This window comes from Salmo salar, chromosome 11, assembly GCF_965601325.2.
Source record: "Salmo salar chromosome 11, fSalSal1, whole genome shotgun sequence".
Taxonomy (NCBI): Eukaryota; Metazoa; Chordata; class Actinopteri; order Salmoniformes; family Salmonidae; genus Salmo; species Salmo salar.
The window spans coordinates 8301513-8445691 of record NC_138301.1 but is presented as its reverse complement, the minus strand read 5'-3'; positions in this window follow the sequence as shown (position 1 = coordinate 8445691).

The window sequence follows — 144179 nt, the reverse complement described above, 5'->3', positions numbered from 1 at the left end:
GGAGGTGTCACGTCATGCCAGAGATCCCCTGTATTTGTTAGAGATGATCAAGGAGGGCAAGAAATGGTCAGACAGGCCACTTCCTGTAAGGAATCTTCTCAGGTTTTGGCCTGCCAAATGAGTTCTGTTATACTCACAGACACCATCCAAACAGTTTTACAAACTTTAGGGTGTTTTCTATCCAAAGCCAATAATTTTATGCATATTCTAGTTACTGGGCAGGAGTAGTAACCAGATTAAATCGGGTACGTTTTTTATCCGGCCGTGCAAATACTGCCCCATAGCCCCAACAGGTTAAATTGTAAACTGTCATGGTCAAAACATATAGATTCAATGGTTATAAAGATGATGAGAGGTCGGTCAATAATAAAGATATGCTCAAAATTTTTGAACACAACACTCCAAAAAGCAAGTCGTGCAGGCTCTAGTTTTGTCTGATCTTGATTATTGTCTAGTCGTGTGGTCGAGTGCTGCAAGGAAAGACCTAGTTAAGCTGAGGCTGGCCCAGAACAGAACGGCACGTCTTGCTCTTCATTGTAATCAGAGGGCTAATATAAGTGATATGCATGCCAGTCTCTCTTGGCTAAGAGTTGAGGAGAGACTCACTGCATCACTTCTTTTTTATAAGAACAATGTGTTGAAAATTCCAAATTGTTTGCAGACATGCCACAACGGGTCTTTTCATAGTCTCCAAATCCAGAACAAATTTAAGAAAGCATACAGTATTATTCTTAGCCATTATTGCATGGAACTCCCTTCTATGTCATATTGCTCAAATAAACAGCAAACCTGGTTTCAGAAAACAGATAAAGCAGCTCCTCACGGCACAACGCCTCTCCCCTATTTGACCTAGATAGTTTGTGTGTATAAATTGATATGTAGGCTACGCGTGCCTTTTTTTTAAATTGATGTAGTTCTGTCCTTGTGCTGTTCTTGTCTAGTAATGTTCTGTATTATCTCATGTTTCATGTTTTGTGTGGACCCCAGCAACAGCTAATGGGAATCCTAATAAAATACAAAATACCAAATACCAACAGTGAGTTTCAGTAGTCGAGACTGGATTTGGACCTTTACCACTTCCTGTGTAAGGTATGGTCGTTCTCTACGACTGTTGTAGAGCATGAACCTGCAGGAGTGAGTCACTGCTTTAATGTTTGCAGGGAATGACAGGCTGCTCCAGGTCACGCCAAGGTTCTTAGCACTTTGGGAGTGGGACAGCATGGAGTTGTCAACCATGATGGAGAGATGTTGGAGCGGGCAGGCTTTCACTGCTTTGTCTTGTCGAGATTGAGCTTGAGGTGGTGTGCCGGCATCCAAGCTGAGATATCTGCCAGGCTGGCAGAGATGTGTGCTGCCACCTGGGTGTCAGAAGGGGGGATGACACTCAAGTACTGTCATCCGCATAGCAATGGTAGGAGAGACGATGTAAGGATATGACAGAGCCAAGTGACTTGGTGTATAGAGAGAAAAGGGCCTAGAATCGAGACCTGGGGGACACCAGTAGTGAGAGTACATGGTGCAGACACAGATTCTCTTCACGTCACCTGGTAGGAGCGGCCTGCCAGGTAGGATGCAATCCAACAGTGTGCATAGCCTGAGACGCCCAGGGGAGGAGGATCTGATGGTTCATGGTGTCGAAGGCAGCGGAAAGAGCTAGGAGGATGTTGTGGTGGAAAAATGATGACAAAGCTTATGAACTGTTTAACCCTAGCTATATGGTTTTGTGTATTGGTAGCTATAATGTAATACATATTTTCTATATGACGTTTTATAACTAGGTACCTTTGTGCTCACAAGAGGAGGAAGTTTCTCTCTGTGTGTGTGTGTGTGTGTGTGTGTGTGTGTGTGTGTGTGTGTGTGTGTGTGTGTGTGTGTGTGTGTGTGTGTGTTAGCAGACAATACCCAAGAGAGAACCTTGAGCTTGGAGCTAAATCTCCCGGCTAGCTGAAGAAGTCCATCAGCCACTCCTTGGGCTACAGTACCTATTTTGCCGATTGGCCTGGACCCCTTTTACTGCCGATACGGAGCCCCACCGATCCATCACGACTGGACTACCAACGTAATCCGCCCGAGGGTTTTTTTCCAACAGGCTCCTCCGTCGCGACGTCCCCTGAATGCCCATCTGTTAGCCTGCTAGAAGCGGCCCGCTAGCTGTCTAGAACCTATCGGACTGTTAGCTGAAGAGATCCATCAGCCATTTTCTTAGGCTTCTATACCCATTTTGCCAATTGGCCTGGACCCTTTTACTACACGGATCCCTGCCGATCCTTGACGACTGGTTTGCCGACGTAATTCCGCACAAGGGGGCTACAATAGAATCTTCCGTCGCGACGTCCCTCTAAGGCCCTTCTGCTAGCCCCGGCCCTGAATCGCCCTGTCCCCAGCCCACCTAGCTACTCACTGGACCCCATGATCACCCGACTATGCATGCCTCTCCCTAATGTCAATATGCCTTGTCCATTGCTGTTTTGGTTAGTGATTATTGTCTTATTTCACTGTAGAGCCTCCAGCCCTGCTCAATATGCCTTAGCTAACCCTTTTGTTCCACCTCCCACACATGCGGTGACCTCACCTGGTTAAAATAGTGTCTCTAGAGACAATACCGGCCGTGAAAATACTGCCCCCTATCCCTAACAGGTTAACCTGTTATGGATAGGGGGCAGTATTTTCAAGGCCGGATAAAAAACGTACCCGATTTAATCTGTTTATTACTCCTGCCCAGAAACTAGAATATGCATATAATTGTTTGATTTGGATAGAAAACACCCTAAAGTTTCAAAAACTGTTTGAATGGTGTCTGTGAGTATAACAGAACTCATATGGCAGGCCAAAACCTGAGAAGATTCCAAACAGGAAGAGCCCTCTCTGACCATTTCATGGCCTTCTTTAGCCTCTTTATTGAAAACAGAGGATCTCTGCTGTAACGTGACACTTTCTAAGGCTCCCATAGGCTCTCAGAAGGCGCCAGAACATTGAATGATGACTTTGCAGTCCATGGCTGAAAAACAGTAGCGCATTTGGATAGTGGTCAATCTGAGAACAATGAGACGGGCGCGCGCTTGCACGTGAAGAGTCCATTTTACATTTTCAGTCTTTGAACGAAAACAACAACTCCCGGTCGGAATATTATCGCTATTTTACGAGAAAAATCGCATAAAAATTGATTTTAAACAGCGTTTGACATGCTTCGAAGTATGGTAATGGAATATTTTGAAATTTTTTGTCACGATACGCGCGGGCGCGTCACCCTTCGTTACCCTTCGGATAGTGTCTTAAACGCACGAACAAAACGCCGCTATTTGGATATAACTATGGATTATTTGGAACCAAACCAACATTTGTTGTTGAAGTAGAAGTCCTGGGAGTGCATTCTGACGAAGAACAGCAAAGGTAATCCAATTTTTCTTATAGTAAATCTGAGTTTGGTGAGTACCAAACTTGGTGGGTGTCAAAATAGCTAGCCTGTGATGGCCGGGCTATCTACTCAGAATATTGCAAAATGTGCTTTCACCGCAAAGCTATTTTAAAATCGGACACCGCGATTGCATAAAGGAGTTCTGTATCTATAATTCTTAAAATAATTGTTATGTTTTTTGTGAACGTTTATCGTGAGTAATTTAGTAAATTCACCGGCAGTGTTCGGTGGGAATGCTAGTTCTGAACGTCACATGCTAATGTAAAAAGCTGTTTTTTGATATAAATATGAACTTGATTGAACAAAACATGCATGTATTGTATAACATAATGTCCTAGGAGTGTCATCTGATGAAGATCATCAAAGGTTAGCGCTGCATTTAGCTGTGGTTTTGGTTTTTGTGACATTATATGCTAGTTTGAAAAATGGGTGTCTGATTATTTCTGGCTGGGTACTCTCCTGACATAATCTAATGTTTTGCTTTCGTTGTAAAGCCTTTTTGAAATCGGACAGTGTGGTTAGATAAAGGAGAGTCTTGTCTTTACAATGGTGTAAAATAGTCATATGTTTGAAAAATTGAAGTTTTCGGATTTTCGAGGAATTTGTAATTCGCGCCACGCCCTATCATTGGATATTGGAGCGGTGTTCCGCTAGAGGAACATCTAGATGTAAGAGGTTTTAACGAGAGTCTTGTCTTTAAAATGGTGTAAAATAGTCGTATGTTTGAAAAATTGAAATTATTGCATTTTTGAGGTTTTGTATTTCGCGCCACGCTATTCCACTGGCTGTTGAATAGAGTGGGACGGTGACATGCCACCTAGCCCATAGAAGTTAATTGATTGCCCCACATCTATCTTCAGAGCTTGTGCTGTTAGGTGACCTAAACTGGGACATACTTAACACCCCGGCCATCCTACAAACTAAGCTTGATGCCCTCAATCTCACACAAGTTATCAATGAATCTACCAGGTAGAAGGCTAGCTTTTTCAAACAGAAATTTGCATCCTGCAGCACAAACTCCAAAAGGTTCTGGGACACTGTAAAGTCCATGGAGAATAAGAGCACCTCCTCCCAGCTGCCCACTGCACTGAGGCTAGGAAACACTGTCACCACCGATAAATCCACAATTATTGAGAATTTCAATAAGCATTCCTCTACGGCTGGCCATGCTTTCCAGCTGGCTACCCCTACACCGGTCAACAGCCCTGCACCTCCCACAGCAGCTTTCCCAAGCCTCCCCATTTCTCCTTCACCCAAATCCAGATAGCTGATGTTCTGAAAAAGCTGCAAAATCTGGACCCCTACAAATCAGCCGGGCTGGACAATCTGGACCATCTCTTTCTAAAAGTATCAGCCAAAATTGTTGCAACCCCTATTACTAGCCTGTTCAACCTCTCTTTCGTATTGTCTGAGATCCCCAAAGATTGGAAAGCTGCCACGCTCATACCCCTCTTCAAAAGGGGAGACACTCTATACCCAAACTGCTACAGACCTATATCTATCCTACCCTGCCTTTCTAAGGTCTTCAAAAGCCAAGTAAACAAACAGATCACCGACAATTTTGAATCCCAACGTACCTTCTCCGCTATGCAATCTGGTTTTTGAGCTGGTCATGGGTGCACCTCTGCCACGCTCAAAGTCCTAAACGATATCATAACCGCCATCAATAAGAAACAATGTGTGTCAAATCAGAGAGCCTGTTGTCCGGACCTCTGGCAGTCTCTATGGGGGTGCCACAAGGTTCAATTCTCGGGCCGACTCTTTTCTCTGTATACATCAATGATGTCGATCTTGCTGCTGGTGATTCTCGGATCCACCTCTATGCAAACGACAACATTCTGTATACTTTTGGCCCTTATTTTGGACAGTGTGTTAACTAACCTCAAGACGAGCTTCAATGCCATAACTCTTCTTCCGTGGCCTCCAACTGCTCTTAAATGCAAGTAAAACTAAATGTATGCTCTTCAACCGATCGCTGCCCGCCCGTCCAGCATCATAACTCTGGACGGTTCTGACTTAGAATATGTGGACAACTACAAATTCCTAGGTGTCTGGTTAGACTGTAAACTCTCATTCCAGACTCATATTAATAACCTTTCTGGGATAGGGTCTAGTTTCCTGAATTTCAGCCTGACTGAGGTCCCCAAAGTAACCTGCCTGTTACTCAGACGCAGAAGCCAGGATATGCATTGGTAGTATTGGATCGAAAACACTTTTGAAGTATTTAAAACTGTTAAAATAATGTTTGAGACTATAACAGAATTGATTTGCCAGGCGAAAATCCGAAGAAAAACCAACCAGAATGTATTTTTTCTTATAATGGAATCCTATTTTTACTATATAAATCCGTCTCCCAGATTGCAATTCCTATGGCTTCCACTAGATGTCAACAGTCTTTATTAAAATTTTCATGCTAGTTTTTTGAAAAACAAGCAAGAATTTGGAGTTTTGGTTAGGACACCACCGGAACAATATCAATCTTTCGGCGCGCACTTACTAATTTTGCTTTACTATTCCACATACTACTTTCCGTATGAAATATTATATTTTATTTACATTTTAGAGTACCTGAGGATTAAATGGAAACGTCGTTTGACTTGTTTGGATAAAGTTTAGCGGTAACTTTTTGGACTCCTTTGTCTGCATGTTGAACAAGTGGATTAATGAAATCGATGGCACCAACTAAAACAGACTTTTTGGGATATAAATAAGGATTTTATCTAACAAAATGACCATTCATGTTGTAGCTGGGATCCTTGGGATTGTAAATAGAGGAAGATCTTCAAAAGTAAGTGATTTATTTAATCGCTATTCGTGATTTTATGAAGCCTGCGCCGTCCTCAGACAATCGCATGGTATGCTTTCGCCATGTAGCCTATTGTAAATTGGTCAACGCATTTAGATTAACAAGAAATTAAGTTTTTAAATGAATGTTTAATATTACTATTATGTAATTGAATTGCGCAACCTCCAATTTAAGTAGATGTTGTCGGCTTGTGCGCCGCTAGCTGGATGCTTATCCCTAATTAAGCATCTTCAATCTAAATTAAATCTAGAATCGGCTTCCTATTTTGCAACAAAGCATCCTTCACTCATGCTGCCAAACATACCCTCGTAAAACTGACTATCCTACCGATCCTTGACTTCGGCGATGTCATTTACAAAATAGCCTCCAACACACTACTCATCAAATTGGATGCAGTCTATCACAGTGCCATCCATTTTGTCACCAAAGCCCCATATACTACCTACCACTGCGACCTGTATGCTCTCGTTGGCTGGCCCTGGCTTCATATTCGTCGCCAGACCCACTGGCTCCAGGCCATCTATAAGTCTTTGCTAGGTAAAGCCCCACCTTTTCTCATCTCACTGGTCACCATAGCAGCACCCACCCGTAGCATGCGCTCCAGCAGGTATATTTCACTGGTCACCCCCAAAGCCAATTCCTCCTTTGGCCGTCTCTCCTTCCAGTTCTCTGCTGCCAATGACTGGAACGAATTGCAAAAATCACTGAAGCTGGAGATTCATATCTCCCTCACTAACTTTAAGCACCAACTGTCAGAGCAGCTCACAGATCACTGCACCTGTACATAGCCCATCTGTAAATAGCCCATCCAACTACCTCATCCCCATATTGTTTTTTAGGTTTTTTTTCTCCTTTGCACCCCAGTATCTCTACTTGCACATTCATCTTCTGCACATCTATCACTCCAGTGTTTAATTTCTAAATTGTAATTATTTCACCACTATGGCCTATTTATTGCCTTGCCTCCCTTATCTTACCTCATTTGCACACACTGTATATAGAATTTTCTATTGTGTTATTGACTGTATGTTTGTTTATACCATGTGTAACTCTGTGTTCTTGTTTGTGTCACACTGCTTTGCTTTATCTTGGCCAGGTCGCAGTTGTAAATGAGAACTTGTTCTCAACTAGCCTACCTGGTTAAATAAAGGTGAAATAAAATAAATAAAAATGGGAGTTGTATGTATGTATCCTGCTCGGGGACAGCCCCCTGGTAGAGCTTCAGACCAACTTATACTGAGTGTGCCTTAATTTGTTGTAACCTCGCCGCTGGCGTGAAGATTAATAAAGATAATTTACTAATTGACATGAGTCCTTCATGGTAATTTCCATTACAATGGATACAGAGGAGAGAGAGTCAGCTTTGGCAGTGTGGAGAGCCTCCGTGACACAGAGGAGAGCGGTCTCGTTTGAGTGACTCATCTTGAAGCCTAGGTCAAGAAAATTGTTCTGAGAGAGATAATGGTGCGAGTGAGCATGCTCAAGTCTTTTGAAAATAAAATAAAGAAGGGTAACCGGTCTGTAGTTTTGGATGTTAGAGGGAATTGTTGGTTTCTTGAGGAGGGGAATGACTCTGGACATTTTTAAATCAGAGGAGACACAGTCATTAGTCAGGGAGGAGTTGATGAGGGAAGTGAGCAAAGGGAGAAGGTTTCCAGAGAAGAGAGGAGTTGATGGGGTCGAGCAGGTGGATGGACCTCACTAATCGCAGGATTTTATCTGGAGAGAGAGGGGAGAAAGAGGTGAAGGTGTAGGGTAGTTATGTGTGAGTGGACTCAATTGGCTGAGTGAATGAGGCGCAGATGTCGTGAACCTTCTTTTCAAAGTGGTTGACAAGGTCATCTGCTGAGGGGGTGGATGATTAAGGAGAGGAGAAGGTAGAAAAGAGTTCCCTAGGGTTAGAGGCAGAAGCTTGAAATTTAGAGTGATAGAAAGTGGATTTAGCATTGGATACAGAGGAAGGAAATGTAGAACGGAGGGAGTGAAAGGATGATAGGTTCTCCGGAATTTTAATTTTCCCTAATTTTCGCTCAGCTGCCCGCAGCCCTGTTCTGTAAGCTCACAATGACTCACTCAGCCCTGGAGCAGGAGGTGAAGGCTGAGCTGGCCGGGAGGAAAGGGGACAGTGCGAGTCATAGGATCTGGAAAGGGAGGAGTAGGTTCGATGAAGCAGAATCTGGAGAAATGAGGGAGAAGGATTTTGCAGAAATTAGAGATGATAGGATAGAAGAGGAGAGAGTAGTGGGAGAGAGATGACACATGACCATCTGGGTAGGGGCTGAGCGGGTAGGGTTGGAGAAGAGGGAGACAGAAATGGAAACAAATAGTGATCAGAGACCTGGAGGTGGGTTGCAGTGAGATTAGTTGGTGAACAGCCTCTAGTAAAGATTAGGTCAAGCATTTTGCCTGCCTTGTGAATGGGAGGGGACTGGGAAAATGTGGGATCAAAAGAGTCAAGGAGGGGAAAGAAAGAGGTGAAAATAAATGAACTGAAGGTAGACTTCGGGAGGTTGAATTCACCCAGTACGATGAGCGGTGGGCCATCATCAGGAAATTAGAATTTTATCAAGCTCATTGAAGAGCTCTATAAGCGTAGCCCTGTGCCACCACAACAACGACCAGATGCTCTCGGACTATGAGAAAACACGTAGTCAGAGGAAGAGAGAGCAGCTGGAGTAGCAGTGTTTTCTGTGGTGATCTATGTCTCCATCAGGGCCAAAAAGTCTAGGAACTGAAGGGCAGCATAGGCTGAGCGAACTCTGCGTTCTTGACCGCAGATCGGCAGGTCCAAACGTTTCCAGAGACAAGGAATTCCACATGGGTTGTGTATGCAGGGTACACAAAATTACAAGGGTTGCAGCCAAGGGGTGGGGAGCGTCTGTAAAGCCTACAGGGAGAGGAGCAAACAGGTATAGAAAACACACACATAGTTGACAACGCTACAAAACAGCGAAATAAGAACATCTGAAAATAACTAGTTAAAATACTCAAGTGCGAGAATGGTGTGGAGGCTTCCTCAAACAACTCGGGAGAACACTCATTGTTTTGGCGACGAGACCGCTACTGACACAACCCCCCGCTGAGAAAACAGGGGAGACTGAAGTATTAAAACGAATTGCTAATCGCCTTGCAAAGGTGAAGAGGACACCTGGTGTTAATTGCTGAATACCAAGGAGAGGAGAAATGACTCCCCCTCTAATAAAGTCACTGATTAGCAAAACAACAACAGTCACACATTTCCCTGCCCCTTAATCCTGGTTGATTTGTCAATCATCAGCTGCAAGTTATGAGCAGTCAGCAGTTTACACACCAAGTAGGCTACAGCACTTAATTAAAGTAGATGGCCCTACGTAGCAAAAAGACAGTACTAGACAACAGTTTAAGACAAAAAGTATACTCCCTGGAAAATATCTAGCTATAGATGGAATTCTGTTTTCTCCAGCCTCAAAATCTGACTGCAACTACAGAAGCACACAGAAAACAACCGCCTCAGCTCTAGATGGAGAGAGAGAGACAGACCGAGAAGGACAGAGGGCTCAGAAGATGGAGAGATAAAGGGAGAACAGATGACTAGTACAGAGAGTGAGAGAGAAAGTCAGATAGATTCTATCAGACATGGCTAGACAGGACCAGTAGGTACAGAGACTCATATCAGATCAGATCTGCTCATATCAGGGTCAACACTGCCAGACAAAGAGAGGCATTGAGAGGCAGAGAGAGATATAGAGAGGCAATAGAGGGTTATCAAATCCCCTGTGCCCCACTACTTGTGGACATCTCTCTGTTTCTGTGGACATGAGCTTTGAAGTATCTTGAGAGGAAGGAGAGAGAGAAAACAAGAGAGGGAGAAAGATTTATATGCTGACGTTCCGACTGCCGTCCATGGTGCTGAAAGAGCAGAGGGGTTGTGCTCTGGATGAGAGCTAAACACTTGGCTGCTTGCCAACCATTAGTTTCCACACTGGCAATGTGCTCTCAGCGTGACTCAAAGCAACCGCTAAAACAAATTCACAGCGATACGCTAAACAGTTAGCATGGTAGGACTGTGGGGCTTTTTGGCGCAAAATGTCTGCTAATAACTATCAGCGTCCTCCCTGGCAATGCTTTCTCTGCCTGCAACTGTTAAAACAAACAAAGAGAACAATGCTAAACTGCTAGAAATGTAGTGCCTTCGGTTTCAATAGCCCCAGTGAGTAGGGCAATCAGACATCTTATTATAGAAGTACTAGGGGGAAAAAAGACAAAGATAAATTATGGGGAAGTTGGTGTGGAACAAACAAATATCCTTGTGACTGGGTCCGATTCTGACAAATTGTATTTTTGGCATGAAAGAGGCTCTGATGAATGCAAATGTTTGTGTAATGATTGTACTTACCTACAGTGCCTTCAGAAAATATTCAGACCCCTTGACTTTTTCCACATTTTGTTGTTACGTTACAGCCTACCCAATAATGATAAATGAAAACAGGTTTTAAGAAATGTTTGTGCATGTATTAAAGATTAAAAACAGAAATACCTTATTTACATACAGTTGAAGTCGGAAGAATACATACACCTTAGCCAAATAATTTTAAACACAGTTTTTCACAATTCCTGACATTTAATCCTAGTAAATATTCCCTGTCTTAGGTCAGTTAGTATCACCACTTTATTTTAAGAATGTGAAATATCAGAATAATAGTTGAGAGAATGATTTATTTCAGCTTTTATTTCTTTCATCACATTCCCTGTGGGACAGAAGTTTAATTACATTCAATTAGTATTTGGTAGCATTGCCTTTTAATTGTTTAACTTGGGGAAAACTTTTCGGGTAGCCTTCCACAAGCTTCCCACAATAAGTTGGGTACATTTTGGCCCATTCCTCCTGACAGAGCTGGTGTAACTGAGTCAGGTATGTAGGCCTCCTTGCTCGCACACACTTTTTCAGTTCTGCCCACAAATTTTCTATAGGACGAGGTCTTCAACTGTATGTTCAAAGGCAGCATGATGTGACTCTAATGATGATTTGAAAAAAGTAGCTTGAACTGCATGAGCTCTGCTTAGTTATTTTGCCCAGGCTGTACACTCTTCATCAGTCTCTCATTCCGGTTTGGCAAGCACTTGATAATTCCTAGAATTTCCCGGCGGCATCCCCTTTGTGTGGCCGTAATCCCCCCTAAAACAATCCATGCCATTGCGGCGCCGTTGAGCCCTTGGACTGAATAAAATTATTATAATTCCTGTCTCCCGGCTGCGTGCGCCGAAGCACCTCTCACTCACATGGCTCTCTCAGATAGTTAAATTCTTATTAGCCAAAAGCCTGTCACGAGATCGGATCTTTCTCACGGGCTACAGGTGAAGACAGACACGCATGTCCTTATCTAATTCCAAGGCACATATTGAAGATTATGGAACTGTCCACCTTTACTTTTCGGCAGCCAACAAAATAAGTAGGCCTAACGAACAGCAAAAGTACGAGCCTATCAACTTTTGTACTATGGGGGATACCGTTTAGCTTAAAATGTTGATAAACTATTAGGCTATTTCTTCACATTATAAGCTCAGCAATGCACATACAGTAGTAGGCTATAAAAAAAATGCAATCAATTAGCGGGAAAACACCATTCTCAAAAGTGACCGCAAATGCAATTATGCATGTCATGTTATTATTATAAAGGTGTATTTATATGGTGAAAATGAGCTTCCCCAAACTTTAAATTCACGTGCTGCATATGTATGCCAGTTAGGCACTACACCTGTTGTAAAGCAGATTAATGTGCTTAGTAAATAAAATTAAGTTATTTGGCCACTTGGATAGAAAACCTTATCACAACATATATTGTTGGCCTATGGGCTAGGCTATATGAGGTGTGCAACTTTGATAAAAAAATGACAACAAAAAAAGGCTTTCACTGTTACTTTTTCCTTTGTTTTATTAACCCATCTACCACCCCCCCCCCCCCAACATATGTTGTTAGTTTTTTTACAGCTTTTCTGCTACATATACATACATTTTACATACATGGTACATTCATATACAGCAATCACATAAGATCTTTAATCCCACCCCTCAGCCACTCTCAGTCTATCCCACCTATCAGCATAGACCATCCTCGTTTGATTTCCATATGCCACACATTTTTCAATTGTGCTGTGATGTTTTACATTCATTTTGAAACGTTCTAATTGTATAGTATCCACAGATTGTAATCTAAAGATGAAAACCTGTTCTACAGGTATTGTCAGTATTTATTGACTGACTATGGCTTTCCAAATCGCCCAACACTGCTATTTGTAAGGTTCATTTTAAGTGAATGTTGTGATTTTTAACCATTCCTGAACCTGTGGCCAGAAACAAGCTACATAGGGTACCAGAATAAATGATCTAGTGATTCTGTCTCTTCGCAGCAAAATCTATTGAGCTGAGATTGTTGTATGACCCATATATAGCGTTCTGTTGCTGGCAAGAATTTTGTATAATAATTTAAATTGAAGACCTGATTGGTGGAGTGCTGCAGCGATGGTTATCCTTCTGGAAGGTTCTCCTGGAGCTCTGTCAGAGTGACCATCGTGTTCTTGCTCACCCCCCGATCAAGGCCCTTCTCCCCCGATTGCTCAGTTTGGCCGGGCGGCCAGCTCTAGGAAGGGTCTTGGTGGTTCCAAACTTCTTCCATTTATGAATGATGAAGGCCACTGTGTTCTTGGGGACCTTCAATGCTGCAGAAATGTTTTGGTACCCTACCCCAGATCTGTGCCTCGACACAATCCTGTCTCGGAGCTCTACGGACAATTCCTTCGACCTCATGGCTTGGTTTTTGCTCTGACATGCACTGTCAACTGGGGGACCTTATATAGACAGGTGCGTGCCTTTCCAAATCATGTCCATAATAATTGAATTTACCACAGGTAGACTCCAATGAAGTTGTAGAAACATCTCAAGCATGATCAATGGAAACAGGATGCACCTGAGCTCAATTTCGAGCAAAGGGTCAGAATACTTATGTAAATAAGGTCTTCGAAAAACCTGTTTTCGCTTTGTCATTATGGGGTATTTTGTGTAGATTGATGAGGATTTATTTTATTTTTCATCCATTTTATAATAAGACTAACATAACAAAATGTGGAAAAAGTCAAAGGGTCTGAATACCTTCTGAATGCACTGTATTTGTGACTCCACCATTTCGATTCATAACATCATTTTTTAAATTTATTAAATCAGTATATGAGTTTAACCATAACATTTGTTCTATCGTTTCTGGCGGATAAAACTGAAATTGTAACCAGCTTTGTATGGCTTGTTTTAGAAAGGGCGATACTTTAAACAAAATGTCTTTCTTTATGAGTCGGAAATGGAAAGTTGTAATCTGTATAATGGCAAAGAGGCACATTTTTAACAAAGGATGAGCCTTAATAATCTACTGGAGAACCATTTTGGGTTTAAGTATAACCTGTTATGGATAGGGGGCAGTATTTTCACGGCCGGATAAAAAACGTACCCGATTTAATCTGATTATTACTCCTGCCCAGAAACTAGAATATGCATATAATTATTAGCTTTGGATAGGAAACACTCCAAAGTTTCTAAAACTGTTTGAATGGTGTCTGTGAGTATAACAGAACTCATTTGGCAGGCCAAAACCTGAGAAGATTCTGTACAGGAAGTACTCTGTCTGACCATTTCTTGGCCTTCTTGATCATCTCTATCCAAAACAAGGGATCTCTGCTGTTACGTGACACTTCCTACGGCTCCCATAGTCTCTCAGAAGGCGGCAAAAAGCTGAATCGTGGCTTTGCAGGCCCTGGCTGAAAAACAGTAGCGCATTTTGATAGTGGTCGATCAGAGTACAGAGACTGGCGGGCGCGTGCACGAGGCGACCCCATGTTTTTATTCTTTCGTCTTTGAACGTAAACAACGACTCCCGGTCGGAATATTATCGCTTTTTTACGAGAGAAATAGCATAAAAATTGATTTTAAACAGCGGTTGACATGCTTCGAAGTACGGTAATGGAATATTTAGAATTTTCTTGTCACGAAACGCGTCGGGCGCGTAACCCTTCGTCACCCTTGGATAGTGTCTTGAACGCACGAACAAAACGCCGCTATTTGGATATAACTATGGATTATTTTGAACCAAACCAACATTTGTTATTGAAGTAGCAGTCCTGGGAGTGCATTCTGATGAAGAACAGGAAAGGTAATCAAACTTTTCTAATAGTAAATCGGAGTTTGGTGAGGGTCAAACTTGGTGGGTGTCAAAATAGCAAGCCGTGATGGCTGGGCTATCTACTCAGAATATTGCAAAATGTGCTTTCACCGAAAAGCTATTTTAAAATCAGACATAGCGAGTGCATAAAGGAGTTCTGTATCTATAATTCTTAAAATAATTGTTATGTTTTTTGTGAACGTTTATCGTGAGTAATTTAGTAAATTCACCGGAAGTGTTCGGTGGGAATGCTAGTTCTGAACGTCACATGCTAATGTAAAAAGCTGGTTTTTGATATAAATATGAACTTGATTGAACAAAACATGCATGTATTGTATAACATAATGTCCTAGGCGTGTCATCTGATGAAGATCATCAAAGGTTAGTGCTGCATTTAGCTGTGGTTTTGTTTTTTGTGACATTATATGCTAGCTTGAAAAATGGGTGTCTGATTATGTTTGGCTGGGTACTCTGCTGACATAATCTAATGTTTTGCTTTCGCTGTAAAGCCTTTTTGAAATCGGACAGTGTGATTAGATAAAGGAGAGTCTTGTCTTTAAAATGGTGTAAAATAGTCATATGTTTGAAAAATGGAAGTTTTGGGATTTTTGAGGAATTTGTAATTCGCGCCACGCCCGTCATTGGATATTGGAGCAAGTGTTCCGCTAGCGGAACGTCTAGATGTAAGAGGATAACTTATGTACGAGTGAAGCTTTTAGTGAGAGGTTTAAAGCTTTAATATTTAATCATTTAGGCCCCCAAACTCATATTCATTATGCAAATAGGCATGTTTAATTGTGTCTGGCTTAGCATTCCAAATAAAATGAAATATTAGTTGCTCATATGATTTCAAATACGAGATGTCTGGAGTAGGCAGCGCCATTAGTAAGTAAGTCAATTAAAATAGGACCAAAGAGTTCATCAATGTGATTTTTCCTTAAATAGACAAGTATTTACCTCTCCATGGTTGAAAACCTATTTTTGCAAACTTTCTATTGAAATTGATTGTGGTAAGTAAATAAAACATTTTGAGATGTGAATACCAAGTATGTCTACTTCAACATCCACCCATTTTATTGTTGAACTACAAGGTAAACACTGTTTTTTAACGATCCAATAGGTAATATGGTACACTTGGCATAATTAGGTTTTAGTCCAGAGAGGCTAGAAAAGTGATCAAGATCTTCAATGAAAAGTGCAGGGATTCAGGTTGCGGACCACCCCTTTCTTGCCTTACTACACTGGGCTGGGCTTGTGATAACATATAATTCACAAGTGATAGGCTAATAATATTGTCACCCATCAGACTGTTCTCGATTTAATCTTGTCTTTACATCTACCTAATAACATACAGTACCAGTCAAAAGCTTGGACACATCTACTCATTCAAGGGTTTTTCTTTATTATTACTATTTTCTACATTGTAGAATAATAGTGAAGACATTAAATCTCAAATAACACATATGGAATCATGTAGTAACCAAAAAAGGGTTAACCTGTTGGGGATAGGGGGCAGTATTTACACGGCCGGATAAAAAACGTACCCGATTTAATCTGGTTACTACTTCTGCCCAGTAACTAGAATATGCATACAATTATTGGCTTTGGATAGAAAACACCCTAAAGTTTCTAAAACTGTTTGAATGGTGTCTGAGTATAACAGAACTCATATGGCAGGCAAAAACCTGAGAAGATTCTGACCAGGAAGTGGCCTGTCTGACAAGTTGTTGTTCATCTTGGCTCTTTTTATTGAAGACTGAGGATCTTTGCTGTAACGTGACACTTCCTACGGCTCCCATAGGCTCTCAGAACCCGGGAAAAAGCTGAATGACGTAATTCAAGGCCCAGGCTGAAACACACTAGCGCATTTGGCAAGTGCTCTATCAGAGGGCCTTTAGACTGAGGCTTGTGCATGAGGGGATAGCATGCTTTTACTTTCTCTCTTGTTGAATGTAAACAGGCTTTGCCGGTCAGAATATTATCGCTTTTTTACGAGAAAAGTGGCATAAAAATTGATTTTAAACAGCGGTTGACATGCTTCGAAGTACGGTAATGGAATATTTAGACATTTTTTGTCACGAAATGCGCCATGCTCGTAACCCTTATTTACCCTTTCGGATAGTGTCTTGAACGCACGAACAAAACGCCGCTATTTGGATATAACAATCGATTATTTGCGACCAAACCAACATTTGTTATTGAAGTAGAAGTCCTGGGAGTGCATTCTGACGAAGACAGCAAAGGTAATAACATTTTTCTTATACTAAATCTGACTTTGGTGAATGCTAAACTTGCTGGGTGTCTAAATAGCTAGCCCTGTGATGCCGGGCTATCTACTTAGAATATTGCAAAATGTGCTTTCACCGAAAAGCCATTTTAAAATCAGACATATCGAGTGCATAGAGGAGTTCTGTATCAATAATTCTTAAAATAATTGTTATGTTTTTTGTGAACGTTTATCGTGAGTAATTTAGTAAATTCACTGGAAGTGTTCGGTGGGAATGCTAGTCACATGCTAGTCACCTACTAATGTAAAAAGCTGTTTTTTGATATAAATATGAACTTGATTGAACAAAACATGCATGTATTGTATAACATAATGTCCTAAGATTGTCATCTGATGAAGATCATCAAAGGTTAGTGCTGCATTTAGCTGTGGTTTGGGTTTATGTGACATTATATGCTAGCTTGAAAAATGGGTGTCTGATTATTTCTGGCTGGGTACTCTGCTGACATAATCTAATGTTTTGCTTTCGTTGTAAAGCCTTTTTGAAATCGGACAGTGTGGTTAGATTAACGAGAGTCTTATCTTTAAAATGGTGTAAAATAGTCATATTTTTGAAAAATTGAAGTAATAGCATAACTAAGGATTTGAATAACGCGCCACAGGATTCAACTGGCTGTTGAGTAGGTGGGACGCAAGCGTCCCACATAGCCCATAGAGGTTAATCTAACCACACTGTCCGATTTCAAAAAGGCTTTACAACGAAAGCAAAACATTAGATTATGTCAGCAGAGTACCCAGCCAGAAATAATCAGACACCCATTTTTCAAGCCAGCATATAATGTCACCAAAACCCAGAAGACAGCTAAATGCAGCACTCACCTTTGATGATCTTCATCAGATGACAACCCTAGGACATTATGTTATACAATACATGCATGTTTTGTTCAATCAAGTTCATATTTATATCAAAAACCAGCTTTTTACATTAGCATGTGACGTTCAGAACTAGCATACCCCCCGCAAACCTCCGGGGAATTCGCTAACATTTTACTAAATTACTCACGATAAACGTTCACAAAAAGCATAACAATTATTTTAAGAATTATAGATACAGACCTCCTCTATGCACTCGATATGTCCGATTTTAAAATAGCTTTTTGGTGAAAGCACATTTTGCAATATTCTAAGTACATAGCCCAGGCTTCACGGGCTCGCTATTTAGACACCCGGCAAGTTTAGCACTCACCATAATCATATTTACTATTATAAAAGTTTGATTACCTTTTGTTGTCTTCGTCAGAATGGACACCCAGGACTGCTATTTCAATAACAAATGTTGGTTTGGTCCAAAATAATCCATCGTTATATCCGAATAGCGGCGTTTTGTTCGTGCGTTCCAGACACTATCCGAAATAGTAAAGAAGTGTCACGCACATGGCGCAATTCGTGACAATAAAATTCTAAATATTCCATTACCGTACTTCGAAGCATGTCAACCGCTGTTTAAAATCAATTTTTACGACACTTTTCTCGTAGAAAAGCGATAATTTTCCGACAGGGAATCTCCTTTTCGGCAAACAGAGGAAAAAATCCCAAAGGCCGGGGCGGTCGGGGTCATGCGCATAAGCCCGTGTCCCTTGATCGGCCACTTGAGAATGGCGATAATGTGTTTCAGCCTGGGGCTGGAATGACGACATTCTGTTTTTTCCCGGGCTCTGAGCGCCTATGGACGACGTGGGAAGTGTCACGTTAGAGCAGAGATCCTTAGTAAATGATAGAGATGGAAAAGAAGTTCAACAACTGGTCAGACAGGCCACTTCCTGTAAAGGAATCTCTCAGGTTTTGACCTGCCATTTGAGTTCTGTTATACTCACAGACACCATTCAAACAGTTTTAGAAAATTTAGGGTGTTTTCTATCCATATGTAATAAGTATATGCATATTCTAGTTACTGGGTAGGAGTGGTAACCAGATTAAATCGGGTATGTTTTTTATCCAGCCGTGTCAATACTGCCCCCTAGCCCTAACAGGTTAAAATGCTGTAAAATAGTCATATGTTTGAGAAATTGAAGTAATAGCATTTCTAAGGTATTTGAATAACGCGCCACGGGATTCAACTGGCTGTTGAGTAGGTGGGACCCACGTAGCCCAGAGAGGTTAAACAAATCAAAATATATGTTATATTTGAGATTCTTCAAATAGCCACCCTTTGCCTTGATGACAGCTCACTCTTGGCGTTGTCGTGACGTGACTATCATCAATGTGAGGACTACTATTTATCGAATAATTACCTACTACGTTGAATTACTCGATTAAATCACATATTAATGATTACTGCGATGACATCTCCCGGTTGGCACAGGAGATGCAGTGGAAGTGTCATTTGTCATTGAATGGTGTTATTCCCGTAGACCTCTGATCAGCATCAGTACCCGTGGGTGTTTGAGGTCCCAATTTTTGTGGTTGGCTGCTACATATTTCCTCAGGATTCTGGCGAATGTCTGGTTGCTCCTTTCTACCCTGCCGGAGCTCCTAGGGTGGTACGCGATGTGGAGTTCAAATCAAATTTATTTATACAGCCCTTCTTACATTAGCTGATATATCAAAGTGCTGTACAGAAACCCAGCATAAAACCCCAAACAGCAAGCAATGCAGGTGTAGAAGCACGGTGGCTAGGACAAACTCCCTAAAAAAGGCCAAAACCTAGGAAGAAACCTAGGTTTTGGTTTCTGGGACCTCAAACACTAGAGAGAAACCAGGCTATGAGGGGTGGCCAGTCCTCTTCTGGCTGTGCCGGGTGGAGATTATAACAGAACATGGCCAAGGTGTTCAAATGTTCATAAATGACCAGCATGGTCAAATAATAATAATCACAGTAGTTGTCAAGGGTGCAACAAGTTAGCACCTCAGGAGTAAATGTCAGTTGGCTTTTCATAGCCGATCATTGAGAGTATCTCTACTGCTCCTGCTGTCTCTAGAGAGTTGAAAACAGCAGGTCTGGGACAGGTAGCACATCCGGTGAACAGGTCAGGGTTCCAAAGCCGCAGGCAGAACAGTTGAAACTGGAGCAGCAGGAAGGCCAGGTGGACTGGGGACAGCAAGGAGTCATCATGCCAGGTAGTCCTGAGGCATGGTCCTAGGGCTCAGGTCCTCCGAGAGAGAGAAAGAAAGAAAGAATTAGAGAGAGCATACTTAAATTCACACAGGACACTGGATAAGACAGGTGTCAGGGCTGTCTTCAGGAATGGACCAAAATGCAGCGGAGTTAGTATTCATCTTTCAATTTAATCAGAAAGAACACTATAACAAACAAAACAAGGAAACTGACAGCCAACAGTCCTGTCAGGTGCAAACACACTAAACAAGAAACAATTACCCACAACCCCAAGGAAAAACACACACTACTATATAGGACTCCCAATCAAAGGCAACTCAACACACCTGCCTTCAATTGGGAGTCCAACCCCAATTAACTAACACATAACACAAAACTCTGCCACATCCTGACCAAAACTATTACAATTACGCCCTCTGCTGGTCAGGACAAGACAACAGAAGAAATACTCCAGATATAACAGACTGACCCTAGCCCCCCGACACAAACTACTGCAGCATAAATACTGGAGGCTGAGACAGGAGGGGTCAGGAGACACTGTGGCCCCATCCGATGATACCCCCGGACAGGGCCAAACAGGCAGGATATAACCCCACCCATTTTACCAAAGCACAGCCCCCACACCACTAGAGGGATATCTTCAACCACCAACTTACCATCCCGAGACAAGGCCGAGTATAGCCCACAAAGATCTCCGCCATGGCACAACCCAAGGGGGGGCGCCAACCCAGATAGGAAGACCACGTCAGAGACTCAACCCACTCAAGTGACGCACCCCTCCTAGGGACGGCATGGAAGGCACCAGTAAGCCAGTGACTCCCCTGTAATAGGGTTAGAGGCAGAGAATCCCAGTGGAGAGAGGGGAACCGGCCAGGCAGAGACAGCAAGGGCGGTTCGTTGTTCCAGAGCCTTTCTGTTCACCTTCACACTCCTGGGCCAGACTACACTCAATCATATGACCTACTTAAGAGATGAGTCTTCAGTAAATACTTAAAGGTTGAGACTGAGTCTGCGTCTCTCACATGTGTAGGCAGACCATTCCATAAAAATTGAGCTCTATAGGAGAAAGCCCTGCCTCCAGCTGTTTGCTTAGAAATTCTAGGGACAATTAGGAGGCCTGCGTCTTGTGACCGTAGCATACGTGTAGGTATGTACTGCAGGACCAAATCGGAAAGATAGGTAGGAGCAAGCCCATGTAATGCTTTGTAGGTTTGCAGTAAAACCTTGAAATCAGCCCATGCCTTAACAGAAAGCCAGGATTCTAGCAGCCGTATTTAGCACTAACTGGAGTTTATTTAGTGCTTTATCCGGGTAGCCGGAAAGTAGAGCATTGCAGTAGTCTAACCTAGAAGCAACAAAAGCATGGATACATTTTTCAGCATAATTTTTGGACAGAAAGTTTCTGATTTTTGCAATTTATGTAGATGTAAAAAAGCTGTCCTTGAAACAGCCTTGATATGTTCGTCAAAAGAGAGATCAGGGTCCAGAGTAACGCCGAGGTCCTTCACAGTTTTATTTGAGACGACTGTACAACCATCAAGATTAATTGTCAGATTCAACAGAAGATCTCTTTGTTTCTTGGGACCTAGAACAAGCGTCTCTGTTTTGTCCGAGTTTAAAAGTAGAAAGTTTGCAGCCATCCACTTCCTTATGTCTGAAACACAGGCTTCTAGCGAGGGCAATTTTGGGGCTTCACCATGTTTCATTGAAATGCACAGCCGTGTGTCATCCGCATAGCAGTGAATGTTAACATTATGTTTTCGAATGACATCCCCAAGAGGTCAAATATATAGTGAAAACAATAGAGGTCCTAAAATGGAACCTTGAGGAACACCGAAAGTTACAGTTGATTTGTCAGAGGACAAACCATTCACAGAGACAAACTGATATCTTTCGGACAGATAAGATCTAAACCAGGCGAGAACTTGTCCGTGTAGACCAATTTGGGTTTCTAATCTCTCCAAAAGAATGTGGTGAATGATGGTATCAGAAGCAGCACAAATGTCTAGGAGCACGAGGACTAATGCAGAGCCTCGGTCTGACGCCATTAGAAGGTCATTTACCACCTTCACAAGTGCAGTCTCAGTGCTATGATAGGGTCTAAAACCAGACTGAAGCATTTCGTATACATTGTTTGTCTTCAGGAAGGCAGTGAGTTGCTGCGCAACAGCTATTTCAATTTTTTTGAGAGGAATGGAAGATTCGATATAGGCCGATTCGTTTTTTATATTTTCTGGGTCAAGGTTTGGCCTTTTCAAGAGAGGCTTTATTACTGCCACTTTTAGTGAGTTTGGTACACATCCGGTGGATAGAGAGCCGTTTTATTATGTTCAACATAGGAGGGCCAAGCACAGGAAGCAGTTCTTTCAATAGTTTAGTTGGAATAAGGTCCAGTATGCAGCTTGAAGGTTTAGAGGCCATGATTATTTTCATCATTGTGTCAAGAGATATAGTACTAAAACACTTGAGTGTCTCCCTTGATCCTAGGTCCTGGCAGAGTTGTGCAGACTCAGGACAACTGAGATTTGGAGGAATACGCAGATTTAAAGAGGAGTTCGTAATTTGCCTTCCATGATCTTTTCCTCAAAGAAGTTCATGAATTTATTACTGCTGAAGTGAAAGTCATCCTCTCTTGGGGAATGCTGCTTTTTAGTTAGCTTTGCGACAGTATCAAAAAGAAATTTCGGATTGTTCTTATTTTCCTCAATTAAGTTGGGAAAATAGGATGATCGAGCAGCAGTGAGGTCTCTTTGATACTGCACGGTACTGTCTTTCCAAGCTAGTTGGAAGACTTCCAGTTTAGTGTGGCGCCATTTCTATTCCAATTTTCTGGAAGCTTGCTTCAGAGCTCGGGTATCTTCTTTATACCAGGGAGCTAGTTTCTTATGACAAATGTTTTTCGTTTTTAGGGGTGCAACTGCATCTAGGGTATTGCGCAAGGTTAGATTGAGTTCCTCAGTTAGGTGGTTAACTTATTGTTGTAGTCTGATGTCCTTGGGTAGGCAGAGGGAGTCTAGAAGGGCATCAAAGAATCTTTGGGTTGTCTGAAAATTTATAGCACGACTTTTGATGCTCCTTGGTTGGGGTCTGTGCAGATTATTTGTTGCGATTGCAAACGCAATAAAATGGTGGTCCGATAGTCCAGGATTATGAGGAAAAACATTAAGATCCACAACATTTATTCCATGGGACAAAACTAGGTCCAGAGTATGACTGTGGCAGTGAGTAGGTCCAGAGACATGTTGGACAAAACCCACTGAGTCGATGATGGCTCCGAAAGCCTTTTGTTGTGGGTCTGTGGACTTTTCCATGTGAGTATTAAAGTCACCAAAAATTAGAATATTATCTGCTATGACTACAAGGTCCAATAGGAATTCAAGGAACTCAGGGAGGAATGCTGTATATAGCCCAGGAGGCCTGTAAACAGTAGCTATAAAAAGTGATTGAGTAGGCTGCATAGATTTAATGACTAGAAGCTCAAAAAACGAAATGTCTTTTTTTTTTTGTAAATTGTAATTTGCTATCGTAAATGTTAGCAACACCTCCGCCTTTGCGGGATGCACGGGGATATGGTCACTAGTGTAACCAGGAGGTGAGGCCTCATTTAACACAGTTAATTCATCAGGCTTAAGCCATGTTTCAGTTAGGCCAATCACATCAAGATTATGATCAGTGATTAGTTAATTGACTATAACTGCCTTTGAAGTGAGGGATCTAACATTAAGTAGCCCTATTTTGAGATGTGAGGTATCACAATCTCTTTCAATAATGACAGGAATGGAGGTCTTTATTCTAGTGAGATTACTAAGGCGAACACCGCCATGTTTAGTTTTGCCCAACCTAGGTCGACGCACAGACACGGTCTCAATGGGGATAGTTGAGCTGACTACACTGACTGTACTAGTGGCAGACTCCACTAAGCTGGCAGGCTGGCTAACAGCCTGCTGCCTGGCCTGCATCCTATTTCATTGTGAAGCTAGGGGAGTTAGAGCCCTGTCTATGTTCGTAGATAAGATGAGAGCACCCCTCCAGCTAGGATGGAGTCCGTCACTCCTCAACAGACCAGGCTTGGTCCTGTTTGTGGGTGAGTCCCAGAAAGAGGGCCAATTATCTACAAATTCTATCTTTTGGGAGGGGCAGAAAACACTTTTCAACCAGCGATTGAGTTGTGAGACTCTGCTGTAGAGCTCATCACTCCCCGTAACTGGGAGGGGGCCAGAGACAATTACTCGATGCCGACACATCTTTCTAGCTGATTTACACGCTGAAGCTATGTTGCGCTTGGTGACCTCTGACTGTTTCATTCTAACATCGTTGGTGCCGACGTGGATAACAATATCTCTATTATTCGCCAGTTTTAGCTATAGCCAGCACCATCTTCAGATTAGCCTTAACGTTGGTAGCCCTGCCCCCTGGTAAACTGTGTATGATCGCTGGATGATTCGTTTTAAGTCTAATACTGCGGGTAATGGAGTCGCCAATGACTAGGGTTTTCAATTTGTCAGAGCTAATGGTGGGAAGCTTCGGCGTCTCAGACCCTATAACGGGAGGAGTGGAGACCAGAGAAGCCTCTGACTCTGACTCGCTGCTTAATGGTGAGAACCGGTTGAAAGTTTCTATCGGCTGAATGAGCGACACCGGTTGAGCATTCCTACAGCATTTCCCTCCAGAAGCCATGAGAAAGTTGTCCGGCTGCAGGGACTGTGCGAGGGGATTTATACTAACGTTACTATCTGTACTTACTGGTGGCACAGACGCTGTTTCATCCTTTCCTACACTGAAATTACCCTTTCCTAACGATTGCGTCTGAAGCTGGGCTTGCAGCACAACTATCCTCGCTGTAAGGCGATCGTTCTCCTGTATATTATGAGTACAGCGACTGCAATTAGAAGGCATCATGTTAATGTTACTACTTAGCGTCAGCTGTTGGAAGTCCTGACAAACCATGTCCAGATAAAACGTCCAGAGTGAAAAAGTTTAATGAAAAAAAGTTGAGTGAGGGAAAAACAAAAAATATAAACGATAAATAAAAAGTAAAAACCGTAAAGTTGTCAGGTAGCAAAGTAAGAGTTTAGCTTTGACTCACAGGAGCCGCCACTGTTTGGTCATTACAGCTGTTGAAAAATGGGTTCCTCGGTCTCGGTCCACGGTTTCTCCTGGCAGCCCGAAACGACTGAAAATGTGGTTGAGCAAAAGAATGGCCGTGGTTTCCGCTGTGTCATTGGTTGCGGGCAGGCACTCCACCCACTTTGTGAATGCGCAAGTCACTGTGAGGAGATACTTGTTGCTTCTTGCCGACTTGGCAACTGGGCCGACCCAGTCGATCTGGATCGAGCTCCAAGGGTAAGACACGCCCTTGCAAGGGTGCTCTGTGAAGTGGCTTGGAGGGTTGAAACTGGCAGCACATTACGTGAGGGGGGTGTCTAACCCCCCTCACGTAATGTGCCACGTCTTCTTCCATGTGAGGCCTGTTGCAATGTTTCACATATAGCCTTGACGCCCCTATGGCCTCCACATGGCTCGTCGTGGGCATGAGCTATCATTATCCCCCTCTGTGTTTCAGAAATCACCCACCTTTGTGTGGCATTGGTTTCTGAAACATAAACCAGTAGGTAATCTACAAGTGTGAGGTGCTGTTTAGTTGCGTACAGCGGATGCAAGTTGTATGAGCCTGCCAAAGCCAGTTCGGACACTGGGTGATTGACAGGATCAGACTGGAAAGACATAAAAGTGGCGAGGGACTCATCTTGGTGTTGCATTACTACCAGGTCGCCATTCAGGAATGAATGAGTTAGCAACAACATTGTTTGTGCGAAGACGTTTTCTGTGGTGTTACATGGCTACGCGTTACTGCAGATTCTATGGGCGCCTCAGTGATAATTACGTCCCGAGCATCGAACACCCAAGGGGTGCCGTGAACTGCACCAGATTTCGCCATGCTGTCGGCATCGTTGTTGCCAAGTTTGTCACAACCAGGTGATTTTGAGTGTCCCTTGACTTTCTTCCAATACACTTCTAGGTCGTGTTTGGTTATGAGGTTGTCACAAGCTAGAATGAGCTGTTTGTTTTTAACTTCTTTGCCACTCGAGGTAGTCATGTGCTTTTGTTTCCAAAACGGAAAGTGGCATAAGAAGGTGAGTCTGGCGTAGTTTGAGTCAGTGCAGATTGCCAGTTCCGACAAGTTGTGCTTCACCTCCGTTTGCAGTGTGATAAGTACACCAGCAACATCCTTGAACTGGCTTGTCTTGTTGCCTAGCTGAAATTGAAGAGGTTGCACTGAATGTCGTTGTGCCATACCAATCCCACCAGAGCTGGCAAGTGGTCTAGATGACGGTAAGAACAGCCATCCACAAATGCCATCGGCATGCCAAGACACACGTTCTCTTCGAAGTAGTGATGGTTTGAAGGCAACGTCGGAGCTACCTCACGCGGGGGTGGCGTGAAGTTGGTGTCGTTATCACCACAGCGTTGACACACCTCCAACGCCCCGCCCAAAGGCAGGTTTTTTGCATTTGCGTAGTTGACTACTACATCATGGCTCTGCAGCATCATTAGCCAAGCCGCTATTCTGCTGTTGTGTACAGCACAACAGATTCATTGGCTTTTCAGAAAAGTCACCGGCTGGTAACGTTTCTATGATCACCTTTTGTCTGCCAACATAACTGGTGAAGTGTTTGACTGCATGAAGGCTTGTAGGTGTTTTGATGTTGCGGACTGCTTCGATTCTGTTAGATTGTGGCAGGATGCCCTCAGCACCTACCAGAAGTCTAACATAGTTTACCTTGGTCCTAAACTATTGTCCTTTCATGATAGCCAACTTATCCCCTGCTGCCCCGAGTTGGGTAAGAACGTGGTCCAGCCAGTGTAATCCCGTGGCGCGTTATTCAAATACCTTGGAAATGCAAAACCTTACATTTTTCAAAAATATGACTATTTTACACCATTTTAAAGATAAGACTCTCGTTAATCTAACCACACTGTCCGATTTCACAAAAGCTTTAAAAAGAAAGCAAAACATTAGATTATGTCAGCAGAGTACCCAGCCAGAAATAATCAGACACCCATTTTTCAAGCTAGCATATAATGTCACATAAACCCAAACCACAGCTAAATGTAGCACTAACCTTTGATGATCTTCATCAGATGACAACCCTAGGACATTATGTTATACAATACAGGCATGTTTTGTTCAATCAAGTTCATATTTATATCAAAAACCAGCTTTTTACATTAGCATGTGACTAGCATGTGACTAGCATTCCCACCGAACACTGCCGGTGAATTTACTAAATTACTCACGATAAACGTTCACAAAAAGCATAACAATTATTTTAAGAATTATAGATACAGAACTCCTCTATGCACTCGATATGTCCGATTTTAAAATAGCTTTTCGGTGAAAGCACATTTTGCAATATTCTCAGTAGATAGCCCAGCATCACAGGGCTAGCTATTTAGACACCCAGCAAGTTTAGCACTCATCAAAGTCAGATTTACTATAAGAAAAATGTTATTACCTTTGCTGTCTTCATCAGAATGCACTCCCAGGACTTCTACTTCAATAACAAATGTTGGTTTGGTCCAAAATAATCCATCGTTATATCCAAGCAGCGGCGTTTTGTTCGTGCGTTCAAGACACTATCCGAAAGGGTAAATAAGGGTGACGCGCATGGCGCAATTCGTGACAAAAAAATTCTAAATATTCCATTACCGTACTTCGAAGCATGTCAACCGCTGTTTAAAATAAATTTTTATGCAATTTTTCTCATAAAAAAGCGATAATATTCCAACCGGGAATCTGCGTTTAGGTAAACAGACAAAAGAAAAGAAAGCATTCGGTCGACTCGGGCACGCGCCTAAGCCCATAGTACTCTGAGCGGCCACTTGCCAAAAGCGATAAAGTGTTTCAGCCAGAGCCTGCCTCGATATCGTTCAGCTTTTTCCCGGGCTCTGAGAGCCTGTGGGAGCCGTAGGAAGTGTCACGTTATTGCAAAGATCCTCAGTCTTCAATAAAAAGAGCCAAGATGAAACACAACTTCTCAGACAGGCCACTTCCTGCATGGAATCTTCTCAGGTTTTGGCCTGCCATATGAGTTCTGTTATACTCACAGACACCATTCAAACAGTTTTAGAAACTTTAGGGTGTTTTCTATCCAAAGCCAATAATTATATGCATATTCTAGTTACTGGGCAGGAGTAGTAACCAGATTAAATCGGGTACGTTTTTTATCCGGCTGTGTCAATACTGCCCCCTAGCCCTAACAGGTTAAACAATTTCCGCAACTGATGTCATTCAGTGACATTGACAAGTGTGTCAGCCTCCGACAGTAGCTGTAGTACTTGCATGCAGAAGGAGATGCGGTATTATCCTCCGTGATGGAGTATATCAACAGCTCTGAACGTCGATATCCAGCCTGAACGTCGATGTGTCGTCAAGTGGCAATACGGGTGTTATTGTGATTGCCTTTGACGGATACGTGAAAAGCATCCCTGCCTCACCACATAGGTCTAGGGAGGACGGAAGAGGCCCAATCATGGGAACAACAAGTTCAAAGTCATGGAAGGAGTAATCAATCAATTTCCTAGCTGAATGTGCCGAGGAATGGAAATATCCGCTTGAGTCGGTGACTTTTCTGAAAAGCCAATGAATCTGTTGTGCTTGAAATTTGTTGTTTAGGCACTCAAAAGACAGAAAATAAAGCAGTCTGTTTAAAAACAGCAAAGCCTCCACTGTGACTATGGCTGGCGCCTTTTCAATGTATTTACATACAGATGGAGCTGCTCCGTTAAGATGGCTTCAGTGAGGCTGTAACATAGACACAGATGGTGAGTTTAATAATAACGACCATATAAACCAAGCGCAGCATCTGGACATGCAAACTGAACCAATACTGCCTGAAGGTTGATGTTAGTGAGTGCTAGATAAAGGGGAAGTAATCAGGGTAGTGATGAAGTCCAGGTGTGTCTCATGATGAGGCCCAGGTGTGCATAATGAGGGTTGCAAGGTGTGCGCCATGATGGGTTGCCAGGACCCATGGTTAGTAAACTGGCGGCGTCGAACGCAGGAGCAGGAGTAGACTTGACAGAGGCAGATCATGTCGAAGTCATTGTCAGAGATAAACTCATACAAGAGAGGGTGGTGGGATTGGTGGAAACAGATTCATTTAATTGTGGGTTAGGCCACATTTGTAGTATGTGTGTGTGCGTGTCCATTTGTGTGTTTGTGAATATGAACTCAATTCACCTCTTGACCTCCTACTGAAAATGTATTAATAACAAACCCACATATAGAAGTTTGATGCTAGCAGCTTTATTAAAAATGCATGAATAGAATAACAATTCAATCAGTATCAAAAGAGTATAGATACTACAGAAAAGTATAGAAAACCATCCCCCCTCTTCGTAGGACAACTTTGTTTTTAGTTGTAGATTCTTGTCACTAAATTGAATTATCTGAAAGGGAGGGGAGAGCATCAGAGTTCATTTGACAGTGAATAACAGACTCCAATTGTATGAACGTAACATTCTCTCTATACTCTCTAAAAGTTTACAAATCGTTTTCCCGCCACCTTTCCACTCACCTCGACTGGCTACTTGTTGCTCTTCAGGGGCTTCAGGATCTTAGCTAAACCCCTTATCCCAGCTGCAACGATAGAGAGAGAGAAATACTACACTGCTCAAAAAAATAAAGGGAACACTTAAACAACACAATGTAACTCCAAGTCAATCACACTTTTGTGAAATCAAACTGTCCACTTAGGAAGCAACACTGATTGACAATAAATTTCACTTGCTGTTGTGCAAATGGAATAGACAACAGGTGGAAATTATAGGCAATTAGCAAGACACCCCCAATAAAGGAGTGGTTCTGCAGGTGGGGACCACAGACCACTTCTCAGTTCCTATGCTTCCTGGCTGATGTTTTGGTCACTATTGAATGCTGGCGGTGCTTTCACTCTAGTGGTAGCATGAGACGGAGTCTACAACCCACACAAGTGGCTCAGGTAGTGCAGCTCACCCAGGATGGCACATCAATGCGAGCTGTGGCAAGAAGGTTTGCTGTGTCTGTCAGCGTAGTGTCCAGAGCATGGAGGCGCTACCAGGAGACAGGCCAGTACATCAGGAGACGTGGAGGAGGCCGTAGGAGGGCAACAACCCAGCAGCAGGACCGCTACCTCCGCCTTTGTGCAAGGAGGAGCAGGAGAAGCACTGCCAGAGCCCTGCAAAATGACCCTCAGCAGGCCACAAATGTGCATGTGTCTGCTCAAACGGTCAGAAACAGACTCCATGAGGGTGGTATGAGGGCCCGACGTCCACAGGTGGGGGTTGTGCTTACAGCCCAACACCGTGCAGGACGTTTGGCATTTGCCAGAGAACACCAAGATTGGCAAATTCGCCACTGGCGCCCTGTGCTCTTCACAGATGAAAGCAGGTTCACACTGAGCACGTGACAGACGTGACAGAGTCTGGAGACGCCGTGGAGAACGTTCTGCTGCCTGCAACATCCTCCAGCATGACCGGTTTGGCGGTGGGTCAGTCATGGTGTGGGGTAGCATTTCTTTGGGGGGCCGCACAGCCTTCCATGTGCTCGCCAGAGGTAGCCTGACTGCCATTAGGTACCGAGATGAGATCCTCAGACCCCTTGTGAGACCATATGCTGGTGCCCTGGGTTCCTCCTAATGCAAGACAATGCTAGACCTCATGTGGCTGGAGTGTGTCAGCAGTTCCTGCAAGAGAAAGGGATTGATGCTATGGACTGGCCCGCCCGTTCCCCAGACCTGAATCCAATTGAGCACATCTGGGACATCATGTCTCGCTCCATCCACCAACGCCACGTTGCACCACAGACTGTCCAGGAGTTGGCGGATGCTTTAGTCCAGGTCTGGGAGGAGATCCCTCAGGAGACCATCCGCCACCTCATCAGGAGCATGCCCAGGCGTTGTAGGGAGGTCATACAGGCACGTGGAGGCCACACACACTACTGAGCCTCATTTTGACTTGTTTTAAGGACATTACATCAAAGTTGGATCAGCCTGTAGTGTGGTTTTCCACTTTAATTTTGAGTGTGACTCCAAATCCAGACCGCCATGGGTTGATAAATTGTATTTCCATTGATTATTTTTGTGTGATTTTGTTGTCAGCACATTCAACTATGTAAAGAAAAAAGTATTTAATAAGATTATTTATTTCATTCAGATCTAGGATGTGTTGTTTAAGTGTTCCCTTTGTTTTTTTGTGCAGTATATTTTCAGACATATGGAATGTGCCGCCTTGAAAACGCCTTGGCTACGGCATGTTTGTTTGTCTGTAAGGGTACGCTATGGTATTTAAATGCCAAGACGAAAGCATCTCCGGAGATAGATTCGAAGGCATTTTACTTGTCTGTAAAGGAATGTCGCTTCTGAAGTGGGACTAACGTACAGTAGGAGACCAGAACTATCAAATAATATTGAGCTGCCTGTGCGCAGACCACTTTCTCCTTAAAAAGTATGTTTAGATACCGTGACTTATCAAGACATTTAGTAGAAAGAAAATACAGCTAGCTAGCCTACCATAAAACACAGCATAAAAACATCAGCACGTCAATCAGCGGCGTGTATTGTTGTCAGGAAAACAATACCAAACATTCTATGCCGGAGCAGAATTCTACTTTCTGAAAAGGTACAGACACTTCTGATGCAGCACTTTTTTTCCTGAAAAGTTCTCAATTGTCGCTATCAACATGATACTGTAGTGACCGTCTATATCTGTAAAGGGCAAGAGAGAGAGACAGTGGGAGTAAAGTGAGGTTGTGTATATTCGAAAGGTTATGAATTATCAAAAGGAATCATCCATCCATTGATCAGTCAATCCCGCCAGCCCTTCTTTACCGTTGTGCAGCACTAGTGGTGAGCGCTGGGCGCTTCCCTCTGTTGCATAGATGGAAAAGTCTGAAAGGAGAAGAGAGGATGGGTTAGTACAACATCAGCGGGACCAGTGGTGGAAAAAGTACCCAATTGTTACACTTGACTAAAAGTAAAGATATCTTATTAATAGAAAATGACTCAGGTAAAAGTCAAAGTCACCCAGTAAAATGCTACTTAAGTAAAAGTCTAAAAGTATTTGTTTTTAAATATACTGAAGTATAAAAAAGGTAAAAGTGACAGTATAAATCATTTCACATTCCTTATATTAAGCAAACCAGACGGCACATTATTTAAAAAAAATTACGGGTAGCCAGGGGTACACTTAAACACTTAGACAATCATTTACTAATGAAGCGTTTATGTTTAGTGAGTCCGCCAGATCAGAGGCAGTATGAATGACCAGGGATGTTCTCTTGATAAGTGTGTGAATTGGGCCATTTTCCTGTCCTTCTAAGCATTCGAAGCAAGTACTTTTGGGTGTCAGGGAAAATGTATGGAGTAAAAAGCACATTATTTTCCTTAGGAACGTACTGGAGTAAAAGTTGTCAAAAATATAAATTGTAAAGTACTGATACCCCACAGAACACCTTAAGTAGTACTTTAAAGTATTTTTACTTAGGTACTTTACACCACTGAGTGGGACTTACTGTAACATAGGAAATAATAGATAAATGAGTAAGCCTACATTTTTACCATTGCACCATGCCTGTTGAAGGGAAGAAATTGAACAATCTGACAGGGATAGAGGAAGAGATGGAGGGAGAGAAGAGGGGAAAATGAACATGTCATATTCAAATATTGAAATACATACATTAACTTCTATGCGATTCACAACACACCTGAATTTGAACATTGATTAAGGACCATTCAATCCACATTGCGGAAGTTCAGCTTTAAAGTGTGATTGAAATGTAAAGACAAAGTTCCCGCTTTAGCTGAGACATTACCTTTACATTTACATTGTGGAATCTTCAGCTTTACAGATTGAATAGAGCCCTAAATTACTCTACACTCTAACTACTACTACGGTTTTATTTTCTGTCTCTAGCCTCTGGCCTACAGTACCTCTGCTCTGTGACCTGCTGTCCCCCTCTGCCCCCCTGTCTCTCTGTTTTATCCTGTATGTCTCGTGAGGCCCCCTCCTTCCTCTGTCTAGAGTCCTCTCCTTTAAACAACACTTTCTTCTCCTTTCTTCCTCCTTCCCTCTCTTCCTCTTCTTCCTGTTCTTTTGTTTGCTTCTCCTTTTGCTCTTGCATAACTCTCCTCAGCTCCTCTACTTTCCTATCCTCTCTCTGGTCGAGGTCTGCTTCTCTCTTTTGCTCTACCTCTTCCTTCCTCTTACACTCCTCTGGCTTTCTCTCCTCCTCCCTGTTTACCTCCGCCTCCTCTTTCTTTTGCTTGTTTCTCTCTTTATCAAATTTGCTCATTATCATCTCAATCGTGCAATCATCACTAGATGTTGGGCCTTCAGGATGTTTCTTCTGGATAGTCTCCATACTTTTTGGCTCATCCTCACAGCTCTCCTTTTGCTTTCCTGCACCCTTCTGCTTTCCTGTACCCTTCCATCTGTCATTGCCTCTCTCTTTCAGTGCTACCTTCTCCCTTTCTTTCCTCTGATCATCCAACCTTTCCTTCTTGATGTTATCCTTCTTTTTCACGTCATTCTTTTCCTCCTCATTCTCACTGTCTGTCCATTCGGCGATGTTTTTCCCTCTTTCGTAACTAGGCCTGGATGCTGTGTCTTCATGACTTTTTTTCTGGATGTTATCCATGTTTTTCATGGCATTCTTTTCCTCCTCGTCCTCACTTTCTTCTTCCGTCTTCTTTTGGTTGGTTTTCTCACCTTTATCCAACCTCCTCAGGATGAAGGAGTCTGGCCTGCTCTCCTTTCCTTTTCCTTTCCTTCATCCTTCTCTCTATCATTGCCTCTCTTATTCAGTGATACCTTCTCCCTCTCTTTTTCCTGGTCATCCATCCATTCACACACATTTTCATCACTATCTGTCCATTCTATGTAAGTCTGGGGGTTCCCTTTCTCTCTCTCATCCTTCTCTCCCCCTTCTTTACTTTGTTTTCTTCCTCACTCATGCCATAATCATTCCTAATAAAATTGGTGGTCATTGCTTTGTCACTATGAAGCTCCTCTTTCTTTCCCCCATCCCCCTTTACTCACTCTTCATTAGCTTTATTTTCTCACTCACTGCATTATCACCTTTGGTTATTTTTCTATCACTCCTCTCCTTTTCCGCCTCTTTATCTTTTGGGAAAATTTCCTCAATCAATCTGTTGTTGGCCAACCTTCATCAATTGGCAGGTTATCATCAATTCTCTTTTCCCACCACCCATTCATTCAGATATTTATTTTGTATCTCCTTGACATTGTTGGGCTGCTAGCCTCGCTGCCTCTTTTCTCCTCTCCGCCTCTATATTTTTTATTTTCCTCTAGCCTGTCCTCCTCTTTCTTTTTCTCCTCCTCTCTCATTCTCTGCTCTTCTAGTCTCTCATACTATTTTCTCTTCACCTCTCTCTTTTTCTAATCTTCTAGCCTGTTACCCTCTTTATTTCTCTCCTGATATATCCTTTTCTGCTCTTCTAGCCTCTCCTGTTCTGTTCCCCTCTCCAACGCCACACTCTTTTTATTTTCTCTCTGCTCCTTTTCCTTCCTATTTTCTTCAATTCTAATAACTGCAACAAATGTTTTTATATCTCTCTTGGTCTCCTCTTCTGTCTTTTTCTACTCTCCCTGGCTCACTCTCTTCTCCAGTCTTTTATCCTCTCCACCTCAAATTGTCTTTGCCTCTTATCTCTGTATCTCCCTTTCCAGCTACCTCTTTCTCTTTTCCTCCTCCCTCTCTGTCTCTTTCTCTTCCTTCCTTTCTTCTTCCATTCCTTTTATCCTTTCTTAAGACTTTCTCTCCATCTCTCTTCTCATCTCTACCACTTTCATCATGCTCTCTTCTAGCTTCTTCATGAACTCGTCCTTGTCCTCTTCCGCTCTATTCTTTTTTATCCTACTCAATCTTTCGTTTTTTCTCTAGCTTTATATTTGTGGCCAGCTCGCTCACTTTCTCCTCCATCTCCATCTCATCCACCTCCCCCCTCAGCTCTACCAGCTCCTCCCTCTGCTCATTTTCTCTAGCTCTTCCCTCTTCTTCTCCTCCTCCTTTTGCATCCTATTATATTCCTCCTCTCTTCCTATCCTCTTTCCTTTCTTATTCTCTAGCTCCTTGCTCCTTTTTTACCATTCCTCCTCTCTCCTCTTCCACTCATGTTGTCTAGATATGCCTTTTAATTTCTCCTCCCTTCTCCTTTTCTTCTCATCTTCCTCTGCCTCTCCATGTATCTCAATAGCCTTGGTTTCTCAAATGATTGCCTCGCCTGGTTCACCAACTACTTATCTGATAGAGTTCAATGTGTCAAATTCGGAGGGCCTGTTGTCCGGGCCTCTGGTAGTCTCTATGGGGGTGCCACAGGGTTCAATTCTTGGGCCAGCTCTTTTCTCTGTATACATCAATGATGTCGCTCTTGCTGCTGGTGATTCTCTGATCCACCTCTACGCAGACGAAACCATTCTGTATACTTCTGGCCCTTCTTTGGACACTGTGTTAACAACTCTCCAGACGAGCTTCAATGCCATACAACTCTCCTTCCATAGCCCCCAACTGCTCTTAAATACAAGTAAAACTAAATGCATGCTCTTCAACTGATCGCTGCCCGCACCTGCCTGCCAGTCCAGCATCACTACTCTGGACGGTTCTGACTTAGAATATGTGGACAACTACAAATACCTAGGTGTCTGGTTAGACTGTAAGCTCTCCTTCCAGACTCACATCAAACATCTCCAATCTAAAGTTAAATCTAGAATTGGCTTCCTATTTTGCAACAAAGCATCCTTCACTCATGCTGCCAAACATACCCTCGTAAAACTGACCATCCTACCGATCCTCGACTTCGGCGATGTCATTTACAAAATAGCCTCCAATACCCTACTCAATAAACTGGATGCAGTCTATCACAGTGCCATCCGTTTTGTCACCAAAGCCCCATATACTACCCACCACTGCGACCTGTACTCTCTCGTTGGCTGGCCCTCGCTTCATATTCGTCGCCAAACCCACTGGCTCCAGGTCATCTGCAAGACCCTGCTAGGTAAAGTCCCCCCTTATCTCAGCTCACTGGTCACCATAGCAGCACCTACCTGTAGCACACGCTCCAGCAGGTATATCTCTCTGGTCACCCCCAAAGCCAATTCCTCCTTTGGCCGTCTCTCCTTCCAGTTCTCCGCTGCCAATGACTGGAACGAACTACAAAAATCTCTGAAACTGGAAACACTTATCTCCCTCACTAGCTTTAACCTCTATGGGACCGGCGGGACGAATTCGTCCCACCTACGTAACATCCACTGCCAGCCTGTGGCGCGATTTTCAAAATCTTCAAAATCCTATTACTTCAATTTCTCAAACATATGACTATTTTACAGCCATTTAAAGATAAGACTCTCGTTAATCTAACCACACTGTCCGATTTCAAAAAGGCTTTACAACGAAAGCAAAACATTAGATTATGTCAGCAGAGTACCAAGCCAGAAATAATCAGACACCCATTTTTCAAGCCAGCATATAATGTCACCAAAACCCAGAAGACAGCTAAATGCAGCACTCACCTTTGATGATCTTCATCAGATGACAACCCTAGGACATTATGTTATACAATACATGCATGTTTTGTTCAATCAAGTTCATATTTATATCAAAAACCAGCTTTTTACATTAGCATGTGACGTTCAGAACTAGCATACCCCCCGCAAACTTACGGGGAATTCGCTAACATTTTACTAAATTACTCACGATAAACGTTCACAAAAAGCATAACAATTATTTTAAGAATTATAGATACAGACCTCCTCTATGCACTCGATATGTCCGATTTTAAAATAGCTTTTTGGTGAAAGCACATTTTGCAATATTCTAAGTACATAGCCCAGGCATCACGGGCTCGCTATTTAGACACCCGGCAAGTTTAGCACTCACCATAATCATATTTACTATTATAAAAATGTCATTACCTTTTGTTGTCTTCGTCAGAATGCACACCCAGGACGTCTACTTCAATAACAAATGTTGGTTTGGTCCAAAATAATCCATCGTTATATCCGAATAGCGGCGTTTTGTTCGTGCGTTCCAGACACTATCCGAAATAGTAAAGAAGTGTCGCGCGCTTGGCGCAATTCCTGACAATAAAATTCAAAGTATTCCATTGCCGTACGTCGAAGCATGTCAACCGCTGTTTAAAATCAATTTTTACGTCATTTTTCTCGTAGAAAAGCGATAAAATTCCGACAGGGAATCTCCTTTTCGGCAAACAGAGGAAAAAATCCCAAAGGCGGGGGCGGTCGGGGTCACGCGCATAAGCTAGTGTCTCTTGATGGGCCACTTGAGAAAGGCGATAATGTGTTTCAGCCTGGGGCTGGAATGACGACATTCTCTTTTTTCCCGGGCTCTGAGAGCCTATGGACGACGTGGGAAGTGTCACGTTAGAGCAGAGATCCTTAGTAAATGATAGAGATGGCAAAGAAGTTCCAGAAATGGTCAGACAGGCCACTTCCTGTAAAGGAATCTCTCAGGTTTTGACCTGCCATTTGAGTTCTGTTATACTCACAGACACCATTCAAACAGTTTTAGAAAATTTAGGGTGTTTTCTATCCATATGTAATAAGTATATGCATATTCTAGTTACTGAGTAGGAGTGGTAACCAGATTAAATCGGGTATGTTTTTTATCCAGCCGTGTCAATGCTGCCCCCTAGCCCTAACAGGTTAACCTCTATGGGCATGGTGGGACACCCAGCAGGTTTAGCACTCATCAAAGTCAGATTTACTATAAGAAAAATGTTCTTACCTTTGTTGTCTTCGTCAGAATGCACTCCCAGGACTTCTACTTCAATAACAAATGTTGGTTTGGTCAAAAATAATCCATCGTTATATCCAAACAGCGGCGTTTTGTTTGTGCGTTCTAGACACTATCCTAAAGGCTAAATAAGGGTGACGAGCATGGCGCAATTCGTGACAAAATAATTCTAAATATTCCATTACCGTACTTCGAAGCATGTCAACCGCTGTTTAAAATCAATTTTTATGCCATTTTTCTCATAAAAAAGAGATAATATTCCGACCGGGAATCTGCGTTTAGATAAACAGACAAAGGAAAAGAAAACATTCGGTCGAAGCGGGCACGCGCCTAAGCCCATAGTACTCTGAGTGGCCACTTGCCAAAAGCGATAAAGTGTTTCAGCCAGAGCCTGCCTCGATATCGTTCAACTTTTTCCCGGGCTCTGAGACCCTATGGAAGACGTAGGAAGTGTCACGTTATTGCACAGATCCTGAGTCTTCAATAAAAAAAGCCAAGATGAAACACTACTTCTCAGACAGGCCACTTCCTGCTTGAAATCTTCTCAGGTTTTGGCCTGCCATATGAGTTCTGTTATACTCACAGACACCATTCAAACAGTTTTAGAAACTTTAGGGTGTTTTCTATCCAAAGCCAATAATTATATGCATATTCTAGTTACTGGGCAGGAGAAGTAACCAGATTAAATCGGGTACGTTTTTTATCCAGCCGTGTCAATACTGCCCCCTAGCCCTAACAGGTTAAGCACCAGCTGTCAGATCAGCTCACAGATCACTGCACCTGTACATAGCCCATCTATAATATAACCCAAACAACTACCTCTTCCCCTACTGTATTTATTGATTTTGCTCCTTTGCACCCCATTATTTCTATTTCTACTTTGCACTTTCTTCCACTACAAATCTACCATTCCAGTGTTTTACTTGCTATATTGTATTTACTTTGCCACCATGGCCTTTTTTGCCTTTACCTCCCTTATCTCACCTCATTTGCTCACATTGTATATAGACTTATTTTTCTACTGTATTATTGACTGTATGTTTGTTTTACTCCATGTGTAACTCTGTTTTGTTGTATGTGTCGAACTGCTTTGCTTTATCTTGGCCAGGTCGCAATTGTAAATGAGAATGTGTTCTCAACTTGCATACCTGGTTAAATAAAGGTGAAATAAAAATCTCTGTCTCGCCTCCTTCTGTCTGTCTTCCTGCTGCTGTTTCTTCATCCTCTGCATCTCTCTCAAGGCCTCCTTCCTCACCTCCTTCCTCCTTACTCATCTTTTTCCTCTTTAATTAATTCCATCTTTCCACCGTTCTGCACACCTCTCACAGATATATCCATCTCATAAATCTCTGATATTCTCCTCCTCTGTTCATATGTCTCCCTTTCCACTACCCTCCTCTTCTCCTCCATTTCCCTCTCTCTATCACGCACTCGCCTCTCCATCATCAGCTTCTCTCTCTCCATCTCCCATCTATCTTGCTGGTTCCTCCACTCCTCCATCTCCTCTCTGGCCATCCTCCTCCTTTTCCTCTCGATCTTTCCCAACCTTTTTCTTTCCATCTCTTTTGTCTTTCCCTGGCCCCATGCGCTGGTCTGTTGGGTCAGGGTGGTGAGCTCCATCTCTCTGCGGACCAAGGCCCTCTCCATCCAGGCCCAGTGCCTCCGCAGGCCATCCATCAGTAAGGCATGGGAAGCAGCTGGACTGCCTTCACCACCCTCCATCATGGATGTATGGAGGAGATCTAGGAGAGAGTGTAGAGAGAATTTTCAAACAACTGCATTGCATTGTTAACATTAGTATATTAAAAAGCATTACCTCCAAGTTACATGTGCATGCATCTAGGCTTGAGTGAGAGAGGGAAAATAGGATGAGTGAGAGACAGATGGGAGGAGAGGGGAGACAGGGGATTTCATAAAATGATTGGACAATCAATATTAAGTCATAAACAACAAGCAATTTTCTCCAATTCACTGAGACAGATAACTAGCTAGTTTGCTTAATTCCATGTTTAAATACTATACACACATACATACAGTGGAAGTCGGAAGTTTACAATCACTTAGGTTGGAGTCACTAACTTCTAGCGTCCCACCTACGGGACACAGCCAATGAAATATCAGGGCGGCAAATTCAAAAACAACAAAATGGCATAATTAAACTTTCTCAAACATACAACTATTTTACACAATTTTAAAGATACACTTCTCCTTGATGTAACCACATTGTCCGATTTCAAAAAGGCTTTACAGCGAAAGCAAAACCTTAGATTATGTTAGGAGAGTACATAGACAAAAATAATCACACAGCCATTCTCCAAGCAAGGACATGTGTCAATAAAACCCAAAACACAGCTAAATGCAGCACTAACCTTTGACGATCTTCATCAGATGACACTCCTAGGAGATTATGTTATACAATACATGTATGTTTTGTTAGATAAAGTTCATATTTATATCCAAAAACAGCATTTTACATTGGCGCGTGATGTTCAGAAAATGTATTCCCACCAAAACTATCGGTGAATGTGCACATCAATTTACAAAAATACTCATCATAAACGTTGACAAAATATATAACAATTATTTCAAGAATTATAGATAGACTACTCCTGGATGCAACCGCTTTGTCAGATTTTAAAATAGCTTTACGGAGAAAGCACATTTTTCAATATTCTGAGTACATAGCTCAGCCATCACAGTGAGCTATACAGACACCCGCCAAGTTCGGGGCAACCTAAACTCAGAATTAGTATTAGAAATATTCTCTTACCTTTGCTGATCTTCGTCAGAATGCACTCCCAGGACTGCTACTTCCACAAGAAATGTTGTTTTTGTTCGAAATAATCCATATTTATGTCCAAATACCTCTGTTTTGTTCGTGCGTTCAGAGCACTATCCAAAGGCATAACGCGCGAGCGCGGTACCAGAGACGAAAAGTCAAAATGTTCCATTACCGCACTTAGAAGCATGTCAAACGCTGTTTAAAATCAATCTTTATGGTATTTTCTTACGTAAAATTGCGATAATATTCCAACCGGACAATAGCGTATTCATTCAAGGAGAAAAGAAGGAACGGCGCGCTCCCGTGCTCGCACATATCCAATCCCTTTGTCCACATGCAGTCCACTCAGTAACTGAGCTCCTATTATCTGCCCAGTAACAGAAGAAGGCTGAAACAACTTTCTGAAGGCTTTTGACAGCCAATGGAAGCCTTAGGAAGTGCAACGTAACCCCACAGATACTGTAGTTTCGAAAGGGACTAGAAAGAACTACAATTCTCAGATCCTCCACTTCCTGGTTGACTTTTTCTCAGGTTTTTGCCTGCCATATGAGTTCTGCTATACTCACAGACACCATTCAAACAGTTTTAGAAACTTCAGAATGTTTTCTATCCAAATCTACTAATAATATGCATATTCTAGTTTCTGGGCCAGAGTAGTAACCTGTTTAAATTGGGTACGTTTTTCATCCGGCCGTGAAAATACTGCCCCCTAGCCCAGACAGGTTAACCTCTTGCATCTAGACGTTCCGCTAGCAAAACCCCGTTCCGCCAGCGGAACCCCTAGCCAACAGCCAATTACATCGCACGGCGCGAAATACAAAACCAACTAAAATACCACAATTCAATTTTCTCAAACGATCAACTATTTTACACAATTTTAAAGATAAGACTCTCATTAATCTAACCATATTGTCCGATTTCAAAAAGGCTTTACAGCGAAAGCAAAACATTAGATTATGTCAGGAGAGTACCCAGCCGAAAATATTCACACAGCCATTTTCAAAGCAAGCATATATGTCACAAAAACCCAAACCACAGCTAAATGCAGCACTAACCTTTGATGATCTTCATCAGATGACACTCCTAGGACATAATGTTAAACAATACATGCATGTTTTGTTCAATCAAGTTCATATTTATATCAAAAACCAGCTTTTTACATTAGCATGTGATGTTCAGAACTAGCATACCCACCGAAAACTTCCGGTGAATTTACTAAATTACTCATGATAAACGTTGACAAAATACATAACAATTATTTTAAGAATTATAGATACAGAACTCCTTTATGCAAGCGCTATGTCCGATTTTAAAATAGCTTTTCGGCAAAAGCACATTTTGCAATATTCTGAGTACATAGCTCAGCCATCAAGGCTAGCTATTCAGACCCGCCAACGTCGGGGCAGCCTAAACTCAGAATTACTATTAGAAAAATTGGATTACCTTTGCTGTTCTTCGTCAGAATGCACTCCCATGACTTCTACTTCAACAACAAATGTTGTTTTGGTTCCAAATAATCCATAGTTATATCCAAATACCTCCGTTTTGTTCGTGCATTCAGGTCACTATCCAAAGTGTAACGCGCGAGCGCATTTCATGACAAAATATTTCTAAATATTCCATTACCCTACTTAGAAGCATGTCAAACGCTGTTTAAAATCAAATTTTATGCTATTTTTCTCGTAAAATAGCGATAATATTCCAACCGGGCAACGTTGTATTCATTCAAAGACTGAAAGAAAACAAATGGTGAGGTCTCGTGAACGCGCACTGTCCCCAGGCAGTCCACTTACAAAGTCTGCTGCTGTACTTTGCCCAGAGACAGGAGACGCGTCATTCCGCTTTCTAAAGGCTTTAGAGAGCCAATGGAAGCCTTAGAAAGTGTCATGTAACAGCACAGATGCTGTAATTTCGATAGAGATGCAACAGAAGGACTACAAATTGTCAGACAGGCCACTTCCTGCCTGGAATCTTCTCAGGTTTTTGCCTGCCATATGAGTTCTGTTATACTCACAGACACCATTCAAACAGTTTTTGAAACTTTAGAGTGTTTTCTATCCAAATCTACTAATTATATGCATATTCTAGTTTCTGGGCAAGAGTAGTAACCAGATTAAATCGGGTACGTTTTTTATCCGGCCGTGCAAATACTGCCCCCTAGCCCCAACATGTTAAATGTATTTGGCTAAGGTGTATGTAAACTTGTAACTTCAACTGTATTACCAAATACTCACCCACCTCTCACCAAAACACCAACTGGCTGTCGTCAGAGGAACTGCCTTTCCACTCTGACTTGATACATTTTTTAAATATAAAAACATAAAAAATAGTAAAAACCATGGCAGCTGCATTATGACATTACGTCTCTAAGTAACATCATATTTTGGAGTCATAGACTGCAGTCCAAATATGTTATTTTTACCCCTTCAGCCCTCACGCTAGCCACTTTCCCTTGGGGGAATCCCCATCAATACCGGATGCAGTTAGATTGCCATCTTAAGTGGAGGTCCAGTTCAATAACTTTGCCCCCTCGGCCCTCGATTTAGCTTGAGGGAGTGAGTGAAGAACTTTAACCGCACGTGGGGTTATCAGTGTGGATGACGGATCACCACCTCAAGCTTAACCTCGGCAAGACGGAGCTGCTCTTCCTCCCGGGGAAGGACTGCCCATTCCATGATCTCGCCATCACGGTTGACAACTCCCTTGTGTCCTCCTCCCAGAGTGCTAAGAACCTTGGCGTGATCCTGGACAACACCCTGTCGTTCTCCACTAACATCAAGGCGGTGACCCGATCCTGTAGGTTCATGCTCTACAACATTCGCAGTACGACCCTGAGTATGACCCTGCCTCACACAGGAAGCGGCGCAGGTCCTAATCCAGGCACTTGTCATCTCCCGTCTGGATTACTGCAACTCGCTGTTGGCTGGGCTCCCTGCCTGTGCCATTAAACCCCTACAACTCATCCAGAACGCCGCAGCCCGTCTGGTTTTCAACTTTCCAAGTTCTCTCACGTCACCCCGCTCCTCCGCTTTCTCCACTGGCTTCCAGTTGAAGCTCGCATCCGCTACAAGACCATGGTGATTGCCTACGGAGCTGTGAAGGGAACGGCACCTCCATACCTTCAGGCTCTGATCAGGCCCTACACCCAAACAAGGGCACTGCGTTCATCCACCTCTGGCCTGCTGGCCCCCCTACCTCTGAGGAAGCACAGTTCCCGCTCAGCCCAGTCAAAACTGTTCGCCGCTCTGGCACCCCAATGGTCGAACAAGCTCCCTCACGACGCCAGGACAGCGGAGTCAATCACCACCTTCCGGACACACCTGAAACTCCACCTCTTTAAGGAATACCTAGGATAGGATAAAGTAATCCTTCTAACCCCCCCCCCCCCCCCTTAAAAGATTTAGATGCACTATTGTAAAGTGGTTGTTCCACTGGATATCATAAGGTGAATGCACCAATTTGTAAGTCGCTCTGGATAAGAGCGTCTGCTAAATGACTTAAATGTAATGTAAATGTAATGTAATGGGTTGATATAATCCACAATTCAATGCAAACTGTAGTAACATGGCTGCGAAGTGTCAAATTTACCAACACAGTTGCATTTTCGGCATGTCAGACAAAATTATGACTCTAACTTGCTAAAAATAATATATACATTAGATTACATTGATTTTAGCATTGGCAAATTGGCTTCGTCTTGTAGTAAGGAGCCTATAAATCATAGCTAGCTTCATAAACATAATTTTTGGGACTCTGATATGTATTGGAATAAATGACCAAACTATAAAACTAGCTAGCCAGCTATGGGTAACTGTAGCTAGCTAGCTTACTTTTTATTCCATACATAAAACCAAATACTAACCCACCTCTCACCAAAACCCCAACTGGCTGTCGTCAGAAGAACTGTCTTTCCACTCTGACCTGATACATTCTTAATGGAATAAGTTTGGAATGACAGGAGTTTTAGCTAGCTACGTTAGCTCGCTAGGTACAATAATAGCTTTAGGTTGGTTGTTTTTAAGCTCTATTTCATGGAGGATGTTGCTTCTCAGATCATAAATCTCCCGCGCTTGGGTGTGACAATGTAAAATGTCATTCAAGGGCTGAGGGCTGTCTACATTGAGTTTGGACTGCAGCCACAGAATAAGAAAATTCATGGCAAACAACGAGTACCATGACATCTTGGCTATGACAACATCCTTGTGATGTAACTAACAGCACCCAAGGTTTCTGTACATCATCTTATTTGGGAACTATGATCAATGACAACATATTAAAATGACTGCCCTAAATTGTATAAATATAACGTGAATTCTTTTGTGTTTTAGTATATCTGTGTATTTTACCATAGAACAACAAAAAGACACAATAAACAAAAAGAAAATAGCATGCTAGTCTAACTGTGATCTAAATGAACTGTATACAGTGCATTCTTGAAGTATTAAGACACCTTGACTTTTTACACATTTTGCTACATTACAGCGTAATTATAAAATGTATTAAATGTATGTTTTCCTCATCAATCTACACACAATTCCCCATAATGACAAAGCGAAAACTGGTTTTTAGAATTTTGTGCAAATTAAAAATAAAGAAATGAAATACCTTATTTACATAAGTATTCAGACTCAATGCCTGCAGCATTGAAGGTCCCCAAGAACACAGTGGCCTCCATCATTCTTAAATGGAAGAAGTTTAGAACCACCAAGACTCTTCTTATAGTTGGCCGCCCGGCCAAACTGAGCAATCGGAGGGGAAGGGCCTTGGTCAGGGAGGTGACCAAGAACCCGATGTTTACTCTGACAGAGCTCCAGAGTTCCTCAGTGGACATGGGAGAACCTTCCAGAAGGACAACCATCTCTGCAGCACTTCACCAATCAGGCCTTTATGGTAGACTGGCCAGACGGAAGCCACTCCTCAGTAAAAGGCACATAACAGCCCGCTTACAGTTTGCCAAATGGCACCTAAAGGACTCTCAGACTATGAGAAACAAGATTCTCTGATCTGATGTAACCAAGATTGAACTCTTTGGCCTGAATGCCAAGCGTCACGTCTGGAAGAAACCTGGTAACATCTCTACGGTGAAGCATGGTGGTGGCAGCATAATGCTGTGGGGATGTTTTTCAGGGGCAGGGACTGGGAGACTAGTCAGAATCGAGGCATAGAAAACCTGCTCCAGAGCGCTCAGGACCTCAGACTGGTGCAAAGGTTCACCTTCCAACATGACAGCGACCCTAAGCACTCAGCCAAGACAACACAGGAGTGGCTTTGGGACAAGTTTCTGAATGTCCTTGAGTGGCCCAGCCAAAGCCTGGAATTGAACCCAATCTAACATCTCTTGAGAGACCTGAAAATGGCTGTGCAGCGACGCTCTCCATCCAACCTGACAGAGTTTGACAGGATCTGCAGAGAAGAATGGGAGAAACTCCCCAAATACAGGTGTTCCAAGTTTGTAGCGTCATACCCAAGAAGACTCGAGGCTTTAATCACTGCCAAAGGTGTTTCAACAAAGTACTGAGTAAATGGTCTGAATACTTACGTAAATGTAATATTTCATTTTTTTTTATTTAAAGAATTTGCAACAATTTTTAACATCCTGTTTTTGTTTTGTCATTATGGGGTATTGTGTGTAGATTGATGAGGGGAAAAAGCAATTTAATCAATTTTAGAATAAGGCTGTAACGTAACAAAATGTGTGAAAAATGAAGGTGTCTGAATACTTTCCGAATGCACTGTACATTTTCAAGTAATATCAACACACTTTCAATAACTACACATAACCTGCACTCATTGAAATGCAAGCGTGAACACACACAGACACACAAACAGTACACACAAACAAAACACACACACACCCTTTTACTAGTAATATAAATGGTTCATTTTGATATAAAGGTATGTGGTAACTTTATTGATGGCCATTTCATGCATTTATGTAACCTGTCTTTTGGACAAATGTGACAAATATAAACACACACACACACACACACACACAGTAGTGACAGTGTGACTATTTATGATGGGTTTTTGACAGATCTGACAGTTGATTTAGTATGCTGGTTTCTAACATATAGTCAATTCATATCTCTTTCATAAGCACTCATACCCTACACAGTGAGCAAAATCAATGACATACATGAAGTCAATGGTCTTGTTGTGTTTGAGATAATAATGAGACACTGTCAGCAGTTCCTAAATCTATCACACATGATAGATCTACCACACATGTGTGCTTCCACATGGGTGAGTGAGTTCAGTGACTCCAATGTTGTAATTTATTATTCAGGCATACTATTTAGGCATCATCTTTCCACACACAAGGAACATCTAAATGCTAACATGGTTTTCTTATTTTACATCATTACTGATCTGCCTCAAGCTCTACTCCTTACTTCAAACTCTAGCCTGTGTTTATCCTCTAGCTCTATATTTGGCATCTTTAAATGAATCCAGCCACTCTTGCTGAAGGGGTTTGTCATTTGTCATGAATGTACTCTGGTCTATTATGTGTGTTTTGTGTGTGAGAGAGTGAAAGCCAGAGAGCGAGAGAGAGAGAGAGAGAGAGAGAGAGAGAGTGAAAGAGAGCGTGAGAGCGAGTGAGAGAACCTTTGTCTCTGGGAGAATCTCAATTGCATTTCCTTGATTTCTTGGGTCCTCTCTCCTAGCCTCCATCTCAAAACCGATTGGATGAGAAGGTGATAGTGAAGAAACCTCTGACCTCCTCATCCAATGGGTTTTGAGAAGAAGGCGAGGGGAGAGGACACGAGGAATCAAGAAAATGCAATTGATATTCTCCTTCTGTCTGAGGCAGGGACATAAATATTTCTGATTAATGGAGGTTTATGATTCCGCCTCTGGAGTTAATACAAATTGGGCAGACACAATGGGGAGCAGTTGTAAGGCTGGTTCAGGGGATTTCCATAATCTAAAGGCTAATTATGTTGTTGTTGTGGATGTCTGTGTCTCAGACGGCTCAATATGTGTGATGGAGACTAAGCGCTAGGCTATTGACTAAGGAGAGAGAAGGTTATCCCCATCAATCTGAACTATCTGCAGGGCTGGAGAGGAGAGAGAGCGAGGAAGACAGAGAACGAAAAAGAGAGAGACATACCATGCAGCTAGCCTGACCACTGTCCATGGTGCTGTAGCACTTGCTGACTCAGCACTCTAAACCAAGACAAAGAGCAGACAACAGTCTGAACTTAAAGGTTAGAGTTCACTCCTCCCCCCTCCCCACACACATACACTGCCCCCACTGCCCTTAAGTCTCATGACTCATGTTGTGTGCTCTCCAAGTGGCGTCTCTAACTAGTTGGTCAGCCTGCTTCCCAGCATGGTCCTGTCCCTTTCTCTGATGCTCTGGCTGCCTCACCATTAAAACAGGCCTGCAGTCCAGCTTGGCCCCAGATCAAAGCACAGCCCCTTTAAACCCACTCACGCTGCTCTGTACTCTGCTCTGTCTGTTTACTTGCCAGCAGCTAAATGGGCTCCAAGTCAAACACTGCAGGGCCTTGAACACTGTGTGGTACTGGTGTGCCTCACAGTGTGTAGGGGATTAGATTAAATAAACAATGTCCTTCTAGGGTTCTACTTGGATGTATTTAGAGGTTCAAGGGGGGTTGTTTGAAAACGAGTAACATAAAAATCAGCCTAAATTAGTTTAGGGTGGTTTGCTAGATGGTCTGAGGTACGCCTCTGTATGTTATTCTGTTCATCTTTAAAAAAATCGCTGACTCACTGCTGCGATTCAGCGATTGTTCCAAGTTACAATCTACTGCAGAGATAGCCTGCAGAGTTCTGTCTCACTATCCAGGTCTGTGCCCAAACAATTTGAGCTTCTACTTTTAAAAATCCACCTTTCCAGAAACAAGTCTCTCACCGCTGCCGCTTGCTATAGACCACCTTCTGCCCCCAGCTGTGCCCTGGATACCATATGTGAATTGATTGCCCCCCATCCATCTTCAGAGCTCGTGCTGTTAGGTGACCTAAACTGGGACATGCTTAACACACCGGCCATCCTACAATCTAAGCTTGATGCCCTCAATCTCACACAAATTATCAATGAACCTACCAGGTACAACCCCAAATCCGTAAACACAGGCACCCTCATAGATATCATCCTAACCAACCTGTTCTCTAAATCCACCCCTGCTGTCTTCGACCAGGATCTCAGCGATCACTGCCTCATTGCTTGCGTCCGTAATGGGTCTGCGGTCAAACGACCACCCTTCATCACTGTCAAATGCTCCCTAAAACACTTTAGTGAGCACGCCTTTCTAATAAACCTGGCCCTGGTATCCTGGAAGGATATTGACCTCATTCAGTGCTTTCCTCACAATCTTAAATAAGCATGCCCCATTCAAAAAACATAGAACCAGGAACAGATATAGCCCGTGGTTCACTCCAGACCTGATTGCCCTTGACCAGCACAAAAACATCCTGTGGCATATGGCATTAGCATCAAATAGCCTCCGCGATATGCAACTTTTCAGGGAAGTTAGGAACCAATATACGCAGACAATTAGGAAAGCAAAGGCTAGCTTTTTCAAACAGAAATGTGCATCCTACAGCACCAACTCCAAACAGTTCTGGGACACTGTAAAGTCCTTGGAGAAAAAGAGCACCTCCTCCCAGCTGCCCACTGCACTGAGGCTAGGAAACACTGTCACCACCAATAAATCCACAATAATTGAGAATTTCAATAAGCATTTCTCTATGGCTGGCCATGCTTTCCACCTGGCCACCCCTACCCTGGTCAACAGCTCTGCACCCCCCACAGCAACTTGCCCAAGCCTCCATATTTCTCCTTCAACCATATCCAGATCGCTGATGTTCTGAAAGAGCTGCAAAATCTGGACCCGGACAAATCAGAAAGGCTAGACAATCTGGACCCTCTCTTTCTAAAATTATCAGACAAAATTGTTGCAACCCCTATTACTAGCCTGTTCAACCTCTCTTTCGTATCGTCTGAGATCCCCAAAGATTGGAACGCTGCCACGGTCATACCCCTCTTCAAAAGGGGAGACACTCTAGAACCAAACTGCTACAGACCTATATCTATCCTACCCTGCCTTTCTAAGATTTTCAAAAGCCAAGTTAACAAACAGATCACTGACCATTTCGAATCCCATCGTACCTTCTCCGCTATGCAATCTGGTTTCCGAGCTGGTCATGGGTGCACCTCAGCCACGCACAAGGTCCTAAACGATATCATAACCGCCATCGATAAGAGACAATACTGTGCAGCTATATTCATCGACCTGGCCAAGGCTTTCGACTCTGTCAATCACCACATTCTTATCGGCAGACTCAACAGTCTGTGGTTTCTCAAATGACTGCCTCACCTGGTTCACCAACTACTTTTCAGACAGAGTGTGTCAATTCGGAGGGCCACAGGGTTCAATTCTCGGGCCGACTATTTTCTCTGTGTACATTAATGATGTCACTCTTGCTGCTGGTGATTCTCTGATCCACCTCTACGCAGACGACACCATTCTGTATACTGCTGGCCCTTCTTTGGACACTGTGTTAACTAACCTCCAGACAAGCTTCAATTCCATACAACTCTCCTTCTTGGCCTCCAACTGCTCTTAAATGCAAGTAAAACTAAATGCATGATCTTCAACGGATCGCTGCCCACACCTCCCCGCCCGTCCATCCTCACTACTCTGGACGGTTCTGACTGAGAATATGTGGACAACTACAAATACCTAGGTGTCTGGTTAGACTGTAAACTCTCCTTCCATCCTCACATTAAACATCTCCAATCCAAAATTAAATCTAGAATTGGCTTCCTATTTTGCAACAAAGCATCCTTCACTCACGCTGCCAAACATACCCTCGTAAAACTGACTATCCTGCCGATCCTTGACTTCGGCAATGTCATTTACAAAATAGCCTTCAACACTCTACTCAGCAAATTGGATGCAGTCTATCACAGTGCCATCCGTTTTGTCACCAAAGCCCCATATACTACCCACCACTGCGACCTGTATGCTCTCGTTGGCTGGCCCTGGCTTCATATTCATCGCCAGACCCACTGGCTCCAGGTCTTCTATAAGTCTTTGCTAGGTAAAGCCTCACCATGCCTCACCATAGCAGCACCCACCCGTAGCACGCGCTCCAGCAGGTATATTTCACTGGTCACACCCAAACTCAATTCCTCCTTTGTCCGCCTGTCCTTCCAGTACTCTGCTGCCAATGACTGGAACGAATTGCAAAAATCACTGAAGCTGGAGACCCATGTCTCCCTCATTAACTTTAAGCACCAGCTGTCAGAGCAGCTCACAGATCACTGCACCTGTACATAGCCCATCTGTAAATAGCCCATTCAACTACCTCATCCCCATACTGTTATTTCTTTTTTTGCTCCTTTGCACCCCAGTATCTCTACTTGCACATTCATCTTCTGTACATCTTTCACTCCAGTGTTTAATTGCTAAATTTTAATTATTTCACCACTATGGCCTATTTATTGCCTTACCTCCCTTATCTTACCTCATTTGCACACACTGTATATATACTTTTTTTTATTTTGTTTTATTGACTGTGTTTGTTTATTCCATTTGTAACTCTGTGTTGTTGTTTGTGTTGCACTGCTTTGCCTTGGCCAGGTCACAGTTGTAAATGAAAACATGTTCTCAACTAGCCTACCTGGTTAATCTTACATCTAGGGGTTCCGCTAGCGGAACGCCTCGCCAATATCCAATGGAAGAACGTGGCGCGAAATACAAAAACCTCAAAAATGCAATCATTTAAATTTTTCAAACATACGACTATTTTACACTATTTTAAAGATAAGACTCTCGTTAATCTAACCACATTGTCCGATTTCAAAAAGGCTTTACAGCGAAAGCAAAACATTAGATTATGTTAGGAGAGTACATAGCCAAAAACAATCACACAGCCATTTTCCAAGCAAGCATATATGTCACAAAAACCCAAAACACAGCTAAATGAAGCACTAACCTTTGATCTTCATCAGATGACACTCCTAGAACATTATGTTATCCTCTTACAGCTCCTTAAGGATAGGGGGCAGTATTGACAATTTCTGAAAAAATATGTGCCCATATTAAACTGCCTCCTACTCAAACTCAGAAGCTAGGATATGCATATTATTAGTAGATTTGGATAGAAAACACTCTGAAGTTTCTAAAACCGTTTGAATGGTGTCTGTGAGTATAACAGAACTCATATGGCAAGCAAAAACCCGAGAGAAATCCTACCAGGAAGTGGAAATCTGGATGCATGGGCTCTCTTCAAGTCGTTTCCTAGTGAATACACAGTGACGTAGTAATAATTGTGCACTTCCTACGGCTTCCACTAGATGTCAACAGTCTTTACAAAGTTGTTTGAGTCGTCTACGATGAACAGAGACCGAATGAGAAGGTGGGGAAGTTGGTGAGGCAGGGAATGACATCACTTCTTGGCGCGCGTTCATGAGGGTGGATCCTCCGTTCCAAAACGTTTTTCAAGACACAGGAACTGTCCGGTTGAAATATTACTGAATCTTCACGTTCTAAAGGCCCTAAAGATTGATGTTTTACAACGTTTGACATGTTTGAACGAACGTAAATACAACTTTTTTAAACTTTTCGTTGTGACATTGTCCACGTGCTTCCTACATTTGGAGTAGCTTACTGAACGCGCAAACAACAAGGAGTTATTTGGACATAAATTATGGACTTTATCGAACAAAACAACATTTGATGTGGACCTGGGATGCCTGGAAGTGCCTTCTGATGAAGATCATCAAAGGTAAGGGAATATTTCTAATGCAATTTATGATTTTAGATGACTCCAAGAGGGCGGCTATCTGTATAGCCTAGTGTATTTTTCTGACGTCAGTACTCAGATTATTGCAAAGAGTGCTTTCCTCGTGAAGCTTTTTAGAAATCTTTCATAGCGTTTGCATAAAGGAGATGTTCATCTATAATTCTTTCAATTACAGTTTAATTTTGTATTAACGTTTATGACAAGTATTTTTGTAAATTGTGGCGCTGATTCACCGGCAGTATTTAAGGGAAAATATTTTCTGAACGTCACGCGCCCATGTAAAATGCTGTTTTTATATATAAACATGAACTTTATCGAACAAAAAATGCATGTATTGTGTAACATGATGTCCTAGGAGTGTCATCTGATGAAGATCGTCAAAGGTTAGTGCTGCATTTAGCTGTGTTTTGGGTATTTGTGATGCATGCTAGTTGAGTTCATATGTATATCCAAAAACAGCTTTTTACATTAGCATGTGATGTTCAGAACATGCATTCCCACCCAAAACGTCCGGTGAATTTACTAAATTACTCATCATAAACGTTGACAAAATATATAACAATTATTTTAAGAATTATTGATACAGAACTCCTTTATGCAATCGCTATGTCAGATTTTAAAATAGCTTTTTGGCAAAAGCACATTTTGCAATATTCTGAGTACATAGCTCAGCCATCACGGCTAGCTATTTTGACACCCGCCACGTTCGGGGCTCACTAAACTCAGAATTACTGTTAGAAAAATGGTATTACCTTTGCTGATCTTCATCAGAAGGCACTCCCAGGACTGCTACTTCCACAAGAAATGTGGTTTTTGTTCCAAATAATCCATAGTTATGTCCAAATACCTCCATTTTGTTCGTGGGTTCAGGTCACTATCCAAAGGGTAACGCGCGAGCGCATTTCGAGACAAAAAAATTACCGTACTTAGAAGCATGTCAAACGCTGTTTAAAATCAATTGTTATTGTATTTTTCTCGTAAAATTGCGATAATATTCCAACCGGACAGTAGTGTATTCATTCAAAGAGGAAAAGAAAAAACAACATGGTCGTGGGACCGCGCATATCCAATCTCTTAGTCACCAGGCAGACCACTGACAAACTGAGCTACTGTACTCTGCCCAGAGACAGGAGATGCCTCAGTCCGCTTTCTGAAGGCTTTAGAGAGCCAATGGAAGCCTTAGAAAGTGCTACGTAACAGCACAGATACTGTAGTTTCGATAGAGAACCAAAAGAAGAACTACAAATTCTCAGACAGGCCACTTCCTGCTTGGAATCTTCTCAGGTTTTTGCCTGCCATATGAGTTCTGTTATACTGACAGACACCATTCAAACAGTTTTAGAAACTTCAGAGTATGTTCTATCCAAATCTATTAATAATATGCATATTCTCATTTCTGGGCAAGAGTAGTAACCAGTTTAAATCGGGTATGTTTTTTTCATCCGGCCGTGAAAATACTGCCCCCTATCCCAAACAGGTTAAATAAATGTGAAATACATTTTTTTTTAATTATACCACAATCCACAACATTTACAATAAGCTGTATTTGTACGATTTCCAATTAGGGTTTCACATTTCCCAGAATCTCATTGTCATGTTTAGAACGTGTCTGCACCCTGACATGGTACAGCAGGGAGTACTGGTACTGACTGAATAGCACACTACTTTTTCACATCCTTTTTCTGAAAGCATCCGAAAGCCTATACTCTCAATCCTGCTCCAAAACGTGCTCTCCACTTTTGCTCAATGAGCAACTGGATTACATTTCATCAAAGGAGAGAAAAGCCTCCTTCAGACTCCAGGGAATGGCAAAATGCTGTTTTTTCGAAGAAAGGGGAACCATGCAAGCTTGAAGAGCAAACAGCTCCTCTGTAAATGACTTCTCACCAGAGAGAAGGGAACAGATTTAGTTCCCCTGCTCACCAATACCTCTGTCTTACTGAGGAGGAGGGTTTTTCAGACGGAAGTTGACTAATTTATTGTTATCGCCTCATCTCAGACGTGACTAATCATTTCAAATCATCCGTCCAGAAATCTGGAGAGGTGTTTATGTTGGAAGATTGGAGGAGTGTTTGTTTTGATCTAGATGTCTGTGAGGGTCTCTCTCTCTCTGTGTCTCTGTGTGTGTGTGTGTGTTTGTGTGTGTGTGTGTGTGTGTGTGTGTGTGTGTGTGTGTGTGTGTGTGTGTGTGTGTGTGTGTGTGTGTGTGTGTGTGTGTGTGTGTGTGTGTGTGTGTGTGTGCTTGCATGACTGTCTGTGTCAGGAGGGAGGGAGTTTGTTAAGGAGTGTTTAGAGACATTGAAGTGTGTGAGTGCTTGATGATTGAGTGACAGGTGACACAAAGGGGATGTGTTTTCTTGGCCCAGGTGCTACAGTGCTTCAAGGCTGACAAAACAGGATTAGTATTCTAGAAATCTGCACTTCAAAAAACCCTCGAAGGTCTGACTGAGTCCCTGAGTGGCAACAGAGTCCCTGAGAGGCAACAGAAAGGCCTCATAAACTGATTATTATTACTAGCTGTCTAGCGGCCTGCTCCAATGCTATAAAATGCATCCTCCCTTCTTTCTATTCCCTTGTCTCCTCTCCTTCATCTGCAATGATCTGAAAGCACAGGATAGGTGAAAGCTATGTGGTAGGTGCCCACAGGGAATTTGCTTTCACCTGTAAAGTTTCTCTACATCAATGTGTAGGGACAAGGGGGAATAAAGAGAGGATGCTGATTTAAACTGCTGCGATGCACTCCTAAAGTTAGATAGCAGCAAAGTTCGCATATAATGCCCTTTCTTTACCTCCTTTCCATTCATCATCACACAGCAATAAAATAATAGGGATTTATTTGGGACTGGGCAGTTCTCTAGTGGTAAGAGTATATAGGTTAATTTGATACTGAGTCATAGCCCACTGAAATGAAAACCTCAGTTTGCAGTGAGTTGTTGTTTTTATTCTACAGTGCCTCGATGTTTTAAACCACATTTGGAGTTTGTTTTCTCCTGAGTTTTCTCTGAAATATTAATCGCGCCAGGAGACAGTACATCAGGGATTTTCAAATAGATTAAAAAAAATATATATTGTTGTTTTTCTTTGACTTCTATTCCACTGAGATGTGCATGCATGTTGGAGAGCAGCATACCTTAGTAGAGACAGCAGGTAGATCAGGGGTAGGCAACCTGGTCCTGGAGTGCCGCAGGCACTTCATGTTTTTAATTTAATTGACCTGGAAGACCATGTGGGCTGAATTTAGGCAATCTCTGAACTGATTGATTAGCTCAGTTGGCCAGGTGTGGTGCCTAGTTGGAACAAAATCCTGCAGTACTTACAACACTTGTGGAACAGGGTTTCCTACCCCTGACGTAAGTCATCAATTCTTATTAAGGGTTCTGTAGATCTCGATTAATCAAATATAGTTCCTATTATACTCCTGCTGTAAAACGAATCTTAAAGCTAGAATCTGCTGTTTAAACAATAACAAAGCAGGGATCCTGGGGATACTGTTTTGGTAAAAACCTGAGGGGGGGGCCTGGAGAAATGCAACCACAGAGCAATGCAGGGACTGGTCACCAGTGTTTTGAGGCTACACAGTGTTTACATTTACAAACATTGGAGTAAGACAAGCTGATATTTTGAGTTCTGATGGGGAACGGCAATTGGCATTTACAAGTTCCATTCTTCAAGAATCAAGGGGTATATATTATTCATTTGGAAGTCCAACAATGGATGTAACAACTGCAGATTGTAGCGTTAAAAGTATAAGTTTGACCATGCAGGATATACAGTGCCTTCAGAAAGTATTCATACCTCTTGACTCATTCCACATTTTGTTGTGTTACAACCCGAAATCAAAATGTATTAAATAAATTAAACATCTCACCCGTCTACACACAATACCCTATAATGAAAAAGTGAAAACATGTTTTAAAACATTTTTGCAAATTTATTGAAAATTAAATAGAGAACTACCTCATTTACATACGTATTCACATCCCTGAGTCAAAACTTTGTAGAAGCATCTTTGGCAGCGATTTCAGCTGTGAGTCTCTAGGAGCTTTCCACACCTGGATTGTGCAACATATGGCTATTATTCTTTAAAAAATTCTTGAAGCTCTGTCAAACTGGTTGTTTATCATTGCTGGACAACCATTTTTTGGTCTTGACAAGGATTTTCAAGCAGATTTAAGTCAAAACTGTAACTCGGCCACTCAGGAACATTCAGTGTCTTATTGGTAAGCAACTACAGTGTAGATATGGCCTCGTGTTTTAGGTTATTGTCCTACTGAAAGCTGAATTAATCTCCCAGTGTCTGGTGCAAAGCAGATGGAACCAGGTTTTCCACTAGGATTTTGCCTGTGCTTAGCTGCATTCCGTTTTCTTAATCCTGAAAAACTCCCCAGTCCTTAATGATTACAAGCATACCCATAACATGATGCAGCCACTACTATATTTGAAAGTTTGGAAAGTGGTACTCAGTAATGTGCTGTATTGGATTTGCCCCAAACATAACACTTTGTATATAGGACAAAAAGTGAATTGCTTTGACACACTTTTTGCAGGATTATTGTAGTGCCTTGTTGCAAACAGGATGCATTTTTTATTCTGTACAGGCTTCTATCTTTTCACTCTGTCAATTAGGTTAGTATTGTGGAGTTACTACAGTGTTGTTGATCCAGCCTCAGTTTTCTCCTTTCACAGTCATTAAACTTAAACTGTTTTAAAGTCACAGGAATGATGCCTGCATGCTCAAAGGGATATTCAATGTCTGCTTTTTATTTTTTTACCCATCTACCAAAAGTTGCCCTTCTTTGCGAGGCATTGGAAAACCTCCATGGTCTTTGTGGTTGAATCTGTGTGGCGCAAACATAGACGTTTATGTTTCACAAGTTTGGACAGCACAGAACAGTACAGTAGTGCACAGTAGAGTATAGTACAGAACAGACAGGAAAGTAGGTACAGTAGAGTATAGATCAGTACAGTACTGTAGAGCAGAGTTCAGTACAGTAGAGCACACTAGAGCAGAGTACAGTATTTTATTGTTATTTTTATTGAACCTTTATTTAACTAGGCAAGTCAGTGAAAAACAAATTCATATTTACAATGACGGCCAAACCCGGACGACGCTGGGCCAATTGTGCGCCGCCCTATGGGACTCCTAATCACGGCCGGATGTGATACAGCCTGGAATTGAACCAGAGACTGTAGTGACGCCCCTTGCACTGAGATGCAGTGCCTTAGACCACGGAGCCACTCGGGAGCAATACTGTATTTTATTGAATTGTACTGTACTCAACTAAACTGAACTATATTCTACTTTACTGTACTCTACCCTACTGTGCTCTGCCAAGATGTCCAAACTTGTGAAACATAAACGTCTATGATTGATTTAGATTTGATCCGGTCCGGACCAACCAAATGTAGTCTTATTTGGGGGCAGAGCTCATTTGAATAATAGCCAGTGTGTAGAATAATACCCAAATATGCAAAGGAGGATATTGCATATTTATATCTTTGTACCTATTCAGGACACATCACCATGAAGAGAATGATATTCATATCCATAACTATATATTTCTGTATAGTACGGATCAGGGACCCATGATGTAATTTTGTTACTGTAATTCTGTTATTGAGCATAAATGCACTTCACTTACTCTAGTTCAATATCCTGAAGAGTCAAGGTGTTATGTCATAGCTGACATCTTTGAATCTTTGAATCTTAATTCATAGTAGATATTTAACATAAAAAACGGAGGGAGATTTTACCAAAATTCTCTTAACAAACTTTGCATCTGCACAGTTATTTCAATCAGAGGCTTCATGCCAATAGGGAGCATATGGGCACATGCGCCCCCCCCCCCCCCCCCCCCCCCCCTGGATTTGTCCATATTGTAGAATTATAGTGAAGACATTAAATCAACGAAATAACACATGGAATATTGTAGTAACCCAAAAAGTGTTCAACAAATCAAAATATATTTTATATTTGAGATTCTTCAAAGTAGCCACCCTTTGCCTTCATGAAAGCTTTGCACACTCTTGGCATTCTCTCAACCAGCTTCACCTGGAATGCTTTTCCAACAGTCTTGAAGGAGTTCCCGCATATGCTGAGCACCCCATCACGCTCTTTCTTGGTCAAATAGCCCTTACACAGCCTGGGGGTGTGTTGGGTCATTGTGCTGTTGAAAAACAAATGATAGTCCCACTAAGCACAAATCAGGTGGGATGGTGTATCGCTGCAGAATGCTGTAGTAGCCATGCTGGTTAAGTGTGCCTTGAATTCTAAATAAATCACAGACAGTGTCACCAGCAAAGCAGCCCCACACCATCACACTTCCTCCATGCTCACGGTGGTAACCACACATGCGGAGATCATCCATTCACCTACTCTGCGTCTCACAAAGACACGCCGGTTGGAACCAAAAATCTCAAATTTGGACTCATCAGACCAAAGGACAGTTTTCCACCGGTCTAATGTCCATTGCTCGTGCTTCTTGGCCAAAGCAAGTCTCTTCTTCTTATTGGTGTCCTTTAGTAGTGGTTTCTTTGCAGCATTTCAACCATGAAGGCCTGATTCAAGCTGTCTCCTCTGAACAGTTGATGTTGAGATGTGTCTGTTACTTGAACTTTGAAGCATTTATTTGGGCTGCAATTTCTGAGGCTGGTAACTCTAATAAACATATCCTCTGCAGCAGAGGTAACTCTGGGTCTTCCTTTCCTGTGGCGGTACTCATGAGAGCCAGTTTTATCATAGCGTTTGATGATTTGCACTTGAAGAAACATTCAAAGTTCTTGAAATTTTCTAGATTGACTGACCTTCATTAATGATGGACTGTCATTTTTCTTTGCTTATTTGAGCTGTTCTTGCCATGATAAGGACATGGTATTTTACCAAATAGGGCTATCTTCTGTATACCACCCCTACCTTGTCACAACACTACTGATTGTCTCAAACGCATTAAGAAGGAAAGGGCTATCTTCTGTATACCACCTCTACCTTGTCACAACACTGCTGATTGGCTCAAACGCATTAAGAAGGGAAGAAATTCCACAAATTAACTTTTAATAAGGCACACCTGAACTGGTTGAGAGAATGCCAAGAGTGTGCAAAGCTGTCATTGTTACGGCTTGGTAATCGTGGAGGAGGAATGAGGCACAGGAAGCAGCGAACACAGGGTAGTGGTGTTTTTAATATACACTCACACAAAAACAAATGTTCCCAAACACAGGGGAGAAAACACATACGGCGTAAAACAACGCCGACACGAACATAAGCCGTCTGACAAGAAACAATCCCGCGCAATACGGAAGGGGGCCAGCTAAATTAAATAGCCCCGCTAATTAACAAAACTGAACACAGGTGCCCAAAACCAAAAAAAAGGGAAAACCAAAAAGGGAATCGGTGGCAGCTAATAGGCCGGTGACGACGACCGCCGAGTGCCACCCGAGCAGGAGGGGGCGCCACCGTCGGTGGGAATCGTGACAGTACCCCCCTCCTGACGAGCGGCTCCCGCAGTGCGCCGACACCGGCCTCGAGGGCGAGGCGCAGGGCGATCCGGACGGAGGCGATGGAAATCCTTCAACATGGATGGGTCCAAGACGTCCTCCGCCGGCACCCAGCACCTCTCCTCCGGGCCGTACCCCTCCCAGTCCACGAGGTACTGCAGGCCCCTCGCCCGGCGTCTCGAGTCCAGAATGGCCCGTATGCTGTACGCCGGGGACCCCCCGATGTCCAGAGGGGGCGGAGGGACCTCCGGCACCTCACCTTCCTGCAGGGGACCAGATTCCACCGGCCTGAGGAGAGACACATGAAACGAGGGGTTAATACGGTAATAGGAAGGGAGTTGTAACCGATAACACACCTCGTTTATCCTCCTCAGGACTTTAAAGGGCCCCACACACTGCGGCCCCAGCTTCCGGCAGGGCACGCGGAGGGGCAGGTTCCGGGTCGAGAGCCAGACCCTGTCTCCCGGTACGAACACGGGTGCTTCACTGCGGTGGCGGTCAGCACTCCTCTTCTGCCGAGCACTGGCCTCCTTCAGAGAGTCCTGGACAGCTCTCCAGGTTTCCTTGGAGTGCTGTACCCAGTCCTCCACCGCAGGAGCCTCGGTCTGGCTCTGGTGCCATGGTGCCAGGACCGGCTGGTAACCCAAAACACACTGAAAGGGTGACATGTTAGTAGAGGAGTGGCGAAGTGAGTTCTGGGCTACCTCGCCCACTCCCCTGGCCGGTCCTGGCAATACGACCTCAGAAACCTGCCCACCTCCTGGTTCACCCTCTCCGCCTGCCCATTGCTCTCGGGGTGATAACCGGAGGTCAAACTGACCGAGACCCCCAGCCGCTCCATAAACGCTTTCCAGACCCTGGATGTGAACTGGGAACCCCGATCAGAGACAATGTGCTCCGGCACCCCGTAGTGCCGGAAGACGTGGGTAAATAGGGCCTCCGCAGTCTGCAGGGCCGTAGGGAGAGCGGGTAACGGGAGGAGACGGCAGGACTTAGAGAACCGATCCACAACCACCAGAATTGCAGTGTTCCCCTGAGAGGGGGGAAGATCTGTCAAGAAATCGATAGACAGGTGCGACCATGGCCATTGTGGAACGGGGAGGGGCTGTAACTTCCCTCTCGGTAGATGCCTAGGAGCCTTACTCTGAGCGCACACCGAACAGGAAGAGACATAGGACCTCACGTCCTTAGCCAAGGTGGGCCACCAGTACTTCCCCCTGAGACTCCGCACTGTCCTCGTCACACCAGGATGACCCGCAGTAGGTAGCGTGTGCGCCCACCGAATCAATTGATCACGAACACCGAGCGGCACATACATGCGCCCCATGGGCACCTGCGCAGGCGCAGGTTCCAACACTAATGCCCGCTCGATGTCCGCGTCCACCTCCCATACCACCGGTGCCACCAGCCTAGACGCTGGAATGATGGGAGTTGGATCGATGGGCCGGTCCTCCGTGTCATAGAGACGGGACAGCGTGTCGGCTCTAGTGTTCAAGGAACCCGGTCTATAGGAGATAGTGAACCTAAACCGGGCGAAGAACATGGCCCACCTTGCCTGACGTGGATTCAGTCTCCTCGCTGCCCGGATGTACTCCAGGTTTCGGTGGTCGGTCCAGATGAGAAAGGGGTGCTTAGCCCCCTCAAGCCAGTGCCACCACACCCTCAAGGCTTTGACCACCGCTAGCAGCTCCCTGTCCCCCACATCATAGTTACGCTCCGCCGAACTGAGCTTCTTCGAAAAGAAAGCGCAGGGGTGGAGTTTCGATGGCGTACCCGAGCGCTGTGTTTGCACGGCACCCACCCCAGCCTCGGATGCATCCACCTCCACTATGAATGCTAGAGACGGGTCCGGGTGCGCCAACACGGGTGCGTCGGTGAACAGCGTCTTCAACTTCTTGAAGGCTCCATCCGCCTCCGTCGACCATCGCAAACGCACCGGCCCCCCCTTCAGCAGTGAGGTAATGGGAGCCGCTACCTGGCCAAAACCCCGGATAAACCTCCGGTAGTAATTGGCAAAGCCTAAGAACCGCTGCACTTCCTTCACCGTGGTTGGAGTCGGCCAATTACGCACGGCCTTAACGCGGTCACACTCCATCACCACCCCCGTGGTGGTAATGCGATAACCCAGAAAGGAAACGGCTCGTTTGGAAAATACACACTTCTCAGCCTTAACGTATAGGTCATGCTCCAGCAGTCTACCAAGCACCTTGCGCACCAGGGACACATGTGCGGAGCGGGTGGCGGAATATATCAGAATGTCATCGATATAGACAATCACGCCCTGCCCGTGCGGTCCCTGAGAATCTCGTCTACAAAGGATTGAAAGACGGCTAGAGCATTTTTCAACCCATACGGCATGACGAGGTACTCATAATGGCCTGATGTGGTACTAAAGGCGGTTTTCCACTCGTCTCCCTTCTTGATACGCACCAGGTTATACGCGCTCCTGAGATCCAGTTTTGTGAAGAACGCACACAGGGTAGTGGTGTTATTAATATACACTCACACAAAAACAAATGTTCCCAAACACAGGGGAGAAAACACATACGGCGTAAAACAACGCCGACACGAACATAAGCCGTCTGACAAGAAACCATCCCGCGCAATACGGAAGGGGGCCAGCTAAATTAAATAGCCCCGCTAATTAACTAAACTGAACACAGGTGCCCAAAACCAAAAAAAAGGGAAAACCAAAAAGGGAATCGGTGCCAGCTAATAGGCCGGTGACGACGACCGCCGAGTGCCACCCGAGCAGGAGGGGGCGCCACCGTCGGTGGGAATCGTGACAGTCATCAAGGCTAAGGGTGGCTACTTTGAAGAATCTCAAATATAAAATATATTTTATACACATTTTTTGGTTTCTACATGATTCCATATTTGTTATTTCATAGTTTTGATGTCTTCACTATTTTTCTACAAAGTAGAAAATAGTAAAAAAGAACGAAAAACCTTTTGACTGGTACTGTATCTAGAATTTAACCCGTCTCACAGCCCTTTGTCTCCTGTTTCCCGATTGCCTGCCGTCCTGTACCTGCCTGAATCTGATATGGATTACGACTTTTGCCTGCCTTGAATGACCTTTTGCCTGCCCCTTGTACTTTAATAAACTCTGAGACTCGCACTATCTACCTCCTGTGTCTGCATCTGGGTCTTAGCCTGAGCCGTGATAACTGGTGACTTTGGACAAGAAATTACCTGGCAGAGATTACATTCTATCCAATCACACTTCTCCTTTTTAATCATCTCAGATAGGCCTTTTCAGGGAGAATCAAGATTTTAGTTGGATATCCAAATAAGTCTCGTTCCATTCATATGCAATTTTGCCTGGGCCTACTCCTGAACAAAGACAAAAATATCACCATCAACAAGGCAGGTCCTACAGGCCCTTGTTTTGTCGCACCTGGACTACTGTTCAGTCATTTGGTCACGTGCCACAAAGAGGAAAATTGCAATAGGCTCAGAACAGGGAAGCATGGCTGGCCCTTGGATGTACACAGAGAGTTAACGTTAATAATATGCATGTCAATCTCTCCTGGCTCAAAGTGGAGGAGAGATTGACTTCATCACTACTTGTACTTATGAGAGGTATTGACATGTTGAATGCACTGAGCTGTCTGTTTGAACTACTGGCACACATTTCGGACAGCCGTGCATACCCTGTCCCCAAGTCCAGAACAGACTATGGGAAGTGCACAGTACTACATAGAGCCATGACTACGTTGAACTCTATTCCACATGAAGTAACTCATGCAAGCAGTAAAAAAAAAACTAAAAAACAAATACAAATACGCCTTATGGTACAACGGGGACTGTGAAGCAACACAAACACAAACACAGGCACAAACGCATGCATAAACACAAACAATAACATATGCACACACGTATACATGGATTTTGCGTTGTAGATATGTGGTAGTGGAGTAGGGGCCTGAGGGCACACACTTGGTGTGTTTGTGAAATCTGTTGTGAATGTGTTGTAATGTTTTTAAAATTGTATAACTGCCTCAATTTTGCTGGACCCTAGGAAGAGTAGCTGCTGCCTTGGCAAACTATCACGGATTACAAAGGGAAATCCAGCCTCGAGCTGCCCAGCGATGCGGGTCTACCAGATGAGCTAAAGGCCTTCTATGCTCGCTTCGATGCAAGCAACACTGAACCATGCAACAACTGTTCTAGATAACTGTGTGATCTTGCTCTCCGTAGCTGATTTGAGTAAAACAGGTTAAACAGGTGACCTTTAACTTCTCTAGGGTAGGGGGCAGTATTTTGACGTCTGGATGACAGGCATGCCCAAATTAAACTGCCTGCTACTCAGGCTCAGAAGGTAGGATATGCATATTATTAGTCGATTTGGATAGAAAACACTCTGAAGTTTCGAAAACTGTTTGAATGATGTCTGTGAGTATAACAGAACTCATATGGCAGGCAAAAACCAGAGAAAAATCCAACCAGGAAGTGTGGAAATCTGAGGTTTGTAGTTTTTCAAGTGATTGCCTATACCGTATACAGTGACTTAGGGTTCATTTTGCACTTCCTAAGGCTTCCACTAGATGTCAACAGTCTTTAGAATGTTGTTTCATGCTTCTACTGTGAATATGGAGCAAACAAGAAGGCCTGGAAGTTGATGAGTGAGAAAATTACATTAGCTCAGAAGCGCGCACTCACGTGAGGGTCAGCTGTGTTTCTTTTCTTTTCTGAAGACATTGGAATTGTCCAGTTGGAATATTACTGAAGATTTATGTTAAAAACATCCTAAAGATTGATGCTATACATTGTTTGACATATTTCTATGAACGTAAATAGAACTTTTTTTGACTTTTCGTCGTGACATTTTGCGCGCGCTTTGGAGTAGTGGACTGAACGCGTGAACAAAAAGGAGGAATTTGGACATAAATGATGGACTTTATCGAACAAAACAAACATTTATTGTGGACCTGGGATTCCTGGGAGTGCATTCTGATGAAGATCATCAAAGGTAAGTGAATATTTATAATATTATTTCTGAGTTTTGTTGACTCCACAAAATGGCGGGTTTGGTTTCGTGTCTGAATGCTGAACTCAGATTATTGCAAAGTGTGCTTTCGCTGTAAAGTTTTTTTGAAATCTGACACAGTGGTTGCATTAAGGAGAAGTGTATCTATAATTCTTTGAATAACAGTTTAATATTTTATCAACGTTTATGATGAGTATTTCTGTAAATTGATGTGCTCATTCACTGGAAGTTTTGGGAGGCAAAACATTTCTGAACGTTACACGACAATGTAAAATGGGGTTTTTTGGATATAAATATGAACTTTATAGAGCAAAACATACATGTATTGTGTAACATGGAGTCCTATGAGTGCCATCTTATGAAGATCATCAAAGGTTAGTGATTAATTTTAGCTGTATTTCAGTTTTTTGTGACACCTCTCCTTGCTTGGAAAATGGCTGTGTGGTTTTTCTTGTCTCGGCGCTGTCCTAACATAATCTAATGTTATGCTTTCGCCGTAAAGGCTTTTTGAAATCGGACAATGTGGTTGGATTAATGAGGAGTGTATCTTTAAAATGGGATATAATAGTTGTATGTTTGAGAAATTTGAATTATGAGATTTTGGTTGTTTTGAATTTGCCGCCCTGCTATTTCACTGGCTGTTGAATAGTGACGCCACACACACACCCATCCACCACACACCCATCCACCACACACACACACACACACACACACACACACACACACACACACACACACACACACACACACACACACACACACACACACACACACACACACACACACACACACACACACACACACACACACGCTGCTGCTACTGTCTATTCTCTATCCTGTTGTCTAGTCACCACTACCTAAGCTGTACAGTATGTATAGAGCTACCTTCATTACCTCATACCCCTGCACATCAACTCGGTACTACTTCAACCTGTATATAGCCATGCTACTTTTACATATTGTTGTTATTTGTTAGTCACTGTGTATTTATTCCTCGTGTCACTATTTCTATTTCTTAACTATACATAGTTGGAATCGGACCCGTAAGTAAGCATTTGCTCCTGCAACACACTCTACTGCTCATCCTGTGTCTTCTTGACATGCCGCCACTCCCCCAGTACTCTCTCCCTCTCCCTCTCTCTCTGTGTGTGTGTGATTGGGTGGGCAGAGACAGGTGTGCTGGAGTCAGAGCAGATCCCCACCAGCTGCAACCTGTTCCATAATCAAGACCTCTACAAATACTCAACCCTGCCACTTCCACACTGCCAGATCGTAATCTCTGCTCAGTCAGTCTACATTTCTAGACTGTTGTTACTATTCAGATCCTGTTATCCTGTTGTGCCTGTTTTCCTTGCCTGATGCTGTTTTCCTCTCTGCTACAGATCTGCCCACTCTGGTCCTTGTCTCCAGTCCCACTGCTACTCATCCTGCTACTCTGTCCTACTACTCCCTTGGATTCCTCTCCGGACCTGCTTACCCTGTCCCAACCCCTCTCGCTCCAGCCTCAGGCTCTGCACCTGGTTTCCAGCAACCCGCCCGAGCATTCCCTGACCTGCACTTCATCTTCCCCAATATTTCAATAAATACCTTTGTAACTTCATCCCAGTCTCTTCGTTTGAGTCTGCTCTTGGGTTCCCCTGTTCCACTCTGCGTAACAGTTAGTCTACACCTGTTTATGAAGCATGTGACAAATAAAAATGATTTGATTTGATTTCCCCAGTCTCCCCTGCCTCCCATGCCTTTATCCCACTCTTCCAATATTCCCCAGTTTCACTGCCCCCATGTCTCTCCTCCACCACTCTCTGTCCCTTTTATGCCTACTTGTCTTCGTGAGAGGTATTGACATGTTGAAAGCCCCAAAATGTCTGTTCAGGCAGTTAACACACAGCTCAGACATACCCCGCAAGACATGCCTCCAGGGGTCTCTTCACAGTCCACATGTCCAGAATAGACTCTGGGAAACACACAGTATTACAAAGAGCTATGGCACACGTCAAGTAACTCAAACGAGCAGTAAAATCTGATAAAACAGATTAAACAACACCTCACGGCACAACGTGGACTGTGAAGAGAGACACACATACATGCATTCATACACACACACAAACATACACATTCTACACACACACACACATTTTAATTATGTATTATTGTAGTATTGTACATTTAATATTATAATTTGTAATAATAGTGTATTTCAGTGATAATGCCCGAGATATATATTGGAGGATATATTGGCATGGGTGTGGTTAGACCCAAGTCTAGGGACGGCACACCGTGCCAGTATATCCTCCAAACACTGTTACGATGGCATTATCACTTTTATACAACGGGTTACCAACATGTTTAATTGCTATATTGTAATTACTTCGCCACCCTGGCCTATTTATTGCCTTTACTCCCTTATCTTACCTCATTTGCACTCACTGTATATAGACTTTTTGTTTTCTTTTTTTGTACTGTATTATTGACTGTATGTTTTGTTTATTCCATGTGTAACTCTGTGTTGTTGTATGTGTCGAATTGCTATGCTTTATCTTGACCAGGTTGCAGTTGCAAATGAGAACTTGTTCTCAACTAGCCTACCTGGTTAAATAAAGGTGAAATAAAAATAAAATATTCAAATAACGATTGACATATTTTCATAAAAAATAATATTTTGATTCATTTACTCATACTATTTCATCCTTCCACGAGATATAATCCTGACACAAATCTAGGGTTGCTACCCATACCGGCTGGTCGTTCATTCTATCGATTCGGTGGCCAGAGACGTGACCCAGTCATTGTCTTTTTGTTCTGTATCTATGGACGTGACCCAGTCGTTCGTTCTAAATGTTTCATTGCCATACACGCTGGCAACGTTCTTGTCACTGCTTGCTAGCTAGCCATCTACGGCTAACTTACAGTCACGTCAAACATTGCAACCAGATATCGTGTCTTGATTATCATTAATGTGTTTGACTGTTATTTTATAAAATAATGACATACCACATTCAATTATTACATGATTTAATTAATCATATAACAATTAATTAAGTCATAATCTGGGGCACCACAGTGAAAAGTTATTTAACAAGTTACTATCTCCCGACTAAACTCTAAAGATAAACATATCTCTTTCATCAGTCACAGTCAATTCATTAATTCTTATTTACCTTCATCAGTCTCATTCTAAATGTCGCAAAACTCTTGGATATCTGCACGAACCCTAGCATAAATGATGAATCAGTGATAAACAAATTGGCTTAATTATGTATTTACTAACTAAATAATCACACAGAATTACATAAACACAAACAGGATAGCTTATACATCGATTACTACACAAGGAAATGAAAAGTCCCTAGTAGACTAACCCGATATGACGGCTTGGTAGACAATGGAAAGGGGTGGGGACAGATAAAGAGCGGGAAAGACAGAGTGGGAGAGACAGCGCATGGGCTTATTGTACATATATGTGGAAAATACGCCCATCGTACATATGGATATTCAGCACCCTAACAATCGCTCATTCGGATTTAGAAATGCAACATATATTTACATTTGTATGTCTTTGTTGTCTCTCTGTTGAAGTCGCCGGTGTGTCTGTGGAGAGTAGTTCATCAGAAGTCTCTAGTTGTGTTCCCCAGAAATGTTTTGTCATACCTATGGTATACGGTCTGATATACTACGGCTGTCAGACAATCAGCATTCAGGGCTCGAACCACCCAGTTTATTATAATGTAATAATGTCTTGTATGATTTATTGTTTTAATTATGATGTAGGCTGTTTTGTTGTGTTGTAATTGTTTTATTCCTATTTGGACCCCATGAAGAGTAAATACTTTAACGCAAATAAAGAGAGTATCAGAGTCCAGCTAATGACCACCAGGAGACACCATAAAATGCACAATACGTTGCTACGGTGATGACTCAGCCAGGGTGATGTAAGGGCTGAGGCGGACAGTATTATAACAAAACATCTTAGATCATGGTCAAACGAAGGTTTTAAGTGATGTATAAAACAACATATACAGTCCTAGTGGAATAAATTAAACCTACGTGTGAACATGTATACTGCAAGCCTGCATTCTACAAGGATGTGGAGTTCTACAGAAAATCATAAAAATTCAATACCCGTATCATTAAAAACCTTTTTCTTTGGCACTGGAGTCATGCAATTCAACGTGGTGGAGATCCACACTATGTCTCAGTCATTACAAGGAAACAAATGTAGGAAGAGGGGAAATCTATTAGGTCTTGGTCAGGATAGGTGATTACTTTTACCTAAAATGGACACCTGTTACCATCTGCTATTGGATATACAATGCCTTTGGAAAGTATTCAAACCCCATTACTTTTTCCACATTTTGTTACGTTACAGCCTTATTCTAAAATTGATTCAATAGTTTTTTTCCCCCATCAGTCTACACACAATACCCATAATGACAAAGCAAAAAGAGGTTTTATTAAAATTAAAAATATCACATTTACATAAGTATTCAGACCATTTACTCAGCACTTTGTTGAAGCATATTTGGCAGCGATTACAGCATCGAGTCTTCTTGGGTATGACGCTACAAGCTTGGCACAGCTGTATTTGGGGAGTTTCTCCCATTCTTCTCTGCAGATCCTCTCAAGCTCTGTCAGATTGGATGGGGAGCGTTGCTGGACTAGTCTCCCAGTCCCTGCCGCTGAAAAACATCCCCACAGCACGATGCTGCCAACAACATGCTTCACCGTGGGGATGGTCCCAGGTTTCCTGTGACACTTGGCATTCAGGCCAGGTCTTGGTTTCATCAGACCAGAGAATCTTGTTTCTCATGGTCTGAGAGTCATTTAGGTGCCTTTTGGCAAACTCCAAGTGGGCCGTCATGTGTTTTTTACTGAGGAGTGGCTTCCGTCTGGCCACTATACCATAAAGGCCTGATTGGTGGAGTGTTGCAGAGATGGTTGTCCTTCTGGAAGGTTCTCCCATGTCCACAGATGAACTCTAGAGCTCTGTCAGAGTGACATTCGGTTCTTGGTCACCTCCCTGACCAAGGCCGTTCACCCCGATTGTTTGGCTGTGCGGCCAGCTTTAGGAAGAGTCTTGGTGGTTTCTTCCATTTAAGAATGATGGAGGCCACTGTGTTCTTGGGTAGCTTCAATGCTGCAGAAACTTTTTGGTACCCTTCCCAAGATCAGTGCCTCGACACAATCCTGTCTCTTAGCTCTGCGGACAATTCCTTTGACCTCATGGCTTGGTTTTTGCTCTGACATGCACTGTCAACCTTATATAGACAGGTATGTGCATTTCCAAATCAGGTCCAATCAATTGAATTCAGCACAGGTGGACTCCAATCAAGTTGTAGAAACATCTCAAGGATAATCAATGGAAACAGAATGCATCTGATCTCAATTTCAAGTCTCATAGCAAAGGGTCTGAATGCTTTTTTATACATTTGCAAAAATGTCTAAATGTTTTCACTTTGTCATTATGGGGTATTGTGTGTAGATTTCGGAGGATTTAAAAACAAAAAAAATGCTTGAGTAAGGCTGTAACACAACAAAATGTAAAAAGTCAAGGGGTACCTTCTTCAAGGGGTACCTTCTTCAAGGGGTACCTTCTGTAGACACATTCCTCTCACCAACTCATCTTCTGTCATTTTCTCTCGCTCTGCCTGTTTCACACACACACACACACACACACACACACACACACACACACACACACACACACACACACACACACACCAAACACACACACACATATACGCACACTTTTCAGCAGTTTCAGTGATTCATTCTGGCAAAGTAATTCATACTGGTTACGGTTGAAATTGGTTAATCTGCTTGGCAATATGACTTTCACCTTCTGCATTCTGTGTGTTTTTTTCTTACGGTTTACTGTAGGTGTAAATGAGACACGTTGAGATGTACCATCAGGCAACACTGTGTCAGATACGATAGGAAGCTTTGGCAAAAAGTGAGAATAGCTGACGGTTTTGTGTGTGTGCGTGTGTGTTTGTATGCGTGCGTGTGTTATGTGGATTGAGTGTAGACCGATGAAAGAGAGGGTAAGGAGGAGGTGAGAGACAGAGGGAGAGAAAGAGGAAATAGAGACAGCGATAGGGGACTGGGGCTTAGAGACTTTATGTATAGGGAATAAAAGACAAAGGGGAAGGAGAATGAGGATGAATGTGTGTGTAGATGTGTGTGTGTTTGTGTTATGTGCTGCCTAAGAACACTGTTCACAACCGAGGGAAGTCACTTACTCTAACATCCTGAACCCTCCAAACTCCCTCTCCTCATTGCGCTGAGTTGATGTGTGTCGTTTCCAACACCTATCCCTGTGTCTCACCACATTCTCCTATCTAATACAGAGAAGTGGCAAAGTGAAAGAGATTAATATAATGTTGTCCTTGCCATCAATATCCTGTCCTGTCTCTTAACTCCTCTTTGTGGCAATATTCAAATACATCTGTTGCAGTTTTACTGAGATGAGATTACATTTGGTGGTAATGGGATGCCGTTCTGTAAGCAGAAATAAATTACCATCTGTTTCATTCCTACTTTCTTTCTGTTCTCACTATCTCTTCCTCCTCCCTTCCCCTCCCTCTCATCTGTCTCTCCTCTTTCATCATGTAACAGCCCATAACTCCACTGTGTATTGCTGTGAAAAATTGCATTCCACCTGATACAATCTCCAGTTACAGCATTTTGTATTGGGTATTGTTTTGGATAATGTGATGGCCCATACATCTTAAATGTTATGGTTATTTTTTCTCAATGTCTGTGTGGGTTCTTTTGGATGAGTAAAACCGAGCCCCATATCATACAGGTACACAGTGGTGGGCTGCAGTATACTGTACTATACCTCCGCTCAGGAGCAGAGGGGGCAAGACGCCTACGTTACCCAGACTGCCTGTGGGCTGTGTAGGCAGCAGCAGTGTTTGATAATGCACGCTTTAATTAATTCATTAACATTTATACTCATTTAATAACTGCTCTTATGAAAAATAACAGATTGTCTGGACAATGTCAACACAGTAGCACAGTATTTCCCCCCTAAGAGGCATTAGAAGAAGACAAAAATTTGCTTCACCAATTGAACGACATCTATTGCAGGGTAAATCAATGTCAGACTTTACATAGCTGGCCATAAATGGATGTAGCATTTTACTTTATGGGCTGGCTACTAACCCATTGCTCTCTATTTCACTACAGATATTATATGGTTAGGCTATTATTTTGACATAAAAAAAAATCAAAAGTCTGTGAGATTTTCAGTCATTCCAATTAAGACTTGTAAATATGGAAATATAGATTAGTAAAAAAAAGAAGTCCTGAACATAACGCCAAAATGAAGGGCTTTTTAGCCTACTCTGTTGTTAAGGTTATTGTTTTAAAGGGATAATTGACACAAATTACAAAATGACATAGTGTTCAGGTTTCCTGGATATTACAAAAGGTGTCCCGCGATTCTGGGTCCTGTACTTTTCGCTGTTTACATTAACAATTTTGACTTGTCTGTAAAAATAATTTTTTACCTGCACTTGTATGCAGATGATAGTGTTGTGTATGCTATTGCCACCACGGTGGACCAGACACTATCTGAACTACAGTCTGCCTTCATTGTAATACAGAAAAACTTTATTGACCTGAAATTAGTATTGAATGCAGGTAAAACCTAAGTATATGTTGTTCTCTAGAGTACATAAAAATAACTCTGATGAGTTAAGCATATTGTAATGAGTACGCTGAGAGTCGGGAAGCAAGTACATGGAGTGAGTGTTTTAATAAATAAACAAAACAAAACAATAAACACGAAACACAAACAACGCACCGACATGAAAACAGAGTCAATAACACCTGAGGAAAGAACCAAGGGGAGTGACAGATATAGGGAAGATAATCAAGGAGGTGATGGAGTCCAGGTGAGTGTCGTGAGGTGCTGGTGTCGCTTGACAATGGTGACAGGTATGCGGGTTAATCAGCAGCCTGATGACCTAGAGGAGAGGGAGTATACGTGACACATATGTACTTTGGATGGTGTCCATATTGATCGTGTCCCTGCTTACAAATATCTGGGCATCTGGATAGATGAAAAGTTGCCTTTTAAAAATATACTGCTCAAAAAAATAAAGGGAACACTAAAATAACACATCCTAGATCTGAATGAAAGAAATAACCTTATTAAATTATTTTTCCTTTACATAGTTGAATGTGCTGACAACAAAATCACACAAAAGTAAATCAATGGAAATCCAATTTATCAACCCATGGAGGTCTGGATTTGGAGTCACACTCAAAATTAAAGTGGAAAACCACACTACAGGCTGATCCAATTTTGATGTAATGTCCTTAAAACAAGTCAGAATGAGGCTCAGTAGTGTGTGTGGCCTCCACGTGCCTGTATGACCTCCCTACAATGCCTGGGCATGCCCCTGATGAGGTGGCGGATGGTCTCCTGAGGGATCTCCTCCCAGACCTGGACTAAAGCATCCGCCAACTCCTGGACAGTCTGTGGTGGAATGTGGCGTTGGTGGATGGAGCGAGACATGATGTCCCAGATGTGCTCAATTGGATTCAGGTCTGGGGAATGGGCAGGCCAGTCCATAGCATCAATGCCTTCCTCTTGCAGGAACTGCTGACACACTCCAGCCACATGAGGTCTAGCATTGTCTTGCGTTAGGAGGAACCCAGGGCCAACCGTACCAGCATATGGTCTCACAAGGGGTCTGAGGATCTCATCTCGGTACCTAATGGCAGTCAGGCTACCTCTGGCGAGCACATGGAGGGCTGTGCAGCCCCCCAAAGAAATGCCACCCCACACCATGACTGACCCACCGCCAAACCGGTCATGATGGAGGATGTTGCAGGCAGCAGAACGTTCTCCACGGCGTCTCCAGACTGTCACGTCTGTCACATGTGCTCAGTGTGAACCTGCTTCATCTGTGAAGAGCACAGGGCGCTAGTGGTGAATTTGCCAATCTTGATGTTCTCTGGCAAATGCCAAACGTCCTGCACGGTGCTGGGCTGTAAGCACAACCCCCACCTGTGTACGTCGGGCCCTCATACCACCCTCATGGAGTCTGTTTCTGACCGTTTGAGCAGACACATGCACATTTGTGGCCTGCTGGAGGTCATTTTGCAGGGCTCTGGCAGTGTTCTCCTGCTCCTCCTTGCACAAAGGCGGAGGTAGCGGTCCTGCTGCTTGGTTGTTGCCCTCCTACGGCCTCCTCCACGTCTCCTGATGTACTGGCCTGTCTCCTGGTAGCGCCTCCATGCTCTGGACACTACGCTGACAGACACAGCAAACCTTCTTGCCACAGCTCACATTGATGTGCCATCCTGGATGAGCTGCACTACCTGAGCCACTTGTGTGGGTTGTAGACTCCGTCTCATGCTACCACTAGAGTGAAAGCACCGCCAGCATTCAAAAGTGACCAAAACATCAGCCAGGAAGCATAAGAACTGAGAAGTGGTCTGTGGTCACCACCTGCCAAACCACTCCTTTATTGGGGGTGTCTTGCTAATTGCCTATAATTTCCACCTGTTGTCTATTCCATTTTCACAACAGCATGTTAAATTCATTGTCAATCAGTGTTGCTTCCTAAGTGGACAGTTTGATTTCACAGAAGTGTGATTGACTTGGAGTTACATTGTGTTGTTTAAGTGTTCCCTTTATTTTTTTTTGCAGTGTATATTGATGAATTGTTAAGAAGCTGAGAATGAGAATGGGCTTCTTCTATGGAAATAGGTCCTGCCTCTCACTAAATAGTAGAAAGCAGATTATTCAGTCGATGTTCCTATCGGTCCCTACAGTGACATCATCAATATGAACGCAACTGCAACTTCATTAAAGCCGTTAGATGCATTTTATAATAGCGCACTGCTCTGTTTTTCGGGCAACAATTTTAGTACTCATCACTGCATTCTCTACCAGAAAGTTGGTGTCCCTTCTTTGATGTCACGTAGGTTGATACATTGCCATTTTTTTTATTTATAAAGCCCTTTTACAAAAAGTCCCACTGTACCTAACATATTCATTAAACTTTAGACATCTCGTCTCAGGGATGGTTAACTCTGGAAATTCCTTTGGTCTCTACTGAGTTAGGTAAATCAGCTTTTAGCTTTCTTGCACCTTATTTGTACAACATTTTTTTCTTAAATGTGATATTTTGGTGCCTCTAGGGCAATTCAGAAGCCTGATTGAGGACCTTATTACTGATGAATGTGTTCGTTTTTATGACCATGTTGTTTTTTCTGCTTGCATTTTGTATTTTGATGTGTCTATTTTCTGTAATTTATGTAATTCAAGGCTCATCTGTAAAAGAGACCTTGGTCTCAGTATGACTCACTGATAATAAAAATATTTGGTGTGTCATCATAGTGAAAGGGAAAGGAATGCATTCAACTGAAATGTGTTATCCGCATTTAACCCAACACCTGGTCGGACTCACTCAAGCGGAACAAACTTGAACTTTTTCAATGCTGATTTGAATGTCATTGAGAAAACAGAAAGGTGTCTTTTTTTCACAAACATCCTTTCTGAATTTGAAATTAATCCTAGAAGTAGTCATCTAGTTTTACAAAGTATCTGTAATCTGATTACAATTTTTTTGCTGGTAACATAACGGATTACAGTTACAGTTTTTTGGTAATCAGTTACATGTAACTGAGTACATGTAATCTGTTACTCCCCAACCCTGATGACTTAATTACATGTTATTTTTATTTAGTAACTGTTATTGTGTACCTTCACACTTGTTAGTTCCATCTTCTGTCTTTAATGAACTATAAAGCTACTATTCATATGAGAACAAAAGCATGTCTTTTGACAATGTCAGCGTACCTTAACACTCTGTCGTGTCAAACAATCTTACATTTTTTGTTAACTGATCAAGTTATATTATTATCTAAAAACAATGTGAGAAAAACAGCCAGCTTGCCTAGAAACGGTCAACAGTTGTGTCCCTTCACTCTCTTTCGTTCCCTTCCATCCTTCGTTTTCAGTGAACTAATCCAGTTTTACTTCCATAAAGCAGCTGTATGAAAACCAAAAACTTCTTTAAGCTTGCCAGAATACCAACGGTTACAGTCTAGCTTCACTGAACTTGTTTCACTGTCTTTACTCAGTGCTGTGAGAGTGAGCTAATCTGACGTAGTGGGATTGTGAAGGGAGCAGCTGTAGGGGTTTTTCTTTCTGGTAACTAGCAGCCGGGAGCGATCAGAGTTCTCCTGCTGCCCACTCCACAGAAGCAGGGCTTTTATCTGCTTGCCTGAGCGTGATATTCTCTGACGGCATCCAAAGCCAACATCACAATGGAGCTAAGCACTGTACTGTGAGGACACCGTCTGGAGATGTATGTGTGTTCGGGGTGTGTGTGTGTATTTTAGGTTGTGCGTAAGGTACAGTAAATGTGTGTTCAGTTCACTGCTAAAGTGCTGAATCACTCCCCTAGCTTCCTCCTCCACCCCCTGCAGGTGTACCCTGTACCCCCTTGTCCCCCTGTCTGGTGGAACGTCTCGGTGGAGCAACATGTCCAGATGGGCAGGTTGGGTAGAGGTGAATGTCCACTGACCCTGTCCCTCTATCCTGTCCCTCTCCATTGGAGCAGTGACAGAGACTCTGGAGGGTCAGAGATCTTAGCAGGGACACAAGGAAAAAACTCAATGTTTGCATTATGTCTTTCAAACTTATGATTTGATTCAGTTCACATGCTCATATCCAAAGTTTCTCAGATAGTCACAAGCAGAACTTTTTCATAAAAATGGTTATCAGTGAAAAGGGATATTTCCAGTAATGGCAGACACTAAGAACATAGTTTGTTACTGTTACCTGTTCTTGTGTTCCTTTCTTTCTTTGCCAGTATTTTCTATTGACAGGTAGGCACTCACACACTGCATAATCACCTAGCAGGTGTTGTTCATCAATGTAGTTATTTTTTTATTTACTTTATTTGCACACAGATACTGGATATGGCCTTTGAAATAAAATATTTTGTTGCTTTTGAGAAGAAATGTAATTAAATTAACTGGTGTTACATGACACACTAATAATTTGTAATGTTTTTTTTTGTGGGGTTTTGGTCCTGCCGTAACATACCTACACATACGCTACCTTAGCAAGACGCAGGCCACCTTACTGTCCCTAGAATTTCTAAACAAACAGCTGGAGGCAAGGCTTTCTCCAATAGAGCTCAATTTTTATGGGATGGTCTGCCTATCCATGTGAGAGCCGCAGACTCGGTCTTGACCTTTAAGTCTTTATTGAAGACTCATCTCTTCAGTAGGTCCTATCATTGAGTGTAGTCTGGCCAAGGAGTGTGAAGGTGAACGGAAAGGCACTAGAGCGACGAACCGCCCTTACTGGTCCCGTGTGGCTCAGTTGGTAGAGCATGGTGTTTGCAACGCCAGGTTTGTGGGTTTGATTCCCACGGGGGGCCAGTACGGAGAATTTTTTTAATGAAATGTATGAATTCACTACTGTAAGTCGCTCTGGATAAGAGCGTCTGCTAAATGACTAAAATGTAAAATGTACTGTCTCTGCCTGGCCGGTTCCCCTCTCTTCACTGGGATTCTCTGCCTCTAACCCTATTACAGGGGCTGAGTCACTGGCTTACTGGTACTCTTCCATGCCGTCCCTTGGAGAAGGGTGCGTCACTTGAGTGGGTTGAGTCACTGATGTGATCTTCCTGTCCGGGTTGGCGCCCCCCTCGGGTTTGTGCCGTGGGGGAGATTTTCGTGGGCTGTACTCGGCCTTGTCTCAGGGTAGTTTGGTGGTTGAAGATGTCCTTCTAATGGTGTGGGGGCTGTGCTTTGGCAAAGTGGGTGGGGTTATATCCTGCCTGTTTGGCCCTGTCCGGGGTTATAGTCGGACAGGGCCACAGTGTCTCCCGACCCCTCTTGTCTCAGCCTCCAGTTTTTATGCCGCAGTAGTTTATGTGTCGGGGGGCTAGGGTCAGTCTGTTTTATCTGTTTTATCTGGAGTATTTCTCCTGTCTTATCCAGTGTCCTGTGTGAATTTAAGTATGCTCCCTTTAATTCTCTCTCTCTCTTTTTCTCTATTTCGCCTTCTCTCTCTCTCTCTTTCTCTCTTCTCTCAGAGGACATGAGCCCTAGGACCATGCCTCAGGACTACCTGACCTGATGACTCCTTGCTGTCCCCAGTCTACCTGGTCATGCTGCAGCTCTAGTTTCAACTGTTCTGCCTGTGGCTTTGGAACCCTAACATGTTCACTGGACGTGCTACCTTGTCCCAGATCTGCTGTTTTGGACTCTCTCTCTACCGCACCTGCTGTCTCTAACTCTGAATGATCGGCTATGAAAAGCCAACTGACATTTACTCCTGAGGTGCTGACATGTTGTACCCTCTACAACCACTGTGATTATTATTATCTGACCCTGCTGGTCATCTATGAACGTGTTATAATCTTCACCCAGCACAGCCAGAAGAGGACTTGCCACTCCTCAGAGCCTGGTTCCTCTCTAGGTTTCTTCCTAGGTTCCGACCTTTCCAGGGAGTTTTTCCTAGCCACCGTGCTTCTACATCTGCTTTGCCTGTTTTAGGCTGGATTTCTGTACAGCACTTGGTGACATTGGCTGATGTAAAAAGGGCTTTATAAATAAATTTGATTGATTGATTGGTTCACTGGATCAATCTGAAACTTTGCACACACACTGATGCCATCTTGTGGCCAATATCTAAATTGCGCCTAGACCCCTATATTTTATTATGGCTTTTCTCTTGCGTTTCAAAGATGAAGAATTTTTTTTATTTGAAAACGCATGTTTTTTTGTTTGTATTATCTTTTACCATATCTAATGTGTTATATTCTCCTGCATTTCACATTTCCAGAAACTTCAAAGTGTTTCCTTTCAAATGGTATTAAGAATATGCATGTCCTTGCTTCAGGTCCTTAGCTATAGGCAGTTAGATTTGGCTATGTAATTTTAGACAAAAATTGAAAAAAGCGTCCGATCCTTAAAGTTGATATATTTGCTTTACTTATCTCATATGTATATACTGTATTCCATTCTACTGTATTTTTGTCTATGCCACTCCGAAAATGCTCATCCTAATATTTATATATTCCTTAATTCCATTCTTTTACTTTTAGGTTTGTGTGTATCGTGTGTACTGTTGTGAATTGTTAGATATTACTGCACTGTTGGAGCTAGAAACACACGCATTTTGCTACACCGACAATAACATCTGCTAAACGTGTGTATATAACCAATACAATTTGATTTCATTTGATTTGAAATGATTGTTAAACAGAATACAACATTGCTGACTCAAGGTAAACCATCCAGACACAGAGTCACATAAACACTAAACACATTTAGACGTCCTGAATATTTCACATTTATAGGTAGCTCGAGCCCAGTTCACACGTAGGTGTTTCAGAATTATAAGCTTTTGAAAATGTCACACCCTGATCTGTTTCACCTGTTTTGTGCTTCTCTCCACCCCCCACCAGGTGTCTCCCATTTGTTCCCATTATTCCCTGTGTATTTATACCGGTGTCTTCTCTGTCTGTTGCCAGTCCATCTTGTCTTGTGAAGTAAACCAGCGTGTTTTTCTGTGCTCCTGTTTTTCTAAGTCTCTGTTTTTCTAGTCCTCCCGGTTCTGACCCTTTGCCTGGCCTGACTCTGTACACGCCTGCCTGACCATTCAGCCTGCCCTGACCTCGAGCCTGGTACGAATTGACCATGACTGACCCAGCAGACGCGGGGCAGACGCGGACCAGCTCCATCACGCTGTCTCCCTGCAGGGAGCCACCATTAAAAAACATGAGGAGCTACTTCAGAATCTAATGGAAGGGCTCCATTCACTGGCAAAACGCCACGACCAGGGTTTCAAGACGTTACTGGAGAAATTCCGTGGACTATCTCACAGGCAGCATGCCACAACGGAGACCTCCCAGATGCTCAGTAATCCCCCAACAGCTAACCCGGCTTCCCGAGAACCCCGCTTACCACCTCCAGAGCGTTATGCTGGGGATCCTGGAACCTGCTGGGCATTTCTTTCTCAGTGCTCCCTCATTTCTGAGCTGCAGCCATCTTCGTTCCCTTCGGATTAGTCGAAGATAGCATATCTGATTACACTAATGTCTGGAAGGGTGCTGTCTTGCACTACTGCAGTTTGGGAGCAACAGTCTGCCATTTGCCTTCATCTGGAAGATTTCATGGCGGAGGTGAGGAAGGTGTTCGATTCTCCGGTGTCCGGGAGTGAGGCGGCTCGAAAACGACATGGATTACACTCCCATAGTGTGGCAGACTACGCAGTAGATATTCACACGTTGGCCACCGAGAGTGTCTTGAATCCGGAGTCCCTGTCCGATACCTTCCTTCATGTCTGTCGGAGGAGATAAAAGACAAGATTGCAGCTTGGGAGTTACCTTTGGACCTCGATTGCCTTAACCTCTCTAGGGTATGTGGGACGAAATCGTCCCACCTACGTAACAGCCAGTGTAATCCCGTGGCGCGTTATTCAAAAACCTCAAATGCAAAAACTTCAATTTTTCAAACATATGACTATTTTATACCATTTTAAAGACAAGACTCTCGTTAATCTAACCACACTGTCCGATTTCAAAAAGGCTTTACAACGAAAGCAAAACATTAGATTATGTCAGCAGAGTACCCAGCCAGAAATAATCAGACACCCATTTTTCAAGCTAGCATATAATGTCACATAAACCCAAACCACAGCTAAATGCAGCACTAACCTTTGATGATCTTCATCAGATGACAACCCTAGGACATTATGTTATACAATACATGCATGTTTTGTTCAATCAAGTTCATATTTATATCAAAAACCAGCTTTTTACATTAGCATGTGACTAGCATGTGACTAGCATTCCCACCGAACACTGCCGGTGAATTTACTAAATTACTCATGATAAACGTTCACAAAAAGCATAACAATTATTTTAAGAATTATAGATACAGAACTCCTCTATGCACTCGATATGTCCGATTTTAAAATAGCTTTTCGGCGAAAGCACATTTTGCAATATTCTCAGTAGATAGCCCGGCATCACAGGGCTAGCTATTTAGACACCCAGCAAGTTTAGCACTCACCAAAGTCAGATTTACTATAAGAAAAATGTTATTACCTTTGCTGTCTTCGTCAGAATGCACTCCCAGGACTTCTACTTCAATAACAAATGTTGGTTTGGTTCAAAATAATCCATAGTTATATCCAAACAGCGGCGTTTTGTTCGTGCGTTCAAGACACTATCCGAAAGGGTAAATAAGGGTGACGAGCATGGCGCAATTCGTGACAAAAAATTTCTAAATAATCCATTACCGTACTTCGAAGCATGTCAACCGCTGTTTAAAATCCATTTTTATGCCATTTTTCTCATAAAAAAGCGATAATATTCCGACCGGGAATCTGCGTCTCGGGCATGCGCCTAAGCCCATAGTACTCTGATCGGCCACTTGCCAAAAGTGATAATGTGTTTCAGCCAGAGGCTGCCTCGATATCGTTCAGCTTTTTCCCGGGCTCTGAGAGCCTATGGGAGCCGTAGGAAGTGTCACGTTAGAGCAAAGATCCTCGGTCTTCAATAAAAAGAGCCAAGATGAAACACCACTTGTCAGACAGGCCACTTCCTGCATGGAATCTTCTCAGGTTTTGGCCTGCCATTTGAGTTCTGTTATACTCACAGACACCATTCAAACAGTTTTAGAAACTTTAGGGTGTTTTCTATCCAAAGCCAATAATTATATGCATATTCTAGTTACTGGGCAGGAGTAGTAACCAGATTAAATCGGGTACGTTTTTTATCCGGCCGTGTCAATACTGCCCCCTAGCCCTAACTTGTTAACAGGATTGATGGGCGTCTACGAGAACACAGGAGGGAGAGGAGGTCTGGTCTCAGTCACACTCGCCCATCCGCTGCTGCTTGTTCATCTCCGAAGAGGTCCGGAAGACCCTGACATCTGTGCTTCAGAGAGGAGCCGAAGTCACCCGAGATCCCTCGGGAATCATCGGGGAAGGGCGACTCGTTCACTCTGGAGCCTATGCAACTGGCAGAGCTAGATTTTCTCCTAATCTCTCTGGGATAGGGGGCGGTATTTTCACGTCCGGATGAAAAGCGTGCCCAAAGTAAACTGCCTGCTACTCAGGCCCAGAAGCTAGGATATGCATGTTATTAGATTTGGATAGAAAACACTCTGAAGTTTCTAAAACTGTTTGAATGATGTCTGTGAGTATAACAGAATTTATTTGGCAGGCAAATCCCCAAGGACAAATCAACCAGGAAGATTTGTTTTTTGAGGTCACTCATTTCAATGAGTTTTCTATGGAGATCTAGATTTCTAAGGTCTAAGGTTCTAAGTCTTTAGAAATTGGTTGATGATTTTCCTTTGTGTAATGAAGAAGTATTGCTGTTCAGAACGAGGGTCGAGTGAAATGTACTGGTTGTTAGAGGCGAGTGACCTGAAAGCACGCTCCACTTTGTTTTCGTCCGGTATTGAACGCAGTTTATCCCGTCTTCAATTTTATCGATTATTTACGTAGAAAAAGACCTAAAGTTGTATTAGGAAAGTTGTTTGAAATGTTTGGACAATGATTACAGGTAACTTATGAGACATTTTGGAGTCATGTTGCGCGAGTTGGAACTAGTGTTTTTCTGGCTCAAACGCGCCAAATAAATGGACATTTTGGAGATATAACGACAGAATTAATCGAACAAAAGGACCATTTGTGATGTTTATGGGACATATTGGAGTGCCAACAAAAGATCTTCAAAGGTAAGGCATGATTTATATCGTTATTTCTGAGTTTTGTGTCGCATCTGGCGGGATGAAATATGATTGTCTGTGTTTGTTTGATGGGGTACTGTTCTCTGATAATAGTATGGTTTGCTTTCGCCGTAAAGCCTTTTTGAAATCGGACACAGCGGTTGGATTAACAAGAAGTGTATCTTTAATCCTATGTATAACACTTGTATGTTTAATCAATGTTTATGATGAGTATTTCTGTAATTTGATGTTGCTCTCTGCAATTTCACCAGATGTTTGTTTGAGACAATGCATTTCTGAACATAACGTGCCAATTTCAAATGAGGTTGTTGGACATAAAGATGAACTTTATCGAACAAAACACACATTGTCTAACATGGAGTCCTGGGAGTGCCATCCAGTGAAGATCAAAGGTTAGTGATTCATTTCAACACTATTTCTGACTTTTGTGACACCTCGCCTTCTTTGGAAAATGGCTGTATGGTTTTCTGTGGCTACGCGCTGACCTAACATAATCGCATGGTGTGCTTTCGCCGTAAATCCTTGTTGAAATCGGACACTGTGGCTGGATTAACAAGAAGTTTATCTTTAAAATGGTGTGTAATACTTGTATGTTTGAGTAATTTTAATTATGAGATTTCTGTTGTTTGAATTTGGCGCCCTGCAATTTCACTGGCTGTTGGCGAGGTGGGACGCTCACGTCCCGAACGATCCCAGAGAGACTAAGGAACATTCACATAGGCTGAGCTCTAACAGTTGTCTGTGCTGCGGTGTATTACATAGCCACCTACCCAGTAAAAGACCAGGCTCATCAGTAGGTACAAGTACGCTGGTAGGCCAGACTGGGAATTTTCTAAATCCCATAACTCGTATTTCTTTTGATGTTATCCTGCTGTGGGATGACCAGTCTAAATCTCTCCGGGTGCTCATTGACTCTAGGGCTGATGAGAGTTTTAACCTGTTGAGGACAGACGTTTCGCTAGCGGAACCCCGTTCCGCCTGCGGAACCCCTAGCCAACAGCCAATGGCATCGCACGGCGCGAAATACAAAACCAACTAAAATACCACAATTCAATTTTCTCAAACAATCAACTATTTTACACCATTTTAAAGATAAGACTCTCGTTAATCTAACCACATTGTCCGATTTCAAAAAGGCTTTACAGCGAAAGCAAAACATTAGATTATGTCAGGAGAGTACATAGACACAAATAATCACACAGCCATTTTCCAAGCAAGCATATATGTCACAAAAACCAAAACCACAGCTAAATGCAGCACTAACCTTTGATCTTCATCAGATGACACTCCTAGGACATTATGTTGTACAAAACATGCATGTTTTGTTCAACCAAGTTCATATTTATATCAAAAACCAGCTTTTTACATTAGCATGTGATGTTCAGAACTAGCATACCCACCAAAAACTTCCGGTGAATTTACTAAATTACTCATGATAAACGTTGACAAAATACATAACAATTATTTTAAGAATTATAGATACAGAACTCCTTTATGCAGTCGCGGTGTCAGATTTTAAAATAGCTTTTCGGCGAAAGCACATTTTGCAATATTCTGAGTACATAGCTCGGCCATCACGGCTAGCTATTTTGACACCCACCCACCAAGTTTGGGGCACACTAAACTCAGAATTACTATTAGAAAAATTGGATTACCTTTGCTGTTCTTCGTCAGAATGCACTCCCAGGACTTCTACTTCAACAACAAATGTTGTTTTGGTTCCAAATAATCCATAGTTATATTCAAATAGCTCCGTTTTGTTCGTGCGTTCGGGTCACTATCAGAAGGGTGACGCGCGAGCGCATTTCGTGACAAAAATTTTCAAAATATTGTTTAAAATCAATTCTTATGCTATTTATCTCGTAATATAGCGATAATATTCCGACCGGGCAACGTTGTATTCATTCAAAGGCTGAAAGAAAAAAATGGAGTAGTCTCGTGAACGCGCATCTCAGTCTCACTGTCCCCAGGCTGACCACTTACAAATTCTGCTGCTGTTCTTTGCCCAGAGACAGCCTTAGAAAATGTCACGTTACAGCACAGATGCTGTATTGTCGATAGAGATGTAACAGAAGGACAACAAATTGTCAGACAGGGCACTTCCTGTATGGAATCTTCTCAGGTTTTGGCATGCCATATGAGTTCTGTTATACTCACAGACACCATTCAAACAGTTTTAGAAACTTTAGAGTGTTTTCTATCCAAATATACTAATTATATGCATATTCTCATTTCTGGGCAAGAGTAGTAACCAGTTTAAATTGGGTACGTTTTTTATCCGGCCGTGCAAATACTGCCCCCTAGCCCCAACAGGTTTAACTCTAGGCAGGCCCTTTGGCCTCTGTTATTCACCAGGTTCAACACCATCTCCTACCGCCCAGGGTCCAAGAATGTGAAGCCGGATGCCCTCTTGCCTGTACAGTTCAGCTGCCACACCCTCTGACTCTGAGACCATCCTCCCAACCTCATGTCTTGCGGCTTCAGCTGTCTGGGGTATTGAGACCCCGGTCCGCAAAGAACAACGTTCCCAGCCCGACCCTGGGAGGATCCCGGGTAACTGGATGTTCGTCCCTGATTCGGCCCGGTCTCAGTTCCTGGAATAGGTTCATTCCTCCAGGCTTACCTGTCACCCTGGCTACCGTTGCACCCTGGCCTTCTTCGTACAGTGATTCTGGTGGCACACTATGGTTCCTGATGTCTCTGCCTTCATCGCTGCATGTACGGTGTGTGCCCAGAATAAAACTCAGCGGCAAGCTCCATCTGGCCTCCTTTAGCCACTCCCTGTTCCTCATCGCCCCTGGTCCCATATTTCCCTGGATTTTGTCAGTGGGCATCCTCCATCTGAATGCAGCACCACTATCCTGACGGTAGTGGATAGGTTCTCTAAAGCTGACAATTTCATCCCTCTCTCCAAGTTACCTTCAGCCAAGGAGACAGCCCAGCTCATGGTGTAGCACGTCTTCCGAATCCATGGACTCCCTGTCGACATTGTCTATGATCGTGGTCCTCAATTCTCGTTCCGATTCTGGAAGGCATTCTGCACCCTTATTGGGTCATTGGCCAGCCTGTCCTCTGGGTTTCATCCACAGTCCAACAGCCAGTCGGAGCGTGCCAATCAAGACCTGGAAACGACACTTCAGTGCCTCGTCTCGACCAACCCCACCACTTGGAGCCAGGAACTGGTCTGGGTGGAGTATGCTCGAACACTCTTCCCTGCTCGACCACTGGACTCTACCCTTTCAAGTGCTCCATGGGGTATTAGCCTCCGCTCTTCCCAGAGCAAGAAGAAGAAGTCAACATACCCTTGGCCCAGATGTTCGTCCACCGTTGTTGGCGTACTTGGAAAAGAGCTCGGTTGGCTCTTCTCAAGACCACATCCAGGTATCGTCAACAAGAGGAACGCCACTGGACTCCGGCTCCCGCTATCGTCTCGGGCCGAGGGTAAAGCTGTCTACACGGGACCTGCCCCTCCAGGTGGAGTCCTATAAACTTCCCCCCCATTTTATTGGTCCTTTCCCCATCTCTAAAGTCCTTAGTCCCACTGCTGTTTGTCTTCTGTTACCCTGAACCCTCCATATGCATTCCACTTTTCATGTGTCCAGGATTAAGCCCTTGTCTCACAGCCCTTTGTCTTATGTTTCCAGGCCCACCCTTCCTCCTTGTGTCATCGATGGATATCCAGCGTACACAGTGAGACACCTGAGTGTTTGACCACGGGGCAGGGGTTTCTAGTACCTGGTTGACTGGGAGGGTTATGGCCCGGAGGAGAGGTGCTAGGTCCCCACTAAAGACATCCTGGATCCGGGCCTCATCACCGACTTCCACCACCGACACCACGGTCAACCAGGTATGCGCCCAGGTAGGAGGGGGGATACTGTCACACCCTGATCTGTTTCACCTGTCTTGTGCTTGTCTCCACCCCCCACCAGGTGTCTCCCATTTGTTCCTGTTATTCCCTGTGTATTTATACTGGTGTCTTGTCTGTCTGTTGCCAGTTCATCTTGTCTTGTCAAGTCAACCAGTGTGTTTTTCCTAGTCCTCCCAGCTCTGACCCTTTGCCTGCCCTGACTCTGTACCCACCTGCCTGGCCATTCAGCCTTCCCTGACCTCGCGATTGCCTGCCGCCCTGTACCTTCTGGACTCTGACCTGGTTTATGAACTTCTGCCTGTCCTCGACCTGCCTCTTGCCTGCCCCTTGTTTTTCAATAAATATCAGACTCTAAACATCTGCCTCTGGTGTCTGCATCTGGGTCTCGCCTTGTGTCGTTATAGAAAAATGTACTTGGATTAATATGAAATGTCTCTTCCGTGTTAAATAATTTATTCAAGTGTTCAAGTTAAATCAAGGTTAAATTTAAAAAAAAAATTAAAAAGTGGCTTTGTTTCTACTGGAACCATATAGAAAGTTTTTCCATCTGAAGTTTTAGCTGGTCTGTGTATTAGTATAGGCCACAGGTGGTACCTTAATTGGTGGTACCTTAATTGGGATGATGGCTCGTGGTAATGGCTGGAGCGGAGTAAGTAGAATGGTATATTGATGCCATTCTATTCTCTCTGTTCCAGCCATTATTATGAGCCGTCCTCCCCTCAGCAGCCTCCTGTGGTATAGTCCTAACCTTAGACCAACCTCCAATTTTCTAAAGACAAAGCATAATCAATCCCTAATGATAAGCCTCACTCAGTAAACCTGTGATGGAAACGGGATCAGACACTCTAAATCAAACCTTTGACCAGAGCTCTGTAGGGGCTCCGGTTAAAAGTAGTTAACTATGGTAAATAGGATTACATTTGAGACTCAGCCTCAGTCTCACTGCTACTGTATGTTGGGCCTTGACAATGTGTCTGCTTCCCTTCCCCTCCACCTCTAGGGCACAGTGAGACAGCGGGGCTGCTGCTGGGAAGCAGTAGTCTAGTGGGCAGTTGGCATAATCAGCACATACTGGATCACAATATTTGCACAGTCTGAGACACATTGCGAGAAGAGAGGAGAGAAAATAAGAAAGACCAGTGGGGAGTGGAGGAACCACTTTCGCTGTTGTATAATGCAATAGGGCAATGCTCTCAGGTCCATAGCCTCGCATAATACCCAGCACACATGGGTAGGAGAAGAAGGCATCACCTTCAGATACTCACAGTCTGGTTCGAGCAGTCAGAAGCAGTGTGTGGGTGGAGTGCATGGGAGGTAAAGAAATAAAGAGAGAGAGAACAAGAATGAGAAACTGAGAGCAAAAGTCAGAAATGGAATGGGAGAGTTATTCATGTGTTGAATGTGATTTACCAGAAATTCCCTTCAGGGACCTGATATTCGTAAGCCTTAGGGAGATTGTCTGGGTTTCATCTGTCTGGTTGTTGCTGTTTTCTATAGCAGGCTACAGTACATCTGCTATTCTCTCGAATAACCTTTTTCACTGCATCTCCATATTGACTGTGTAAACCTGTCTCGATATGGATCCACACAAATCCCTGGCATTGTGAAAGCAGAAACGCTCTCCCCTTATCTCTCTCTCTCTCTTTCCTTTTGTCTGGGACACCTCTCATTTGCCAGGCTACGGGGAGGAGATGGAGAATGAAAAAGGAGAAGACAATGAAAAGGTTTACAGAGAGGGATGAAGAAAAATTATTTGTGCTGGTAAGCAATCAGTCCTCGGGGCAAACAAAGGTCAGGCAGGAACAGATTAATGTGAGAATGAACTCATAGAGGCTCTGGACTGAGAAATGTAGGTGGAGCTAGGTACAGATGTTTATATATTCAACACAATTTGTCACCACAACTAGAGGGACGATTCTCAGGGCTTTAGCTGGCCTCATTATTTTGTGATTGCTCGAGGAAATCTACAGCGACCTAGCCTAGGTATGTAGCCCACTGGGCAAGAACTGGTTGAATCAACGTTTCCACATCATTTCAACAAAATAATTCAATGTGATGATGTTGAGTCAATGTGGAAAATTGATTGGATTTGTAAAAAGTCATCAACATATGGACATTTTTTTCCCCACCCAACTTTTAACCTCAGTCCAATGACATCGTGACATTATTTTTTTATTTCAAGTGGAATTCACATTAGTTGACAACAACCAAACATAAATTAAAACTAGAATTGACGTCTGTGCCGAGTGGGAGGTTATAGCCTAAGCGCTAACAACTTGTTACTGTCTTGCTGAAGGCAATGATTTGGCTGTGTGGAATGTAAAATCAGGGGTCCAAAATCAGGTGCACCAGCCTGCTTTGGGTTTGTAGTTTCTTTGGTTTGTAGAGAAAACCCACCTGTCTAAGAGGGAATACAATGTATCAACTCTTATCTGACCACCAAGTATTGAGTAGATACATTTTACTATGGAAGTTTCATATGTGTGTGTGCATTCTTTATCTGACCTTCTTTCTATCTCCTTTGTCCCTTGCACTCTCACAAACATTCTCTCCCTCTGCCACCTATTTCCTCTCGTCCTCTTCAACTTTCCTGCTTACTCAGTGAAGCCGCGTCGGTAAAACTTGTCTGCGGAGATTATCATTACAGAGCCTGGCCGGAAGGCAGGTGCCTTAATTTCCAGTAACCAGCGGTTATTACTAAATAGATCTTCTTAAAATGGAGTAGGTAATGGCCCATGGTGCTTTGGGTGCTCATCTAAGCTGCCTATTAGAGCTTAATGTGATATACTCCACAGTGAAAAGAGAGAGACGGAAAAAGAGAGGGCGTGAGAGAGGAGAGGATATGCATTTGTTTTTGTGGGGGGGTCAACTCTCTCTCTCTCTGTGTGTGTGTGTGTGTGTGTGTGTGTGTGTGTGTGTGTGTGTGTGTGTGTGTGTGTGTGTGTGTGTGTGTGTGTGTGTGTGTGTGTGTGTGTGTGTGTGTGTGTGAGAGAGAGATATATAATGAAGAAAGGTGCAGGGACTGGAGTGGAATCCTTGGTTAAACGTCATGGCTCTGCAGCCAGATTTCTCAGAGCAGCCGAGGAAGCTTACTGCACAAAGCTCATGTTCTGAGAGCCTATGAACTTAACGGTGTCCAAGCTCTATAATCAGGGAGATATTATAGCGAGAGTTCCAAGCTAACCATTTTCGGTCTCCGGGTACATAGATTAGGGATAAAGTTCCTTTTAAATCTGCAACTCACTACTGAAAAGACTGAAATAAGACACGGAGCGAGCACCTCTAGTAATGCATCATATCTGGCAAGCAAATTGGGAGCTAAATGAAAAAGTTTCTACCTGTTGTAATGTAATGTACTGTGTGTGTCTTGTTGGACCGGGGCGACACAGACATTTTGAAATGGACAGTGACAAATACACATGCATTTTTATCTGTTTTCATCTGTCTCTGTGTGGCTGCGGCGTTTGCTGTTTGCATGTTTTTGTCAGAGGTCACCTTGAGCTTGTCTGCCTGTGGCTCCTCCCTTCTTCCATCCCTTATTCTCTCCCTCCCTCCTACATACTGGCTAATCCTGTCTTTTCCAATAATTAAAGGTTTTCCACCTATAGGGTATAGTAAACCATTAACAGACCAGTAATGTTTACAAAATCGTACAGAGGGAGAGATTTCTCCTGCTTAACTCAAATTAACCTGTGAGGCGGTGAGATATCTGCAAACTGGGCTTTTGCTCTGAATAGTACAATCTGTAGTATGTCTGGGTATGTCAGAGTATTTGGATCTACTGTTGGACAGTGGTAACACCAAATTGAAAAATGTTTACATTAACTAATTATTACAGATATACAAACACTACTGAATTGTGAAATAATCTTTAGAAATGATTGTCAGATTGACAAAATGTAACCATGTTTCAACACAACTGGAACAAATACCTCTATTATGTCAGTTCTAGCTATTTGACTTAAATCGTCCAACTTGATGAAAAACCACATCACATTGAAAAGTTTTATTTCCAATTAACAACAGCATAACAGAGACTTCAGTAGGGAACATTAATGCTCCCATCTGCCTCTTGCACTTCTGTGAGCCTTTTTAGTAGCTTCAGAACTGACAGCTATCATGAAGAAAGTAGTAGTAGTAGTAGTAGTAGCTTGGTCTTGGTGGGGGTCATCTCAGAGCGTCTGCTCTTTTCTACCCATGGCATCTGTTTTGGATTGGCCACTGCTGCGTAGGGTGAGGAGTGAAGTGAAGTGGGCAGGGAAATCGAATCAGTAAGGAAAGCGTAAGATCATTGGTAGATAAATAGTAAAAAGTTAACTCCAAAAAGTTCTGGGACACTGTAAAGTTCATAGAGAACAAGAGCACCTCCTCCCAGCTGCCCACTGCACTGAGGCTAGGAAATTCTGTCACCACCAATAAATCTACGATAATCGATAATTTCAAAAAGCATTTTTCTACGGCTGGCCACGCTTTCCACCTGGCTACCCTTACCCCGGTCAACAGCTCTGTACCCCCCACAGCAACTTGCCCAAGCCTCTCCCATTTCTCCTTCACCCAAATCCAGATAGCTGATGTTCTGAAAAAGCTGCAAAATCTGGACCCGGACAAATCAGCAGGGCAAGACAATCTGGACTGTCTCTTTCTAAAATGATCTGCCGCAATTGTTGCAACCCATATTACTAGCCTGTTCAACCTCTCTTTCATATCGTCTGAGATCCCCAAAGATTGGAAAGCTGCCGCGGCCATTCCCCTCTTCAAAGGGGGAGACACTCTAGACCCAAACTTTTATAGACCTATATTTATCCTACCCTGCCATTGAAAGGTCTTCGAAAGCCAAGTTAACAAACAGATCACTGACCATTTTGAATCCCACCATACCTTTTCCGCTATGCAATCTGGTTTCCGAGCTGGTCATGGGTGCACCTCAGCCACGCTCGAGGTCCTAAACGATATCATAACCGCCAGCGATAAAATACAATACTGTGCAGCTGTATTTATTGACCTGGCCAAGGCTTTCGACTCTGTCAATCACCACATTCTTATCGGCAGACTCAACAGCCTTGGTTTCTCAAATGACTGCCTCGCCTGGTTCACCAACTATTTTTCAGACACGAGTTCAGTGTGTCAAATCGGAAGGACCTGTTGTCCGGACCTCTGGCAGTCTCTATGGGGGTGCCACAGGGTTCAATTCTCGGGCCGGCTACTTTCTCTGTATACATCAATGTTTTCACCTTTGCTGCTTGTGATTCTCTGATCCACCTCTACGCAGACGACACCATTCTGTATACTTCTGGCCCTTCTTTGGACACTTTGATAACTAACCTCCAGACGAGCTTCAATGCCCTACAACTCTCTTTCCGTGACCTCCAACTGCTAAAACTAAATGCATGCTCTTCAACCGATCGCTGCCCGCACCTGCCCGCCGGCCTAGCATCACTACTCTGGACGGTTCTGACTTAGAATATGTGGACAACTACAAATACCTCGGTGTCTGGTTAGACTGTAAACTCTCCTTCCGGACTCATATTAAGCATCTACATCTATAATAGGCTTCCTATTTCACAACAAAGCATCCTTCACTCATGCTGCCAAACATACCCTCGTAAAATTGACTATCCTACCGATCCTTGACTTCGGCGATGTGATTTACAAAATAGCCTCCAACACTCTACTCAGCAAATTGGACGCAGTCTATCACAGTGCCATCCGTTTCATCACCAAAGCCCCATATACTACCCACCACTGCAACCTGTACACTCTCGTTGGCTGGCCCTCGCTTCATATTCGTCACCAAACCCACTGGCTCCAGGTCATCTATAAGTCTTTGCTAGGTAAAGCCCTGCCCTATCTCAGCTCACTGGTCACCATAGCAGCACCCACCCATAGCACGCGCTCCAGCAGGTGTATTTCACTGGTCACCTACCAAAGCCCATTCCTCCTTTGGCCACCTTTCCTTCCAGTTCTCTGCTGCAACGAATTGCAAAAATCACTGAAGCTGGAGAGTCATATCTCCCTCACTAACTTTAAGCATCAGCTATCAGAGCAGCTATCAGATCATTGCACCTGTACATAGCCCATCTGTAAATAGTCCATCCAACTACCTCATCCCCATATTGTTATTTATATATATATATATATATATATATATATATATATATATATATATATTATTTTTTATTTATTTTTTTGCTCCTTTGCCTTTGCTCCTTTGCCCAGTGTTTCTACTTGCATTCATCTTCTGCACATCTATCACTCCAGTCTTTATTTGCTAAATTGTAATTATTTCGCCACTACGGCCTATTTATTTCCTTACCTCCCTAAACTTACTTCATTTGCACACACTGTATATACACTTTTATATTGTGTTATTGACTGTACATTTGTCTATTCCATGTGTAACTCTGTGTTGTTGATTGTGTCGCACTGCTTTGCTTTATCTTGGCCAGGTCACAGTTGTAAATGAGAACTTGTTCTCAACTGGCTTACCTGGTTAAATAAAGGTGAAATAAAAAATAAATAATTAAAAGTAAAATAGATACCTAAAAGGGTTAGAGTAACATACAGTGAGTGCCAAAGGTATTGGGACAGTGACACATTTTAGTTGTTGTTTTGGCTCTGTACTCCAGCACTTTGGATTTGAAATGATACAATGACTGAGGTTAAAGTCCAGACTCAGCTATAATTTGAATGTATTTTCATCCATATATCAGTAAGCAGGTTTCAATCCAACCTTTGTGTGCGAGTAAAGTACTGTACAGTACATGTCAGATAAAACATTTCATGACAGGCTGGTTGGTTGGAAACAAAACAAATTGACAAAACCAAATACGTTGGACAAGGTGGGGATCTTTTTGTGTTGGTAAAATGAATTATGTGAGAAACATTGGTGGAAATGCTTTCATGTGCAAATATTGATATAAACACCATCATATCGAAGTAAACTGGGAGTCACGCGGTGACATGTTTGACAAATGAATCTTGCTCTTTTGTCCATAATAATAATCTCATGACGTGCACTTTACAGATAGCGTTGTTCGCTAGATTGCGCGTGCTAATACAAGAGTGGCACACTCACTATATAATGGAATTGTTTTTGTGAGAAAACCATCATTAGAGTTGAAAATGCAATAGAAACCCATTTAACATGTATTCTTTATTCGGTACATGGGAATTTAACCGCACAATGTATTTTTATGTGCAGTATGTCATCACACACAGCCTTTTATCTGCAACAAGTCAATTAGATGGAAACATGTCTGGCGGGTAAATGTGCATATTGTTTTATTGTGGATATTGAAATATTTGCATGAAAATCTGTCGCCAACTGGACAGAAACCTAGCTACTGTTACAATACCTTTGTAGTTAACTGTGTTTGTGACCCGATTCAAGAAACTAGGCGTATGTCGCAAGTCACAACTTCACAGTAGAGCCGTTTGAACGTTTATCAAAATGTGTTTTTTGGCAGAAATGCCTTCTCGAACATGTGAACTTTTATGTGCCTTAATTTCAAACTTGTATGCCATCTATAAATACGAATAACATTTTTTAATTATGAGCCTTGTTGGTTTAGCCACAGAAAAAGTGAGCAATCTTCTCGCTAGCCATGATTGGCTGAGATAATGAGTGGGCTAGACATGCCAAGAGATGAGTTTGGATTGGTCTGCCATATAGCACGCGTCTGTCTATTGGAGCTGGTCAGTATGTTTAGGTAATCGTGTCGAACATGGCTTTTTAAAAAATGCATTGTGTAGTAAAACTGCATAAACCTAATGTCAAGTTAAAGTGTACTGTTAGCTAGCTAACGTTAGCTGGTTGACTTGCTAGCTAACTTGAATTCCACTGATTTCAATACTCGGTCCTCCAGAAAGTGGAGAGCATACCCATAGTATGCTCTCCACTTTCTGGAGGACCGAGTATTGAAATCGGTGGAATTCAAGTATGATAGCTAAGGAGATGGTGAAAACACCAGTCTCCAGATTACATCTTCAAACTAAGGGCAACCATGCATGGCATCAGACAGGAGACGCATCCAACCATGCTGTATACAGGTAAGATAGTCTAGCCACCTACATTTTCAGATATTACACATTTCTAATTTTGACAAAGTGGTTTCGTTTCAAGTGTACTGTTAGCTAGCTAGCGTTAGCTGGCTGGGTCGCTAGCTAACGTTATGTGTATGATCTTATTCTTCGTATCTCAAACACATTTGCTTGACTAGTAATAGCCATAGAACCTGGTTGGTTAGCTACCTGCAGATTCATGCACGGTAGTAACGTCATGAGTTGTGATTATTGTCCATTGATTAGCTAACTAGCAAGCTACTTGTCTTAACCTGTTGGGTCTAGGGGGCAGCATTTGCACGTCTGGATAAAAAAAATGTACCCGATTTAATCTGGTTACTAATCCTACCCAGTAACTAGAATATGCATATACTTATTATATATGGATAGAAAACACTCTAAAGTTTCCAAAACTGTTTGAATGGTGTCTGTGAGTATAACAGAACTCATTTGGCAGGCAAAACCCTGAGACATTTTCTGACAGGAAGTGGATACCTGATGTGTTGTATTGACTTTAAACCTATCCCATTGAAAAACACAGGGGTTTAGGAATATTTTGGCACTTCCTATTGCTTCCACTAGATGTCACCAGCCTTTACAAAGTGTTTTGAGTCTTCTGGAGGGAGATCTGACCGAACAAGAGCCATGGAACGATGATGTCCCATTAGACACCTGGCGCGCGAGTTCATGTTGGGTACCCTCGTTCCAATACGTTATAAAAGAGTATGCATTCGTCCACCTTGAATATTATTCATGTTCTGGTTAAAAAAGGCCCTAATGATTTATGCTATACAACGTTTGACATGTTTGAACGAACGGAAATATATTTTTTCCCCTCGTTCATGACGAGAAGTCCGGCTGGCTTACATCATGTGCTAACGAGACGGAGATTTTTGGACATAAATGATGAGCTTTTTTGAACAAAACTACATTCGTTATGGACCTGTGATACCTGGAAGTGACATCTGATGAAGAGAATCAAAGGTAATGGATTATTTACATAGTATTTTCGATTTTAGATCTCCCCAACATGACGTCTAGTCTGTATCGCAACGCGTATTTTTCTGGGCGCAGTGCTCAGATTATTGCAAAGTGTGATTTCCCAGTAAGGTTATTTTTAAATCTGGCAAGTTGATTGCGTTCAAGAGATGTAAATCTATAATTCTTTAAATGACAATATAATATTTTACCAATGTTTTCTAATTTTAATTATTTAATTTGTTACGCTGACTTGACTGCCGGTTATTGGAGGGAAATGATTTCCTCAACATCAATGCAATAGTAAAACGCTGTTTTTGGATATAAATATGAACTTGATAGAACTAAAAATGCATGCATTGTCTAACATAATGTCCTAGGAGTGTCATCTGATGGAGATTGTAAAAGGTTAGTGCATCATTTTAGCTGGTTTTATGGTTTTGGTGACCCTGTCTTTGACTTGACAAAACATTACACACAACTCTTGTAAATGTACTGTCCTAACATACTCTAAATTTATGCTTTCGCCGTAAAACCTTTTTGAAATCGTAAAACGTGGTTAGATTAAGGAGATGTTTATCTTTCAAATGGTGTAAAATAGTTGTATTTTTGAAAAATTTGAATTTTGACATTTATTTGGATTCAAATTTGCCGCTCTTGAAATGCACCTGCTGTTGATGGAGTGCACCACGGGTGGCACGCTAGCGTCCCACCTAGCCCCAAGAGGAAAGACCACTATGCAAGTATACATTTCAATAGAATGTCACTGCAACTGTTGATAGACGTACTAGCTGGTAAATTCGCTCTGGCTATCTACTCTGATTTCAGACCACGGTAAGATAGTCCAGCGTGCCACATTTTCAGATATTACGCGTTTCTAATTTTGACAAAGTATTTTCATTTCAAGCTAAAGTGTACTGTTAGCTAGCTAACAACGGAACGCCTAGCCAATATCCAATGGAACAGTGTGGCGCGAAATACAAAAACCTCAAAAATCCAATAATTTCTATTTCTCAAACATACGACTATTTTACACCATTTTAAAGATACACTTCTCCTTGATGTAACCACATTGTCCGATTTCAAAAAGGCTTTACAGCGAAAGCAAAACATTAGATTATGTTAGGAGAGTACATAGACCAAAATAACCACACAGCCATTTTCCAAGCAAGCATATATGTCAATAAAACCCAAACCACAGCTAAATGAAGCACGAACCTTTGATGATCTTCATCAGATGACACTCCTAGGACATTATGTTATACAATACATGTATGTTTTGTTCAATCAAGTTCATATTTATATCCGAAAACAGCTTTTTACATTGGCGCGTGATGTTCAGAAAATGTCTTCCCACCAAAACTGCCGGTGAATTTACAAAAATACTCATCATAAACGTTGACAAAATACGTAACAATTATTTTAAGAATTATAGATACAGAACTCCTTTAAGCAATCGCTGTGTCAGATTTTAAAATAGCTTTTCGGCAAAAGCACATTTTTCAATATTCTGAGTACATAGCTCGCCATCACGGCGAGCTATTCAGACACCCGCCAAGTTCGGGGCAACCTAAACTCAGAATTAGTATTAGAAATATTGTATTACCTTTGCTGTTCTTCGTCAGAATGCACTCCCAGGACTGCTACTTCCACAAGAAATGTTGTTTTTGTTCGAAATAATCCATAGTTATTTCCAAATACCTCCGTTTTGTTCGTGCGTTAAGGTCACTATCCAAAGTGTAACGTGCGAGCGCAATTCGAGACACAAAAAGTCAAAATGTTCCATTACCGTACTTAGAAGCATGTCAAACGCTGTTTAATATCAATTTTTATGGTATTTTTTACGTAAAATTGCGATAATATTCCAACTGGACAATAGTGTATTCATTCAAGAAGAAAAAGAAAAAATAGCGTACTCGCGGGAACGCGCATATCCAATCTCTCTGTCCTCAGGCAGACCACTCAGTAACTGAGCTTTTATACTCTGCCCAGAGAACGTGCAATGTAACAGCACAGATAGTGTAGTTTTGAAAGGGACTAGAAAGAAGAACTACATTTCTCAGATCCTACACTTCCTGGTTGACTTTTTCTCAGGTTTTTGCCTGCCATATGAGTTCTGTTATACTCACAGACACCATTCAAACAGTTTTAGAAACTTCAAAGTGTTTTCTATCCAGATCTACTAATAACATGCATATTCTCGTTTCTGGGCAAGAGTAGTAACCAGTTTAAATCGGGTACGTTTTTTCATCCGGCCATGAAAATACTGCCCCCTATCCATATCAGGCTAGCTAACGTTAGCTGGCTGGCTCGTTAATTAACATTATGTCATGCATTGGGATTCATTGTTTACCTAGCTAGCAATCTAACTACATTTCTTAACAAAAGACTCTCATCTTAGTGTGCCAGAGCGCAGAATAACTGAAAAAACAGCTCTCTTAGGTCAGAGCGTGACAGTACCCCCCCCCCCCCCCCCCAAAGGTGGGGACTCCCAGTCGCAAACCTGAACCTATAGGGGAGGGTCTGGGTGGGCATCTATAATTGGCGGCGGCTCTGGTTCAGGGCGTAGCACCCCCACCGCCCGCTGCTCCCCCCGCTTCTGTGTGTCCGGAGGAACCAGACCGTGGATCATCGCCAGAGGCTCCGGGCTGAAGAGCGTCGCCAGAGGCTCCGGACTGGGGAGCATCGCCGGAGGCTCCGGACTGAGGAGCGTCGCCGGAGGCTCCGGACTGAGGAGCGTCGCCGGAGGCTCCGGACTGAGGAGCGTCGCCGGAGGCTCCGGACTGAGGAGCGTCGCCGGAGGCTCCGGACTGAGAAGCGTCGCCGGAGGCTCCGGACTGGAGAGCGTCATTGTAGGTTTCGGACTGAGGACCATTGCTGCAGGCTCCATGCCATGGATCATCAATACAGGTTCCGTGCCATGGATCATCACTGGAGGCTTCGTGCCATGGATCATCTCTACAGGCTCCGGGCCATGGATTATCCCTACAGGCTTCTTGCCATGGATTATCCCTACAGGCTCCTCACCATTGATAATCCCTACAGGCTTTTTGCCAGGGATTATCTCTACAGGCTCCAGGCCATGGATTACCTCTGGAGGCTTCGTGCCTGTCTATTACCTGGCTCCAAGTCCAGTTTCTCCTTTCCATCCAATCCTCCATCGACCAGGTATCCATCTCTGCCGGGCACGCCGCTTGATCCAGTCGTGGTGGGTAGTTCTGTAACGGGCGTCATATGAAGGGGACCAAGGCGCAGCGTGTTGAGGGCTCATCGTAAATTTTAATGAAAATTAACACTGAATACAAATAAACAAAAATGACAGCCGACAGTTGTGTCAGGTTAATCTAACAAAACAGAAAACAACTACCCACACAAACCAAGGGAAAAAGGCTGCCTAAGAATGGCTTCCAATCAGAGACAACGATAGACAGCTGCCTCTGATTGGAAACCATACCCAGCCAAAACATAGAAAACAAACACATAGAATGCCCACCCCCTATCACACCCTGACCTAACTAAACAGAGAATAAACAGCTCTCTTAGGTCAGAGCGTGACAGTGGGATGCATGCCAGCAAAGCCACTACACAACACAACACTAAACAATACATTAATTGCACTATAACGGTTACGAACAGTGCCAACAAACTGTTAGGGCCTACATAAAGCTGTCCCATCAGCAGAGCCTTGTCTGGCAGCGAAAAAGTTCATTCAGCCTCATTTACTGCCTTTAAAAAAAACATAGCTGATATGGTTGACTTGCTTAAACAAATGTGGTTTCTAATGACAATCGAGATGTACAAACAATGGCATAAGGGGACGACAAGCGGAAGAGGCAATCTGTAATTTCGATTAAGACATTAATGAGCGAGCAGACGTAGTCAATATAACTATTTGTTTAGCACTTTTGAAATGTACAGCGACATAATTGCGAACATGGGTCGTTCTTACAGTGTTCTCTCTGTACACCAAGTCATAACCGTAGGATAAATAGATAGGGCATATAAGCAGACAATGAAAGCTCTACAATATTTGATAATTACATTTCTCTAAAACAGGTTATAGGCTACATGTGCATCACCAAGTCAGAACAGTAGGTGAAATGAAGAGGGGTAAATAAACCAAATTATTAGGGTGAGGCACATGGACTACTAACATCTTACTACATAACATACACTTTGTATTACTTTCGTAGCTACAGTACACATATCACCGTCGCATATTACATAATTTATGCAGCAGCATACAATACATTTTTGGACACATTGTTGTGCTGTGCTCACTTGAACAGGATGGTGGCGCGGTGGTCCTTTGTGGGCACATTTTGTCATCAAAGTCTGGTATTCTCTGGATTTATGGTGCTTCAAAACAACTGGGAACTCGGAAAATAAAAAAGGTTGAATCATGATGACGTCATTGATCTTCAGGTCGCAGCTCTAGAAAGAGGCCGGATTTACAATTCCAATTTGGATGACCGTTCAAAACTTATTTTTCCAGTCAGAACTCATTTATTCCAGACTTCCCAGCTGTCTTGAACTCATTGAAGTCAAGTTTTCGCAGATCCGAGTTAACAGTCGTTTTGAGCGCGTCACAAATCATGCTTCATTGACAGGTTGTTGAATGTTTATCATTTTCAACTTGGAAAAGAGCCCCTTAATCCCAGATTTGGGACCACACAGCCAATCCACTGAATAGCAGGCTAGTGATTGCTTTGCAATGCTTGCAGTTAGCCACTGTCACTGATTCCTTCCAAACTACTCATTGTTGAATTTGCGATTTCCAACTTGTTGTTTATGTCCAGTGGCCGATGACCACCGATACGTTTTATTGGTAATTTATCTTCATTATTTCTCTTCATATGACAAGGATTTAAAACAATTTGCCAGTAGATCGTCGACTTGATTCATGATGATGACTGCTAGCTAAGATTTTGAAAATATGATGTTGATATGATCAGTCCAATCAAAGCGACATAAACTCAGCAAAAAAAGAAACGTCCTCTCACTGTCAACTGCGTTTATTTTCAGCAAATTTAACATGTGTAAATATTTGTATGAACATACAGGATGCAACAACTGAGACATAAACTGAACAAGTTCCACAGACATGTGACTAACAGAAATTGAATAATGTGTCCCTGAACAAAGGGGGGGTAACAGTCAGTACCAGCTGCATTAAGTACTACAGTGCATCTCCTCCTCATGGACTGCACCAGATTTGCCAGTTCTTGCTGTGAGATGTTACCCCACTCTTCCACCAAGGCACCTGCAAATTCCCGGACATTTCTGGGGGGGAGGGCCCTAGCCCTCACCCTCCGATCCAACAGGTCCCAGATGTGCTCAATGGGATTGAGATCGGGGCTCTTCGCTGGCCATGGCAGAACACTGACATTCCTGTCTTGCAGGAAATCACGCACAGAATGAGCAGTATGGCTGGTGGCATTGTCATGCTGGAGGGTCATGTCAGGATGAGCCTGCAGGAAGGGTACCACATGAGGGAGGAGGATGTCTTCCCTGTAACGCACAGCGTTGAGATTGCTCGCAATGACAACAAGCTCAGTCTGATGATGCTGTGACACACCGCCGCAGACCATGATGGACCCTCCACCTCCAAATCGATCCCGCTCCAGAGCACAGGCCTCGGTGTAACGCTCATTCCTTCGACGATAAACGCGACGCCGACCATCACCTCATGTGAGACAAAACTCGGACTCGTCAGTGAAGAGCACTTTTTGCCAGTCCTGTCTGGTCCAGCGACGGTGGGTTTGTGCCCATAGGAGACGTTGTTGCCTGTGATGTCTGGTGAGGACCTGCCTTACAACAGGCCTACAAGCCCTCAGTCAAGCCTCTCTCAGCCTATTTGCGTACAGTCTGAGCACTGATGGAGGGACTGTGTGTTCCTGGTGTAACTCGGGAAGTTGTTGTTGCCATCCTGTACCTGTCCCGCATGTGATGTTCAGATGTACCGATCCGGTGCACGTGATGTTACACGTGGGCTGCCACTGCGAGGACGATCAGCTGTCCGTCCTGTCTCCCTGTAGCACTGTTATAGGCGTCTCACAGTACGGACATTGCAATTTATTGCCCTGGCCACATCTGCAGTCCTCATGCCTCCTTGCAGCATGCCTAAGGCACGTTCACGCAAATGAGCAGGGACCCTGGGCATCCTTCTTTTGGTGTTTTTCAGAGTCAGTAGAAAGGCTTCTTTAGTGTCCTACGTTTTCATAACTGTGACCTTAATTGCCTGTGTTAGTAACCTGTTAGTGTCTTAACGACCGTTCCACAGGTGCATGTTCATTAATTGTTTATTGTTCATTGAACAAGCATGGGAAACAGTGTTTAAACCCTTTACAATGATGATCTGTGAAGTTGTTTGGATTTTTACGAATTATCTTTGAAAGACAGGGTCCTGAAGAAGGGACATTTATTTTTTTGCTGAGTTTATAACGTGATTTGACGTAATTGTATCTATGGCCAATGACCTTGAGCCTTCATGGATTGGCACTTATAATGTAACTAAGTCTATGGAAGCACCTAAGGGGAATAATTTTCTAGCTCTACCCCTTAGACTTGGAGGTGACATAGTGTCCCCATGAGTGACAGAAAACTGAGCCAATCACGGCGCAATGGTCTGTATTTTCTTCTGGCTTGCCCCACCACCACAGAAAGCACTGAGCTAGGCTGAAACACCTGCATTTTGGAGCTGCCTTACTCAAGAAAACAAAATAGAGACCATGTTTGTACGTGGCTTTTTCACTCAATGATATATATTTTTTTTTACATTGTTTGCAAACTGATATTTGACACGTATTAATGCCAAAATAACATGCAAAACAGGCAAGCACCCCCCCAAATACCCATTTAATTTATTTATCTGTATCTGTCTATGCACACTTTCTCTCCCGCTCTCCATCTCTCTTTCTCGACCCTCCAGGGCTCCTGCATGTGGTCCAGACTCCCAAGTGTCAGTCGATTCGTACTGTGTATGTTTCCAGTCCCATCCTCTCAGACAGGGAATCAGGCAGCAATTAGTCGCCCCTGAGCCATACTTCAAGGACGATCCACCGAGCTTGTCCTCATTAACTCTCCATTAGCTGGGGTATAATGGCGTTTTAATGAAAGGGGCGACAGGCACACAGACAGACATGCTCAACATGAGGAGACAGATGTCTGTCAGTTGCCATCCTACCCTATATGCCCTCCACAGGGGTACACTACAAAGCAGCATCAATGAGTTAACCAGCTAACCTGGCCAAATATTCTGGAGTAACTTTTACATTTTTGAGAAAGATACGCTTGAAATGGGCATGGTGTAATTGACTTAACAACCACAAACACATATCTATGTTTAGCTTTCATAATGAACCAGAAAATCTGTAGTTATTTATGGTTGTTTATCAAAGTTAGCTGACTAACTCATTGATCCTGCTTTGTAGTATTCCCCCTGCCTCTTCTTGGGATGACAGATTGACAGCATCCTACTAACACGCAACCTTTCTCAGATAGAGGCAAAATACCATCAAAACTTCATTACATACTACCAGACTAAAAGTTCCCCTCACTTTTTGTAATTGTCTGCGTTTGGCGAGGAAGAAAGCAAGTCTGATTACACGGAAATTCTGAAATACCAATATAAAAAAATCCGGCCAACAACCTTGGTCACTGTTACCGAAGGAAAGAGGATAATAATAAGTCTTGTAAAAAATACTGCACACTCTCATCCTTTTACATTTTCAAAGTTTTCCTCTATGACTGAATTACCAATTCAGAGGCTTGAATATGGAAAGGTGACAGAGACAGAGACCTAGGAGGGCAGAAGCAATCAACTGATCTTTCGGTGAAAACTACGACACAGTGTGTCAAATATCATTACCAGAGTCAAACATACAGACAGAAATTAAGTCAAAAAGGATAAAAACCGTCACACAAATGAGTAAACATGTATTGCTAAATAGATAATTTTTATTTGAGCAAATCACAAACTGACTGCTCATAGTGAAGTTCAATCGTCTGTTAGCTAAAAGATGACAGATGACAGAGAATCCCTGAAGAAAATAGATCATTGGGCACAGATGTCAGTCAGTTCAACGTCAATTTTGATTGACATTTGGTTGAGTTGTCAACTAACGGCAATTCAACATTAAATCAACAAAAAATATCTCCATGACATTGGATTTAGGTAAAAAGTTGGGTGATATTTTTTGTACAATTCCAATCAGATTTCCACGTTGATTAAATGTAATCATGTAGATTTGTTGTTGAAATGACGTAGAAAAAACATTGATTCAACCAGTTTTTGCACAGTGGGGAATATGTAAGCCTGAAGTGCAGAAGTCAAGGCTATCATAGGCTTTTAGAGAAGGGTTGGATAATGAAAGTATTTGGAAGATGGTGGGACAAGGGTCAAGGTTTTGACAAATGGTTCAGTCAAATTTTGAGCTACTGTAGAGTTAGAACGTAAAGAACAACTATCCATTAACTACTTGCAGAAAACTTTCAACACTTCAGGAGTCCAGGAGCTTCAGCTGAAAGCATCATTTGCAATAAATAATTATTGTCCATAAGCATGAGAAGTTATTGTTCACAAGATTCAGCTGTGCACACCGTATGTCTCCTCCTCAGCATTCTGTCCCATCGTATAATGCTGTTGTGATCCTGACTGATTATATCTCCCTGCATTTGAACCGATTTCCCCAGACCCCAGCCTGATAATAGGCACGGCTATTGATTTCTGTTAACTGTTGTTAATTCTACGCTTTTGTTTTGGGGGGAGTGGAGCTTAGGCTGGCTAATTGCCGCCTCCAAAAGGTCTTTTTTAATTAATGTTGTGACTCCACAATGTGAGTGTGATTATCGCAGAGCCCATCTTGGCATACTAAACACAAGAAATGTTCTGGGGGATTGTGTAGCAGTCCTGTATAAGGATTTTTTTAAAATTCCAAACACTTTCGAGGGTTTAATTAGCTCAATAGAAAACATGTAGGCATTTCATACATGGGGGGAGGCAAATTGATCAAACTAGATGTAAAATAATGGTACAACATTGGTGTTGAAGCTTTTTATGCCTCTTCATATGTATGTTTATTTTTTTGTACCTTATTTTACCAGGTAAGTTGACTGAGAACAAATTCTCATTTACAGCAATGACATGGGAAATAGTTTATATGGAGAGGAAGGGGCATGAATGAGCCAATTGGAAGCTGAGGATGATTAGGTGGCCATGATGGTACAACATGAGTGCCAGTTGGGAATTTTTGCCAGGACACCGGGGTTAACACCGCTACTCTTACGTCATAACTCTCCTGTGAAGATCTGAAGGATCAGGCTGCAGTAGGCCCGCTCTACAGCGCCCACTCTCTCTGCTGCAGAAGGAGAGGGGGCCGCTTTATGGCGGTCGTAAAATACTCTGCTTCTGGGCTCTGTAGTATTCGAGATTGGAATGTGACTGTGGAACACAGAGACACTTGGACATCAAAAGGTTGAATAATTGAACAGTATTTCTGTATTCCAATCAGTTGGAGTGATCCGTGGACACTTAAAGAACAGTCCTGTCGAGTTTGTTTCATTTGGTGACCTCCTGAAGGACAGGAGACACACATTACTGTTTTTTTGTTTGTATACGCTTCTCAATTATGGGATTTGCATCTGAATGTTGTATAAAATATATGATTAAATATCAAACTATTTGTGAGAAGATGTAATGTGATGTTAGCCTTCTAAAATGTTCATATAAACTTTTAACTAGTCAGTGACCACGCCCACGTAAGCACAGACATTGGGACAAAAGGGATGGAACCGCCCTCCAAGACGTGTGCTAATGAAAAGGACTTGTGACAAAATGTACATTTAGTAAAAAATGCAGGGATGGGAGTTCCCGGGTTGAAATGGCTGGAACTCTGAAACTTTCAACAGAGAAGAAGTACTACTCTAGAGACCAAAACATGCTGGGTGATGCTGGTGTGTGAAGTTGTTCAAACTACAACTCTACCAAAGGACAAGACCAGAGAACGTGGAGATCATTCCCACGTTGAAATGGCTAAGAAATCTACAAACTAAAGAACAATTATTCAGACTTCAGCTGTTTAAGTACTTTAGTCTGGTAAACGCAACCGGTCGAACAACCGAATGGTACTCTGACATATCATTATAATGTGCTACAACTCCGAAAGACTTGGATGTCTGGTGGACAAACCAGAGACTTTGTGTTGACAATCTATCTGTGTTTGTGTAATTCTGTGATTGATTAGTTAGTAAATAAATAATTAAGCCAATTTGTATATTGCTGATTCATGATTTATGCTAGGGTTCGTGCAGATATTCAAGGGTTTGCGACATTCAGAATATGACTGATGAGGTAATAATACATTAAATAGTGACTGTAATCGATAAGATATTAAAATATCTGAAGAGTCAATTCGGGAAATAGAGACTATAAACATTTTCCTGTGGTGCCCCGACTTCCTAGTTAATGAAAGTCTACATGATTAGTTGAATCGCGTAATAATAATTACAGATAGAGAATTGATTTTGATATAACAGTCTTCACATTTAATGATAGTCAACGCTACAACAATTACAATAAGTGCCATGGGATCTTTAGTGACCAAAGAGAGTCTGTCACGCCCTGACCTTAGAGAGACGTTTTATTTCCTCTAATTTGGTTAGGTCAGGGTGTTATATGGGGTGGTCTACTCCTTGGTCTACTCCTTTCGACGATCGTCACAGAGTCAGGACACTCATTTAACGTCCCATCTGAAAGACAGCACCTTACATAGGGCAATGTCCCAATCACTTCCCCAGGACATTGGGATATATACAGAAAGAGTGCTTCTTACTGGCCCTCCAACATCACTTCCAGCAACATCTGGTCTCCCATCCAGTGACCAACCCTGCTTAGCTTCAGAGGCATGCCAGAAGTGGGATGCTGCTGTGGTTGCAGGGTGGTATGTATGGGGTGTGTTTTTTTTTCAGTGTGTATGTGTTTTGTCATTGAATTCACATAAAAAAATGCACTGATTGGACCCTAACCCTCCATAGAGGCTTGGTGAGCAGAGATAGTTGATGAATATTGACCGTCATTGCAGGTAGCATATTCTAACATGTCACCAGATACCTCTGACAGGCCTGGATACACAGGCATTTTATTAGAGCAGAACAGAGATCGAGAGAAATTGCGCCGGCAGAGGGTTGCCTCGCTTCTAGTTCTTAGGAAACCTTGCAGGATTTTGTGTTTTTATGTATTATTTCTTACATTGTTAGCCCAGAAAATTGTATGTGTTATTACAAGCGGATCCTTTATTCGCACCATCCAGGTCAATTGAACTGATTCAAGAGGCCGACCCAAAACAACAATCAGGGATTGTAACATTCTCTGTTTCACGAAAACATGGTTCTCTCGGGATATACTGTCGGAGTCGGTCCAGTCATCTAGATACTCAGTTCATCGCACCGACAGGAATAAACATCTCTCTGGGAAGAAGAAGGGAGGGGGTGTATGTTTCATGATTAACAACTCATGGTGGAATTGTAATAATATACAGGAACTCAAATCCTTTTGTTCATCCCGACCAAGAATACTTCACAATCAAATGCCGACCGTATTATCTCCCAAGAGAATTCTCTTTGGTTATTGTCACAGCCCTGCATATCCCCCCTCAAGCCGATACCATGACGGCCCTCAAGGAACTTCACTGGACATTATGCAAACTGGAAACCATATATCCTGAGGATGCATTTATTATAGCTGGGGATTTTAACAAAGCAAATCTGAGGAAAAGGCTACCCAAATTCTATCAGCATATCAACTGTAGTACTCACACTGGAAAAACACTCTGCCAATGCTACTCCAACTTCCGGGGATGCATACAAGGCCCTCCCCCGCTCTCCTTTCGGTAAATCTGACCACGACTCCATTTTGCTCCTCCCGTCCTAAAGGCAGAAACTCAAACAGGAAGTATCCGTGCTAAGGACTATTCAACGCTGGTCTGACCAATCAGAATCCACGCTTCAAGATTGTTTGGATCACACAGACTGGTATGTGTTCCGGGTAGCTTACAAGAATAATATTGACTTGTACACTGAGACGGTAACTGACTTCATCAAGAAGTGTATAGGAGATGTTACACCCACAGTGACTATTAAAACATACCCAAACCAGAAAACATGGATTAATGGCAACATTCGCGCAAAACTGAAAGCGCGAACCACCACATTAAACATGGCAAGGTGACTGGGAATATGGCAGAATACAAACAGAGTAGTCATTCCCTTAGAAAGGCAATCAAACAGGCAAAACATCAGTAAAGAGACAAAGTGGAGTCGCAATTCAACGACTCAGACACAAGACGTATGTGGCAGTGTCTACAGACAAACACGGACTACAAAAGGATAACCAGCCACGCCGCGGACACCGACATCTTGCTTCCAGACAAGCTAAACCCGTTCCTTGCCCGCTTTGAGGATAACACACTGCCACCGATGCTACCAAGGACTGTGGGGTCTCCTTCTCCGTGGCCGATGTGATTAAGACATTTAAACGTGTTAACCCTCACAAGGCTGCCGGCCCTGACGGCATCCCTAGCCGCATCCTCAGAGCATGCGCAGACCAGCTGGCTGGTGTGTTTACGGACATATTCAATCTCTCCCTATCCCAGTCTGCTCTCCCCACATGCTTCAAGATGGCCACCATTGTTCCTGTACCCAAGAATGCAAACGTAACTGAACTAAATGACTATCGCCCCGTAGCACTCAGGTCTGTTGTCATGAAGTGCTTTGAGAGACTAGTCAAGGATCATATCACCTCCACTTTACCTGTCACCCAAGACCCACTTCAATTTGCTTACCGCCCCAATAGGTCCACAGACTGTGCAGTCGCCATCACACTGCCCTATCCAATCTGGACAAGTGGAATACCTATGTAAGAATATTGTTCATTGACTATAGCTCAGCATTTAACACCATATTACCCTCCAAGCTCATCATTAAGCTCGAGGCCCTGGGTCTGAACCCCACCCTGTGCAATTGGGTCCTGGACTTCCTGACGGACAGCACCCAGGTGGTGACGGTAGGAAACAATATCTCCACTTCGCTGACCCTCAACACTGGGGCCCCACAAGGGTGCATGCTCAGTCCCCTCTTGTACTCCCTGTTCACCCATGACTGCGTGGCCATGCACACCACCAACTCAATCATCAAGTTTGCAGATGACAGTAGTAGGCTTGATTAACCTGTTATGGCTAGGGGGCAGTATTTTCACGGCCAGATAAAAAACGTACCCGATTTAATCTGATTTTTACTCCTGCCCAGAAACTAGAATATGCATATAATTAGTAGATTTGGATAGAAAACACTCCAAAGTTTCTAAAACTGTTTGAATGGTGTCTGTGAGTATAACAGAACTCATTTGGCAGGCCAAAACCTGAGAAGATTCCATGCAGGAAGTGCCCTGTCTGACAATTTCTTGCCCTTCTTGATTATCTCTATCCATTACAGGGGATCTCTGCTGTTACGTGACACTTCCTACGGCTCCCATGGGCTCTCAGAAGGCGGCAAAAAGCTGAATCGTGGCTTTGCAGGCTCTGGCTGAAAAAAAAGTAGCGCGTTTGGGTAGTGGCTGGTCACAGTACTGTGAGACTCAGGCTCGTGCCCGAGTCGACCCCATGCTTTATTTTCTTTCATCTGTTTACCTAAACGCAGATTCCCGGTCGGAATATTATCGCTTTTTTACGAGAAAAATGGCATAAAAATTGATTTTAAACAACGGTTGACATGCTTCGAAGTACGGTAATGGAATATTTAGAAATCTTTTGTTACGAAATGCGCCACGCTCGTGACCCTTATTTACACTTCGGATAGTGTCTTGAACGCATGAACAAAACGGCGCTATTTGGATATAACAATGGATTATTTTGAACCAAACCAACATTTGTTATTGAATTAGCAGTCCTGGGAGTGCATTCTGACGAAGAACACCAAAGGTAATCAAACTTTTGTAATAGTAAATCGGAGTTTGGTCAGGGCTAAACTTGGTGGGTGTCTAAATAGCTAGCCGTGATGGCTGGGCTATCAACTCAAAATATTGCAAAATGTGCTTTCACCGAAAAGCTATTTTAAAATCGGACACCTCGATTGCACAAAGGAGTTCTGTTTCTATAATTCTTAAAATAATTATGTTTTTTGTGAACGTTTATCGTGAGTAATTTAGTAAATTCACCGGAGGTTTGCAGGGGGTATGCTAGTTCTGAACGTCACATGCTAATGTAAAAAGCTGGTTTTTGATATAAATATGAACTTGATTGAGCAAAACATGCATGTATTGTATAACATAATGTCCTAGGTGTGTCATCTGATGAAGATCATCAAAGGTTAGTGCTGCATTTAGCTGTGGTTTTGTTTTTTGTGACATTATATGCTAGCTTGAAAAATGGGTGTCTGATTATTTCTGGCTGGGTACTCTGCTGACATAATCTAATGTTTTGCTTTCGCTGTAAAGCCTTTTTGAAATCGGACAATGTGGTTAGATAAAGGAGAGTCTTGTCTTAAAAATGCTGTGAAATAGTCATATGTTTGAAAAATGGAAGTTTTTCTATTTTTGAGGAATTTGTAATTCGCGCCACGCCTTTCATTGGATATTGGAGCAGGTGTTCCGCTAGCGGAACGTCTAGATGTAAGAGGTTATTAACCTGTCTGGGAACATAGTCAACAGCCAGTGGAATTGCGTTGCTTCAATTTCTCAAACATATGACTATTTTACCCCATTTTATAGATACACCTCTCCTGAATCGAACCACGTTGTCCGATTTCAAAAAGGCTTTACAGCAAAAGCAAAACATTAGATTATGTTAGGAGAGTACCCTACCAAAAAAAACGTCACTGCCATTTTCAAAGCAACTAGCATGCATCACAAATACCCAAAACAAAGCTAAATGCAGCACTAACCTTTGACAATCTTCATCAGAATGACACTCCTAGGACATCATGTTACACAATACATGCATTTTTTGTTCGATAAAGTTCATATTTATATATAAAAACAGCATTTTACATCGGCGTGTGACGTTCAGAAAATATTTTCCCTCAAATGCTTCCGGTGAAGGAGCGCTACAATTTACAAAATTACTATTTGAAAACATTGTTAAAATGTAATATTGTCATTCAAAGAATTATAGATTAACATCTTGTGAATGCAACCGCATTGCCAGATTTAAAAATAACTTTACTGGGAAATCACACTTTGCAATAAACGACGTGGTATGCTCAGAAAAATAGGCTAGGCGATACATGTTAGCTCCTTCTTGGAACCATCTAAAATCAAATATACTATTGTATATATTCCCTTACCTTTGATTATCTTCATCAGAAGGCACTTCCAGGAATCCCAGGTCCACAACAAATGTAGTTTTGTTCGAAAAAGTTAATAATTTATGTCCCAATAGTTCCTTCTTGTTAGCGCGTTCCGAAGGCTACTCATAATGTACTGGAGCGCTTGGGACTTGTCGTCACGAATGTGCAAAAAATGTATATTTACGTTCGTTCAAACATGTCAAACGTTGTATAACATAAATCTTTAGGGCCTTTTTCAACCAGAGCTTCAATAATATTCAAGGCGGACGATTGCATTGTCTTACTAAACCTTTCGGAACAAAAGGGTTCCCATGGGCGCCCGTGTCATAGTAGTAATGGCCCTCCCCCTGTGACCAACTTCCCAAGCCTCTCTTTGGGTCAGTTTCTACCATAGAAGACTCAAACCACTTTGTAATGACTGTTGACATCTAGTGGAAGCCTTAGGAAGTGCTAAATGATTAATAAGTCCCTGTGTGTTTCAATGGCAAAGGTTTGAAGTGATTCCACACATCAGATTTCCATTTCCTGTTAGGATTTGTCTCAGGTTTTTGACTGCCATATGAGTTCTGTTATACTCACAGACACCATTCAAACAGTTTTAGAAACTTTAAATTATATGCATATTCTAGTTACTGGGCAGGAGTAGTAACCAGATTAAATCGGTACGTTTTTTTTATCCGGCCGTGCATATACTGCCCCCTATCCCCAACAGGTTAACAACAACGATGAGACAGCCTACGGGGAGGAGGTGAGGGCTCTGGGAGTGTGGTGTAAGGAAAATAAGCACTCGCTCAATGTCAACAAAACAAAGGAGATGATCGTGGACTTCAGTACACAGTAGAGGGAGCATCCACCTATCCACATCGAAGGGACAGCATTGGAGAAGGTGGAAAGTTAAGTTCCTCAACGTACATACAGTGAGGGAAAAAAGTATTTGATTCCCCTACTGATTTTGTATGTTTGCCCACTGACAAACAAATGATCAGTCTATAATTTTAACGGAAGGTTTATTTTAACAGTGAGAGACAGAATAACAACAACAAAAATCCAGAAAAACACATGTCAAAAATGTTATAAATTGATTTGCATTTTAATGAGGGAAATAAGTATCTGACCCCTCTGCAAAACATGACTTATTACTTGGTGGCAAAACCCTTGTTGGCAATCACAGAGGTCAGACATTTCTTGTAGTTGGCCACCAGGTTTGCACACATCTCAGGAGGGATTTTTTCCCACTCCTCTTTGCAGATCTCCTCCAAGTCATTAAGGTTTCGAGGCTGACATTTGGCAACTCGAACCTTCAGCTCCCTCCACAGATTTTTTTATGGGATTAAGGTCTGGAGACTGGCTAGGCCACTCCAGGACCTTAATGTGCTTCTTCTTGAGCCACTCCTTTGTTGCCTTGGCCGTGTGTTTTGGGTCATTGCCATGCTGGAATACCCATCCACGATCCATTTTCAATGCCCTGGCTGAGGGAAGGAGGTTCTCACCCAAGATTTGACGGTACATGGCCCTGTCCATCATCCCTTTGATGCGGTGAAGTTGTCCTGTCCCCTTATACAGGTAACAAACTGAGATTAGGAGCACTCCCTTTAAGAGTGTGCTCCTAATCTCAGCTCATTACCTGTATAAAAGACACCTGGTAGCCAGAAATCTTTCTGATTGAGAGGGGGTCAAATACTTATTTCCCTCATTAAAATGCAAATCAATTTATAACGTTTTTGATATGTGTTTTTCTGGATTTTTTTGTTGTTATTCTGTCTCTCACTGTTCAAATAAACCTACCATTAAAATTATAGACTGATCATTTCTTTGTCAGTGGGCAAATGTACAAAATCAGCAGGGGATCAAATACTTTTTTCCCTCACTGTATCACTGACAAAGTGAAACGGTCCACCTACACAGACAGCGCAACAGCGCCTCTTCAACTTCAGGAGGCTGAAGAAATTTGGTTTGTCACCTAAAACCCTTACAAACTTTTACAGATGCACAATTGAGAGCATCCTGTCGGGCTGTATCACCGCCTGGTACGGCAACTGCACCGCCCGCAACTGCAGGGCTCTCCAGAGGATGGTGCAGTCTGCACAAACTACCTGCCCTCCAGGACACCTACAGCACCCGATGTCACAGGAAGAACAAGAAGATCATCAAGGACAACAACCACCCGAGCCATTGCCTGCTCACCCCGTTATCATCCAGAAGGCGAGGTCAGTACAGGTGCATCAACGCTGGGACCGAGAGACTGAAAAACAGCTTCTCTCTCAAGAGCATCAGACAGTTAAATAGCCATAACTAGCACAGAGAGGCTGCTGCCTACATACATACACAGACTTGAAATCATTAGCCACTTTAATAAATGGAACACTAGTCACTTTAATAATGTCACTTTAATGATGTTTACATATCTTGCATTACTCATCTCATATGTATATATTGTATCCCATACTATCTGTTGTATCTTAGTCTATGCCACTCTTACATTGCTCATCCATATATTTATATATCCTTAATTCCATTCCTTTACTTAGATGTGTGTGCATTAGGTATTTGTTGTGAAATTGTTAGATATTAATTGTTGGATATTGCTGCACTGTCGGAACTAGAAGCACAAGCATTTCCCTACACCAGCAATAACATCTGCTAAACACGTGTATGTGACCAATACAGCTTGATTTGATTTATTGTAGCCAATGTGAAATGGCTAGCTAGTTAGCGGTGTGCGCTAGTAGTGTTCAATCGGTGATGTCAACCTTGTTTCCCTTGTTTTGCAAGGGCTGCGGCTTTTGTGTAAGGAAAGGTAATACTTTGTGGATTCAACACTGTTATAGTAGGATATAAGAAAACAGATAAACCAACAAAGAACAGAGGTGGTGCAAACAAATAGACTTGAGGAAAAGAGAGGTTGTGGAGGAGAGATGAAAAGAGTGATGATAAAAATAGAGAGAAATGAAAGATGAAGAAAAGGCAGAAGTATTGAGGCAGAATGCACTAAAATAAGAGACAATCATGTTATTATGTTTGTTCTGGGTCAATGTTCTGGGTCAAATTCACCTTACTGTATGTAATTACAGTATATCTAAATCAGGAATAGGGAAGTATGTTTTGACAGTTTTTGGAACTCACAGCATAGAGTAATTGGTGACTCAGGCATACAAATGCACACGCACACACGCGCACACACACACACACGCAAGAAAAGAGATTATAGAGGATACGAGCAGAGGAAAAAGAGAGAAAAAAGTAGAAGAAAGGAGAGATAAGAGGGGACAGAAAAGGAGTACACAAGACAAATTATATTTAAAAAAGATGAGGAGAGACTTGACAAAGATGGTAGACGAGTCATGGAGGAGAGAGCGGCGACAACAGAGGCCTGTTAAGGATTAAGAAAAGTGAGTAACTGCGAGAAAGAAATGAAGAGAGTAAAGGAACAGAATGAGGAGACTGTAGATCAGAAATAACTGTGGTGATAATGAATCAGAATGACAAAGTGGCAGAGACTAATTGAAACATGCTCTTGGAGACTGCCACTGTCTAATCTGTGGATTCAGACCAACTGTCTATCTAGAGAATTTTTATAGGAGATTTAACACGTTTATGTGCTACAGTTGCCTCCGTGCCTTGAGTCCTCTGTCATGTAATTTGTTTTAATGGTTACACACATATGGGCAAGTTAACTTTCACAATGATATATGAATTAGATGAAGTGGAGTTAGGTTGGCAGGCGTTGTTCCCGCTATACACAAGTGTGCCATAGAAAAAGAAAGACAAAACCATCTGTGTTCACCATGCACTGTGTGGTAGTGTGTTTGTGTGTCCCATACAGTAATATCTGTCTTCCCATCTTTGTGGGTGAGTGACCTTGTTATAGGGGTATTATAGGGGGTTAGCATATCCAGCATCTGTTGCCAGCCATGAGGGGACTGCACTCTGGTCTCAGATCATTTCCCAGAGGAACAAACACACCAAACTTTAGGAATGATGAGGGGCCTGTTATAGCCCATCACTTCTTTATTGCTTCATCTCACATCTGTTCCTGCCAGAAGTGTATTACGGATGTTAGCAAAGGAGAAAAGGAGAGAGAGAGAGATTTTTATTGTTTATTTCACTTTTGTTTATTATCTACTTCACTTGCTTTGGCAATGTTAACATATGTTTCCAATGCCAATAAAGCCCTTAACATTTAATTGAGAGAGAGAGAGAGAGAGAGAGAGAGAGAGAGAGAGAGCAAAAGGGGAGATAGAGAGAGACATATCAGGTATTGTGCTCTTTTCATAGCTTCTAGGCATCATTTTCCGCGATCAGGATTGTAGTGGCAGGAAGGAGTAGCTTCAATTAGAATTGACTCTTCCTTGTTTTGCTTCAGATGATTTCCTTGATTTATTCTGGATTCATTCATTCATATCGCCTCATTTTGCTTTATATTGCTCAACAGCTTCAATTCCAGTTGATTTCAGTTAGTGTTGAGTTTCTACCGTGTGTTAGTGTCTGAGAGCAGAGAGAGGAGAATAAAGTTGTCAAGGTCAATCACATAGGGAGTTAATCATCTTCAGCAATACTTGTCGCCATGCCGTAAGATTCGGTAGCTCTCTGATTGGTAAAACATTTCTTCCCCTGATGAATTTGTTTTATTATAGTGCGGTTTGGAGAGTCATTAACCACTGTGATTGGTCACATCTGACCCTCACACACCCAACATGCACAGACACGGCAAACACACACAAACACGTGTATGGGTTTGCTCTTATGTGTTTGACAAACCCCATTTCACCGCCGATCTACCAACCTACCGCCTTGGGTGATGTATGGCAGCCATTTTGTGCCAAAATGCTCCCCACATGCGGCGTTAAATGGCCCAGTTTCATAACCACAGTGGTGTTGGGGATGCTTGTAAAATGTTCTGTCACACTTCACTGCGCAACAGAGGGAGTGGAGGGAAGTTTGGAGGGAAAATGGACAACATCAATCTTTCCCCTCTGCCCTGGTCCCACTGGCTGCAAACTAACTGTCACTGGGTCCAAAGCTGTATATCTGTGGAGTGGGCTGTCTGACCAATATGCATCTAGGGCGTTAGTATTTGGTTTGTTTTTTACAGGGGCTTGAGAGTGAAAACCTCTGGTATGTAGCCTAATAGATGAATGCTAGTAAATGTCTGACTTTAATGATTTATAACACTTCAGCTCAATTTCAGGGAATGAAACAGTTGGTTGATTGTGACCTCTGTGCCAAATATTCAGTTTGACTACACTGTATATTTGCAGCCTGGCCTGTAGTTGTACAATGCTGTTGATATGTGACAGCTTTAAAGCAATACTCATATTCAAATGAAGATTTACTTCACTCCCTTCCACTTCTCTCACTATGAAGAAAGAGGAATAGGCCTATCCATTCTTCCACATTAAAAACAGATTGCAGTCCTCCTAGTGAGATCGTTCTGGCCCTCTTAGCCCTTCATTCAGTTAATAATTGAGCGATCCATACTTTAGGTTATTAAGTCCATGGTAAAAGGATGAGTCAGGACGATATATTTAGGTGTACGATGGGTAGAGTATTTATTTCAGCCTGTAGCATCCTCTGTCTGACATCCTTCTAGCAGAGGCCATGAGATTGATTGAATTAACTTTCTCTATCAGTCAAATTTATTTATAAAGCCCTTCTTACATTAGCTGATGTCACAAAGTGCTGTACAGAAACCCAGCCTAAAACCCCAAACAACAAGCAATGCAGGTGTAGAAGCACGGTGGCTAGGAAAAACTCCCTAGAAAGGCCAGAACCTAGGAAGATACCTAGAGAGGAATCAAGCTATGAGGGGTGGCCAGTCCTCTTCTGGCTGTGCCGGGTGGCGATTATAACAGAACATGGCCAAGATGTTCAAATGTTCATAGATGACTAGCAGGGTCAAATAATAATAATCACAGTGGTTGTCGAGGGTGCAACAGGTCAGCACCTCAGGAGTAAATGTCAGTTGGCTTTTCATAGCCAATCATTGATAACAACATAACTGTACAGGCTATTGATGACTTCAGTGACTCTAGCTGTGCTCTTATTCAATTGACAGGCGGGAGGAAGATTGGCAAGAGATTAGTAACCAAGCAACAAAAAGGGCCCTTATTTCTAGGCAAAGTGTTTTCTTCTGTGGGTTGTCAACCTTCATTGATGGACTCAGGGAGAAAAATTCAAGGCCTTTCAGTGACCGAGGATCGTTACATTTTCAGGAAATCTTTTTCACTCGATCCTCGACTTCAGGGAAATAATGTATTTGTTGTGTGGAAAAGCAGTATATCTACAAAGGAAGGAAGGATTTTAAAGAAATAATTTTTAGGGGTTACTTTATTTTTCAGGGTTGTTACAAAAGAAAGTAAACAAACTTTGGAGAGGTTTGGCAGATTTACTTCAGTTTGCTGGCTGGAAACAATTCTTCAAAAGCGCAAGAGTTGCATTATTAACGACGAGACACAGGAACGTCAGAACAACAAACGCTACAAACCAATCCAGATTGCCTCTCTTAGCCACCCACGGTACACAGTAGTGAAAAGCATTTGGAGCGAAATGATTAAGCCAGTGTGTAGACAAATAAATAAAGCATTTCCTATTTGTCTAATAGGGGAAAGGCATTACATTGGGCATGGTGTTTTTCATCCAATGTTTTGTGGCTCTGACAGAATGTTAACAAGTTGCAGCGGTACTGGGTTGTTAGAACTCAGGGTATGTGTTTGAATGAGTGATTTTAAACTGTTAATGCTGATCAAAGATCAGATCTGTGAGGGTTGAAAGGGAGGTGGTTGGTGTCGAGATTCAGAGAGAACACTAATTGCTGAGAATAAGAGTTTGAATTTCTTCTTAGGGCTAAGCCTCTTTTTTCTCCACTACCTGTCTGAATGACGTGCCCAAAGTAAACTGCCTGTAGCTCAGGCCCTGAATCCACAGATATGCATATAAATTGGTACCATTGGAAAGAAAACACTTTGAAGTTGGTAGAAATGTTAAAATAATGTAGGAGAATATAACACAATAGATATGGTAGGAGAAAATATAATAGAAAAATCAACTGGATTTTTTTTTTTTTTGAGAGACCATCCTCTTAGAAAAGCAAGAGAAAGATCATATTGAAAATTTGCTCCCTGGATGCAATTCCTATGGCTTCCACAGGGTGTCAGCAGTCTATGTTCAAGGTTACAGGCTTGTAATTTCAAAAACCTAATGAGAAATATCAGTTTTAGCAGAAGGACACAGTCTTGGAAATTCGTGTTTGCGTGCGTATGAATGTCACGCCCTGACCTGAGAGAGCCTTTTTATGTCTCTATTTACGTTCGGTCAGGGTGTGATTTGGGTGGGCATTCTATGTCCGTGTTTCTATGTTTGGGTTTTCTTTGTTTCGGCCTGGTATGACTCTCAATCAGGAACAGCTGTATATCGTTGTTGCTGATTGGGAGTCATACTTAGGCAGCTTGTTTTCCTTTGGGTTTTGTGGGTAGATGTTTTCTGTAAAGCTACTTTGCCTTATGGAACTGTGTAGTCGTTGTTTTGTTTATTTTGTAAGTGTTCACTTTTCTTCAATATTAAAAAGATGAGCATTCATATTCCTGCTGCGTTTTGGTCCTGTGTTCACGACGACCATTACAGATCTACCCACCATAAGAGGACCAAGCAGCGTGGTAACAAGGAGCAGAGGGTTCAGGATTCGTGGACTTGGGAGGAGATTCTGGACGGAAAGGGACCCTGGAGACAAGCTGGGGAATATCGCCGCCCAAAAGAAGAACTGGAGGCAGCTAAAGCTGAGAGGCGGCGGTATGAGGCAAGGGAGCGCAGCAGGCACGAGAGGCAGCCCCCCAACTTTTTTTTGGGGGGGGGGGGCACACGAGAAGTTGGCCTGAGTCAGGAAGGAATTCTGAGCCACTTCCCGTGCTTACAGGAGGCAGTGTGGTACTGGTCAGGCACCGTGTTATGCGGCAGAGCGCACGGTGTCCCCAGTACGCATTGAGCGCCCGGCGCGCTACATCCCAGCTCCTAACATCTGCCGGGCGAGAGTGGGCAAGCCAGGACGGGTTGTGCAGGCCGTGCGCTCCAGACCTCCAGTGCGTCTCCAGGACCTGGTCTATCCTGTGCCTGCGCCCAGAACCAGGCCTCCTGCATGTCTCCCCAGCCTGGTGAGTCCTGCGCCCAGAGCCAGGCCTCCTGCATGTCTCCCCAGCCTGGTGAGTCCTGTGCCTGCGCCCAGAGCCAGGCTTCCTGCATGTCTCCCCAGCCTGGTGAAGCCTGTGCCTGCTCCCAGAGCCAGGCTTCCTGCATGTCTCCCCAGCCTGGTGAAGCCTGTGCCTTCTCCCAGAGCCAGGCCTCCTGCATGTCTCCCCAGCCTGGTGAGTCCTGTGCCTGCGCTCAGAACCAGGCCTCCTGCATGTCTCCCCAGCCTGGTGAGTCCTGTGCCTTCTCCCAGAGCCAGGCCTCCTGCATGTCTCCCCAGCCTGGTGAGTCCTGTGCCTGCGCCCAGAACCAGGCCTCCTGCATGTCTCCCCAGCCTGGTGAGTCCTGTGCCTGCTCCCAGAGCCAGGCCTCCTGCATGTCTCCCCAGCCTGGTGAGTCCTGTGCCTGCGCCCAGAGCCAGGCCCCCTGCATGTCTCCCCAGCCTGGTGAGTCCTGTGCCTGCACCCAGAGCCAGGCCTCCTGCATGTCTCCCCAGCCTGGTGAGTCCTGTGCTTGCGCCCAGAGCCAGGCCTCCTGCAAGTCTCCCCAGCCTGGTCTGTCCTGTGCCTCCTCCACGGACCAGTCCTCCGGCGCAGCCAGGGTCGCCCGCCTGTCCTCCGGCGCAGCCAGGGTCGCCCGCCTGTCCTCCGGCGCAGCCAGGGTCGCCCGCCTGTCCGGAGCTGCCAGAGTCGCCCGCCTGTCCGGGCGCCAGGTCGCCCAGTCCTCCGGCGCAGCCAGGGTCGCCTGCCAGTCCTCCGGCGCAGCCAGGGTCGCCCTCCAGTCCGGGGCCCGCTGCGAGGGTCCCCAGTCCGTGGTCGGCGGCAGGAGATCACGCTCTAGGGGAGACATTTAAGTGGGGTGAGCCAGTGGTGGAGCCTAGTCTGCGTCCTGCTCCAATGCCCACCCAGACCCTCCCCTATAGGTTCAGGTTTTGCGGCCGGAGTCCGCACCTTTGGGGGGGGGGGGTTGGGAGTCATACTTAGGCAGCTTGTTTTCCTTTGGGTTTTGTGGGTAGATGTTTTCTGTATAGCTACTTTGCCTTATGGAACTGTGTAGTCGTTGTTTTGTTTATTTTGTAAGTGTTCACTTTTATTAGATATTAAAAAGATGAGCATTCATATTCCCGCTGCGTTTTGGTCCTGTGTTCACGACGACCGTTACAATGAAGACATTATGCACCTGCTAAAATCAGTTTCCTACTGAACATACTTCTTTCTGTAAGAAATATTATAGTTTGATTACATTGTAGGGTATCTGAGGAGTAAATAGAAACTTATTTTGACTTGCTGAAACAAAGTTTAGTGGTAGATTTTTGGATTCTTTTCTCTGCAAGTTGAACGAGTGGATTACTAAATCGATGGCGCCAACTAAACTGACTTTTTGGGACATAAAGAAGGATTTTATCTAACAAAACGACACTACATATTATAGCTGGGACCCTTTGGATGACAAATCAGAGGAAGATTTTCAAAAAGTAAGTGAATATTTGTCAGGGATTTCGTCGTCGTCAGACGATATGGCGAAATCATCGTCGGAAAAGGAGGACCAATATGCAGCAGGACTGGTTTTGTTCATTTTGAACATTTAACTCAAAATGATTACCAAAAACAACAAAACAAACTCACAATATACTGACAGTCTTCTCAGGCTCATACATGCTAGACAAAGAACAATCTCCCACAAATGACAAACACACCCTAATATATGGGACTCTCAATCAAAGGCAAAGAGAAAACACCTGCCTTCAATTGAGAGTCCCAACCCCAATTAATCAACCATAGAAACACACTCACTAGACTCCACATAGAAATACATAAACATAGACCATAAACCAAAAACCCGGAAATACTAAATCAAACGCCCTTTTACCAAAACACCACCCCGAACCACATAAAACAAATACCCTCTGCCACGTCCTGACCAAACTACAATGACCATTAACCCTTATACTGGCCAGGACGTGACAATATTTCATTTTTATTTGTGAATGTATGAAACCTGTGCTGGTGGAAAAAATATTTGATGTGGGGCGCCGCCCTCAAACAATCGCATGGCTAGCGCGACTCCTATCCCTAAGATATATATATATATATATATATATATATTAAGTGTCAACTGTTTTTACTGTTACATAGACACTGGGAGAGGATGGGAGGAGGGGGATAAAGGAGGTGAGTGCCTGAGACTGTGGGGTTGGATCGAAAAGGAGAGTGGGGTGAGGAGATAGGGCGACGGGGGTGAAGGTTAGAAGGGTGTATGGATTTGACCTCTCCTCTGCCTTTAGGACTTTAAGCTGTGCCCCTTCTGTCAGTGTGGCTAATGATGTGTCAGATTGACTGATCCCTCCTACTGTATGCACGGATGGACGGACAGACAGACAAAGCTGGCAGGCACGCACACTTGCACACACATGCACTCACCCCAGACAAGAGAGAGGGATCATCAAACACAGAAAGCAAAGCAACTCATCAGCTGACTCAGCACAGTGGTCAGCCAGAAGAAACATAAAAAAAATTGAGGGAAGAAAAAGAGGAAGAGAGGAAACTGCTGTGTCTTGGTTTTGATAACCAGCCAAGGAAAGCACTGAACCTTTCTGCTGAGAGCCTTGGCGGCGGGGCGGAGTAATGTGCTCTCAGTGTGTGAGTGTGTTCCTATACCTCTGTCTTGGTTCTGCTTCCCTACAGTGTCAGAGAGCCCCTCCAATCCATCTTCATCTGTTCTGCCTGCACTGCTGTGTGGAACCAAGGTCTCTCTGAGTCCCTGCTAACCTCCATCTGGGTAGGAAAAGTATTTTACATGCATACATACACACACATGTGGCATGGACACACACACACACTCTTTTTCTCTCTCTTTCTACACACACAAATATTCTACAGATCATTGCCTTCCTCAGTCACCCCAGTACAACTCCGCTAACTATGGCCCAGTGGATGTGGGTGACTTTTGCCCGACTCCCTGTGGAAAGACTGCAGACTGTAGCAGAGAGCATGCTGGGTACAAAAAGGAGAAAATCTCAGAAGGAGATTTTTTTATTTCACCTTTATTTAACCAGGTAGGCTAGTTGAGAACAAGTTCTCATTTGCAACTGCGACCTGGCCAAGATAAAGCAAAGCAGTTCGACACATACAACACAGAGTTACACATGGAATAAAACAAACATACAATCAATAATATAGTAGAAAAAGTCTATATACATTATGTGCAAATGAGGTAGGATAAGGGAGGTAAGGCAATTAATAGTCCATGGTGGCGAAGTAATTACAATATAGCAATTAAACACTAGAATGGTAGAATGTGCAGAAGATGAATGTGCAAGTAGAGATACTGGGGTGCAAAGGAGCAAGATAAATAAATACAGTATGGGGATGAGGTAGTTGGATGGGCTATTTACAGATGGGCTATATACAGGTGCAGTGATCTGTGAGCTACTCTGACTGCTGGTGCTTAACCCCTGGTCGGGCTCCGTCCCCTATCGCCATTAGCATAATGAAATTTAATATATATATTTTTTCAAATATAGGACTATGTTATATCGTTTTATAGATACACCTCTCCTGAATCGAACCACGTTGTCCGATTTCAAAAAGGCTTTACAGCAAAAGCAAAACATTAGATTATGTTAGAGGAGTATATCGTAAAAGTAGCCACATAGCCATTTTCCGACCAACCACATGCATCACAAATAACCAAAAAACAGCTAAATGCAGCACTAACCTTTGACAATCTTCATCAGATGACACCCCTAGGACATCATATTACACAATACATGCATTCTTTTGTTCGATAAAGTTCATATTTATATATAAAAACAGCATTTTACGTCGGCGCGTAACGTTGACTAACTATTTTCCCTCAAATGCATCCGGTGAAATAGCACTACAATTTACTAAATTACTATTCGAAAACATTTTTAAAATGTAATATTGTCATTCTAAGATTTATAGATGAATATCTCTTGAAAGCACCTGTAATGCCAGATTTAAAAATAACTTTACTGGGTAATCACACTTTGCGATAAAAGGGGATGCGATACTCAGAAAATAGGCCACCGTTACAGGTCAGCGCCATCTTGGAACAATCGCATATCACATCTAGTCTTGTATACTATTGTCAATAATCCCTTACCTTTGATTATCTTCATCAGAAAGCACTTCTAGGTATCCCAGGTCCACAATAAATTTATTTTCGTTCGAAAAAGTGAATCCTTTATGTTCCAATAGCTTGTTCTTGTTAGCGCGTTCTGAAGGCTGCACCAAAAGTTCTGTCGTGCGCGGGACTCCACTTTCTAATTTTTTATATTTTTTTTTATTTAGGTTCGTTTAAACATGTCAAACGTTGTATAACATAAATATTTAGGGCCTTTTTCAACCAGAGCTCCAATAAGATTCAAGGAGGACGATTGCATTGTGTTTCAAAACGTTTCGAAAGGGGAGGGTAGCTCACGATAAACGTTCACAAAAAACACAATTATTTTAAGAATTATAGATACAGAACTCCTTTGTGCAATCAAGGTGTCCGATTTTAAAATTGCTTTTCGGTGAAAGCACATTTTGCAATATTCTGAGTAGATAGCCCAGCCATCACGGCTAGCTATTTAGACACCCACCAAATGTAGCACTAATCAAAGTCAGATTTACTATAAGAAAAATGTTATTATCTTTGCTGTCTTCGTCAGAATGCACTCCCAGGACTGCTACTTCAATAACAAATGTTGGTTTGGTTCAAAATAATCCATAGTTATATCCAAACAGCGGCGTTTTGTTCGTGCGTTCAAGACACTATCCGAAGTGTAAATAAGGGTCACGAGCATGGCGCAATTCGTGACAAAAGATTTCTAAATATTCCATTACCGTACTTCGAAGCATGTCAACCGCTGTTTAAAATCAATTTTTATGCCATTTTTCTCGTAAAAAAGCGATAATATTCCGACCGGGAATCTGCGTTTAGGTAAACAGACAAAAGAAAATAAAGCATTCGGTCGACTCGGGCACGCGCCTGAGTCTCACAGTACTGTAACCAGCCACTACCCAAACGCGCTACTTTTTTTCAGCCAGAGCCTGCAAAGCCACGATTCAGCTTTTTGCCGCCTTCTGAGAGCCCATGGGAGCCGTAGGAAGTGTCACGTAACAGCAGAGATCCCCTGTAATGGATAGAGATAATCAAGAAGGGCAAGAAATTGTCAGACAGGGCACTTCCTGCATGGAATCTTCTCAGGTTTTGGCCTGCCAAATGAGTTCTGTTATACTCACAGACACCATTCAAACAGTTTTAGAAACTTTGGAGTGTTTTCTATCCAAAGCCAATAATTATATGCATATTCTAGTTTCTGGGCAGGAGTAATAATCAGATTAAATCGGGTACGTTTTTTATCCGGCTGTGAAAATACTGCCCCCTAGCCATAACAGGTTAACTTGGCTTTCGAAGACCTTAGAAAGGCAGGGTAGGATAGATAGGTCTGTTGCAGTTTGGGTCTAGAGTGTCTCCCACTTTGAAGAGGGGGATGACCGCGGCAGCTTTCCAATCTATGGGAATCTCAGACGATAAGAAAGAGTTCAATTTCTTTTGAGTAAACAGAATTATACAGTAGCGCACTCCTCCTCTAACCTGTGACATTACTAGTGGTGTGTGTGTGCGTGTGAGCACGTGCGTGTGCCTGCATGCGTGTGCGTACGCTCATATGAGCGTGTGTGAGTCCACACAGATGTTGGGTCACCTATCAGATCTCTGAGAGTGATAGAAGCCAACTTTACATTGGTTTGGAGAGTGACAAAGACAGACATCCCCACATCACGAGTTCAGTGGGCATTGCAATTGCAGAACACCATAACACAATGGGAAACACATTCTGGTATGGATTCAATGTCGGATTTTTCAAGGTTTTAGTCAGTAGTACTGTATGTAATTACCACCAAAAAATATTCACCAACTCTTGTAGAGGATAATGGAAGTATATGTGGTTTTAACCAAGTTTTGATAGTACAGGAAATATGCTTTTTCATAAACTTTCATTGTCCTCTGAGTTGTTTTCATTTTTCAATTTTTCTCCTTTAATCACAGACCTTGGTTGGAAAAGCAAAGTAGGGACATAATTATTTTTCCTTATTTAGCCTTTCGATCATACAGAAAATACAGATGATAATAGGTTTCAGTTTAGAAACACAGGCAGCTTCATGACGGGAAGCGAGATAATATAATTGCAGACATGTTTGTTCTTGTCACAACAGCCCAGGGAAAATGTTGAGAGACTTTTCAGGAGCTAGTTTTAGACTTCTGTTGGTTGGTTTATCGTAGATTAGGATGTTCTTTTACCATGCAAAGTTTTACCATTGATTTTCTCCAACAAGTAACACAAAGTCCCACAGGCCTTGGTTTCTGTAAATTTGTTCTGTGTTCTGTAATCCATTAATTTCCTCTCTCTTTCTCTCTCTGAGCATTTCAGTGGTTGTGTTCATCTCTCTCTCTCTCTCTCTCTCTCTCTCTCTCTCTCTGATTCCTCTGTGTGTTTCAGTGGCTGTGTTTTTCATGTTGCGGGGGAAGTGAGTGTGTCCTTATTCATATTTGATTGGTTGATTCATTAAATTATAGAGGCTGATGAGAGAATCCATCTTGTCACTGGAGCCAAATGTGTCAAGATACGCCGACTGTTGCAGCTATAGATAGGAATGGGAGAGGGGGGGGGGGGGGGGGGGTCATGGGGAGAGATAGAAAGAGAGGGCGTAGAGAGTGGGACAAACAAATACACTCACAGAGATTCAGAGATCAATAGAGAGACTTGGTGAGTGTCGAAGGTAAAATAAACTAAGACAGAATGAGAGTGGAGAAAAAGCAAACCAACTTTCAATTTAGTTTTGACCTTTTTTTGAGGGCGGGGGGTATAGATACATGAAAACAATCAAAGAAATGTATACAAAGATACCCCCAACCCATTCCGCCTTCAGCCCCCCCCCCCATCTCCCCGACCCAAAGAAAGCAAGCCTCCCACCCCATCTCATCCCATCCATCCCCCCGAGTCTCCCCCCAGTAATGTTCTCTGATTGACTGAGAGATTCAAGGGGCTATCATCGATAAGTAACATAATAGAATATTTAAATTAATGTATTTCTAAATTCCTGATTTTGCGGCACAGTGAACAGCTGGATGTTGGGGCCAATTTCATCGTAAAACATAAGTTGTACATATTAAAAAAAAGGAGTTGCTTGGTAATGTGTATGTATCTTTCAAATCTGTTCTCAAACCATTACTGTCCATGATATCGGTAAGGGTACGGATACCACATCTGGACCATTGGGGGGGATGCAAAAGTCCCCCCTCCACATCGCAATGTATTATTGTGAAATATTGGAGTATGGGCATGCCATTTTGATTTCCAGTTACATTGTTTTTCAATGTTGAGCCAAATAGAAATTGTGTGAGCAATAATAGGACCAAAGCGTAGTTTACATTGTTTAAGGGATACAGTGCCTTCAGAAAGTATTCATACCCCTTGACTTATTCAACATTTTGTTGTGTTACAGCCTGAATTCAAAACTGACCATTGCTAGACAACCATTTACAGGTCTTGCCATAGATTTTCAAATAGATATACACTACCGGTCAAATGTTTTAGAACACCTACTCATTCAAGGGTTTTTCTTTATTTTTACTATTTTCAGCATTGTAGAACAGTAGTGGAGACATCAAAACTATAAAATAACACATATGGAATCATTTAGTAACCAAAAGCGTTAAACAAACCAAAATATATTTTATATTTGAGATTTTTCAAATAGCCACACTTTGCCTTGATGACAGCTTTGCACACTCTTGGCATTCTCTCAACCAGCTTCACCTGGAATGCTTTTCCAACAGTCTTGAAGGAGCTCACACAAATGCTGAGTACTTGTTGGCTGCTTTTCCTTCACTCTGCAGTCCTACTCATCCCAAACCATCTCAATTTGGTTGAGGTCGGGGGATTGTGGAGGCCAGGTCATCTGATGCAGCACTCCATCACTCTCCTTCTTGGTCAAATAGCATTTGCACAGCCTGGATGTGTGTTTTGGGTCATTGTCCTGTTGAAAACAAATAATAGCGCAAACCAGATGGGATGGTGTATCGCTGCAGAATGATGAGGTAGCCATGCTGGTTAAGTGGACAAATAGCCCTTACAGAGGCTTCCAGTATGGCGCAGAGCTGATCAGTCACATCGTTTTAGCTCCGCTACAAATTTGAAATAAATCCTGAAATAAGTTCACCCTTAAGTTTAATGTACCAGGAAAGGCAGTAATAGTTTATTAGCTTCTGAAACCCACAATGCCAACAAAGAAAAGTCACACCAAAAAGCCAGACTTAACGAGTGAAAGTTTAGAGTCTGAGGATGAAGGTGCTGCACGACCTTCATGTGCTAGTGGTGGAAGCAGGACTGAAGCGATAAACACGTGCAGTGACGTTAGCTCCGAAGATATCCTCAAGGCCGTCAAAGATATGAATGCAGAATTCTCTATCAAATTCGAAAATGTACTGTCTGCAGTGGACAACATTAAAAAGGAAGTCAAAGAATCTGCTGGGCTAATCTCAGGCTGAGGTACGTATCTCTGCAAACAAAGACAACATTATAGCCCTGCAGGCAACGACCACCGCTCTTGAGAAAAAGGTTGAATTGCTTACCTCAAACAAGTTGATTAGGAGGGCCGCAGAAGGAGATCGAACTTGAGACTAGTACATCTCCCCGAAGGCGCTGAGGGGAGCGATGCTTGCTCATTTCTAGAGAGGTGGCTTCCCGAGTCTCTGGAGATGGTGCCACTCCGCTCTCGTTTGATCATTGAGAGAGCTCATCGGATTTCTGGCCCACGGTCTGACCCCAAAGCACCCCCGAGGGCTCTGATAATGAATTTCTTAAACTATAAAGATACGATGCGCGTGGTGAATGCAGACAGGGGAAAGGGAGAGTACTCTACAAGAATCGGCAAGTTATGTTCTTCCCAGATCTCTCCATAGAAGTCCACAAGCAGCAGAAACGCTTCGACAGTGTCAAGCAGCAGCTACGGGCTAAGGCTATCCGGAATATATGGAATCATCTTTCCAGTGCATCTGAGGGTCTCCCACGGTGATCATTTCTACATTTTTGAAACACCAGCCGAGGCGGAGCAGTTTCTTTAGAAGCTAGGCAGAGGTGTGGAAGTGGAACAACGCTGAAGAAGAGGCAATATCAACTTAAGTTGATTTGACCCATTTTTTTTACCTTTTTCAAACTGTTGCTTTCGGTTTTGTCTAAACAGGTATTTAAAGTTTGAGCCGGTTCACTGTATTATAATATATCTAATAACATAGTAGCACTGTCTATTGAACTATAATAACATGGCCAGTTTATAAGTAGTCCTAGCCTTATTATAATTTTATGTACCATGAAACTTTGCTTTATTCATCGGAACATCCTGTTGTGGGTTTGTTTTATTTAACCCCTGTGCGGCCTCCAGCGAAAAATCATATCGCCATTAGCATAACAAAATGTAATAATTTTTTTTTTCATTTTTTTTTTCTAATTATATCATTTTATAGATACACCTCTCCTGAATCGAACCACGTTGTCAGATTTCAAAAAGGCTTTACAGCAAAAGCAAAACATTAGATTATGTTAGAGGAGTATATCGTAAAAGTAGCCACATAGCCATTTTCCAACCAACCACATACATCACAAATAACCAAAAAACAGCTAAATGCAGCACTAACCTTTGACAATCTTCATCAGATGACACACCTAGGACATCATGTTACACAATACATGCATTCTTTTGTTCGATAAAGTTCATATTTATATATAAAAACAGCATTTTACATCGGTGCGTAACGTTGACTAACTATTTTCCCTCAAATGCATCCGATGAAACAGAGCTACAATTTACTAAATTACTATTCGAAAACATTTTTAAAATGTTATATTGTCATTCTAAGATTTATAGATGAATATCTCTTGAAAGCACCTGTAATGCCAGATTTAAAATTAACTTTACTGGGTAATCATACTTTGCGATGAAAGGGGATGCGATACTCTGAAAAATAGGCTAACATTACAGGTCAGCACCATCTTGGAACAATCGCATATCACATCTAGTCTTGTATACTATTGTCAATAATCCCTTACCTTTGGTTGTCTTCATCAGAAAGCACTTCCAGGAATCCCAGGTCCACAACAAATGTATTTTCGTTCGAAAAAAATGACTCCTTTATGTTCCAAGAGCTTGTTCTTGTTAGCGCATCTGAAGGCTGATCCAAATGCTTCGTCGGCCACGGGACAGCCATTTCGAGAAAAAGCCTTTTTTTCCCCATTTAGGTTCGTTCAAACATGTCAAACGTTGTATAACATAAATCTTCAGGGCGTTTTTCAACAAGAGAGCCAATAAGATTCAAGGAGGACGATTGCATTGTGTTTCAAAACGTTTCGAAAGGGGAGGGTAACCAGGGGCGCCGGCGTCATAATGGTGATGGCCCTCTCCGTGTGACCACATTCCACAGCGTCTCATTCATTCAGTTTTAACAGTAGAAGGTTCAAACCACTTTGAAGACTGGGGACATCTAGTGGAAGCAATAGGAAGTGCTCAATGAACCATAGCTCACGGTGTGATTAATAGGCAACGTGATGAAGTTGAGTTCGCAATTCAGAATTCCACTTCCTGTTTCCATCTGTCTCGGGGTTTTGACTGCCATATGAGTTCTGTTATACTCACAGACACCATTCAAACAGTTTTAGAAACTTTAGGGTGTTTTCTATCCACAAGTATTAATTATATGCATATCCTAGCTTCTGAGTTTGAGTAGGAGGCCGTTTAAAATGGGTACGAATTTTTTTCAAAAATCGCTTTAGCGCCCCCTATCCTAGGGGAACGCCAAGTTAAGCCAATATGAGGTTAGATCACGTTGGTCTTATATTCTGGCTCACTCCTGGTATTTTGTTTGGTTCTTTGTTAAATCGTGAACACAATGTAGTGTAATGACAAGTATCGGGGCAGAAGGTGTACAGAGGGGAAAAAACGCAGAGGCAGCTCCTCACGTGTGTGGATCTGTTGAGCACTTTATACGGAGTGTCAATGAGAGGGGGGAGGTCTGTTAGATACTTTGGGGTAAGAGGGTTAATCACACGTTCGTGGTTGATTGTTGGGCATGTGTTTTTGTACAATGACGTGCCTTAAAGCGTCCTTTGTGTTTATAGTGGTAACAGAGGTCTGTTGTATATCATTGCTGATCCAATGTGCTCTTATGGGACAATGTTTTAGTTCAAGTGTCGCTGGTAAATTCGGTGACTCATGGTGATCAGGTTAAATTTACATCCTGGAACTGTGGGGTATTAAATAAAATTGCCGAAATGAAACAGGTAATAAGTAGATTAAAACAACTTCAGGCGAAGACCATATTTTTGCAAGAATCACATCTATCTTCTGGCGACATTCCTAAGATACGCAAAAGGTGGCATGGGCAGGTCATTGCAGCCTCATTTAGTTCCCATGCAAGGGGAGTTATTATTCTTATTCAGTGCTATATGTTCTAATTGGGTCGTCAGACACTGCAATCTCTGCGTCTAACGACAGGAAGGCCTTTGACAGGGTTGAGTGGCCCTACCTCTTTGAAGTGTTAACTCGTTTTGGTTGTGGTGAGAGCTTTTGTAAATGGATAAAGATACTATATACAAATCCCACTGCAGAGATGCTTACTACTAATATGGCATCTAATCCTTTTGACATCTGCAGGGGTTCTAGGCAGAGCTGCCCTCTTTCTCCTCTCTTGTTTATACTAGCCATTGAGCCTCTAGGCATAGCTGTTAGGTCCCACCCCAATATTTCAGGTATCAGAAAAGATCAGATGGAACATCTAATTGCTCTTTATGCAGACAATGGAATTTTGTTTCTACAGACTTGTGCAATTCCATACTCTTACTTCTGGACCTAATCAAAGAGTTTGGGGTGTTCTCGGGATACAAAATAGACCTACACCTCCAACTTATTTTTTTTATGCAATGGAATGCTTTACATATCTCGGCATTCGTATTGTGCCAGAGATTGACCGCATAGTCTCAACAAACTATGACCCTGTCGTAGATTCAATAACTCAATCGATAGATAGATGGTCATCTTTACCTATATCGTTAATTGGCCGGATTAACATTCTGAGAATGAATGTCCTCCCAAAACAGTTGTATCTATTTCAGAATATTACCTTGCCACCGCCACCATCCATCTTTACAAGGTTTAACCTCTATGGGCTAGGTGGCACCAAATCGTCCCACCTACTCAAACGCCAGTGTAATCCCGTGGCGCGTTATTCAAATTCCTCAAAAATGCAAAAACTTCAATTTTTCAAACATATGACTATTTTACACCATTTTAAAGATAAGACTCTCGTTAATCTAACCACACTGTCCGATTTCAAAAAGGCTTTACAACGAAAGCAAAACATTAGATTATGTCAGCAGAGTACCCAGCCAGAAATAATCAGACACCCATTTTTCAAGCTAGCATATAATGTCACATAAACCCAAACCACAGCTAAATGTAGCACTAACCTTTGATCTTCATCAGATGACAACCCTAGGACATTATGTTATACAATACATGCATGTTTTGTTCAATCAAGTTCATATTTATATCAAAAACCAGCTTTTTACATTAGCATGTGACTAGCATGTGACTAGCATTCCCACCGAACACTGCCGGTGAATTTACTAAATTACGTTCACAAAAAGCATAACAATTATTTTAAGAATTATAGATACAGAACTCCTCTATGCACTCGATATGTCCGATTTTAAAATAGCTTTTCGGTGAAAGCACGTTTTTTATCCGGCTGTGTCAATACTGCCCCCTAGCCCTAACAGGTTAAAAGATGTTCACTATATTTATCTGGAATAACAGACATGCCAGAGTTCGCTTGTCCTTATTGTACCTACTGTATGACAGAGGGGGCTCCATTTGCCTAATATCCATTGGTACTACTGGGCAGCTCAGCTTCGCACCGCTATATACTATTTTACCTCCGAGTCTCTCCCTTTGTGGATAGAGATTGAAATGTCTTCAGTTGTACCCAAATTACCCCTTAACCTCTACATTTATTCAGCTGATATCAAGACACAAAAAAAATAAACCCTTTGTTTTTAATACGATCAACATTTGGTATTAGGTGCAGAAGTTCCTTGGTGAAACGCATTCTTTGTCATGTTTTAGTCCTATCTGGGGAAACCACAGTTTCACTCCTGGCAGAGCCGATCCAGGTTTCTAACTATGGGCCAGCAAGGGTTTAACGAAAGTTGAGACCTGTATAAAGAAGGTATTTTTTTTACAGCTAAGGAGCTTCATCACGGCTGCACAAAACAAAAACCTAACATAACCCCTTATGTCCACTTTAGAAAATAGGATCTCAACCCATTGTTAGGGTAGAATTATAGAATATGCTAGAGTCTGGCTCAACTGAATCCTCTGGCAGAAACTGAACTCTTGGAAGGAAGATATTTGGGAGGACATAGTCTTGGACGAATGGAGTAGTATATGTACTAAGGCTCAGACACAGACTGTGAATACTCAGCTAAAACTATTGCAATACAATTGGTTGATGCGAACATATGTAACCCCTGCTAAGTTAAATACGTTTAATTGTACAATTCCAGATATATGCTACAACTGCAATAACTCTAAAGGGACTGTTTCATTGTCTGTGGGACTGTGAGAAAATTCAAGATTTTTGGAAGGAGGGTATCACATACGATATCCCAAATAGTATCAGTAAAATTGCCTCTCCATCCCAAAGTGTTTATCCAGGGGTTGTACCCAATCAATCCTCATCGAATGAACCAAGTACAAACACTTATAGATATGTGCTTGTTGCAAGCAAAATGCTTGATAGCTCCTGGCTGGAAAAGTGTGAACAGACCTAGTATTGCCCAATGGCTTAGGGAAATGTCGTCTTGCTTAAAAATGGAAAAGAAAACATATACGGTTTAAGGGTAAACACTTTTGAAAAGGTTTGGGGACCATTTTGGGATTTTGTTGAGCAGAGTGATGTGGGTGAAATATTGGCTAATGAAGGGAACTCTGGGCAGTGCACTATGCTTTGTGTGCATGTGGGGTGGTGGTGAGGGATATCCAATTGGCTTGTGGCGCTGTTTCATCTGAAATTTGTGATAATATATGTTCTATCCTATTGGATCAGACAATTATAAAATGTGATTTTGGTGGTTTTATTCTTTAGTAACACCTATGTTTTGTCTTAGATGTTTCATTATTTATTTATTTGTATTTTTTGATGCAGTTAACTTTTGATGCAATGTTTGCTGTTCTTTTTTTTCATTATGTTATTTCTGCTTATATACAGTTGAAGTCCGAAGTTTACATACACCTTAGCCAAATACATTTAAATTCAGTTTTCACAATTCCTGACATTTAATCAAAGTAAAAATTCCCTGTCTTAGGTCAGTTAGGATCACCACTTTATTTTAAGAATGTAAAATGTCAGAATAATAGTATAGAGAATTATTTATTTCAGCTTTTATTTCTTTCATCACATTCCCAGTGGGTCAGAAGTTTACATACACTCAGTTAGTATTTGGTAGCATTGCCTTTAAATTGTTTAACTTGGGTCAAACGTTTTGGGTAGCCTTCCACAAGCTTCCCACAATAAATTGGGTGCATTTTGGCCCATTCCTCCTGACAGAGCTGGCGTAACTGAATCAGGTTTGTTGGCCCCCTTGCTCGCACACACTTTTTCAGTTCTGCCCATACATTTTCTATAGGATTGAGGTCAGGGCTTTGTGTTAGCCACTCCAATACCTTGACTTTGGAAGTATGCTTGGGGTCATTGTCCATTTGGAAGACCCATTTGCGGCCAAGCTTTAACTTCCTGACTGATGACTTGAGATGTTACTTCAATATATGCACATAATTTTCCTCCCTCATGATGCCATCTATTTTGAAGTGCACCAGTCTCTCCTGCAGCAAAGCACCCCCACAACATGATGCTGCCACCCCCGTGCTTCATGGTGTTCTTCGGCTTGCAAGCCTCCCCCTTTTTCCTCCAAACATAACTCTGGTCATTATGGCCAAACAGTTCTATTTTTGTTTCATCAGACCAAAGGACATTTCTCCAAAAAGTATGATCTTTGTCCCCATGTGCAGTTGCAAATGGTAGTCTGGCTTTTTTTAATGGTGGTTTTGGAGCAGTAGCTTCTTCCTTGCTGAGCGGCCTTTCTGCTTATGTCGATATAGGACTTGTTTCACTGTGGATATAGATACTTTTGTACCTGTTTCCTCCAGCATCTTCAAAGAGGTCCTTTGCTGTTGTTCTGGGAATGATTCGCACCAAAGTACGTTTATCTGTAGGAGACAGAACGCGTCTCGTTCCTGAGCGGTATGATGGCTATGTGGTCCCATGGTGTTTATACTTGTGTACTATTGTCTGTACAGATGAACGTGATTTCTTTAGATTTTCCCATGTTGTCATGCAAAGAGGCATTGAGTTTGAAGGTAGGCCTTGAAATACATCCACAGGTACACCTCCAATTGACTCAAATTATGTCAATTAGCCTATCAGAAGTTTCTAAAGCCATGGCATCATTTTCTGGAATTTTCCAAGCTGTTTAAAGGCACAGTCAACTTAGTGCATGTAAACTTCTGACCCACTGGAATTGTGATACAGTGAATTATAAGTGAAATAATCTGTCTTTAACTTCTTTGGGATAGGGGGCAGTATTTTCACGGCCGGATAAAAAACGTACCCGATTTAATCTGGTTACTACTCCTGCCCAGAAACTAGAATATGCATATAATTAGTAGATTTGGATAGAAAACACTCTAAAGTTTCTAAAACTGTTTGAATGGTGTCTGTGAATATAACAGAACTCATATGGCAGGCCCAAACCTGAGAAGATTCCATACAGGAAGTGCCCTGTCTGACAATTTGTTGTCCTTCTGTTGCATCTCTATCGACATTACAGCATATGTGCTGGAACGTGACACTTACTAAGGCTTCCATTGGCTCTCTAAAGCCGCCAGAAAGTGGAATGGGGTGTCTGCTGTCTCTGGGCAAAGTACAGCAGCAGAGTTTGTAAGTGGTCAGCCTGGGGACAGTGAGACTGGAGATGCGTGTTCATGAGACTTCTCCATTTTTTCTTTCGGTCTTTGAATGAATACAACGTTGCCCGGTTGGAATATTATCGCTATTTTACGAGAAAAATAGCATAAAAAATGATTTTAAAACAGCGTTTGACATGCTTCTAAGTACGGTAATGGAATATTTTGAAATTTTTTATCACGAAATGCGCTCGCGCGTTACCCTTTGGATAGTGACCTGAACGCACGAACAATACAGAGGTATTTGGATATAACTATGGGATTATTTGGAACCAAAACAACATTTGTTATTGAAGTAGAAGTCCTGGGAGTGCATTCTGACGAAGAACAGCAAAGGTAATCCAATTTTTCTTATAGTAATTCTGAGTTTAGATGACCCCGAAGTTGGCGGATGTCAAAATAGCTAGCCGTGATGGCCGAGCGATGTACTCAGAATATTGCAAAATGTGCTTTCGCGGGAAAGCTATTTTAAAATCGGACATAGCGATTGTATAAAGGAGTTCTGTATCTATAATTCTTAAAATAATTGTTATGTATTTTGTCAACATTTATCATGAGTAATTTAGTAAATTCGGTGGGTATGCTAGTTCTGAACATCACATGCTAATGTAAAAAGCTGGTTTTTGATATAAATATGAACTTGATTGAACAAAACATGCATGTATTGTATAACATAATGTTCTAGGAGTGTCATCTGATGAAGATCATCAAAAGGTTAGTGCTGCATTTAGCTGTGGTTTTGGTTTATGTGACATATTTGCTTGCTTGGAAAATGGCTGTGTGATTATTTGTGTCTATGTACTCTCCTAACATAATCTAATGTTTTGCTTTCGCTGTAAATCCTTTTTGAAATCGGACAATGTGGTTAGATTAACGAGAGTCTGGTCTTTAAAATGGTGTAAAATAGTTGATTGTTTGAGAAAATTGAATTGTGGTATTTTAGTTGGTTTTGTATTTCGCGCCGTGCGATGCCATTGGTTGTTGGCTAGGGGTTCCGCTAGCGGAACGTCTGTCCTCAACAGGTACAACTGTTGGAAAAATTACTTGTGTCATGCACAAAGTAGATGTCCTAACCGACTTGCCAAAACTATAGTTTGTTAAGAAGAAATTTGTGGAGTGGTTGAAAAATGAGTTTTAATGACTCCAACCTAAGCGTATGTAAACTTCTGAATTCAACTGTATGTCTTGTTAAAGAAGAAAACTCTAAAAACATATTGTTTAAAAAAAAGAAAAGCCCTTACACAGCCTAGAGGTGCGTTGGGTTATTGTCCTGTTGAAAAACAAATGATAGTGGGACTAAGACCAAACCAGATGGGATGGCGTATCGCTGCAGAATGCTGTGGTAGCCATGCTGGTTAAGTGTACCTTGAATTCTAAATAAATCAGACAGTGTAACCAGCAAAGCACCCCCACACCATAACACCTCCTCCTCCATGCTTTATGGTGGGAAATACACATGCGGAGATCACCTGTTCACCCACACCGTGTCTCACAAAGACACGGCGGTTCGAACCAAAAATCTCCAATTTGGTCTCCAGACCGAAGGACAAATTTCCACTGGTCTAATATCCATTGCTCATGTTTCTTGTCCCAAGCAATTCTCTTATTATTGGTGTGCTTTAGTAGTGGTTTCTTTGCAGCAATTCATCTTTGAAGGCCTGATTCACGCAGTCTCCTCTGAACTGTTGATGTTGAGATGGGTCTGTTACTTGAACTCTGTGAAGCATTTATTTGGGCTCCAATTTCTGAGGCTAGTTCTCTAATGAACTTATCCTCTGCAGCAAAGGTAACTCTGGGTCTTCCATTCCTGTGGCGGTCCTCATGAGAGCCAGTTTCATCACTGCACTTGATGGTTTTTGCGACTGAACTTGAAGAAACGTTCAAAGTTCTTGATTTTCCGGATTGACTGACCTTCATGTCTTAAAGTAATGATGGACTGTCATTTCTCTTTGCTTATTTGAGCAGTTCTTGCCATAATATGGACTTAGTCTTTTACCAAATAGGGATATTTCTGTATACCACCCCTTCCTTGTCGCAACACAACTGATTGGCTGAAATGCATTAAGAAGGAAATACATTTCCCAAATTAACTATTAAGAAGGCACACCTGTTAATTGAAATGCATTCCAGGTGACTACCTCAAGAATCTGGTTGAGAGAATGCCAAGAGTGTGCAAAGCTGTCATCAAGACAATCGGTGGCTATTTGAAGAATCTCAAATATAAAATACATTTAGCTTTTTTTTTTTCAACACTTTTTTGGTTACTACATGATTCCATATGTGGTTTCATAGTTTTGATGTCTTCACTATTATGTAGAAAATGTAGAAAATAGTAAAAATAAATAAAACCCCTTGAATGAGTAGGTGTTCCAAAACTTATGACCGGAGGTGTAAATCAAAACTAACTCGGCCACTCAGGAACATTCACTGTCTTCTTGGTAAGCAACTCCGGTGTAGATTTGGTATTGTGTTTAGGTTATTGTAATGCTGAAAGGTGAATTCCTTTCCCTGCGTCTGGTTGAAAGCAGACTGAAACAGACTGAAGCAGGTTTTCCTCTAGGATTTTGCCTGTGTTTAGCTCTATTACGTTTATTTTTTATTGTGATAAACTCCCCAGTCCTTATCGATTACAAGCATACCCATAACACGATACAGCCACCACTATGCTTGAAAATATGGAGAGTGGTACTCAGTAATGTGTTCTATTGGATTTCCCTGAAACATAACACTTTTTATTCAGGACATAAAATGTATTGCTTTACCACATTTTTATAGCATTACTTTAGTGCCTTGTTGTAAACAGGATGCAAGTTTTGGAATATTTTATTCTGTACAGGATTCATTCTTTTCAAAGTGTCAATTAGGTTAGTATTGTGGAGTAACTACAATGTTGATCCCTACTCAGTTTTCTCCTATCACAGCCATTAAACTCTGTAACTGTTTTAAAAATCACCATTGGCCTCATGGTGAAATCCCTGAGCGGTTTCCTTCCTCTTTGGGAAATGAGTTAGAAAGGAACAATGAAACTTTGAAGTGACGGGATGTAATGATACACCATCCAAAGTGTAATTAATAACTTCAACATGCTCAAAGGGATATTCAATGGTTTTTTTTTTATTTGTACCCATCTACCAATAGGTGCCCTTCTTTGCAAGGCATTGGAAAACCTCTCTGGTCTTTGTGTTTAAAATTCAGTGCTCGACTGAGGGACCTTACATATAATTTAATGTGTGGGGTACAGAGGTGAGGTAGTCATTCAAAATGTTGAACACTATTATTGCACACAGAATGAGTCCTTATTATGTGGCTTCTCTTGAGGATACCCTAGGATAGGGGGTGCCACAGCGCATTTTGAAAAAAATCGTTCCCATTTTCAACGGCCTACTAATCAAACTCAGAAGCTAGGGCATGCATATACTTATTATATATGGATGGAAAACACCCTAAAGTTTCTAAAACTGTTTGAATGGTGTCTGTGAGTATAACAGAACTCAAATGGCAGTCAAAACCCCGAGACCGATTGAAACAGGAAGTGGAATTCAGAATTGTGGACTCGACTTCTCATCTTTCCCTATAAATCACACCGTTAACCATGGTTCAGTGAGCACTTCCTATTGCTTCCACTAGATGTCGCCAGTCTTTTCACAGTGGTTTGAGCCTTATACAGTCGAAACTCAGTGAATGAGAGTCATTGGAAATTGGTCACAGGGGATGGGCCATCACCATTATGACGCCGGCGGCCATGTCTACCCCCACCTTTGGAAACGGTTTGAAAGACAATTAAATCATCCCCCTCGAATCTTATTGGCTCTCTTGGTGTTACAGGCCCTGAAGATTAATGTTTTACAACGTTTGACATGTTTGAACGAACCTACAGGCGGGAGAATCATTTTATCCGAAACTTCAGCCCTGCGCACATCGGAGAATTTGGAGAGAGCCCAAGGACGCGCTACCAACAGCAGGCTAATGGAACGTGAAGTATGGACTTTTTCGACCGAAAATACATCTGTTGTGGACCTGGGATTCTTTCTGATGAAGACAACTAAAGGTAGGCGATTATTGACAATATTATACAAGATGAGATGTGACATGCGATTGTTCCAAGATGGCGCCGATCTCTGTATATTAGCTCATTTTCTGAGTATCGCATCTCCTTTTATCGCAAAGTGTGATTACCCAGTAAAGTTAATTTAAAATCTGGTATGACAGGTGTTCTCAAGAGATATTCATCTATAAATGTTAGATTGACAATATAAATTAAAAAAATCGTTATAGGATAGTAATTTAGGGAATTGTAGCATTGTTTCCCGGGACGCATTTGAGGGGAAATTCGTTAGTCAACGTCAGACGCCGATGTAAAATGCTGTTTTTATATATAAATATGACCTTTATTGAACAAAAGAATGCATGCATTGTGTAACATGATGTCTTAGGTGTGTCATCTGATGAAGTTTGTAAAAGGTTAGTGCTGCATTTAGCTGTTTTTTGGTTATATGTGATGCAAGTGGTTGGTCGGAAAATGGCTATCTAATGATTTGCTTTTCCTGTAAAACCTTTTTGAAATCGGACGACGTGGGTCGATTCAGGAGAGGTGTATCTATAAAAAAAAAAAATATATATATATATATATATATATATATATATATATTTTTTTTTTAAATTATGATTTTTTTTTATGCTAATTGGCGATATGATTTTTCGCTGGATTTTGATCCCGCTGACGGGATGAGACGCTGAAGAGGTTTTAAGCACATTTTTACTACTAAACTTATTCAGGCTTTCCATAACAAAAGTGTTGAATACTTATTGACTTCGGACATTTCAGCTTTTCATTTTTTATTAATTTGTAAAAAATTAAGAAAAACAACACTTTCACAATATGGGTTATTGTGTGTAGGCCAGTGACCCCCCAAAAATCTAAATTTAATCAATTTTATTATCAGGCTGTAACAACAAAATGTGGAAAAAGTCAAATGGTGAGAATACTTTCTGAAGGCACTGTATATCAGTAATGTCACATCCTGACCATAGTAAGTGGTTATTTTCTATGGTAGAGTAGGTCAGGGTGTGACAGGGGGTGTTTGTCTATGTTTTGTATTTCTGTTCAGTTTCTAGTTTTGTATTTCTATGTTGGTTTTGTTTGGTATGATCTCCAATTGGAGGCAGCTGGTCGTCGTTGTCTCTAATTGGAGGTCATATTTAAGTTGATGTTTGTCCCACCTGTTTTTGTGGGTGATTATATTTTGAGTAGTGTGTTTTCTCTCTGCGTCACGGTTTGTTGTTTTTGTTAGTTCAAGTATTTAGTGTATTGCATTACGTTTCAGAAATAAATAAAGATGTGGAACTACAAACACGCTGCATTTTTGTTCGATCCTTCAGACAGCCGTGACAGAATCACCCACCACAAAAGGACCAAGCAGCATGGTAAGGAGTATCTGGAGGAATGGACTTGGGAGGAAATTTTGGATGGAAAAGGACCTTGGAGGCAGGCTTTGGAGTATCGACGCCCGAAGGAGGAAATTGAAGAAGCAAAGACGGAGCGACGATACTACGAGGCGCTATATCCACCAATAGGCAAGCCGGAGAGGCAGCCCCCCCCCCCCCCCAAATTGCATACGGGGAGTTTGGCGTCATCAGGGGGGAGACCTGATCTAACTTCCCGTGCGTATCGGAGAGAGCCGTGGAGCAGACAGGAGCCAGTCAGGGAGTCAAGCGCGGAGCTCGACGCAAGATTCCGAAGAGAGGTACTGGCAGAAAGAGCCCTACGGAGCGGGCGTGCTGAGCAGCGAGTGGATGGACGAGTAATGGGTTATGGTGTGATGCGCATATATCGCCCATACGCACTCACAGCCTGGTGTGCTCAGTGCCAGCTCCTCACCGGTGTAGGGTGAAGATGGTCATTCAGCCAGGAAGGAGTAGGCCTGCTCAGCATGCCTGGTCTCCAGTTCGCCTCCATAGTCCGGTACGTCCTGTGCCTCCTTCCCGCACTCGCTCTGAGGTGCGTGTTACCAGTCTGGCGCCACCTAGGCCAGTTCCACGCATCAGTCCTCCAGTGCGCATGCCCAGTCCGGAGTGTCCTGTTCCTGCTCCCTGCACTCGTCCTGAGGTGGGGGTTACCAGTCTGGCGCCACCCATGCCAGTGCCACGCATCAGGATTCCAGTGCACATTCCCAGTCCAGAGCTTCCGGCGACAGTTCCCCGTCCAGAGCTTCCGGCGACAGTTCCCCGTCCAGAGCTTCCGGCGACAGTTCCCCGTCCAGAGCTTCCGGCGACAGTTCCCCGTCCAGAGCTTCCGGCGACAGTTCCCCGTCCAGAGCTTCCGGCGACAGTTCCCCGTCCAGAGCTTCCGGCGACAGTTCCCCGTCCAGTGCTTCCGGCGACGTTTTTCAGTCCGGAACCTACAGAGACGGCCTACAGTCCGGAACCTACTGAGACGGCCTCCAGTCCCGGAACCTACTGAGACGGCCTCCAGTCCCGGAACCTACTGAGACGGCCTCCAGTCCCGGAACCTACTGAGACGGCCTCCAGTCCCGGAACCTATTGAAAAGGATCTCCGTCCGGAGCCTCCAGCGACGCCCCCCCCCCCCAGTCCGGAGCCTCCAGCAACGCCCCCCCCCCCAGTCCGGAGCCTCCAGCAACGCCCCCCCCCCAGTCCGGAGCCTCCAGCGACGCCCCCCCCCCCCCCAGTCCGGAGCCTCCAGCGACGCCTCCCCCCAGTCCGGAGCCTCCAGCGACACCCCCCGAGCCCGGAGCCTCCAGCGACACCCCCCCAGTCCGGAGCCTCCAGCGACACCCCCCGAGCCCGGAGCCTCCAGCGACACCCCCCCAGCCCGGAGCCTCCAGTGACGCTCCCCAGCCCGGAGCCTTCAGCGGCAACCTACAGCCCAGAACCTCTAGCGATGATCTACAGTCTGGTTCTTTCGCCGACGATCCACGGTCAGGTAGTAAAGAATCAGAGGGATCAGTGGGTGGAGTGGGGGTTACGCCCCGAACTGCCTCCATGGGGGGAGGCGCTGGATAAGAAGGTTCTGGGTACTGCATATGAGCCGCCATAGACATTTGTCGCCCACCCTACCCTCCCTTTGTGTTTTGTTGTTCGGGGGGGGGGGGGTTTGTTGGGGGGGGGGGGTTGTTGGTGGGGGGGTTGCTTTAAAAAAACAATGTAGGTGCGGTCGGAGTCCGGACCTTTGGGGGGGGGGGGGGTTACTGTCACGTCCTGACCATAGCAAGTGGTTATTTTCTATGGTACTGTAGGTCAGGGCGTGACAGGGGGTGTTTGTCTATGTTTTGTATTTCTGTTGGTTTTATTTAGTATGATCTCCAATTGGAGGCAGCTGGTCGTCGTTGTCTCTAATTGGAGGTCATATTTAAGTTGATGTTTGTCCCACCTGTTTTTGTGGGTAATTATTTTGAGTAGTGTGTTTTCTGTCTGCGTCACGGTTTGTTGTTTTTGTTAGTTCAAGTATTTAGTGTATTGCATTACATTTCACGAATAAATAAAGATGTGGAACTACAAACATGCTGCATTTTGGTCCGATCCTTCAGACAGCCGTGACAAGTAAAGACCACCTCTTCCAGGGCAATAGGAGTTGCCATTTCTCTCTATACTCAGCCAGGGGCCAGAAGAATCATGTCTAAACCAATTTAGGATAGGGCGAAACGCTAGTGCCTGGAAATACAATTTCTAGTGTAGTACGGATAGTTCTCCTAAGTCTTTCCCTTTTTGTAAATGTGTTAATTTTATCCGGGATTGTTTAGCTTGCCATATATATTTTGAAACTGCACTATGAATTGTATCCCAATAGCCAGAAGGGGGAACCATGGGAAGCATTGAACTGCAGAAATTCAGCCGTGGCAATATGTTAATTTTGACATGAGATCTTCTGCCGGTTAAAGCAACTGGGATATTATTTCATCTACTGAGGTCAGATGGAATTGATTTGAGCGTTCCGTTAATTATAGTTTCATCAAGGGAAGGAAATACATCTACTCCCAAATATTTAAAAAGACCTCAGGAGGAATACTGTCGTATACAGGTTTTTTGTTTTAAGCCTTTCCCAAACCTTAACCACTCGGAAGTTAATGCCTAAACTTAATTGTAAAACATGTATGTTTACTTTCACTTCATACATAGACGTTTATCCCCTTTCTGAAATGTCTGATTCTGAAGTGAGACTGTGATACCTTGTTGACTGGATAGTCTTAGTCAAAAGCTTGATTTGAACACTCACATAAATTCACAGGTGCACATAAAGTATAGGCATAGAAAACAATGTGACACATACACACACAAGTGCACCAATGCACATACTCACACGTGGTTTCCACATCAACAAAGACCAATTGCTTCTCTGTCTACACGGCTGTCAAATACCACACACACACACACACCTTGAAAAAGCAATTACTTATGACTACCCACCTGTCAAATACAGTAGAGCACGCTGCACACGCCCCCCAACACACACTACTAATAATTTAACAAATCTACATCCACCAATGGTTTATCATATCCAATTACTGTTCTCTCCCCTAGTCATTTATTCAGACCTGTCTTCCCCTGCTTCCACCTGGCCGCTATATTTTTGTTCACTTCATCCCTTCTTTACCTGGATGCTAAACACCCTGTCAGAGTGAAAAAAAAACTTTAATTGTCTCTTTTGTTCTCACTCTCGCTCTCTCTCACTCTCTCTGAAGATGTGTGATCATTAAAGAGAGGCTCTGTGGTCTACTACTGCTGTCCTCTTGCATTGAGAGGTCTTTAAAGAGTGCCAGTAGTGAAGTGTGGGAAAAGCTTTCATTTACACAGGGGATCAACTGAGACCAAGGTCTCATTTGCAGTACAGCACTGTTTTCAATACAAAGAAGAAAAACATATATACACAGACTTAAGACATATACGCAAATTTGAAAAACAATCAAAATTAACATTTAAAAGAGCATAAATCCATTCTAAGAGTTTTTTGTTAATTGTTCCACATGTGAAGTGTATCATAACTGAAGGTGCATTTTCCAATCTGTGTAGAAAATGGGGTGATCAGAAGTGTAGCGTAATTAATTGTCCTAGTTTTATAATTAGTAATTCTATAAGATATTAGAGATGTCAGATATATTGGATGCTTCATAGATAAATATCATAAAATGCTGCTTTCTTCTGGCAGTTAAAGAGGCCCAACCTACTTCTAGACATAAGGAACAGTGGTGAGTTTTAAAACCAGAGCCAGTAATGAACCTCAGAGCACAATGACATACAGCATCCAAGGGTTTAAGTGTGGACGCTGCAGCATGCATGTAAATAACATCGCCATAAT